The sequence below is a fragment of the Pyrus communis genome, chromosome 4 (assembly GCF_041283825.1).
Source record: "Pyrus communis isolate YQ-2024b chromosome 4, ASM4128382v1, whole genome shotgun sequence".
NCBI lineage: Eukaryota > Viridiplantae > Streptophyta > Magnoliopsida > Rosales > Rosaceae > Pyrus > Pyrus communis.
Genome location: NC_142568.1, coordinates 19,235,002 through 19,375,561, shown reverse-complemented (window position 1 = coordinate 19,375,561; position 140,560 = coordinate 19,235,002). Strand labels below are relative to the sequence as shown.

The window sequence follows — 140,560 nt, the reverse complement described above, 5'->3', positions numbered from 1 at the left end:
TGTGAAGAAGGCAAAGTCCTCGGGTTGCTCGATGTATAGTACTGGTTATTTCTTTCATTTGTCACAGCATGCTGGATGTATTTACAAGTTTTTCGAAGTTGCGAAACCCAGAAACGTGGGCTTTGCTATGTAGTCTCTTGACTCTGCCACCAATCTTACCAAATCCGTTGAAAAGTTTAATGGATGGATGGTTTGGATGCAATGTTAAATGTTCATTTTCCTTATAGCTAACGTACGTTATCAACTAATGAGTTTGGTTAATGTGATATTTGGAGCATGACTTTGGACGACTTTGATTTATGAGATTCATGTATGAAAGTGGTGAGTAAACGTTCTCCTTATTTGATAAATTTTCAGTGTGCCCGTGACATGGAGTGGTATACCACGTGTCATTATTATATAAGTGCATGGAAATTTTAGTTTTCAAGTGTGTTTCCACTTGTATTGCACCACCTCGTATTTCTGGAACATTGAAAAGTCTATCTTCCTTATTTTTGCTCAAGTTAGAAAAGGGGGGCCAGTGTGATATTAGACAAGAACACAACGTGTTTAAGTTAGAAAAAGGGATTAAAAAGTCATGTGGCTAATGTATACACATGTTCGCACTCTTTTTCGGTCACAAAAACTTTGTGTCATATTTTGTGAACCCCGATTGTATTGACACCACGAAAAAGCTCTTGGCGTTATGCGATCCGTCCACGGTGGGTGGCCTTGACCCACTTTTGTATATGTTCAGTTCCTCTCCTACTTGCTTCATGTTGGCGCACCTGTTCTTGAAGCAACATGCTCGTATCTTTGTTGTAATCGCCGCTCGTCAACGATCTTATTGACAGCTCAGACATCACATTCAAATAAGTATTGGTGATCATATCGTATAATAATGATTTTCGGTAAAACAAGTTTATAGTGAAACATATTAGGATGGATTGCCAATTTAGTCTCTGAATTATCATCTCAGTGAAAATTAGGTCCTTAAACTATTTTTTCAAAAAAATTAGTCCTTGAATTATAAAAATCTGCCAATTACATTCCTAATATTATATTCGAAGCTACTATATTCAATTTTCCTTCAATTTAAATCATGCTACTTGCATGTAATATACATTAGAGGGTAAATTGGTAGTTTTCCATGAAAAAATAGTATGAAGTAACTTTGGAGGATAAATTGGTAGTTGTACATAAGAAATCGTTTAAGTTAACTTTGGAGGGTAAATTAGATGTTAGATTCGCAACCTATATGAAATGCGAAGGGCTTATAGGTGAGAAAATAATAGTATTACACTCTAAAGTGTGTCAAGTGACTTAAATTGAAGAAAAATTGGATAAAATAGCTTTGTATAAAATAGTAGGGATGAAATTAGCAATTTTTAATGAATTTAAGAACTTATTTTACCAAAAAATAAATTCAAGGACCTAATTTTCACTAACGTAATAGTTCAAGGACTAAATTCACACTTCACCCAACATATTAAAAATAAAATACTCTCCCTAATCATTTGCTTATTTGAGAAAAATAAAGCACAATATCTTTTTCTCTTTTGTGCCTAGATTCCTTCTCTCTCAATTTCTCATGATTCGTGATTGTTTAGCAACCCTGAGTGTTGGAAATTACAGTCAAAGAATCATGCAATCGGCTTTCTCACTTTTCTTGTAGGTTGAGATGTCTTCTTCTTGTGACATTACTTTGGACATGACATTGAGAGATGGACTTTGTACAAAATGATTTTTCTTAACGTTAACATAATTTCTCGACATGCATTAAATGAGATTATAGACTTCTTCAACATGTATCGTATGATAAATACATAGATGAAAACTAAAAAATAATACTCATACTTTTCCTCATCTCTCATTTCTCTTGACTAACACCGTTGAAAAAGATAAATATAATAATTCATTACTCTCGTTTTAGTTCAATATCTAACAAAGTTTTGTTCTCACTTTATTTTTTATAACACAATACCAACACAATTCATTTCTTGCGAACTGTTTTCCATAAAGATTTCTCATGACCAAATAATTCTTTATTTCTTTTGGCTCATGCAATTAAGATATGGTGAAAAGAAACCAATTTGTTGAAGCATTGTTGCTGTCCAAAAATTTTGATAAAAAATCAAAAGGACCCGCCGGGAGTCGAACCCAGGTCACTGGATTCAAAGTTCAGAGTTCTAACCACTACACTACGGAACCTTTTTCGTTCATGAAGCGCCTGCCTATTAATTTAATTTTCCTACCCTTTTCCAGTGAAACAGATTTATTTATGGGATCTTTTAGTGTTTTTTATTGTCGACTGAGATCTTTTAGTTCAAGTACCATGTTTTTGTTAAAGTGCTTATGGAAAAGTCAATCAAAATAATTCTATAAATACTACTATAATTCAAAATAATTACATGATTGTTGTTCAATCCTAACACGTTTTCAACCGGCCAACTTTTTCCTGCAACCAGTTGATCAAATTTTCTGGTCTCAATATACTGGTCAACAATGATCTTAAAAAAACACGTTGAATAATAAATTTTCTCATAAGTTCTCTAATTTTATTATGTATACATGTAAAGGAAAAATAAACTCACATCAAAACATACTTGAAGATGAAAAAATGTGCATATTGTTTTTTTAGTTAATGTTGAATAACGACTTGAAGTTTTTCGGCGATTGGAAAAAAATTTCGACCACAATGACGATGACTAGTGGCAATTTTCTGCACTATCACAAATGGGATGTGGCCCATGTGGGTCATGTGCAATAATTGTATTTGACCACAATTTATGGCTAAATTAAACAAATGGGAAGAGATTAACAGTTTTCTGAATTTGCCTTTTAGATTATTTCATATTTTGACCTAATCAATCATTAGTTACTATTAAATTGAATTCATCATTTTTTTAATAATATTAATGTTTCTATCGATTTGCCTACAATAATTAGCTTTTGAGGGATTTTGTCCTCTATATGAAAGCAATAATCAAAGTTTAACTTGGTGATGTTGTCAATTAGCAAAGAAAAGTGCAAAATTAAAAAAATAAACCAAAGAAAACAATATAAAATGAGTAATGCTATTTTTACCATAATTTTATACCACGTTTCTTTACCATCTTAAATGGCAGATGAGTTGGACAAGCTACATCATTTAATTTCAATTTTCTTATTAATTAAAACACTTAAATAAGGAAAATTGCAGACTTCAAGATTTCCCTCTGACTTTAGTAACTTAATTGGGCATGAACCTTAATCCGATAGACAAATTTGATTATGACTCCTAATTCACATGAAAGCTAATAGGCATTACTAAATAAAATAATCAAATGAAATCCTTCTTTTAAACCACAATATATATATATATATATATATTTGAAAAGAAAGCAAAAAAAAAATATCACGAGATGAACAACCATGTAGTACCAATGAAGATTGGAGACATAAATACTTGAAAGGGAATGAGGATTGGGGCTACGGGGCATGAGTCTGGAGATAGAAATCAATGGTGATTGTGGTATACGAGTAAATTCTATAAAGCTTGACCATAATCAAGGAAATCAACCGAAATCAATAAAAAAAAACTGGCATGAAAACGGAAAGGGATGGAAGAAGAAGCATAATGGATAGGGGAAGGAAGAAGGAGACTCCTCGTATACCATAATCATCATTTAATTAACAATCTTTTTATTAATTATTGATTACCAGTTTGAAATTAAATGCTAATTAATTTAGATGATGTGGTTGTCCATATCAGATGCCACCTAATATGGTATACAATTGTGGTACAAAAATATGGTAAAAATAACATTATTGATAGAGTAATGCTATTCATACCATGTTTTTGTACCACATTTTCGTACTACTTTAGGTGGCATTTGATATGGATAGCCACATCATTTGAATTAATCAGATTTTTAAATTTAGTTCATTATTTAATAAACTAATAATTAAGAAAAACTAGTTAATTAAATGATGATTGTAGTATACGAGGAGTCTTTCTCCTTCCTTTCCTTGGGTTTTGCAAATTTTTCAAATAATGTGGCTTTCCACATCAGATACTACCTAAGATGGTATAAAAATATGGTATAAAAACATGATATGAATAACATTACTCTTGATATAAAATCTCTACGTTGTATTTGCAAGCATTTGGGACTTTTATTACCATAGGACACATAACCATATCCAAAAAACAAAAGAACATAAACAAATATTTTAATAAGAGTTCATTAGTAATTTCTCATTGAGTTTTACGTTTGTTCCACGTTAGCCCCTTTTACGTTTGTTCCACGTTAGCCCCTCATGTATTTTCTTTGGATCCTAATCTTTAAAAATATGGTAGATGAGAACAACACTGTCAGCAGTTACAAAAGTCGACAGAATTAGTAGTGGATATAGTTCAATTCGGCCAGTTTTTGTTGGAAAGGACCTTGGTGTTGACTACATCGCTCATGAAAAATTTTCGTACCAACTCCAAATTGTTACAAATTTACATACCACAAAAGAAAGATGAAATACATAGAGAGTGGGACACGGCACATTCTAGGTTTGACTTCTGGCGCTGGTGAATCATATGATGGTGTGCAAAGGAAGACTGAAATACCTCTATAAATCTTTTCAATCATTGAAAATGTGGTCTGTTGTGGAGAAGTCACTAATTGATCTCTTTTTTTTCAAAAGAAAAAAAAAATAGACAGAGAAGGGGATGACATTGATGGGTGCAAATTAAATAAGAAAAGAAGAAGAGGAGACAAGAGTTCTGGATTGATGAAGTGTTTTTTCAAACCAATGTAACTCGAAACAAAATCACTCAAATTGAAACACATCTAAAAAAATATATGTAAATTGAACTAATCATTCATAATTAAGGCCATTTTGATCAAAATAGTTGGGTAACCAAAGTCTTATTTGAAAAAGGAGTCGCGTGTGTTATTTAGCTGACGAAGTCAGTTTATATCGTTATTAAACACACTTATGAAGTTTGTGGATCAATTTCGAAAGGATCAATTCGAAAACATCCCAAAAGTTTGGGTGCAAAACGTGAAATTAACCCTTATGATGAGTGCCAATAATTGCCACTCTTTCAATTTTCAAGTTTTGACAAAAGAAAATTACCTTTTTTTTTTGTTTTTTATTTTAAATACATTATCACATAGAGCAAAAAGATCCCCAGCAGCCTCTTCTAACTGCAGAGCTTGTGCATCATGAGCCGCCACCTACCATACGTGGGCACTCTTCAAAGTCAAGTCAAACCCACAAGCTTTGACCGGAATTCTTTTTCCCATTTTCCACGGTCAAACTTCCCTGAGCTTCTCAGAAACATCCTAAAGTGACCAAAATACCCTCCCTCTCTCCTCTATCTCTCCTCTCTCCTCTGTCTCCCCTATAGTTGTGACTTGCATTCAACCCTTTAAATTGCTATCCTCACCCCTCTCATTTCTCTCTCACACCCGGAGGCCATAAACATGACTTCTTCCTTCACGAACCTCCTCACAAGCAACATGGAGAACAACGGGATTGGACAGGACAGGACTAATTGGGGGGGACAATTCTCGGACTATTCGTCTAATCCGAACCGGTTTACGGACAGAAACGGGATTGAAATCCCCAAGTTCAGGTCACTCCAGCCTCCTTCTCTGCCTCTCTCCCCTCCCCCTGTCTCCCCTTCTTCTTACTTGGCTTCCACGCCGGCTTTTAGTCCCACCGATTTTCTCAGCTCACCCATGTTCCTCTCCTCCTCAAATGTAAGCTTTACAAAATTCATATGCTTCTAAAATTTCAATGGTTTTTTTTTTTTTTTTGTATGTTTATTGATGGGTTTTTTGTTTCTGCAGAATCTTGAATCTCCAACAACTGGAGCTTTTTCGAGTCAGGTTTTCGATTGGATGAATAATACTAAGGACACCCAGCAAGGAATTAGGGAGAGCGAGTCGAAAATGTTCTCCGATTTCTCGTTCCAACCGGAATCGCGGCCTGCAACTAATCTGCAATCTTCTTCTAGCATGGTTTCAGTGGTAAGAGTTCTTTACTTTGTTTAAATTTCCAACTTAACTGTAAAGTTTGAAGCTTTTTTCTTCATTTTTTCAACCGCGATTAGGCGATATCAGAAGCTTGATGATTGTTTTTGTTTGAACAGGAAGAACCATTTAAAAGGGAAAGGCAAGCGTGGGACTTTAGTACAACAAGGCAAGCTGATTCCTCAGCTGAGAAGACAGGAGTCAAGTCGGAATTCGAGCCAATGGAAGCGAATACGCAGAGTAATGGACTTAATGGTGCTCCGAAGTCCGATTACTTGCATTCTACTCAATCTTCGCAATATGCTCGAGAACAAAAATCGGATGATGGGTTCAATTGGAGGAAGTATGGGCAGAAACAAGTGAAGGGTAGCGAAAATCCGCGGAGTTATTACAAGTGCACATTTCCGAATTGCCCCACAAAGAAGAAGGTTGAGAGATCATTGGATGGACAGATTACTCAAATTGTGTACAAGGGTAGTCATAACCATCCTAAGCCTCAGTCTACAAGAAGATCAAGCTCTAACTTGATTCAGGGTTCTTCGTATGTAATCTCTGATCAATCCGTTCCAACGTTATCCAATCCGAAAGTTGAGTCCATCACACTGCAGGAGGAGTCTTCAACCTCAATGGGAGAGGATGAGTTTGAACAAAACTCTCCAATAAGTAATTCAGGTGGTGCTGAAGACGAAAACGAGCCTGAGGCGAAAAGATGGTAAGTTCATGAAAATTTCTGATTGGGATTTGCCAATTTTGTACGTGTTCATAGCCAAAACTTTATAAATTCAATTTTATTTAACTTATATTTTTATATTTTGCAGGAAGGGAGAAAATGCAAATGATCAAGCCTACGTATCTTCTGGTAGTAGAATTGTAAAAGAACCAAGAATTGTGGTGCAGACAACAAGTGAAATCGATATTCTGGATGACGGGTATAGGTGGAGGAAGTATGGACAGAAAGTAGTGAAGGGAAATCCGAATCCGAGGTAGAAACCCTATCAATGAGTTTACTTTAATTCCAAGCAAACCCTTTTGAAATCAGCTGCTAATTAGCATTTCCAATTGTTTTCCCAATCTTCAGGAGCTACTACAAATGCACATCCGTGGGTTGTCCGGTGAGGAAGCATGTGGAGCGAGCATCGCATGACACAAGGGCGGTGATCACCACGTACGAAGGGAAACACAACCACGATGTTCCTGCAGCGCGTGGGAGCAGCAATAACAGCAATGCAAGTAGACCTGCTGCCGATAATAGCAGCAACAATGTGTCCATGGCCGTGAGGCCCTTGGCATTGCCCAACCATTCTAATTTGAGGTACCTCAACTCTCTTCAGAACACAAGGCAGCCAGCAACCACTGAAAGCCAACCGCCGTATACACTCAAAATGTTGCAGAGTGAAGGAAGTTATGAATTTTCCGAGTTCTGAAAGCGAATTGAGAGCTCTGCCAATCGGTAACAATGTTACACGAGGATGTGTCTTCTGGTCCAAGGAACCAAAGGACGACGCATTTTTGTAATTTGGGATCAAATCAGGGCGCTTGAAAGATTAATTAGGGTTTAGTGTGTTGTTGTATAGTTCCTAAGTAGTTGTCTAAGGAGTCATTAGTATTGCATTTGTTTATTCTTTTTGCACCATGTTGTAATAGTAAGTCTAAGCTGAAGAGAAAATAAGAGGTAGAATGATATGAATTAGGAATTGTTCAAGTTCCAAAAGCACTTTTTTCATTAGAAAAAGCAAATACAAACCTATAGGGCTGCCCAAATAATGGAAAAGTGAAATTGTTTCTGTTTTTCAAGAACTATTTACATATACAAAATATACCACTTCTCTCAACCTCACTCTCAACAAGGAAGTTCAGTAGGGCGGTCTGACTACATGGTTGATCGGTCACTCTCACAAAGAAACGAACTTTTGTATTTGGGTAGCGGCCCTACATAATTACATCCCAATGTAAAGTTTTCGAAAACTTTACCTCTTACAAAAGAACGTCACTCTATTGTTTAACACACATATTGTCAGAACACAAACATTCAACTCAAAATCAATCGTTAATAACCGGAGAAGCCCCAAATCTTTGCTTTTATAACAAAAAGGACTTCTGATATAAAAAGAAATTTAAAAAAAAAAAGAAAGAAAAGGAATGGCAGAATCCCTCTTCTAAAACTTTCTTACTTGATAGAAGAAAAGTACACATCTTTCTACTGATGTGTAAAACAAGATACATATCTCATCATATTATTCACACTATAAACCCTAATGATCTAAACTCCAATCAAAGATGAATTAATGTACACTCCTAATTACAAGACATTTGTGACAAATAATGAAACTATATGGCACACAAACAATAAATCTTGAAATCGAAGAAATTAAGCCCGTAATAATCTATCAGATGTAAGATTGAGTGGATAATTTGTGACCGGAAATTAGAGCCGATATTGCAAGAGCAACGAAAGCAAGAAAGGCCATGCTAATGGCAGATGCTGCGGCGTCTGTGAATAGGTTGTCTTGATAATTTCTCATGTTATTCGTCAACGGAATCGCCGAAGATGACGATGATATCAATAGATAGGCCATAATCTGCAACACACCATCAACTCACAAATCAAATTTTTGTCAATTATTTCATTTGTATTTCTACCCTCTCTTTTTTTTTTTTTTTTTATTTTTTTTATAAAGACCACGGAATGTACCCACACCCAAAGAGTAAGACTAATCTCCGCTCGAGATTCGACTTGTCTCTGACCATAAAGTGCTCCCAGCTTTCGAAACTCTGCCAGAAAGGCACCGGGGAAGGTTGGCATATTGCCCATCGCACGCCTTTGTAAAGTAGTGGTTTAGCTTTTTGCTTAGTTGGCACTCACATATCAAAAAAGTCATGGTCCTTTTATCAATTTCACGATCACAAATTGATCTACGAACGTCCGTTTCATAGCTAGACCATAACGAGAACCTTCTTTTCTTTATTACTTTATCGTCATGATTGGAAGCTTCTTTTCTTTTCTTTTAAAATTCTAAACAAACTCGACTCAAAAAATAAAAAATTATAAACAAATTGCTTATTCTAAACGCATTTTAGAAAAATGAAGGATATGAAAAGCAAATTACCTGATCGCCGATAAAGTCCGCCAATGCCGACGTCCGTCGCTGAAACATTTCTGTGCCGGTGGAAAGCTCGTGCGCATGCCGGAATGCTTGCGCCCCTGTGTACAACGTCGCCAGAATCGCTATTGCCAACACATACCTATCAAATTAAATTGCAAAACTGATTTAACAAATTATTAATCGCAATAAATTTTCAGATTTAACAAAATAATCACCAAATTTGATCAATTTAATTTAATTATCACCCACCTGTATTCTTCATATTCATCGAAATTCTTCCCATGGCCGTGTTTGTTGCTGGCCATGATGATGAAGGCCAGCAATGAAAAAACCAGAGCAAGTCCCCTCAGAGCCAGAGACCCTTTCCTCAACAAGTCCTCCCTCTTCCACCGCCGTAGGATCCCCGCAACCCCAAACCCCGTTCCAGCAGTTCTGGCCTGGGACGGGGTCTGGTTCTCCACGTCAGCAGCCGGTGGACGCGTTGGGACAACCGGCGGTGGTGATCCGACCTCTTGTTCATCGAATTTCGGGGGTGCATCGTCTTGATTCTTCATCGACTCTGCCGGGGAATGAATTGGAATTGGAGGAAAGATAATAGGATTTTGAGGAATTGGGAGTTTTGCCGAGTGACAGGGCAGCGTTTAGTTTTGGCGTGCCGTGTGGGAATCACTGCGCTCGCACACACCCAACAGAACCAATAGAACGCGTGAGTGATCGGGGTAACTTTGCAAATGGGAGGACGTGGCAGACTGATTGGACAGCAGGTACACATATATAATTAGTTGGTGGACTGCTGGGCGATTGTAACTAACTAACTTCCTTGGTGACAGGGTGTATAAGGACTACAGCTGCTGCTGGTGCAGGCCAATGGTTCCAGATGATACCAAGATCGATGATGATCGTTTTTGTAGAAACCAAGGTAAGGACAGTCTGTCCCTTTATCATTGATGCATGCAAAATATTAACATGCCATGAATTTATATGTGAACAACTGCCGTTAATATATTAAATTAATTTGAATTAGAGTTCAATTTATTTTCGTTGAAGTTAGTCATTCATCTTCACCGAGTGGCTCGAGGATGCCTCTATACATCACTTCAAGAAAAGTGAGTGACACAACAACTACCCCATATAGTGGCTATTTGGGTGTTTGTGCTGGGTAACAATGACGTTAACGTATATTGTAATGTATTAGTCATCGTTGCAGTGTACTTATTATTTAATTTTTTACTTTTATCACATGTAAAGACGTTAAGATATATTTTAATAAATCAATCAGTATTGCGGTGTAACTATTACTTAGTTTTTGACTTTTTATCAAATATTTTTTTATTGACAATATTATTGTTACATCAACAATAGCAACCAAATATATGAGGTAGTTGTTGCTCATTTTTCTTCTTGTATGCATACGTAAAACATGATTGACCACAAAAGCCAGTTTAAAAGGTGAGAAACGTGTATGTATCAAAATGCTTGTGATAAACAGTTGTAATCGAATGATTAAAAGGTGCAATTTATAATTTATCGAAATCATAATTTCAATTCCTAATAGATGCCCATTAGTTGATTAGTTCAAACTTCAACCCCCTAATTTATTCAATGAACTTGTAAACACGAAATTCATGTGACAATCAACCAAGAACACTTGTGCAAAATAAATTTTGTATTAATGTAAATGTAAAGTTATAATATCTGATTAGGAACCATGACTTGATTTGAGGCTTGATTCATGATTTTCACTTCGTCAAAAAATCTTTGATTTAAATCAAATAAATCAATCACATTTCATCCTTTATTTGACCATCCTTGATTTGGCATTTTAAATCAATTAATTTGTTTTATTTAAAATAAAAGTAATTTAGATAATTCCTTAATTACTTTACAACAAGTGTCGAAGCGTGTCACCATTGATGACCCGTCCGGTTTTGATGAGTCACATGTAATATGTAAGATTTGTGAGACACATGATTCATGTCGTGTAAGCCCTAACACATCAAAATTTTAATATATTAGTAAGTAATTATTTTATCGAAATTTGCATGTCTACATAACTCCCTGATTTATACACAAACGAATTGGCTTGCAAGTTGTAAATAAAATGTGGCATCCAGCTACAAGTTTTGCTTTCCAAGTATTAATATTATGGTTGTCAATGTCTACAGCGCAGCAGCACCAAAGGAATTGGTAAGCACATGATCTGTTGACATGTTCAGCTCTTCCATCCAACCAATGGAAATACCACATAAAGAAAGAAAGAAGAAAAAGGCATGTTCACATCTGATTGCGATTACCCTCTAGAATATAGTCTTTTCTACTTAATTTTGTATAATCATGTTATTTAACGTGGAGGAAATTTTCGATCGATGTGTTTGACCACGTCAACTGTGCGATCATTTTAATAAATAAATAAATAAAAATTATAGTAGGGCATGGAGCCCTAGGTAAAAGTAATAAAAGCGGTGAAATGACATGATTGAACCGCCTCACCTAGAATTTTCTGATCAAAACTGGAACCTGTTAGGGACTCAGGTTAATACATAACAGTGTATAAAGCCCACTATAGCATTACTAGGCTAGGCCCAATCTTGTTGTCTTAGACTAATGCGATGAGCCACTGTATTCGTTAAATTAGGGCGAGGGCCCAGGGTAGGTCGTTCAACGCCCTCTGACAATAATTTTGACGCCTTTCTCGCGTATGTATAACATCGAATCCATACGATTTCTAAGAAGGCTTGCAAATCGTCGGAGATTTTGCTTAATAGGCAAATGATGGATTTCTAATCTTAGGATTAGTAATCATTTCTAAAAATCATATGAATTCGGTCTTATAAATACACATAAAAGATTTCAAAAACCGTAAATTTTACCAGTGTCAACATGCTTATCACATGCATCAACAGTCAGAAGTCACTTACGAGCGCAACCGACCAGCCATAGCATACATCTGCCTGTTATTCGGTATGCTGTGAAGGGGGTGGCTGCTAGTAAACCCGGGTCCCTTGTGTTGTTGTGCCCTTGTGGCTGCATCCAAAAATTTCTGATACCAATCCGACACTAATTATTTACTAGTTGAAAGTGAAACGCCCAGCCCACCAGCATCCAGACACCAACTCATTTGTATTCACAGACATCTCATCCACGCACTTGGAGGTGGCTGAAGGGTAATCCAATTCCAATTGATGTTTTCTTTTTTTTTTCTTTCTTTTTTTTGGAGTACAACAATATATTTTTACATTAAAAAGATGGGGAGTTTGGCTAAGCCATACAATGGGTAATCTAATTTGGTATCGAATTCGCTATCCACGAAATTCGAACTTAAGACCTCTCACTTACAAGTGTATAAGAATAATACCAGACGATAGTTAAAGGGCAATTCCAATTGATGATTATTCATGAAAGGCAATCTGAATAAAAGCAACGGCCATCAATCACCGGCCACTCAAGTGAGCATATTACATGTTCTATGTGTTAACATGTTTTTGTTACAATTTGACGAACTGAAATGACTCATCTCCAAATATAAATTTAACGTGGCCAATCTATGTGTTAATTACAACTTGCAGAGTATTAAACATGTAAACATGAGAGCCCATGATTGACCTCATGTAAGACTTTATGGTCCGTTTGATAATCATTTTCTTTTCAGTTTTCAGTTTATAGCCTTCAGTTTTCAGCATGCAAAAGTTTGGTTTATGGCCTACCAGTCATAGATAACAAGGAGTTTTGAAACTCTAGATTCATTTTAGGTTTTTTAGAGCAAAATTTTTTGTGCAACTGAGTAATAAGCGACGAGAGAGACAAGCATAGAAGTATAACTTGTACATACATCCATTGGAGCCCAAGTTTGTCTTCTTCTGCCCTATATTTGGATGAGGAATTTTTACGAAATTTAAGCTAAATTTGTCAAAAATGCACTTCAAAAATTTAGACAAAGGGACTTAAATAACTAATTGCACTACATTTGATAGAACTTTCAAATGACACCATTAAACGTGTCAGATTGAAAGTCCCTTAACATCTTAATTTGTAGTATATTCGATTATTTATAGCGTCAGTAGTTTGTTACCGTCACATCATACATGTAAAAAAGTACTTTGAAAGTCCCTCGTCCCAACATATTTTCTGACTCGCTTGATTTGGATTAGTTATTGATGAGGCTGTTTATCGATCCCAAGGAAAGAGATCGATAAAGTTTAACGGTACTGTATCACGAGGCGACTTTAATTTATCTGGAGGTAGCAAAGCTGCTGCATCTGCCATTGCTAGCTAGCTACAAAACTGCGTGCATGGCCAAAGTTTAACGGTACTGTATCACGAGGCGAGTCCCATCTGCTGCAAAACAACAAAAAAGATCGATCGATCGAGAAACATACAATTGCATAATCAAACACGGAAAACGTACAAATGCTTCGGATCGATGCGTAAACGTGATGTTGATTTCTTCTTCATCCTCCAATGGTTCTGAAAATGTTCACATGGGATCCTCCATCTCGCTCACATTGAATCCTCTGCCATGTTTTCGAAGGGACAAAAATAATGAATTAGGTTCAGTGCAAGGTAAATGTGCAAACAATAAGGCCTCGTTTGGCCGTTACGATCATGTTAGATTGGATAACTTGGTGGAGCTTAAATTTTAGTTTAGAAGAGGCTCAAATATTTCAATCTAAAATGCTCTTATGATCTTACAAAAATTATTATCTCGTGTGGTTAGCAACCAGCAAGATCGTTTGGGTCGATATGGTGGTGTCCTCATGATCATCTTCATTAAACCTAAACCCTAAGCCCCTCTAACTTTTTTCCTCTCTCCCTCCATTGATCCCCAAAAGGGCTAGACCAAAGTCCTCATTAAAACTCACAAGCAACAAACTGCCTAAACTCCTTAGGAACCACTACTCTCAAATCAAACCCGACGAAAGAAATTAAAGTAAAAATGTCGGATTAGACTCTGAGCCTATGAAAAACCTTAAAAATCATAAACATAACATTAAATTTTTCTGTGTGAAAAGATCAAGATGGGCCTGATCCATCTTGGTCCCTTCGTGGCTTCGCCTTTGCTCGTTATGTTAAAGATAGTTGTTGAAAGAAATGAAAATAATTTGTCCAACATGAAAATAGAAGATGAACTATACATGAAGGAGATTTAATCATCCTTTCGAACTCCTTAATATAGTAGAACGAAAAAGAGTTTTTTTCGTGTCTAATCTCTTATTATGCCTTTGATCAAGTGAAAAATCATTCACCTCGGATTTACTAAAATATTAAATTATATGAATTATCAAGCTCAATTCGAATCTAACACCAAACAAGCACCTGCGAAAACTAAAATTAAATATGACTCGGCGGTTTGTTTATGTGATGTGATCATTAATGTCCAATACTACAAAGTCGTCGCTTGAAATATTGTTTATGAATATAATCTACCTCCTTAAATGCAAACAAATGAAAGAACCAGTGAATGATGTCTGTGATGAGGGAGGTCTCAGTTCAATGATCCGAGTTAATGAGTCCGTTTAACTGTGATTACGAGTATAATGAAATTTCTCATAGTTTCTCTAAACACGAAAGAAATGAATCACTGTAACTTGTCATTGGGTGTCATCATTTTTTTTTTTTTAAAATAGTGAATGATGTCTATGGCCTGATAGGATGACATGCATATGTGAACAACCCTATAAAAAATGAAAGGGCACATATAACATGCATACGTTCTTCAATGCTACCTGCAGCATGCCTGTTAATAATTGTTTCCTTTTTGGTCAAACTTGTTGATAACTCGCAACTTATACCATGTTCAACCCTCAGATAAAACTTAAAAATTTGGATGCCACTTAGTACTACGGTTTAGTGATATACATCTGTTGACCCTAAAAATTACAAAACCTACGTGGCGCGCAGGCCGAGTAACTAATAAGCTAACTACGTCATTCGGTTGAATGCGGGGCGTGCCAACTCGTCGGCCGAGCCTGGCCGAGGAGTAAAATTTGTTGATGTAGCTTTGAGCGCGTTGCTGACTTCTTTAACTTGCGATTGCGACCGAGGAAGGAACACTCTCGGTCTCTGGGTTCTACAGCCTGAAGACAAGGCTGCTAATTCTGCGGAGTTCACAAATCGTCCGAGCCCGATTCGGTCACTGTGATTATATTCGTGAGAGTATAAGCACGTCGAATCGAGACCAAGGTGTATGGGCATAGGTACTCGAACGTGATATATGTCTTGATGGTAAACGTAGTTCGGCCGTCGGAATGCCGAACCCTGAAACTCACCTGTGAGTATCCAATCATAAAACCACTCGACGACCAGTACGCCGAGCAATGTAATTCGTAACACCTAACTATGCCGAGAAAGCTTAGTAAGGTGACCTCTGCCAACAAAGGTTCGAAAACCTTTCTCGACCGAGACTTGGATAGATAATCGGTCGACCTCGACGCAGTGCTGTTTATCCAAACTGAAGATGCTTCTCGGTCGGCTGATTCTGCGGCAGCAGTGCTGTTTATCCAAACTGAAGGTGCTCGCCGGGCGCTTCCACAGTGCTGTTTATCCAAACTGAAGGTGTGTCGGCAGAAAAAGAAAAGGAAAAAATCTCAAGATGTTGAGAGGTTTTGCGCAGGGCAATTGTATGCTGATTTGAAGGTCCCTTGAATGTTGCATGATCTCGTGTATTTATAGTACCCCATTCCTTGAAACCTCCTCTGATTTGGATTGGGAGTCTTTGTCCCATTTTGATTCTGGTTCGAACAAACCTACTCCTACTGGGATTCTGAATCTTCCTCCTTTTGAGGCTTTATTTCTTGCTGGTCGAGAATCCTGGTCGCACCAGGATTTCCTCAATCCTTCCTACTTATCTAGACCTCTTGAGATAGGATCCGGCTGACCCTGCCAGCTGGCCCGGGTTTTATTATTCGGCCCATAGCATCTGTTATTACCTTGGGCCGAGCACATCTGACTGCTCGGCCTAACCAAAATATTTTGGGCCCAAACATTGCCCCCTCGCTTCTGAGGTCGCCGACTGTCACCTCTTGGTCGGGCCTCGACCTTGAAGAAGCGAAACATTTATTGCTTTTTTGAACTTTACTCCCTTAATGATCATTATTCCTGCATATTTATGAGACATGATCGCACTTTCCTCGTTGCCCCCAACGTGTGGCCACGTGTCGATTCTCCGCCGTTCTCAAAAGCTTCACTCATGGGCCTCGAAACCGTGCACTAATTGAACCGTCTCATCCTTATTAAATGCATTGAACCTGTCGCCACACGCCATCGTGCATCCTGGATTTTCGACTCCTCGATCCCATTTTCGCAGGTTCCCAAAATATCCGAAATGATTGCAGACTTTCCCGGTTACATTTCCCCCCAATCTGAACCAACGCTTTTGAATTCCAGACGTTTGATATTCATTCTGAAAAGCCTATAAATACCCACATTTCTGCCATTCGCCTCTTACGCCTTCAGAAACTCCAGAATCTCTAATTTCTCATCTTTGTTTGCTCAAATCAAACCTTCCAGCCCTTCTGCAATTTTTTCCAGTTATTCCTTCTGCAAATGACCTCCTTTATTTCGAAGCTTTCTGATGAGATCAATAAGTGCAAGTCATTCATCGATCGAAGCGCCGTCAAGACGCTGCGATTTCAAGAGGATATGGCCACCACCCACCAGATTCTGGGTCCCCTCTTCAAAGACGCAGTGCCGTCGTCTGTCACCAACTTACTCAAGGAGCAATGTCTAACCCCCCTGCTTCAAGGGTTTGACTGGTCGAAATGGTGCTTGGCTCGTCCTCAAGAAGCTTGGCCCTCGACCACCACGGCCTGGGCCGCCTGGGTCGACCGAATGAGCTCCTTCTTCTCCAAGGAGTGGAAGGCTCTCGGCATCTACGATGCCATTATTCTGTCAACCATGGAGATTGCCATGGATAAGGAGCTGCTCATGGCGGCCCTGAGTTTATAGTGTTCGGCCACCAACACCATGGTCCTGCCTTTCGGCCCTCTCGGCCCCACCATCCTCGACGTCTCGGCCATCCTTGGGACTTCCTCGACCGGCCTTCCTATAGACGTCGCCCTTTCCGGATACCCTTCTCCTCTCGACCTGAAGGCACTATTCGACGAAAGGGCCGTCGAGACGCTAAGCCGGGGTGATCGGGAGCCCTCAAGGGAAGAAGTTCAGAAGCTCCACAAGAACTTCTTCAACTACAACACTCTCATTCTTCATTTCGCCGGCCGAGGCGAGGAAAGTCTTAGGAAGGGAGAGCACGAGGCCTTCATCTTCTACTGGTACAACAAATTCATTTGTTGTACTCGGTCGAACAAATGCCTGGTGGAGAACATGCCGGTGGCCCAGGCACTGGCTAATGGTCGCTTGCTGGCGCTCAGTCTAGCCATACTTGCCAATCTCTACCGTTGCCTGGCCGAGGCGACCATTGGCAAGATCGACCCGCATCAGAACGGACCCCTCTGGGTGTTCCAACTCTGGTTGCAGGTTTACTTCTCTACTCTTCGACCGGAGGTCCCTGCCTTCCAGCGAACGGCCGCCCTTGGTCTTCAACTGGCATCTCGACCGGCACCACCTCACCGAGCCGATGAGGTTTTCAAACACTTCCTCGACCTAGATGTCCTCTCGGATAACGAGTTCCTGGTGTGCCGGCGCCAGGAGTACCCTTCCTCGCTCAAGCTTCCTACGGCCGCGTGGGCCGCGTCCGAGGATGCGGACATTCGTCAGCGCTGGGGGTCGTTTGTTTTGGCTCGCGACCTTCCACTGGGTTGCGATGCCCGCCGAGCTGGCTGGGAGGTCTACCACCCCCATTTTGTCGCCCGGCAGCTCGGTTATATTCAAGGTAGCCCCGTCCCCCTGCTCGCTTCTCGGTCACTCCTAAGTCGGGGGCGTCTTACCGGTTCCTCTGAGAGGGAGTGCAAGACGTCCGACCAGGAGTTCCAAGAGAAGTGCAGGAAATTCCGGATTCGGCCGGCGGTCCCTGAATCTCTGGGAACTGATACCTTCGGGGACTGGTGGGAGGAGTATACCGGCAACTTCTTCGGCGCCCCGGCCGAAGATCTGGCGAAGAAGATCTTCGGCGACCGCCCTGGGTCAACATCCTCGACACAGCCTAAGGAGTCGACCCAAGGTAGTCTTTCCGTTTTTCTTTCCTCCTTTGTTTTACCACTTGATCCTCGTTGCTAATTACTTCGCTTTTCAGGGGTTCGCGTGTCGAGGACGGTGGAAGTGGTCGCCGCGGCGGCAAAGGCGAAGAAGGCGCCTATGAAGAGGACCCTTGTCACCGAGCGGTCGATCCCTGCCAAACGCCCCCACCAAGGGGCCGAGCCGGCGGAAGAGGCCCCTCGTCCTTCTAAACGCGTCAAGAAATTGGCGAAGAAGGGCGACCGGGAAATTCATGTCGTCCCCAGTAACACTACTGGGACGCCCGCTCCTGCCGTCTCTCCATCTGTGCCGGCTGCCCAGGCACCTCCAACCTCGAATCCTCCAGCCGTCTCCCAGGCCGATCCAATCGTCGCACCTGCATCGTGGCGCCCGAAATGGGGAAATCGGCTGCTCCTGCCGAAACACCCCCGACTCCAACGGTCGTTTTGGAGGTATAATTCTGCTTCTACTCTTGTTCCTTCAGGTTTTTTGGTCGTAAAATAATCTCTTTTTGTCCAGGATGTCGAGAGCGAGAGCGAAGAGGTCCCCCTGGAACGCCGTCACCGACCAGTCAGCTCTCCTCCCGTCTGTCCTCCTCCGGTTGTCGAGGCGGCCGCTCGACCGACTCCTGTGGCGGATCGCGGCAAGAGACCCATGGCCGACCCTGAGGCCACGGCCGAGTCGCCGATTCATCCGCAGGATGCAGATCTCCCCATTCCTCCGCAGGAAGTCTCTTCGGCCTTTGTAAGTCTTTCTTCTTTTGTGTTGATTTTCTCTTTTGATACATGTTTATAAGACCATTAAATGTCAGGTGCCCGAACATTCATTTCACCGGCAATTTTATGCGCCGAAGGGCGTTGTTTATATTTCCTGGCCGCCATCGTGGCCATCAAATGTAGATGACCTCCATCGGCCGCGTGAATTGCGTAGCGGTCTGAGGCACTGGGCTCGGCCATTAAGTTCCCTGGATTCGAGCAATGACCCAGAGGGCATGGCCGAAGTCTCCTCTCGGCAGGTCTAAAACATTCTCCTTTTTCCTTTAAGCACTACATCACGTCTTTATTGTTCTTCACAAAATTTTCCTCTTATGTGCAGCCGTCGTGGGAAATGGAGCTTGACGCTCTACTCCAGAGCACGACCGGTGAGGCCGGCTCCTCTGCTGCTCCGGCCGAATCGGTGGGAGCCACGCCCGCCGAAGTCTTCGTGAAGCTGCACGAAGTCTTGTCTCTGACTCCTTCTCAAGCTCTCCGGTGCAAAGGCCTTGACTCTGTTGGAGAGTGTCTCAATGACCTCGCCAGCGGTGGTCATCTGAGCCCGGAGGGTATCTATTTCCTTACCGACCTCTTGGAGCGAACTCGGCAACACTTTCTTGTCTTCGAGCGAGCCTTGCAGGCCGAGGACGACTTGAAGGTGGCCAAGGTCGCGCATGAGGCCGGCCGAGTGGAGATGGAGGCAATCAAGGTGAAGAAAGCCAAGCTGTCCGAGTTCGATCGTCAGATCTCTGACCTCCACCATCAGATTTCTGACTTTCAACAGCAAAGGTCGGCCGCTGCTTCTGAGCTTGAGAAGGACTTTGAGGCTAACAAGACTCGGCTAACGGCCTTCGCTGCTGGTGCACGGCGTATCCAGCAACTGCAATGTAACAAGAAGACCCGGCAGGCTGAGATAATTTTGAGCGAAGCCAAGTGGCTGGAGCTAAAAGCTGCCCTCGAGACCTTCCTCCCATCGACCCCTTAGGACCCTATCATTGTATTATTTGTTCTTCTTGTAATGACTTTTGATATTAATACAATGGTCGTTTTGCTATTAATACAATGTTTTTTACTCCTGCATTTCCCATGTAATTGGATAGTACTTCTTTAAAAACTTTCCATTAATCGGTAATTTATGAACTGAACCCGTCTGATCTCTTAGATGATATGCCCCATTGCCGAGGACTTTGTGAACGATGAATGGCCTTTCCCAATTCGGCGACCACTTCCCAAATCTGGGGTCTTTAATCCCGATAGGCAACACAGTTTGCCAAACCAATTCACCTTCGCCGAACGTTTTTTGTCTTACACGCTGGTTATACGCTCGCTCGGCAATTTTCTTTTGCGCTACCAATAAGTTACCCGCGTCGATTCGACTTTCTTCTAAATCTTCTAATTCCTGCCGCATCGCTTGACAATACTCAATACTGAACAAATCGCTCTGCTCGATTACTCGTAACGAGCTTATACTTAACTCGACCGGTAACATAGCGTCGTGTCCATAAGTTAACGCGTAAGGGGTAGTTCCAGTAGCCGACCGAGGTGAGATTCGGTATGCCCATAATGCTTCATTCAACCTCAAATGCCACAAACCAGGTTTCTCTTTTACCATTTTTTCAAGGATGCCAATCAACACTTTATTGCTTGCCTCGGCCTGCCCGTTTACCTGTGGGTAGTACGGCGTAGATTGTTCGAGTCGGATGTTCAAACTTGCCGCGTACTCCCTAAACCTATCGGCCGTGAATATAGTGCCATTATCAGTTATGATCGTTTCTGGCACGCCGAATCTGGTCACAATATTTTCTTGTACGAAATCGCATACTTCCTTGGCCGTTAATTCGGCGTATGATCTTGCCTCGACCCACTTAGTGAAATAGTCAGTTGCTACCATTATCCGCGCGTGTTTTGCTGCCCCCGATGATGGCGTGATTTTGCTAATTACGTCCATTGCCCAACCTCTAAATGGTCATGGTTTAGTAACCGAGTGTAGTAATTCGGCCGGGGCTCTCTGCACATGTTCATGAATTTGGCATGGTACGCATCTTCGTGCATATTCGATACAATCTTTTAATATACTGGGCCAAAAATAACCGTGTCGTCGAAGCAGCCAGCGCATCTTTCGTCCAGACTGGTGTGCCCCACAAATACCTTCATGTACCTCGGCCATTGCTTGGTCGGTCTCATGTGGGCCGAGGCACAATAGTAGTAACCCGTCCTCGCCTTTGTGGTACAACTTATTTTGGTACGACACGTAGTTTGTGGCAAGGACCTTCGTTCTCCGGTCGTGTTTCCCGTTGGGATTATCGAGGTATCGTAACATCGTCTTTCTCCAATCATCTGGTTCTACCTCGACAGCACAAACTTCCACGGGGTCACCTCGTTCTAGTAGGGATGGGAGTGACATTACTCTAGTACGTATTACGTGTGTGCGCTGGAAGTTTTGCCGATCGATCAAGGCCGGGTACGATTGCAGGTCTGTGGCTGCGATTCGGCCGAGCTTGCCCCCCATGAGTTGTGCTCCGGAGGCGATCTGGGCGAGTTCATCGGCATCGGTATTGTGGGTGCGCGAAATATGTTCAAACGTGATCCGTTCGAATGACTTGGCCAGGTAGGTGGCGACCATGTGATATGGCGCTAAAGTACAACTCATGCATCGAAAAATGCCGTTCAATTGGTTAATCACAAGTTCGGAATCACCGAGGACAAGAACACGAGAGGCCCGCAGATCGTGTAAAACGTGTAGGCCGATAATGAGGGCTTCATATTCGGCCTGATTATTCGTGCAGCTGAAATCCAACTTGAGAGAAAAATACCATCGGCAGTGGTCGGGCGACTGAATTGCAATGCCGACACCCGCCGAAGTCGAAGTGCTGGAGCCATCGAAATGCATAGTCCAATGGTTATCGCGTGTGGTGACGAAACCGATGTCGACGTCGCCCCCCTCAAAACCATAAGGGTATGGGTGTTGTGCCAGGAAATCGGCGAGGGCTTGCCCCTTGACGGCCTTTTGGGGTACATACTGAAGGCTAAACTCGGATAAGGTGAGTGTCCATTTCCCGATTCGGCCTTTGACAATAGGCCGAGTCAACATGTAACGAATTACGTCGGTTTGGGCGATGACCTGCGTAACTTTGGGGAGCATGTAATGCCGAAGCTTGGATGCGGCGAAAAACAAAGCTAAGCAAAGTTTTTCGACGGGTGAATAATTGAGCTCTGGGGAATTCAAGTTTCGGCTAAGGTAAAAGATAGCTTGTTCGCGCCCGACTTTATTATCTTGCGCGAGGAGACAACCAATGGATTCGGCGGCTGCCGAAATGTATAATTTAAGGGGTTTGTTGCAACAAGGTGGAACGAGCACGGGTGGAGTAGAAAGGGCCACCTTGATTTGCGTAAACGCAGTTTGATACTCTTCACGCCATTGGAATCGGTCGGTTTCCTTCAGCTTAAGGAGCGTAGAGAATGCTTTCATTTTACCGGCCGAATTGGCGATGAAACGACGGAGGAAATTTATCTGCCCGAGTAACGACTGGAGCTGTTTCTTTGTCGTTGGAGGTGGGGCGCTGATGATGGCGCGGGCTTTATTCTCGTCGACCTCGATGCCGCGATGGTGCACCAAAAATCCTAGGAAATTACCGGCCGAAACACCGAAAACACACTTGGCCGGGTTCATCTTGAGGTTGTTCTTGCGCATGCGAAGGAACGCTTGCCTCAGGTCGTCCAGGTGTGTTTGACGACGTTTGGACTTCACGACCACATCATCGATATAAACTTCGACGATTGTACCGATTAAGTCGTGGAAGATCATATTCATGGCTCGTTGATATGTGGCGCCGGCGTTCTTAAGGCCGAAAGGCATGACTACCCATTCGTAAGTACCAAGTGCCCCCGGGCAACGGAAAGCCGTCTTGTGGACGTCAGCGTCGGCGATGAAAATCTGGTTGTAACCCGCATGACCGTCCATGAAAGATAATAGTTCATGATTAGCTGCGGCATCAATTAATAAATCTGAGATCGGCATTGTATATTCGTCCTTGGGAGTAGCCAGATTTATATTACGGAAATCGATGCAAATGCGAAGGGCACCGTTTTTCTTTAACACGGGGACGATATTGGCCAACCATTCGACATACCGAGCGGTCCGAATAAACCCGGCTTTTAGAAGCCAAACTAATTCTTCCTTAATGCCGAGTTGTACTTCGTTCGAAAATCGGCGAGGAGGCTGTCGAAAAGGCTTACATCCTTCCTTGATGCGTAGCTCATGCTGCACAAGGTTTCGGTCGAGGCCTGGCATTTCATGATAGCTCCACGCGAAGCAATCTTTAAATTCATGGAGTAGCTCACGGAGTTCGACCTTCATGGCCGGGGGAAGTAACGCACTAATAAACAATGTTCGAGGGTCATCGGCCGTGCCTACGTTAACTTCTTCTAACGGGTCCTTGACTTGAGGCCGATGGTCTTCGAGTTCGGCCGGCGCAGCCTGAACTTTATCGAAAGTTAGAACGGGGCCGTCATCTGCTTCGGCCAGAAATTCGACCAAATTGATGCCAGAATGTGGTTGCTTGGTAATGGCGTACCAATGGGCCAGCAGACGTTCCATTGTAGATGAAACCGCGGCCTGACGCCGTTCTTGCGTGGTGTGCTCAATCATCGGCATTGATGTCCAAGTTCGCCAAACCAAGTCTCGCCGAATCCTGTTGGACAGTCTCGGCGCCGACGTCAATCACTTTTTGTACCGAAATTCTCGTCGGCCGCCCATCCTCGTTGAGGCCCTGGAGGGTGATGTAGCCGACGTGATCGTCATAATAGCGAGCCTGAATCATGTTGGTCTCAAATGGTTGATTATCAGCCGGATGGACGGTGACCGATTTTCCGTCCCAAAAGATGAGAACTTGGTATAGTGATGAAGGAATGCAACTGGTTTGGTGGATCCAGTCTCGGCCAAGTAACGCGTTATAGTCGGTCTTGGAATCAATTATGAAGAATGCCGTCATGTGTTGACGACCGACAATGCTAACTTCCAAAGGTAGCACTCCTTTGGTTTGAGACTTGTCACCAACGAAGCTGCTCATAGTGATCCCTGACGGAATGAGTTCATTATCAGAACGGCGTAAAGCCTTCATGACAGATATTGGCATAATGTTGACTATGGCTCCACAGTCGACAAACACTTTGGAAATAGGGAATCCTTCGATGTGAACCGTGACGTACAACGGCTTCAGGTGTTGGAGATTAACCGAAGGGGAGCGAGGAAATAGCTCGGCCAAAGCCGCCTTAAAGTTGTCCGTGCTTCGGGTTTCTCGGTCGTCGTTGTTTGCGACGAAATCTACTTGTGTTGCCTCCTCGGTGACCACGTCCCCATCCAAGAAATTCGACTGGGGGGCACTTGGTTGGAATTCGGCTGGTAGGACGTGGACCATACTGATCTCCATTTGTTCGAGGACCGAGGGACCCATTGGATCGTGGTCGTCGTCTTCTGCAGAACTAACCATAGCATCGGTCGCCGGAACATCCTCGATCAGACTTTTGAGTTCCTTGGTAAGAGCCGGTATCTGAGACGTGTTAACCACGTCGAGTGTGGTTTGGCTATTTTCCTCGACCATGTTGACTGCTGAAGACTTATGGTGGTCCTTCGTTATTCGGGCTCGTTCTTCATAGGCAATACGGGCGTTCCTCGTGTCTAGATATGCATCCAACCGTGCTATCCGTTTTTCCTCGTCGGCCGTGAGGCCGAAGAGGGATACAGCCGAAAAAACTTCGAAATGATAGCGCAAATGCTGAAGGTCATCAAGCGAAAAAGGTAATTCAGAGATGTCGATATCTGTATAGGGATCGACTTCAAAACCAAGTACCCGAGCCTCCCGTATATGTTGGAACCTTGCCTTAATCGCTGGGTCAGAGGTTTTCTGAATGATTTGCTCGGCGTCGGGGCAAGTGAGAGCTAGGCTGAGGGCTTCCTGACACGCCTTGGGTAGTCCGTACAAGTCATTGGCGGAGTATTTCTTATGAAACTCTCACATGTATTCCAAGGATTCACCGAGGAATGGGGGGTGTAAGTTGCGCCGAATTTTAATAAACGGCTCGCGCGGTGATAACGGGGAAAGTTTGATTTCGGCCTCTTGCGTGAAGTGTTCTAGCCGAGCTCTAATTTCCCCAGGCCGGAGAAGGATCTTAATACGTTTCTCAGCCTCCTCAATGGTGGTTTCGAAACCAACATCCGCCACTTTCTTCCCTTCGGCTAACTCGGTCATGATAGTCGAGGTTGGCCGTTCGCTAATATCTTCCACGGCTTTTTTTGGTTGCCACTGGTTGGCCGGGCTGGCCTGCGCTTCTCGTCGCCGAGCCATGCAATTTATCCGTTGGTGGCGACGTTTTTGAGATTTAGATAACGCCATATATAAGCCAGTCGGAGAATTGTAACTGTACCAGCGTTGATCCGATGTCCTTGGTGGTTTGAAAGTTTTGCGATCGGCTGGTGAGGCCGAACTATTAGCATTGCGCGAGTAATAATCCTCATTGTAGAAAGGTGCGTCGAAATCCAGACGCCGCCTGACCGAGGTCTGGTCTTTCGACCGTACTTGTGGGCCGAGTCGATCAAACACTTGATGTCGTGGACTTAACCCTGTCGACGATGTTGTAGGGGCCGCGGGTGGTGTTGAAGATGTCTTCCTCCTAGGCTCAACTGGTGTTTTACAATGGTCACATAACACCTTTGATCCATGAGCCTCGTCGGAACTTGACCTTGTCATAAGCTCATCGGCGGGTGGCCCCGATTGTTCCGCCGGTGGTGCATTCGAAAAGATATCGAGCTGTAGTCTTGTGCGACCATTCCGTTTATGGACATGTTGCACCGGTACGTATTCGGCCTTCCCTTTGTTTTTAGGAAGGTGAGCATCCACCATACCAATCGTCGTCGAAGGGAAAGGATTAACATCGACCGCCATCTTTTCCGGAAATTTCAACTTTCCTTTTTCGATCCAGCTTTGAATTGTGTCCCGGAACACAACACAATTATTGGTTGCATGCTTATTAGAATTATGATACTTGCAGTATATCTTTCCTTTTAATTCATCGGCCTTAGGGATAGTATGTCCTGGCCGAAGCTTGATGATCTTTGCTGCCAATAACTTATTGAAAATTGCATCAGCTTTGGTGATATCAAAAGTGTATACTTTTGATGACTTGCCCGTTTCCTCGGCGGTCAAACGGGTTTTGGCGTCTTTGGTATTTACTTGCGCCAAAGCCTTGCAAACATAAGGTTTGTCTATTATTATCTCGGCCGCGTCCACACTAACATACTGAGGGTCTTCACTTTCGGCCGATGCATAGCTCACCGTGGGGTTCTTATACAACGTCCCCCGGGATGGTGACTTCGATATCTTTTCTTCTCGGAGCAGATAATCATATTGTTCGACATGTTGAGCAAGTTCGTACATATCCCGAATATTTGCCCCCAGAAACTTCTTTTTGTATTCCACGTCTAATCCGTTAAGGGCGATCCTGACGAACTCCACTTCGGGGAGTGGTACTCGGCACCAATTCCTGGCCGACTTAAACCTTGTTAAGTACTCCATTGGAGACTCGTCGGATGCTTGAGCCATCCTGGCCAAGGATGATACGGATATCTCCATCCCTGGCCGATAGAATTGTTCATGGAATTTTTCGACCAACTCTTCCCAACTCTGCACAGAATTGGGTGGAAGATTAATGTACCAGGCGAAAGCTGAACCTGTCAGTGAAAAATTAAACAAACGTAGTTTGTAGAAGTCGCTATTGACGTCTCCACACTGCGCTGTGAACCGAGCCACATGTTCTAATGAGGATAAAGACGACTCCCCGGCAAAGAGGCTGAAATCAGGGGTCTTAAATCCTCGTGGGTATTCAAACCTTTCTACATAAGCCGGGTATGGATGAATGAATTTTGGAAACTTCGGCCCTTTCTTCAGGGCCGAATCAATCATTCTCTGGACTTCGGTCATGTTTACGGAAGCGGCTTCTTCTCCCTGGCTTGGTCCCTCGGATCTATTTCCTGGTCCACCTCTTCTTTCTAAGGTGATTGGTTGCGGTCGGGCGGGCCCTCTCTCGGCTGGTATTGGCACATTCGTCGAAAGCTGCCGAGGTGGGCCGACCTGGCCATCTTCGAAAGCTTTACTAACCAATATTTCGAGCATTCTGGTCTGTGTATCGCTGTTACTACGTATTGCTTCTAGCAAATCATTCATCTTCTGACCGATCGACTGCTCGACCTGACGATATTGTTCCTCCAGTCGTCGCCGAATGAATGTCCTCGTTGGTGGATCGGAACCTTCTCCACCATCGTCGTCACAATCTTCCACAATCCCTTCCATGAACATTCCAGCCGTTTGATTCGGGACTGCTGGGTTGTGAGGTTGCCCGCCGAGACAGATTTCATTCTCTCGGCGCATTACACTTGTGGCCTCGGGCGGCGCAACTGTGATCGGATTTTTTGTAGAGTGCAAATCCTGCCCAAGGCCTTGCACTGGCAAGTCAGTCGTTGACTTTCCCATGGTTGTTTTCTGCTTCGTGGACCGTGTCTCAATGGTCATGAACTCCGAAGGTTTAGCACAAAGGTCCCACTGGGCGTGCCAAAATGTTGACCCTAAAAATTACAAAACCTACGTGGCGCGCAGGCCGAGTAACTAATAAGCTAACTACGTCCTTCGGTTGAATGCGGGGCGTGCCAACTCGTCGGCCGAGCCTGGCCGAGGAGTAAAATTTGTTGATGTAGCTTTGAGCGCGTTGCTGACTTCTTTAACTTGCGATTGCGACCGAGGAAGGAACACTCTCGGTCTCTGGGTTCTACAGCCTGAAGACAAGGCTGCTAATTCTGCGGAGTTCACAAATCGTCCGAGCCTGATTCGGTCACTGTGATTATATTCGTGAGAGTATAAGCACGTCGAATCGAGACCAAGGTGTATGGGCACAGGTACTCGAACGTGATATATGTCTTGATGGTAAACGTAGTTCGGCCGTCGGAATGCCGAACCCTGAAACTCACCTGTGAGTATCCAATCATAAAACCACTCGACGACCAGTACGCCGAGCAATGTAATTCGTAACACCTAACTATGCCGAGAAAGCTTAGTAAGGTGACCTCTGCCAACAAAGGTTCGAAAACCTTTCTCGACCGAGACTTGGATAGATAATCGGTCGACCTCGACGTAGTGCTGTTTATCCAAACTGAAGATGCTTCTCGGTCGGCTGATTCTGCGGCAGCAGTGCTGTTTATCCAAACTGAAGGTGCTCGCCGGGCGCTTCCACAGTGCTGTTTATCCAAACTGAAGGTGTGTCGGCAGAAAAAGAAAAGGAAAAAATCTCAAGATGTTGAGAGGTTTTGCGCAGGGCAATTGTATGCTGATTTGAAGGTCCCTTGAATGTTGCATGATCTCGTGTATTTATAGTACCCCATTCCTTGAAACCTCCTCTGATTTGGATTGGGAGTCCTTGTCCCATTTCGATTCTGGTTCGAACAAACCTACTCCCACTGGGATTCTGAATCTTCCTCCTTTTGAGGCTTTATTTCTTGCTGGTCGAGAATCCTGGTCGCACCAGGATTTCCTCAATCCTTCCTACTTATCTGGACCTCTTGAGATAGGATCCGGCTGACCCTGCCAGCTGGCCCGGGTTTTATTATTCGGCCCATAGCATCTGTTATTACCTTGGGCCGAGCACATCTGACTGATCGGCCTAACCAAAATATTTTGGGCCCAAACAACATCTTCATTAGTAAGTGAAAGATGTTAGGTTCAATTCTCGCTAAAGGTGAATTTAAACCATGTTATTGTTAGTTCATTGTGAGGCTAAGCCCACCTCTCCCTTTAGTATAGATAATATCGATTGTTCAAAAAAAAAAAAAACTTAAAAATTTAGGTAACAGAATTTTAAGCCATAACAAATAAACAATTTCTTCCTCCAATAGTTATAGCTTAAAGCTTAAAACTAATATTATTAAAGAATGATTTTAACTTAATTTTTTTCGTTAACTTTTTTAAAAATGAAATTTATTTACATAAGGTATTGAATGTTACTAGATCAATATACTGATATAGTTAGTTAAACAAAACAAATTTAATTACGTACAAGACACAAAACTCATTATGCGAATTAAAATCCCAAACACTTAAATTACCGAAATGTTTATTACACTTCAATATATTATGTTATCCGAAGTTCGTAGCCTTTAAATTTTGATCATCTTGGTCCTAAAAATTTCATGAAATTACAACAATTATCAGTCGAAAAAAGGGTTTTCAACGAAACCCTCTCGATTGATTGTGAGGATGATAAGAATCAAAGAATGTGACTTAACTAGACTATAATGGCACAAAGATGATGATGATGATGATGATGATAAGGAATGAGGATCCTCTTTGAGTCCTCTTTGTGAGTATTTCGAAAATCTTTTAATAGTGTTCATTCATCATACATCGTGCGAGCAGTTTTCGTCAGGTACTATTTGTGTTCAATTTTAAATAAAATAATTTCTAACCGCATAATATACGATGAACAGATAAAAGAATTATCGGGATTCACAATTGATGATAAGGTGTGAAAAAAAGCACAAAAGGAAGTTAGATGGGGTGTGGAAAAACGACGAGTCAATAAGGGCGTTGATTCCGGCGACGGCTACATTGCACTTAATACGACATGTGGACCTCCGCTCACTCTTTTGCTCTTGACTTCCCATATACGCCAACAGCGCTGCCGTGGGAACCATCCTGACCTCCCATGTCCCACGCGTAATCCTCCATTGCCAGTTCACATTCATAACTGCCTCATCTCCCTAATTCAATTATGTGCTAATTGTCAACCGAACCACTTCATCACGTGTCGTGTAACCACTACACCTCACTTATTGGAGCTTACGTAGCATAAAATGTTACTGTATAAAAAGTATTGGATTGTCTTGGTAGTTACGATTTTCTTCTTCAATTCATTATGGGTCGAGTTAGATCTGTTTATGATAGAAATATCACTTGTATAAGTATTCAAAAAAATATATTGACATACAAAAAGTTAAGATATACTGATATACTATGATACACGATAAGAAAATTTATTAACACTGGCAATTGAACGAGGTGAATTGTTAACCCTCTCATGTTTGTATTTTGATATCACTTAACCTTACACATGTACAAACTACAAACCCTAACACAACGGCCACACAACTTTCTTAATGGCTTATCTCTAGACTTTCTCTCCCCCTTTGATTAGTTTGCTTCGGCCGTGGCTTTCCCAATCGCCTTTCGGGGCGGTTCTTTTCCCATCCTTTGTGGCAACTTCTTCGCCCTCGGTGGTCGCCACCTCATCCTATGTGGTGCCTGTTACCACTGTTCAGGCACTAGGCAGCTAGCCACTACCACAATTAGTCCTAGACGTTTGAAAATTAAGAAAGCACGTCTAGACCTGCTTAGGCGTCCGCCTAACCCGCCTGGATCGCAACTCTAACTTAGAGATAAAATTGATAACTTTCATTTTGCATTTTAATTTTTCAATAAAATGTAAAAGATTTGTTGAATACTTGGATGAACACTCATTATATGCTTATTCTCCATGTTTTTAATTTGTTCTAATACTTTATAATTTATATGTCATTTGAGTTTGCAATTTATGTATCCCAATAAAATTATGTGTATGTTTTTAAATATAAATAGACACTTATTTAATCAATATATAATAAATTTACTTAAATTCGTCTAGGCCCCCACCTGGTCCGCCTAAGTGCCCGCTTAGACCCCACCTAACCACTAGGCTCCAACCTGCCACCCAACTAGCGAATAGCAAATAGCATCTTTTAGAACCTTGCATGTTACCATGTCTTCAGTGGTGCTTTCATCTCTCCCATTCCTCTGCCTCCACCATCAAAATTCTCTGCTTCTTCATCCAAAACTTTGCTGCCATTAATTTGCTACTCCCCTCCATTCCCCACTCGCTCCGGGCTTGCTCTCATCCATACCCGCCATCCCACCAACAGGTTTGTAACTGTTCTTCTGCCTTGCCCCAAATCACAGTCTCAATCACTTATCCATATGCCAAAACTTTCCCTTGTTGTAGATCTCTCCAGCATATGCCCCCTCAGCCACACCTTTGTGGGTTGAAGATTCTGTTGGCGGAACAACAATCAGAATCAACTAAATTAACGGAATATATATATATATATATATATAAAGTTTGAACACCGAAATGTTGATTATGGCAAACTTATGTATGTTTCTCTCTCATAAAGGATATATGAATTGAGTATGCAAGTTGACGTGTTTGATACAAGTGTACGTTAGAAATATATACGCAGTAAGATGTCGTTTCACAATAGGTATAACTGTTTGATTCAAATTCAAACAGCCACAACTATTTGAAATAATCGGAAATTTAAAAATTAATTAATTAATCCCTCATAAAACGTTTAACCAATCAAGGTTTTAATATGGAAAAAGGGACGTAACTGGAATTTGTGACTTTGTCGACCGAGCTCAGAATCAGATCCGCGATATCTTTTTGGAAAGGAAATAATGCCACGAGCATGCACGATGAATTTTAGCCATCCGAGGTCGTTTACTAGTCCAAAAACACATTTAAAGTTTTGAAGCTAAAATCGGACTTTCCATTTCACATTCCTTGTTTGTTCCAAATACTTCCGAACCTTTCCAGAGTTAAAATTTTAACTCAAACATTGTTCTTTAACACCAACAATTCATGGCTCGACGGATTTGGGATCCTAGGATCATATTGTATCCATTTGTTGGACGGATTATGCGCGTGACTTGTCCCCATTTTTGTATGACCGCTCGCTTCCTTCTTGTTTGATTTGTTGCTATGATGGCGGCCTTTTTTAACAGCGGCGACGACTCTGTGGGCGTAAAGTTTGATGTTAAGTTTTCATGTTTTCTCGGTTTCTTCTACTTTTTGGGGGCTTCAGACTAGGTTTTGGGTTGATGCATCTTTCTTTTTTGCTCTTTATATTTGGGTCCTCATAGGTCGTTAAGTGAAATGTATTCTCCTTCCAAATAAAAAAATACCTCTTAATAGGCAACATATAAAAATATTTCACATAATTAACTTAAGATACTGTTATTATTGCTATAGTAGAATTTTAAAGTTAGGTAAGTTTCTATCGAACAAGGATTGTCTGCCTCCCACTTTCGGTGTCCTCCCGTGCCCTTCTGTTTGTGTGGTCACGGTTAAGCCACGTCAACATTTTATATTAATTTTTATTTTTATCTTATTATCTATATAAAAAATAATATAAAATAGTAACGTAACTTAATCGTAATCACACAAATAAAAAAACACAGAAAAGTATCGAAAATAGAAGGGCAGACACACCTTCTCCGTTTCTATCCGCGTTGATCGGAGTAAAGAATTTACGCTCCGCTTTACAAACGCTTGTGGACCCGGAGGGCCAATCAAAACCTCGAGAATGGTCCAAATTACGTAACGAGTAAGGCCTAATAAAAGGACAAACAGAAAAAGTTCAAAACGGCTACTGCGGCGTTCGGTGGGCCCACTGTAAGCATGGCATGGTCACCGGCTGATCCGTTAATTACCTTTCGGTTTATCAGGTAATTATGTACATTTTAAGAAAATAACAATCATATCTTTATTTTTTTTATTTTACTTTCATTTTTAATACACAATATTAACATAAAAAGATAAAACAATAATTATGTAATATTAAAAAAAAAAATACCCTTATTAAGATAAACTGTCACATCATCATTGCTCCATATCTTTTATAAAAAATTTAAAAATTAATCACACTCTTTAATAAAAAAACAAAAAATAAAATTATTCACACATAATGTGTGCTCTCTAATAGTATATATAATTAAGTCATTTAATTTAACGAAATCCATTTATTGTCATCACATGCAGCGTCTGGCAGTTGTTGGGCAGTGGATGATTTTGATTAATAATTCCATCCTCAGTTTAGTGATCTTGATTATTAGAAATGGTTTTCAGAGTCCATGCATTATGTTGTCCATCCATTTCCTCATCCCTTGTCACTTAAGGCTAACGATAGGAGCGCTCATATGCGTTGTTACAAACAAAAACATGCATACATAACGAAGTTTATGAAAATTGAACCTGATACATTTTATTTGTAAATAAAGACTATATCAATAAAACGGGAAGTTTGACAAAAAAAAAAAAAGAATAATAGAGACTTGCTTAAATTGGTCTCCCATAAACATCTCAATCAAACAAAGAAATATTCCCAACTTAGGATTAAATTATTAATAAACCCCTCATCAAGGAATCAAGATACTCATTAATACATAGATCCATAGGAGCCTTAGTTGTAAGTGGTCAGTGAAAATGTGTTGTGCTCTTACATTTACATGACGGAGTAGGTTTGAACCCTTTTAATAACTAATTTAACATCTAACTTACTAATGTTATCGCTCGACTAAAAAAAATATGAACCTTAATTCAAGGTTACCAACTCAATCGTCTCATCATAATTAACCTCGCTTTGTATGTTTTTCAAGAATCTACAAAACAGAAGATAACGTTCTAACAAAAAGTGACGCAGGTACAGTCACACAAATTCGGAAACAATAATTGACCAAAACAAGTTGTAACAATTTAATTAGCTTTTCCTCCTAATAATGCAATTGGGAGAGTCTTTTCGGGTAATCCGTTCTTAATTCAACATGGCAATATCGTAATTACAACATATTGCAAACGCAATCAAAAGCCCCACTACGTGTATTCTACAAAACAATATCATCCTTCCTCCCGTCTTCTTCTCACGCGTGCCAAACCGGCTCTCCCTGTCACGACACGTGCGAGTGCCGTGACCGCGTTATTCTCTACCTCCTTTCCTTTTATCCCTCCCTACGCCTTCTTCCCCAAACAGTCGAACGCAGTCTTTCAGTTTTCGCAGTTTCAGAGAGAAAGAGAGCGCGTCTCAGTCATGCCGAAACAGAAATAAAGTTGCCAACAAGAAACCGGCCATGGCTTCTCCTTCCCCCCACAACTCCAAGATCTGCAACACCCTTTTAAAACCACCAGCCCTCATCGGCGGCAACCACACATCCGCCCGATTCTGCTCCCGCTAAGCCAAAACCCCCGGACGATTTCTTCAGTTTTATACACATTCAATTTATTTTTTCGATTTCGATTCCCAAAACAGAGAGAAAAATATTGGTTTTTTCCCCAATTTTTTGTAGAGAAAAGGGTATATATTTTGCAGAGATGGAACCCGGCTCCGCCGCCGCTGGCAAGCCCGGTCTCCTTAAGAACGTTTTTATACGGTGTTTTTTGTTCGGCGTTTTGATTGTTCTCTGCCGCTTCGCCTACGTCGTCACCGTCACCGGCGAGTCGTGTGAGCTCGGCAACTTCTGCTTCTTCTCTCTCCCGGAAAATCTTAACTTCGTTATAGCGAAGACCGGCAGTGCGGCCATCGCCGCCAAAAACGACGCCGTGCCATCGAGGTCGGCGGGGTCCTCGAAGCCCGATCTCTACACCAGCAAGGACTGGATCCAGGCCGTCCATTTCTACTCCGCCGTTTTCCAGGATCTCATGTCCCAGGGCTTCCTCTCCCGGAAAGCCAAGTCGCTCTGCGTCGAGACCCCCTCCGGTCACGACGTCTACGCTCTGAGAGAGTCCGGCGTCAAGGACGCGGTCGGTGTTTTTAAGAAAGCGTTGCGTCCTTTGGTAATTCCGGGCGAAGCGCACCGTTTACCGTTTGCTGACAACAGCTTTGACTTTGTTTTCTCCGGCGGCGGACGTCTCGACAAGTCGCCAAAGCCGGCGGATTTCGCCGCCGAAATTGTGCGGACGCTGAAGCCCGAAGGTTTTGCGGTGGTCCACGTGGGCGCGAGAGACACTTACAGCTTCCATTCGTTTATTGAATTGTTTAACTGCAGCAAGCTCGTGACTTCGCGCGACATCGACGGCTTCAATTCGTCGATGCCAAAGATTCGCGAGATGGTTTTGAGGAAGGAGTGCGGCGGCGGCGAGATTGAGGGTTTAGGCCACAGAGTCGAGAACCCTGGTGGCAGTGTTGGTGCTAAGTGCTCGGTTCCTGAGCATAAGATGGAGCTGGTGAGAAAGGCGGAGCCTTTGATTGAAATAGAGCCGTTGAAGCCGTGGATTACTCTGAAGAAGAATATACAGAACGTTAAGTACCTGCCAACAATGGCGGATATAAGCTTCAAGAAGCGGTATGCTTACGTGGATGTCGGAGCTCGGAGCTATGGCTCCAGCATTGGCAGCTGGTTCAAGAAGCAGTACCCGAAACAGAACAAGAGTTTCGAAGTTTTCGCCATTGAAGCCGATAAGACATTCCATGATCAGTACAAGTTGAAGAAGGGGGTCACATTGCTACCTTATGCAGCTTGGGTGAGGAATGAAACATTGTCTTTCGAGATCAATAGCGACCCGGGTGAGAAGGTGAAGGAGAAAGGCAGAGGAATGGGGAGGATTCAGCCGGCAAAGGCGGCCAATGGCGGATTTAACAGAGAGGTGGATCAGATTCAGGGGTTTGATTTTGCGAATTGGTTGAAGAAGACCTTTTCGGAGAAGGATTTCGTGGTGATGAAGATGGATGTGGAAGGGACGGAATTCGATTTGATTCCGAGGCTGTTTGAGACCGGAGCAATCTGTTTGATCGACGAGATATTTCTCGAGTGCCATTACAACCGGTGGCAGAGGTGTTGCCCCGGCGAGAGGAGTTCGAAGTATGAGAAGAGTTATGGTCAGTGCTTGGACCTGTTTGCTTCACTGAGACAAAGTGGTGTTCTTGTTCATCAATGGTGGTAACATTGTTACAGGTTTTCTTTGATTCTACTCAACCCTCTTTTTATTTTTTTGTAATTTTGTTTGACAGAGGAACAGGAAAAACTTTAGAATTTGTTTGTTGTAAGAATTGCAGATGAAAAAAGGAATAAAATTTTCATTACTTCATATCATATACAAGTTAATATTGTTTCGAAATACTATCACAATTTCATCTCAATTACATATTGACTCTTTTTTTGGCGTAACCGTGAGTGATTGTTTCAAGATACCGTGAGTACTAGCTTAGTTATATTATTTGCATTATCATACTATTGCATTTCAACTTTTTGGGGTCTGGAGATACGTCACACTGTCATCTTCAAGGTTCGTTAGGCATTCCGAAAATGGTAGGACAGAGGTGATCATGTCTCAAAAGTAAGAAATTGTTATTAATATTTTAAAAATTACAGAAGTGTAAAATGAGATTTTTGAAGTGCTAATAACAATTCTTCAAAAATATTTATGGGTAATTTTAACAAAATTTCCAAATCAGTTTTATAAGTCAATTATAGAATAATATTGCTTCCTTTTAAAAAGTGAGTAGTTTGTTAAGTTTCAACGAATTTGGAAACAGAATCGTTGCAGCAGGATCTCTTGACAGGAAAGGGGTCCCTTTCTTCTGATCTATCAAATTAGAAGATCTGTGCTGTTGAAAATTGATTCAACGGTTACAAACAAAGATTCACTTTAAAAGTTATAATAATTTCGGTCGTTGAATTAATTTTCAACGGTACAGATTTTCTGATTTGATGAATTAGAAAGAAAGGATCCGGTGATGATCTATTTCCCTCTTGACAGACGAGTAAAGGAATAAATCTATCGAGGTTGCGGTTCCTTTTGGATTTGTGAAATGTCGCTATATAGGTGTCATTTTGTCTTTATTATGTGGTTTGGCTTGGTTGCATCGTGGGAGAATGATTTACATGTAATTGGGTTTACTGTTTCTGTGACGTTGTGGTCTAATCATTATATTGTGTAAATTTTTTTTTTCGTGACATTCCATTATTGAATTCAAATTTTCGATGAACTTATTATATGTAAATTGTTTTCGCATGATGGACTCGAAGTTTGGGGCGTAAAATAGGAAGCTTGATCACTTATTTGAACCAATTTAGATTCCACATGACAATAAACTTAATTTTATGTAAGTTGCTTTCACAAGAAGGGACTAGAAGTTTGGGGCTTAAAACATGAATTTTTTTTTTTTATGTTTTTCGTTTTTTGTTTTGGCACAATCGATATTATCTACACTAAGTCGGAGAGAGAGCGATTTTAACCTCACAATGGGTTGGCAGTACTATGGTTCAAATTCGCCTTTAGTGAAAATCGAACCTAAGACCTCTCGCTTACAAATAAAGAGAAATACTACTAAACCGTAATATTAAGTGGCTTAAACTTCCAGTGGCTTAAAACAAGAAGTTTGATAAGTTATTTGAGCCAATTATTGGGTCACCAACTTGAGATTGATAATTTTGGTTCAATTTTGCAATTGGCAGCAAGTTGTTACTGAAATGGTAGTGCGCATGGAATTAGGAATATAGCACATGTTCAGCTTCATCAGGACTCAGGAGAGAATTATATGCCTGCAAATATCCAGCCCACGTTGCCCTGCTCTTATAATTTTAAGACAAGCGACTCCTCTCCTCTCGATCAAATTGGTCAGTCCAAATATCGAATCATTGTCAATCTACCATTTTATCCTCACAGTTATCAGTGCAGTTTTGGCCAGCCAATTTCATGTACACGTGGACATCAATGATAAAGATCATAGAGAAATTACACATAAAATGAATGCAAAAGATTTGAACTTTGTTTAAAAGATATAATCCGAATTAAACACATAATTTTAACATGGTACCTACTTATATTTTTATGTCATGTTTTGGTAAGCGGAAGATATATCAAGGATATGAATAATACCCGAGTGCTTCTTCGCTCACCCTTCCCCCCCTCCCAAAAAAGTGAGTGTGATGGTCACCTCCCATTAATTATCTCCCATTGATTGCCGTTAAATTAATTTAGTTTAATTGATTTAAGAAACAAATTTTGAAACTAAAACTAATCTAACAACGATCAATAAAGGATGAGTATCACCCTCAATTTACGGGGTGAGCAAAAATAAATGGGCCATTAGTTAAAAAAAAAAGGTTTCATAAAGTTTTCTTTACGTTTGATACAATGATATGTTTACACTAAAGGGTAATAAAATAAATTGATATCGAACATACTATTTATAATATTCGAATCTAAGACATCTCACTTATAAATTAATAAACTTCCACCACCTAAGCTACGCAACCTATAGAGAGTTCATTTTACAAAATCACATATAGCCCAACAAACAAGTAGAAAGGCTCACCTAAGAGCATCTCCACCAATTTCTCTAAATGTGACTGTTCAAATACAAGTTTGTTGACTCACATGACAGTTTGAAAACTAAAGTTTTTGATTCACAATTTTGCTCAACATACTCCACAAACCTTAGTAATTTTTTAGTACTTTTCATTGTGCGACCTTATTTAGCATTTCTTTTTAAGAAAAAAGTGGACAAAGACACATTATTATAATAAAGAGAATGTTTGAAGCGTGAGATAGATAGTCTGTAAATCTAGAGAGTGAAAGATATTTTCTAAATTGGAAGACTCATTTGACTAGGGCTGGGTTCGGTTTTTTTCGGTTCGGTTTTTTCTCAAAACCGAAACTGAACCGAAATTTCGGTTCGGTTCGGTTCGGTTCAAATTTTTTTCGGTTTTTTTCGGTTCGGTTTTTTTTCGGTTCGGTTTTTCTCGGTTCGGTTTCGGTTTTTTTCGGTTTTTTTTTTTTTTTCTCTCCCTCCAAAATTATTTAAAAAAAAAGGAAATATGAAAGTTCACATTCATATTAATAGGCCAGGTGGAATGAAAAATAAGGAGGAGGAGGGTTAGGGTTACACTTAAGGGTTTTGTTAAAAAGATTAAAAAATTAAAAAAAATCTCACAAATCCTGGAGGCAGGAGGGTTCGAACCCATGCCTCCATGCTTGTAAAGTTTCACTGAAACCAACTTGACAACAGGTTCTGTTTTGTTATGATTGTATGACTAAACTATTTATAAATATTCAAAAAAATTAAATATATATATATCGGTTCGGTTCGGTTCGGTTCGGTTTCCGAGCCTCAAAAACCGAAACCGAACCGGTCAGATTCGGTTCGGTTCGGTTTGACAATTTCGGTTCGGTTTTTTTTTCGGTTCGGTTTTTTTCGGTCTCGGTCCGGTTCGGTTTTCGGTTTTTTTCGGTTTTCGGTTTTTTGAACCCACCCCTACATTTGACAACTCTGTTAGAGCACAAAAAATCCTACGTGGATTCTCTTGGAGATGCTCTAACTAGTCATTGGGCTAGTATAACTTGTTAAAATCAATTGGGTTGATGCTATTATCTCTACTAATTAATGAAACTCTCTTTGTGAAAAGACAACTTAGTCTTCTATCACACGAAAAAAATGATGGGCAATAATATAATTTCACAGGTCTAAATTTTACTGTTTTTTATTGAAGCCTCACTCACAGGTAATGTTAAAATTCCTTCAATATTATAAAAATAAATAAATAAATAAATGAATAACCAAAAACAAAAACCTCTTACTTCCCCCACATTCTCTCTCTCCCTCTCTCCTTCTCATTTTCTAAAAAAATGTATTCATACACACAAAATGTGTAGACAAATACTAGTGTATACGAAGAAAAGAGCAGAAGGGGCGAAGTAAAGATTGACTTCTCTAAACTAAAACGTAAATGTATATACTTGCAAAACAAGCTGTAAAACACCATATGTAAATGATTTTATTAAAAAAAAAAAAAAAATCACACAACAAATAGGGAGACACACTTTTAAGTCGAGTTATCCACTAACTAGAGTTGTGAAGACTGCACATTTACATGATAAAGCGTTTGTTGCTAATCAAATATATCGTTTTTTTTTTTTTAACAAATGATATTATTTATACTAAGGGAGAGTGGGTAGGTTTAGCTTCACAATGAACTAGCAATAACGTGGTTCAAACTCGTCTTTGGCGAGAATCGAACTACTAGACCTGTCACTTACAAGTGAAGAAGAATAACACTAGACTATAGTACTAAATCCTAATCAAATATATCTTTGAATAGGATGATCGTAAGATAAACTAATTATTATATGGTTCGAACCATCTGATTGACTAAGTCAACGAATAATTTGTTTAAACCCAATTTTATATTGTTGTGACGTTACGAGATGAATTCAGCTTTGAATGTATGATTAAAAATAAAAAGAATAGTTGTAGTATAAAACGAATTTAGTAGTGATTAGTTAAAAAAAGATCTACTAAAATGATAGGGGTATGGACTATAACGATTCGACTTTCATCTAACGGCTGGTAAAAGGTTTTGTTAAAATTAATTAAGATAAGAGGAACGCTTTTAATCCAAAATTCAAGTAGAAAATCCGAACTTTACGAATTTAGCGATCCCAAATCTCACGTTATCATTTGACTAAAGCACATACAAATCTAAAACACTAATGTGCATGCACTTTAAATAGGATTTAATTTTGGTTGATCAACTACGATATAGGGAAGATTTTGTACCTAATTATGGTTTAAGTACTCTGATTAGCTAAAGACATTTGGGAGGATATGTAAATTTAGGATTACTATCTTCCTCCTTGGCAAAGACCAAAAGGGTACTACTGTGATTATCCTGTAACAATTTCTTGCGATCAAAAGCACGTCGAGATTTAAGAGAACATAACCACCTCCTTCACAACATGAAAAACCTCCAACAACACACGACATGAATCTTGATTGACTCGTTGCATGCATATTGCAATATCTACGATTTACGTTTCAACCTTCTTTCCTTTTAAAAAATATGTTCTGATTTCGAGAAATATATCAATCAATTCCGATTTCTCCACAAATACACCATCACCTTTCAATTCTCTTCCCCCTCCTTTGCCTCTTCACCCAATTTTTTCCTTTTGGGTGTTGATTGGTTTCTGGTGGGTCCCCATCATTCCTCTTCTCCCATTTTCTTGGGAACAATCATTTTTGTGGGAGGCTTGGTTAATTTAATTTCTGGAGAGACATGGGAGCTTGTTGTACCAAGGAGAGATCGTATGGAGGAGGGTACATGGAGGATGATGGTGTGGCCCATCGGAATGAGTACTACGAGGCTGAGGAGGAGGAGGAGGAGGATAATGTAAGGTGTGGGGACGATGGGGCCCGCATAAGGTTGCAAGGGTGTTCTAGGAACATTTCCATGTACACCCAGCAAGGAAGAAAAGGGATCAATCAAGATGCCATGACAGTTTGGGAGGTACCTTTAATCAATTTGTCTCTTTTAAATTTTGTTGGTTTATTTTTCTTTTCTTTTTCTTTTTTTTTGGTTTTTCATTTGTGCTGATTTCTGATCTCTATTGTGTTTATTAACACGTATGGATTCCAAAAATACATGTTCCACATTATAATTCGTAATCTAATATATAAAAATCTACATTACAATCCGTAATCAAATCCTCATTCCAATTGAGTAAACATGTCGTTTACGGTTTTTTGTTTGTTCATAATGTATTTAAAATCTTCTTGGTCTCTTATTTTCTGCAAAACTTGTTCTTTACTAGTCCTTTATATATGAATTTAACTGAAGTTTTATGTCAATGAATTTTTTAGGACTTTACTGAGAACGGCATGTACTTCTGCGGTGTGTTTGATGGTCATGGCCCCGAAGGGCACAAAGTTGCAAGATGCGTACGTGACAATTTACCCTCGAAACTCTCGGAAGTCATCAAAATTTACCAGCTCAACACTGGCATATTCAGCGACATTGATGTTGCCGGAAGCGAGATCAACGCAAACAACGGGAATAATCACGACAGGAAACCCAGTCGCAATATCTCTCTTCCGTCATGGGAAGCCAGTTTTGTCAAATCATTCGAGGAAATGGACGAAGAACTTAGCGTTGACAACACCATTGATAGCTTCTGCAGCGGTTCAACTGCAGTAACTGTAGTTAAACAGGTACACTTTATTTCTTGCACTCCAAGTTTGGAGAGCAATTCAATAAAATTACTTTTTTTTTTTCTTCTAATTTTATGCTGTTTCATTTTCAGGGTGATAATTTGGTGATTGCCAACTTAGGCGATTCTCGTGCGGTTCTTGGAACTAGATCAGGAGAAAAAAACCAAATCGTTCCTGTCCAGCTCACGGTTGATTTGAAACCTGATACTCCAAGTATGTTTAGTACTAGTGCTCTTAATATCGGGAAATGATTTCCGCTTACCTCTCTCTCCTTCTGCACACCCTGTTTATGTTTGTCCCTTTGATTTTCCTTTGATGGGTGTGCAAGCGGAGAGAGTTGTGTGCAGAAATCACTTCACTTCATATTTCCTTAAGAATTGCATGATGATTTTGATCAAGTTTTTGAGTTTGATTGATCTTCTTGTTTTTTGCTACTGATGAAATTCAGGTGAAGCTGAGAGAATTATGAAATGCAAAGGCAGGATTTTATCAGTGGATGAAGAACCACAAGTGTATAGATTATGGATGCCGGATGAAGATTGCCCTGGTCTAGCAATGGCGAGGGCTTTCGGGGATTTCTGTGTCAAAGATTATGGCCTGATCTCAATTCCTGAAGTTTTCTACAGGAAGATATCAAGCGATGACGAATTTGTGGTCTTGGCAACTGATGGGGTAAGAAAGCAACAATTCACTAAACCTCCCTCTACTTGATGGTTAAAAAAGCCTACCCATATTGTCAAGTGAGTGCAGAAAAATGACTTTGATCAATAGCCTGAATGTCCCTTCAATTAAGTATTTGTTTTTCGCTTCATAGGGTTCGGTTTGCTTCATTGGGTCTGGATTTGCTTCGAAGGGTTGGTTATTTTGTTCGTAGGGATCGGGGTTTTATTTCTATCTTAGGTGTAGTTTCTTGCTTCACAGAGTTGAGTTTTTAGCTTCGTAGTGTTCAGTTCTTCTCTTTGTAGAGCTTGATTTGTTTGTTTTCTTCAATGGTTTCGGTGTTTCGCTTCATAGGACTCATTTTTTTGGTCTACAAGTATTGTTACGGTCATTCAATTTATTTACGAAGTGATGTGACAGTTTTATTTATGTAGAACATATTTGGTAACTCTTAACATTTATCAAGCTACATTAAGATATTGATGGTGTGCGTTGCGCAGGTGTGGGATGCTTTAACAAACACTGATGTGGTAAAGATAGTTGCTTCAGCAAGGAAGCGATCCATGGCAGCAGAATTACTAGTAAGGCGTGCGGTTAGAGCTTGGAAACGAAAGTTCCCAGCATCAAAAATTGATGACTGCGCAGCTATATGCTTGTATCTGAAAGACAAACCTGCTTCTTCATTAACACATTCCACATCCCACGTGAGCCGTCTGGGCAAAGCGAATGACTCTCAGCTTTCCCTTTCTTATTATAGCACAAGATCGAACATTGTAAGCGATCAGGGAGGCACTGCTTCCGAGATTAACAGCAAGATGACAGAGGACTGGAAAGATACCGTGTTGAATTGTAATGTCTCACAAGATGCAAAGGAAGAGTGGAACGCCCTTAAAGAAGTTGACAGAGTAAATACCATGTTGAAGCTTCCTCGATTTTCTAATTGTTTGAGTCGGAGGAAAACATCAAGGGATTACGAAGAGGTTCAAGCTCATTGATTAATTAGCTTCCGTGATGAGGCCTTAAACGCAGCGATTTGCAACTGCGGTTAAGGATTAGCAACCAACAATATTCATCAAACATCTCTCAGCAGGTGCAGTTCCCGCTTCCTGCCAAATTTGAAAGAAAAGGTGCAGCCACAAATTCTGGTTTTAGAATTGGCTAGGGGAAAACAGTATACGTAAATATTTGTCTAACCATGGAGTGTCAACGAGGAATACAAAATTACTGATATATTATAAGAAAAGTATGAAGTTGGCTTCTACCTTAAAATTTTGTTTGGTGTGACGGTCACAACGTCGTGTAGTGTTATTTACCCAGTTAAACAAGTGAAATGAAAATTGAAATACCCAAAAATTAATATGAGGCTGTAATTTAGTAGAACATAGGCTTCTTCTCCCTCTTTGGCCGCAACATATAAGGCACAGGCTCTCTCTAGCCTCTCTTGTGCTACTACTATTGCATCTCCTGATGGCTGACTGGTCGAGTCTTCCTCAAGACCTTGTACCCTCTATCGCTTAGATGGGTTGTTTCAATGGAGGATTTTGTTGCTTTTGGTGCAGTTTGCGAGTCATGGAGATCAGTCGCAACGAAAAACAACTTTACCAATCGATCAAGGCATTTTCCATTGCTTATGTCTGCATCTCATCAGGAGGATTGTATCATCTGTGAGGTTTACAATATGAAAAAAAAGGCAAGTCTTAAGAACTTTGTCTCCCAGAAGTTGATCAGAGAATGCAATTTGGTTCTTCCCTAGGATGGTTGCTGACTTTATCTAAACTGGATAAAGAAACAAGAACTATTCTGTTGCATCCTTTAACCCGTGCGCAAATTAAACTCGGTGGTATCAGCTTTCTATGTTACCAATATGGCCACAGCACCAATATTGCTATATGATACAACTGATTTGAGGATTTTCCATAGGAGGAGTCCACCGGATGACTTCTGTAGAGAAGCATCCCCTTTCCTTTTGAGGTTGGAAAATATATACAAAGTTGTAACCGAGGATAGTAGCCTTCTGAAAAACACTAGCAGCGTGCCGTCGGCCAAAGTTGTACCCAAACAAACAGTCACTCTTTAATTTATTTTCCTGCTTATTATTACCACTTTGTTTCCCGTATTCATAACTAGGCAAGGCATCTTTCAGTTTGTTTCCCATTTTCGTCATCAGGCAACGCATTTGTTTCCCGAATTCGTAATCAAGCAACTCATTTTTCAATCTGTTTCCTGTATTCGTAATCAGGCAGTGCATCTTTCAGTATGTTTTCCGCATTGAATAAGGTTTATATTATCGTCATAGCAAGCACAAGGCCAATGCTAGACCCAGTTGCTTAAGGAGGAATCTGTGTATATATACAGCACACATAACCCTAGTATATATATCCTCCTCGTTGCTGCTGCTGTTGTTATACGGCTTACTTTTTTCCATTTAATTTTACATCTTGGAGGTAGGGCAAGAATATTTGATACCAAATTGATATCTTGATGGCTGACTGGTCGATTCTTCCTGGAGATCTCGTTACGTATATCGCCAACGGATAGTTTACATGCAGGATCTTACTGCTTTTGGTGGAGTTCGTAAATCATGGAACTCGGTCGCGACCAAAGAAAACTTTATTGGAAGATTAACACATCAATTCCCATTGTATATGTTACCAAACAAAGTGGATACCATCACTCCTGAATTTAGCAACAATATGAAAGGTAGGTTTCACAAACTTAATCTGCCGGAATCCAAGAAACGGCAGCGTTATTATCCTTCTATGGGATGGCTTATATCTGTATCCGAAGTTTTTGAGGTCCGTTTATTGCATCCTATAAAACTATAAATCATTGCCAAATCAAACTCCCAGATACTAACAAGATTAAAAATATTCAAGAGTGGTTTTATTCTGAAGACTATTACTTCACAGTTAAAAAGTTTGTGTTATCCGCGAGCCCGTCTCGGACATCGAATTACACAGTCGGAGTTACTTGTGAACTTGGAAAGGTACTTTGGAGACCAGGAGAAGATGAATGGACAATTGCTGATACAGATGTTTTAGATCAATTTTTTGATCATCTGGACTCTCTTAGAAATTCCTCACATATTTTAGACCTAACTTATTTCAACGGTCGATTTTATTCGGTGGAAGATTTTGGAACTATTGTGGCCTGTGAGTTGTGACGTTGAAGATTTTGATGAACCAAAGATGAAGAATGTTGATCGAGTATAGGGTTTTCAAGGCGCCGTTTAATGGCGATTGTTCGGGTAAGTTGCCTGACTTGCAGGTTAAAAACTAGGGGAATAGTACCATGTTACTGGGATCCGAGAGTTCTTCGTTCTCCATTGAAGCTTCGAACTGCTCTCGATTCAAAGCGAATTGCATATACTTTCATGGAATTGTTGTGGTGAGGGGTGCCAAGTTTACAGCTATATGTACCTTCAATTTGGAATATAAGTACATCTGCTCGGTTCCTTATACGGAGTCACCACATGTATGGATTCAGACAAGTTTCTAGTTCGTGGTCTAGACTGCGAACATGATTCTAGTTCGACAACATAAATATTTTTTTGTCGCGAGATGGTAACACGATACATGTATTGGTAGAGGAATACATAGACATGTTTTGTTATTTTATGTTACAATTTTGTAATTTAGAAAATATTATTTAGTCTTACCAATTACCCTTTCTTTACTGTTGAGGACTATTTTAGTTGATGAACTTGATGATAATTTTAAGAAACATGAACCTTATGCATTCAGATTAATATCTCCCCCAAAATCTTAATCAATCAAAAGTACCTTGTACCAAGTTTTCTTGCTGCAAAGAATGTCATTTTCGTACACCATCACCTTATATTTACGTATTTCAAAATATTTATGCGACAATATATGGGGAAGAGGGAGCCGGTACCTTAAATGTATTTCATGACACTATATTACTATTGTCACTACAAACATCAGTGCAATAAGATATATCTATTTATCTATTTTTTAACTAAAAATATGTAATTTTCTTCATCAAACCTCCGAAAACCCAATCCAGATTCTAGAGGCCCAGGCAACAAACCCAAGGGCCCCCAGACGGTGATCAATATCTTTCATCCCCCACTTCTGCTACCTTTTGCTAGTCCCAACACTCCCTCTCCCCCCATATCCTTGTACAACAAGCGAAACCAAATCAAAAGAAAATATTGTGACCATTAATCAGTCTCTTTCATGCTTCATGCCCTAGACACATCATCATCATCATTCACCAGTCACTACTATTTGGGACCATCAAGCAAATCAACCTGCTGCACACCAGCAAAAAGCTCTCCCTTCCAAGAAAAACTTGGGTGTAACCAAAAAATTGTTTCGTATTTCTGTCTTATTCATCACGTAACTTTTCAATTCATCATTTGAAAGTTCTCTCTAATGTATTTGCAGGTAGACAAACTTAATGCTATGTTTGAATAAAAGACTTGAAACTTTAGACTCAGTTGTTACCAACTCATGTCGTAGAAAGCTGCTACTCAAACATTACAAACACACCATAAGCGCACTACACAAAGAACTTCCAAGAAGACACCCATCAATTTGTCATTTAAAAGTTCTCTCGAATAAATTGCATATAGGCAATTTCAAGTACCTCTATCTCATTATTTTAGTGCAGTTGCGGCGATTATAGCTCGGGATCCATGGAACTTTAAGGCCACTCGTCCAAACCCATAAGCGCACTACACAAAGAACTTCCAAGAAGACACCCATCAATTTGTCATTTAAAAGTTCTCTCGAATAAATTGCATATAGGCAATTTCAAGTACCTCTATCTCATTATTTTAGTGCAGTTGCGGCGATTATAGCTCGGGATCCATGGAACTTTAAGGCCACTCGTCCAAACCCACTCTTAAGAATTGACACAATTGAGACTGGTGCCAAACCAAAGTCAATAGATATGCTTTCCTCTTATATTAAACGATACTAGCTGATGAGCACATATTCTGTGTGTGTGAACAATTTCATTTTATTTTTTGTTTTTTTTATTAAGGAGTGTGATTAGTTTTTAAAATTTTAAAAAGAGTATGAAAAAATGATGGTAGGATAATTTCTCTTAATAAGTGCATATTTTATCTGAATATTACATAATTATTATTGTGTCCTCCTTATGTAAATATTATGTATAAAAAATGAGGGTAAAGTAGGAAAAATAAGAATATGATTGTCGTTTTCTCAAAAAATGAAAACTTACTATTTTACCCTCTTCATATAAGTATTGTATATAAAAAATGAGGGCAAAATAGAAAAAAATGGCAATGTTTTGTTTTTTATTAAGGAGTGATTAGTTTTTAAAATTTTAAAAAGAGTGAAAAAATGATGGTGGAACAATTTTTATTAATAAATGCATATTTTATCTTAATATTACATAATTTTATTCTTCTTATGTAAATAGTGAGTATTAAAAGTGAAGGTAAAATAAGAAAAATAAGAATTTGATTGCCATTTTCTCAAAAGATACAAAATTACTATTTTACCCTCCTTATGTAAGTATTGTGTATTAAAAGTGAGAACAAAAGGCAAAAAGATACAAAGTTACTATTTTGCCCTACTTATGCAAGTATTGTGTATCAAAAGTAAAGGTAAAATAGGAAGAAAAAAAAAATGACAAAAAGTTGACAAGAAAGGCTCTCTTAATAATAGTATAGATATATCATGCATCCTTTTATACATTACAAGTACTTTCAAGCAGACAAAATAACAAGGTTCACAACCATTGCTTAAACCCTAAAAAACAACATAGCAAGCAAATTGCACAAACAAAAACCTTACTACTACAAGTTTAACTAATGAATCCCCTCGCAGTTGTTGAAGTTAGCTTTAGACGGGGGCGGATTTGCGGACAATGTAGCGATATGCAGCTACCTTTTTCCGGCGGGAGGCAGAGTTGTCGACTGAGAAAACCATCTTCCCTGCTTCACGAGGAGTGAAGGAGTTGTGGATTGCTTCTTCGGAGGGCATCACTTTTCTTGGCTTCTCCACTTGGATGGTGTAGCTGCCTTCTGCACTTGGCACAAACTCTGCAGTGTACTCCAAGTCCCACCCTCCCACGACTATGTCCCATGTGATTGTTGCATCAGCCTAATCAATTTCAACACCAGCACACCAAAAATTAACCACGTTAATCGCATTTAAATCGTTAATTTAAAGAGAATAAAATGAAGGGTTATAAAAATAATGCAGAAGATTCATGAACCTCAATCCCCTCAATCTGTATGTTCACTTTCTCTCCTCCTTTGACGGTGAACTCGGAAGCCGGTTTGGGGGGGCCGCTTTGCGCATCACTCGGTCGACTCAGGCCACCGTACTGAACCGGAACGTCCTCGGGCCTTATGAACCTGTTTCGGAACAACATAAATACCCATCTCTAGTAAGTGACCACCAATTGTGAAGTGTACATAAGAGAGAACTGTTTCAAAACCCTAAACAAAAATGGAAAAATAGGAGAAGGAATCAAAACCCGATTCTGAAACTATAACCCCTTTGGAGAAATGGGTTCAATGAGCCGAGTGTGGGGACCTAAACCCTAATTAAAGAACCAGTTTTTATACAAAGAGTACAAAACAAAGAGGTTAAATGTTTGATGGCAAGGGGACTCACTTGTAGAGTGTTTCAGCAACATTTCCTTCCTTTGCTATCACAAACTTGCTCTTTGTTCTTTGAGTCAGAAATGGGCTGAACATAGAATACAACACACTGAAGTACCATGGCACATTGATGAAAATCTGAACAAAAAACCCCAAATTAGAAAACCCACATCCACATCAAAATTACCTCAAACAATACAAGTAATTAAAGGAAAAAGTGAACAATTAAGTGAGCAAGCAGGTAAACCCAGATAAGAATTAGCTCAAAAACTAGTAAGATACAGTCCATCAATTCAAATCGAAAACCCAGATCAGGATTACATAAAAAAAATACATCCCAGTGAATCAAACTAAAAACCTAATCGGTGAAATAAGTTATATGAAGTGAATGAAATTGCGAGAATGTGAAGGTTAAAGAGTCCCATGTCGGCAAAACAACAACCTTGCAATGGCTTACAAGTAGGTTAGATACTCCCTACATTGCCAATCGGTTTTATGGTTGAATCTCAACTTCCTTTATGGTATCAGAGCAGATTAGCCGACGTGTGAAGCTTAGCGGCCACACATGTTGTCAAAATATTTGGCTTCAAAATTGTGAGAATATAAAATTTAAGGAGAAAAGGTAAATCTTGCAATAGCTTATAAGTTGGCTAATTTCTATATTATCAGTTGATTTTACGGTAAAACCTCAACCGAGATGAAATTAGCTCATAAAAAACAGTGCACTAAATCAAATTATAAACCCACATCAGAATTACCTAAAAACATTACATTCCAGTAAATTAAAGTAAAACCCCACAACAAATCAATTAAAAATTTGAACAATTAAGCTAGCAAACATGTGAATTGCCTCAAAAATTACAGTCCACTGAGCCAAATAAAAAACAGTGGAAAACAAATAAAAGGTTAATTAAATTACCTTTCTTGCGACCATTTCAGGGTAGTTGTCCTGAAACAGAGAGAGGATCTGATTGGAAGCAACTCTGAGCTCCCTCTTAGGCATGTCCTTCAGATCAGTGACCTGAATAATCGAATTAATCCCGCCGGGCTTAAAATGTAGAGCATTGATTCCCCTCTCAAGGACCTGAACCCTCCATCTCAGAAACTTCTTCAGCTTCTCATCGTCCCCAAAAATCCTCTCATACATTTCCTTATCTTTGAAAACTCCATAGGCGTTGTAGCAGACAGGGTGCCCCTGTTTGTCGTATCCGTGCATGTAGGCCACCACCCCCTCCAGCTCCTTGAAACCCAAGTCCTCCTCCACGACGCCGTCGGCACCGAACTCCTTCCGCCACGCCAGGCATTTGGTAATCATGGTGAAGGAGTCGAGGACGCGGAAGTCCCGGGCCCGGAGGAACTTGAGGAGGACAACGTCGGCCTTTTCGTCGTTGCCCAGAAGAGGAATGCCCCACATGGCGGCGGAGGCGGAGTCCGAGGCGGATAGCTTGTCTTTGAGTTCTTGGAGGGCTTTCTTTTCGGAGGATTTGAGGTTGGAGACGAGGTAGGTGTCTTCTTGGAAGGAGGGGTTGCGGGGGGACATTAGAGATGTGACGAAGCTTTTCTTGCTGGGTTTTGGGGAGGCTTCGGGGAGGTTTTGCAGAGGGGTTTTCTGTTCCATTTTTTGGGGCTTTGAGAGATACCCAGATGGAACCTCTGCGAGGAAAGGCAGGCGGAGGTGCTGGGTTTGCGGTATCAGAGGAGGAAGGTGTGGTTTTCGATTCTCTGAGAGCTCAGAGAGTTCTTCTGGGAGTATGATTATTGCAGAGAACGAGTTCGGAAGAGACAGAAGCGAAGAAAAGAGAGGTTGAAAAAGAGAGGGATTTGAGAGGAGAGAGAAAGAGAGAGAAAATCTAGAGAGAGGAAGACATAGATTGGAGGAGAGAAAGAGGGATGCGTTGGGGAGCCGCGGTTTTGGGTTTGAAGTTTGAAAAGCGTCTTGGGAAACAGAGATGGGGTGTACTTGTAGTTGTAGGAGTGGCAAAATTTGAATGGGGAGGGTGGGCAGCACGCACCTTCTGAGCGCGGGGGGTTAGCTTTCCGAGGGAAGGGAGCCGAGCCGATGAGGGGTGAGCCGAGTAAAAGAGGAGGAGTGCAGAGAGCGTCATAATAATTGAGGGATTTAGGGAAGTGGGGCCCGGTACGGGGCAGCGGGGGCAGTGGGCCTGTTTGGTTTAGGTCTTTTTTTATCAGTCTTCTGTGGGCCCAATCGCGTTCCCACGCATCAAAGCTGCAAAGCACACTTGTTTGTCCCTTGCTACGGACCGATTTCTTACCGTAATCATGCTTTATCAAGTTAATCATAAACTGTTTACCCAAAAAACAAAAGTTAATCATGTACTTTTACAAAAATATCTTTGAGTGTATTTTGATACAATTTATCCTCAATATTCCAATACAGTTGTCTTCGACTAAAAACAAAAAAAACCAATACAATTGTCTGAAAAATAAAGGATGAAGATTGATTTTAAAAAATAAAACAGTGAAGATTTTTTTTAAGAAATCAAATAGTAAAAACAATTCATAAAAATTAAACTACTTAAATATTTTTATTTAAAATATTGGAAGAGGTAATCACTAATTGTAGATTATTATTTATTTGTGGTAAGTCTATAAAAAATATATCAAATTTTTTACTTCAATACTATGTAGCATTCATTATAACGAGTGCGTAAGTCGTTAAATTATTTTCAACCTAGCTTAATCATTACTAGTCTCTCCGCACGCGCTCACGCACATGCTAGAGGCCTTTTTTTATCACGGGTGCAACGCGCCCCTTAAGATGTGTTGTGCTAGTTGTTTTTGACACACCTCGACCCGGAATATCCACTAGGACCTGCTCACTGCGCACTCGTGTACTTAAGCACTTTTAGATTTTAATTTATGCACATTTTATACACTATCACACTTTATGGCTTCGACTAACACTCGACGAAAAAATATGTTGGGAACTTACTTTTATGTTTTAATTTATTCACATTTTATACACTATCACACTTTATGGCTTCGTCACTTTCCAAGTATCGGCCAGCACGACTCAATTCGGGATCCTATTGGACATTCCGGGTTGGGGTGTGTCAGTTTTCTTTCTCATATTGCGTCTTAAAATAAAATACAACATACATTGCAAATAAAAAGAAATAAAAAGATATAAAACATAATTAAATCACGTGTAAAATGCGTGAGAAAAGAAAGACTCTTTACGCGCACAAAATCACTTTTGAAGAGGTTAGTGATTAATAAAGAAAGAAATACAACAAGGAACCAAGATATTTCATATATATCATCTTTTCCTCGCCGTTTATCATAGAAAAAAAGTTGCTAAAAATGAGTTGAAAGGTTTGTGGCTTCATAGCACATCTACTATTTTTTTCTTGACATATATGTTACACTTTCTCATTCCACCTGCAAACTGCTTTGTCAATTCAATAACCCCACAATGCCAATGCTTGTTTCCAAATCATATGATAACAAATCACATTATCATAGATATTGTATTGCAAGTTTAAACATTTGTACATAACATTTTAATTGGTACTGACAATGAAATAAAAACATTAGAGATGACCAGCACAATTATTCTAAAACCTTGAATTAACAAAAAGAAATGATACAATTAGATTACCAATTGTTGGGAATTTAGAAGAAAAATACATAAAAGCAATTCATTTCAAACACCAACAAAACAGGAAAGAGAACTGAAAAGTTTTGAATCTTCAAGTTCCTTAGCCAAGCAATCCTTATGTTGTATCGTAAGCCAAAAGTAACTTATGCCTACATAGGTTTTTGTCCACATACCATGTAATTCATCTTGCATTTCAAAAAAGGCTTTTTGATGTAAAAAAAGTATATAGCGAAACATATACAAATTTATAGCTAGAAAAATAGTGTGCACACTTACTCTAGAGAACGTCTAAAATTGAAATAAGAGAAATTAAACTATCCAATTATTATTGCAAACAGGTTGGCAGTTAGTATTAAACTATGATCTTCACTAAGAAATTACAATAAAGTTTTCTTTAAGTTTGTCACTTTAGTCTTCATGCCAGGCAATTTGTTTGAAACTATTAGTTCTAGATATACTTGATAATTGTAGGCATCATAGAAAAAAATGTAAGATGTATATATATCTCTACTTTCAATTGTATATTCAAGAAACTTGAAAATACATCTCTACAGATGTCAGCATTTAATAATACTTTCAAACTGAAAAAAAAAAATGAATGTAAAGAAGGCATCTTAACAAATGAGAATGTAATTAAATAAAAATTTCTTGATTAGGTGTGCTACTCATATGGCAGCATTTAATAATACCAAAACAAACAAATAGTAACATAGGATGAGAATTAGATCAAACAAACAGTGAGTTAATCAGTTACAACACAACCACATACACTTAAAATTTCAAGAAAATCGTTCTAACAAATAAATTTTGTGATAAAATTTCGAAACATAATATTTTGAAGCAATGAAGAAACTGATTGTCTACATAAATCATCATTAAACAAAACTACCATAAAAAACCAAAGAAACAAACCAAGAAGGGAAGAGGAAAAAAAATTATATAATTGATGACAAACAAATTACTGAGATTCTTACCTCGACAATCTCTGAGATATTGGAATTTCCCTTATTACTCTCATCTGCAATTTGACTTTTGTTGTTCATGAAGTTGTTGCCTGCCATAAAAGAAACAACAATTAATTAAAATACAAATGTCATAAATCAGATTCCACATATCATGGATCAATACTACAATTGTGTTAAAGGTGAAAAGCTTTTCAATCATAAGTGCATATTTTGTGAAGGATTATAACAAACTGTAGAAACATAAGAAATTCAAATAGGGATACCAACATCTTACATGGAACTTGGAAGTGTCAATGGGTGTGTGTTGTCTATTTTGCCTAATCTTCTTCTTAAAAAAAATTAAATATTCAATGGCATGAATTTTGATAGAATCTGGAAATTCAATTCAACAATAGCAAAGCACCCATGAATGTGTTGGATTTCCACGGAAGAAAAAGTTGAGAAAGTAAACGAAATAATTTAAACTGACAATGAAGAAGAATTTACAAACTGAATTAAAAAAAAAAAAAAAAAAGTGAATAAAACAAAAATCTTTTGATCACCATTAGAAACTTCATGCTTTCGGCAGCAACCATGTTGAAACAATTTTGATGCGTAATCCATGAGGAACAATGAAAGCACCTGTAATTATAAAAAAATAATAGCAATCTGTAACTGAAAATCGAAAAACTAAAAAATCGATTGAAAGGTAAATTAAAGACTTGCATTGCTAAACTAAACAACTTTTCTACGCATAAACTAAAACAAGACAAAAGGGAAAAGAAATCAAACACCAAGAAACAAAAGAGAATAACAAAATGTAACGAAAGATTGAGATGATTCAGTTTTTGCGCGATGATGAAGAATATAAACCAAACCGTAACTACTCACAGCAGTTTCAAAATTGATGCCCACGTTTATGCTCTCCTCTTCTAAACGGTTATGCCATTTGGTTTGGATTATCTCTTGTTTTCTATATGTTTAAATTCTTTTTTATTAATTTATTTTTGTTTCTTTTTTCTTTTTTCTTTCCAAAACAGTTTTCTGTTCAGTATTGTTTGTTTACCATTTTCTCCTTGTTTTCTGATTTTTTTGAATTTAATTGAGAAGGAAACAAAGGGGCATTTTAGAGGTTTTTGAATGTTTCAGTTATTTGGGCTTTTCACTTTATATATAAAGATATATAAAGATAATGAATGCGTAAGTCGTTAAATTATTTTCACCCTAGCTTAGATTTTCTATTTTCGATGTCAAGTATTTATTTTTGTATTCATTCAATGTTACTTATTAGAATTGAAGAAATTGTAAACTTTCATCTCTACTAAAAGCTAATCAATCAATTACATATTGACCAAAAAAATCAATCAATTACATATTGACAAAAAAAAATCAATCAATTACATTAATCTTATGGTTGGCTCTTCAATATTTTAAAATAGCCAGCTCATGAAAAATAAATGAATAAAAATACAGCACACTTTTCCTGTTCAATCTTAATTATGCTGCATATTAATTTGACATGGTGCAATGCAAAATGTTGGACCCTGAGGCTGTGAGCCAAAGTTTTGAATATACGCTTTTACAGAAAGAGATTAAGTTCTGATTTCACTGTTTGGAGTTGAAAAATCAGACAATTTGGATCATTCAAATTTAATTCAACGGTCTCTACTAACTCATCGTGTTGTCCCACTTTACACAAATTAAAGGTTCACCATTAGTCCCTCAACTTTAATCTAACTGAAGAAATGATTCCTTAACTTGAACCCAATTGGAGAAATGGTCCTTCAACTTTAACCCAATTGTAGCAATGATCCTTCTAACATAACTCATTCTAGCAAAATTCTAGTGAAGTTGACGAAAATGACCATAGCTACAAATTTTGATAAGTTGAAGAACCCCAATTGTAGCAATGGTCATTCCAACATAATTTATTATTTTATTTTGACAAAATTCTGATGAAATTAATAAAAATGACCATAACTACACATTTTGATGAGTTGAGAGACCAATTATAATGAATTTTTAGTTGAAACATCATTGCTTTAATTTAATTAAAATTAAGAGCCATTACTACAATTTATTCTTTTTTTCACACAAATTAAAAACTCGGAATTAATAGTCCTTAAGGGGATCCAAATTCTCCTTTTAGCACTAATTTGCATGAAAATGTGAAAGCACAGAGTCATAGACTTTTAAAAATGGTGCAAGGACCTTTCGGCCCCACTTTTAAAGAAACCCCGAATATCTGCATCGAATTCTGAGAAAATAAAAAGAAAAAGAGTAGAAAATTGATCTGAATTCTATTTAGGTAAATAAATATGGAAAGAAGGGAGGGTTAACAAGAATATTTGGGGATCTGATTAAACAAAGTAAGGTTAATGAAAAGCATGTGGAATTTTGGATCCTATTATCCTTAAGGCATATATGGTTGTCTAGCAATAAACCATGGGATTAGGACCCATTCACCATTTTACCTACCCAAGCTCTAAATCATTGAAATTCATAACCCTACCTTCGAAAGTTAGTCTAATTAAGGATATTCCTATGTGCCAGTGGTTGATTCAAAAAAAATTTCATCCAGGATTAAAAATGTGTTGAGATTGTGAAACTCACATTGAAAATAAAAGTTGAGTGACTTCCATGTTATCAATTGGCTTTAGCGTTACGAAAAATACTAAAGAGACTCTCTAAAAAATGAAACTCTTCATAGATACTCTGTCACCTCTTTTTTTTTTTTTTTTTTTTTGTGAATTTATTTGTTGAAAATTAGGTCTTTAAACTATTTTTTTAGAAAAATCAGTCATTGAATTATAAAAATCTACCAATTACATCTCTAATATTATATTCGAAACTACTATATTCAATTTTCCGTCAATTTGAGTCACGTTTACTTGCATGTGATACACATTAGAGGGTAGACAGATAATTTTACTTAGATATAGTGTATGAAGTTAACTTTGGATGATAAGTTAGACTTTAGATTTATAACCTATATGAAATATTAAAAGGCTTATAGATGAGAAAATGATGGTATTACACTCTAAAGAGTGTGAAGTGACTTAAGTTGACGAAAAATTGGATAAAAACAATAAGGATGAAATTGGCAATTTTTAATGAATTTATGGACTTATTTTATCAAAAAAATAATTCAATAACCTAATTTTCATTAAGATGATAGTTTAGGTACCAAATCAACACTTCATCTTTTTTTTTTTTTTTTTGCACAATATTTTATAATATTGGCATAATAATTAATGTTGAACTGTAATGTGATAGAGAGTTAAATCGTGAGAGTATCCTTAGGATTCCTTGTGTGTTAATTATTAACTTTTTTCATGATACAAGAACAAATTATACATAATTTAAACTTTTTTCATGGTTAAACTTAAAAAACCAAAATCCAGCAATTGGAATGTTAAAGTACAGAAGTCTGGATAAACTAGAGTGTGTTCACGTTACATTAGTTTCAAAATTCGTGAAAGCTAATGTTCAATTAAAAAAATGATCAAAGTAAATCATTCTTTTTACTTTTCCGGGTCTGAACCGAATCACTTTTGACCTGTGCTACCACCCCACTTGATTAATAAAGCCCTTTAATTACCACTCTCTCCCAAAAGGGATCAGCTGTCCTGGTTACACTTGTTTACCATCCTAATTTTAGTTTTAGAAATTTTAACGAAAAGTTCATGTTACTGTTTACTTTAACAAAAAATTATATTTTTACACTAAATAGTCAAACCTCGTACTATTCATTTTACCCTTTATTTTGTTCTTATCGTTAAAACTTAAAGTTTTCAAACTATTTTCATTAGTTTTCCTTTTAGTTTTTAGGTTTTTTATTGTGTTAATTGACTAATGTTCCTAAATTATAAACCGAGCTGCAGTTTTGTCCCCAAATTCGAAAATTAGATTATGTAGTTCCCAAATTATGTCTGGACTCAAGATGCATTTTTGACGTTTCCATCAACTCTGTCTATTTCTTTATCAAAATTGGTCATGTTTAACGATGTTTACATTCTTATTTTTTTGCTTCAACCTAGTGAGAAATTATATAACATGACCAACAGACTGTGTTTATATCAAGATTATAAAAAAGGTTAGGCGTTAGTCAGATGGCAGACTGGGATCTAACGTCTAGGCGGGAGCTTAGACATATTTAAGTAAATTTATTATATATTATATAAATAAGTGTCTATTTATACTTAAAAAACATATATATTGGTATACATAAATTACAAAAATAAAATGAGATATATATTATAAAGTATTAGTCCATAGTGAAAACATGGGAAACAAACATATAATGAGTGTTTACCCAAGTATTGAACAAGTCAGTTGCATTTTATTGAAAACTTAAAATGCGAAATGAAAGTTATTGATTTTTTGTTTAAGTGAGAGTCGAGATATAGGTGAGTGACTAGGCGAAGCCTAAACAGGTCTAGATGTACTTTCTTAATTTTTAAACGCTTAAGAACTAAATGGGACGGTGGCCACTCGTCTAGCACCTAGGCGACTCTAAACAGAGATTTTTAGAATAGTGATTTATACCACATATATGATACTTAAACTTATTGTATTGCATTACCAAGATTGATCCGTGACATTACTTTTCATGATAGAGAGCCGTATATGATTTGAGTGTACACAAGACCTTCTCCTAACCGTGGAATTAAGCAAGAAATTGCATTAAAAAAAAATTACATAACAACAATAAAGTGCTTTGCTAGTGAAATGTGGCCGCTAGAAGTTGAGACAAGCTTTTAATCCAAAACAGAACATGCTACTCTGCCACACCTGAAAAGAACATGCGCTTCATGACACGAAATTAAACAACAAATCCTCAAATCCAACCAAGGTTCTGTTTCTCTTCCAAAGATATCATCCTCTTTTAACTCTTTCTCAATCCAATAGCTTTATAATATTTGCTACAGCTCATACCGATACAGTAACGCAGGCAGAGCCTCAGCAGAGAGACACGGTGCGGTGCAGCATTAGACAAAGAAAAAGAAGAAACAAAAGCAAATAAAGTAGAAAGCTTTTGAATAAGTGCACACATTTTACTATCCTCTTTCAATATGTTGTCAGTCTCTCCCTCATGGCTAGAGGAAAGAAAAAACGCCACCACCGCCCAAAGTTCAGGTTTTGCAGATCAGATTTTTGGTTAAATGCATCCTTCAAATTTGGCTTGCTTGATTAAATGCTTAAAATAAAGATAAAATCGGAGCATGGTTCTGAAATTTATTTGAATTTGAGTTTTGGTTTATGAACTAAAAAACTGCAAATACAATTCTATGAAGTTGTGACAACGTAAAATAACGTGTAATGTATCTCTAATACAATGATATTATTGGGTAACATTGTTAGAACCTTCGCTAGAACTAAAGGGTTTAAAAGGTAAATAAGAGGCAAGAGTTAAAAGAAATATTCATGTCATGACAAGTTCAACGATAAATACTCGCAAGTTTTAGTAAATGAATATTCTAATTGAATCAAAATTTAAGAATCATGCTTGATTATCTCAAATGTAAAATAACCCAATTGATTTTTTATTTTTTTATTTTCTGGTGACCCATTGAACTAAAACTTCAGAGTTTAAAAGTAGTAGGGTTTGCAGAGTAGTAGGGTTTTTCAAAATTGGGTGGTTGGTTAAACAGCTTTTGCTGGAGGGTAAATTGTCCACACATGTACAAACGACAGACAAACAACTGGTGAATAATTGAGGTCTATAGTCTGTTATTGTCATCTTCTGGTTCTGGACCCTAGCTTTCATACTGAAAAACCCCAAAAGTTGTACGTTCTATTTCTGGGAGTCTGATTTATCACCGGTTTATCATACTATACGTGCCACTTGAAATTTTTATTAGGATTAGACTTCACACGCTGTCCGACTTAGAATTAAACTTATTTGTAGAATACGATGGTTCTTGTGGATGATAAATGAGTCTTTTACTTCAGCAACCAAAAGTGTTATAGCAAGAATATTATTTGCTCAGAATGAAACGTGTATGTTGTGAAAGCAGAGACACCCTTAATATAGTGATTAAGTTTCTCTCGAACTGCTTATTATAGTTAACAGAGAGATACATCAAATCAAAATTATCAAAATGTTATCCCACCGAGACACGTATAGTATGTCTTAATTAGGGTTCCAAATAGTAAACTAAAGTATCTAAGTTCCATGATACTTGTGAATCAATATAGATCACTATGAGAGCCAAATAACTTGACGATCAAGTTACTTTGACTTTCAAGTATTATGGCTCTCTTAAACAATTGACAACTCAAGATGAGTCTTATACAATGGAGTAGGCAAATGAGGAACCAAACTCCTTTCGATCCACCATATAGGCAGATCAAGCTCAAATGGAGCAGTCAATTGAGTAGGCTCTAAAGTTTGCCTTCTTATAATTGTTGGATTTGATTTCCATACCTTCTATTTTCAATTTCAATTATTTATTTTTGTATTACTTAATATTACGTAGTATTGAAAAAACCATTTCTTCTGTATTTCCTTTGTTGTTTTCGACGTTATTTTTACTTTAATTTATGCATTTCAACTGCTCGAACAAGTCTTACATGAAAAAGATTGCCTTTTTTTTTTTTTTTGTTTTATTGTTTGTGTATATGGGCGAATGTGGGGACTTCAAAACTCTCATTTTTGTAGGGATGTGATTTTCACACATTTGTTTTTCATAAAGTATTTTTGTTTCTTTTTACTGATCCATCTTCTACTTTGGGCTGATTTGGTATTGCTGTGCTTTGAGAAAATAATTGCTTCTGCTGTGTTGTAAGAATAAATGGCTGTGAAATAAAGCAACATAGTGTTTGGTAAACATTTTTGTAGAAGTGCTTTTGAAAAAATAAAGCAGTATTGCAATGTTTGATAAACTTTTATGTAAAACAGATGTGAAAAAAACAGATTTTTCAAAGCTAGGTTTTGCAACTTTGTGTTTTTGACTTTTTTTATCTAAAATTGTGAAAAAAAATTAAAGCTGAATGTTTATCAAACATGAAAAAACTCATAGTTTTTTTTTTATGATCACTTTTTTCAAAATCATCTCAATACTAAACTAAGTTTAATCACTCCAACTACTGCAAGAAGAAGGAAGAAGTGCGTACAGGAAAATATTTAAATTGAGACAATGCATTAATCCACCACCATGCTTGAGGCTACGAGCTTTTGCCAGAGGCTATAAGTGGGTAAGCAGCTGCATGGTACATTACTCTGTTTGGTACATTAAACTGTATTCCAGTGACTGATTGATTGGACTGGTTTGGTGGATTGACACACAAGTTACCCTGCCATTATCTCTGTCAGTCTCACTCCCAACTTCCAACACCCCGATTTTCAGGAAATTTTTCAACGTGGTTGGAGTTCATAATGATATATATTAAGGTATTTTAATAAAAAAATTTTGTTATTATTTATTTTAATGAAAAATTATATTTTTATATTAAAAATTTAATTATGGTATTATATGATATATATTAAGAAATTTTACTGAAAAGTTACTGTTAATTTTAATGAAAAATCATATTTTTATATTAAAAATTTAATTATAATACTATTTATTTTATCTTTTATTTTGTCATTATAGTTAAAACTCAAGGTTTTCAAACCATTTTTATTAGTTTTCATTATATTATTATAATGTTATATTTAAACTATTTAATATTAAGTAACTTTAACGAAAAATTTTTAGTATTGTTTACTTTAACGAAAAATCACATTCTAATATTAAAAAGTTAATTATGATACTATTTATTTTATTTTATTTTTTTAACTTAAAGTTTTCAAAAAAATTTCATTAATTTTCTTTAATATTATTATTTATTTAACACGTATGCGTCCGTGTTAAGAACCTCTCCTCATTCCCCCTCACATAACCCTTGGATTTTGATTTCACCAAGCTCCTCAACTAGAAACTCAACAAATCCAGGCACCAGTGAGAAAAGAAGGGACTTTCTAGGGTAATCCAAATTAGGAGATACTATGGGTATATTAATTGTTAAATCTAACATTCGTTATTCCGGAACATTTAAGAATTTTTTTAACAAGAGAATATATGAAATGAAAGAAAAAAAGAAGAAAAGAAATACCTGCTGACACTCATGGCCAATGCATATTTTTGATTGGCGGATGTAATCTACCACTTCTCAGTCACAAAATTTAAGTCGTTGAATCAAATCTAACAGTCAAATATGTATCAATACTGAGTGTTTGTAGGCACTTCAGAAAAATCGGAGAAACAAAAGGTGTAAATGAGCAAACACTTTGGTTTACTCAGTCCAAATATGATACAAGATTGGTTTTAAACGGGGCCTATAAAGAATGTTTATGACTTCAACCAGTGCAAACTTAGAGAAAATACTTCATTTGTAATGGCCCAGGCAACAGCAATGCGGAATTAATTTTCATGTGAGATGGAAATAGGAAATGCGAGAGTCGACTTCTTATCGTGGGTATTTCGGATGAATGATACCGTTGCAAAGGAAAATTCTCCAGCGCAACAAGTTTCAATGTAAAAGAAATAACCAACATTATTTTTGGTTCATAAAATATTTGTAAGAACAAGTTTTAATCATGGCACTGTAGGGGCATCCAAATCATAGGGTGAAATATTGGCTCAGTTTTGCTACTTTGTAGGAAAACTTCTGGTGTTCTGGACCTGATCCTGTTTAATATTTGGGATAAGCCCAACTCCAACCCATTGGGCCTCATGCCACTGTCTATATCCTCTCTCTTCATTTTTTTTGCAAGGACTTTATAGAATTCTATATCGATATTTCGTCACTAATTGATGAATATCAAATAGAACTCTCTTCACCAATAAAAGGAATGTGAAAAGACTATTTAATCTCCTATTACAAAAAAAGAACAATGGGCAATATTGTAATTTCATATGATCAGATTTTGCTGTTATTGTTGAAGCTTCACCTATATGTGCTTTTAGCATATATCTAATATTAAAAATTAAAAAACAAAAAACAAAACCTCTCTTCTCACTTCCATGTTCTATCTCTCCTCCTCTCATTCCCACTTTAAAAACAAAATTGAAAAATATCACATACAAAGTGTGGAAGCATATGCTAGTTTGAATAATCAAAATGCATTAAATCCTCGTATAAGGCTGGTCTGAGATTGTGGCGCTTTTAAAAACCTGAAATAGTTGGCTCTTTAGTATGATCTTAACATGAATGTCAGGACATGACTTTCTCAGGAAATGATGATGATTGTGCTGTCTCAAATAAAATGACCTGGGAGGACACTGAGGATTCAATGGTACCGTTGGGTTTGGAGGAGGAGGACAGAGAGTTCTCGCCCGTCGTTTGAGCAGAAGAGCAGAGCGAGTGCCCGATCCTTCTCTGAAAATCCAATCATAGCTAACGTAGATGATCATTTTAGTAGTTCATAAGTTAAAATTCCAATTAACGTTAGATGTCCTCGTTGGTTTTCGTTTTTTCTACAACCACGCTCTAATGTATTAATATATTCGCATCAGTTGATTGAAGATGAGGACGAGCTCAAGGCTTCTGAGAAAGAACAGTATGTGAATAACGGTTTTTTGGAGCGCAAGTTGGTAAGTGACACAATGCTGTGTTTGCTAAACATCCGCAGTATTTCGGTTTCTTTACTCTTTTGTTTTCTTCGGTCGAGTCATCTAAGCAACTTCGAATAGCACGTAAAGGATGCATATCTCGTTCTGATTAGTTTCTCCTCAATCTGCAGAATAAAATGTTGCTGGCTGCAGACCTGATGAAAGGGGTGTTTGAACGACTTTGTTTAAGTTTTGTTTGGAGAAATGGTTGGGGATTGATCTTTTAGCGAAATAAGATGGTTCACGAATAAAAGAAAACAAAGATTGCATTTTTTTTGCTACAACAGAAAAGTTAGATTAAACTGTTAAATTAGTTGATGCTGCGTAATCGACTTCATTGATCTTATTCCGTATTTCTTCCGACTGTGGATTTCTATGCCGGTGTTTCAGAAGGCGGCGAACTTGAAATTCAGCAGTTAAAAGTTTGGTACGAAGGTTGAATCTGCGTCTACACCTTAAAGGTTGAACGAAGGCATGTTTGTGTTGTATATGCCACTGAAAATTATTTAGTTTGTATTACCACATTAATCTAGTACTAATCTACTATGATCTTTTTCTTTTGATCATAAGAAGGGGAGTGTGTAAAATTTAGATTAATGCTATAACAAGTTTCAACGTATGATTCCACATTTCAATTTTATCCGTTTGCACGTTCTGTATGCTTAGATTTTCCTTTAATTTGATTAATTATTACACAAGTATAAGAAGACGAGTACAAAAGGATAAATAAAGAGTGCGAAAATCATCGCCCCCACACTTTGGCTACATGGAATGAAACGTCTGTATTTTGGACCAAATTGTTCCTCCAGCATCTAGGGACACCCCAACTCTAACCCATTGGGCCTCACTTCATGGCATTGTCTTTTTGGGCTCCTAAGGCCTCATGAAATTTCTTTTTGTTTTTAGGAGAACTAATGAAAAGAGTTTGAAAACTTTGAGTTTTAACGATAAGGACAAAATAAAGAGTAAAGTGAATAGTACCATAATTGACTTTTTGGTGTAAAAATCTGGTTTTTCATTAAAGTGAACAGTACTGCGGACTTTTCGTTAAAACTCTCCTGGTTTTTTAGGTTTTTGGTTTTCATAATTTCTTTTTATTTCTATTTTTGGTTTTGTCTTATCAATTTTACCTTTTGATGGGATCGGCCTAAAGAAGAAAATATACATTCAGCAATTAGAAATAAAGTTAAAAGTGACAAGTTTACCAGATAAATAAAAAAGCTTCAAGGACTTTGATTTTAATTCATAAGTGGTATGTGCTGATCCCTTATGTGTTTGACATGTAATTTATACATACGAGGAACGGTAGAAAATGTGTACACTGTGATTTGTAAGAAAATAATTGACTCTAAAGTGTGCATGAGGTATAGTTGGTTCTTTTATTTGTGGGTCAAAATTTTCACACCGTCATTTTCTTCTTTTTAACTAATTGGGCTCTTTTTACTTATAGATCATAATTTTCGCACTCTTATTTTTTACTTTATTATTATTATTGTATTTATGTCCTCTGGTCATTCTTTGTCACATCTCCGTCTGGGGCGGATCACTTTCCAGGCCCGGTCCACCACCGTAGCACGAAATTGTTCTCTTTGGGCTTAACATTCCCTCACGGTTTTGTTTTTGGGAACTCACGAGCAACTTCCTAGTGGGTCACCCATCATAGGATTGCTCTAGCCCCCCTTCTCGCTTAACTTCGGAGTTCTTACGGAACCCGAAGCTAGTGAACTCCCAAAAGGCCTCGCGCTAGGTAAGGATGAGAATATACATTTAAGGATCACTCTCCTAGGCGATGTGGGATGTCACATTCTTTGATTTATTTGATTAAAGTCTTATTTGAAAGTGATTTTAAAATGATAAATATATATTTGAAATCAATTCATAATAAAAATTCAAGCGAATTTAAAAAGAAAAACACTTAAAATACTTTTAAAAAATAACTTATAGCTGCTATTCTTTCAAAAAGCACTTCAAAAACAATAAACTTGAGGTGAAAATGGTAAGTAAGAGCTGAAGCTCGCTTATTTTCGCGCTCTGTTCCCTTTCTCGGCAAGGCCCCGTCGTCTCCCTTAAACCCTTGTCAGATACACAGGCGACGGTACTCTCTCTCTCTAATTCTTTTCTATGTATTTGTGGTCTGAATCATCCCGTTTGATCAAGACGAAAAGCTTGCATTTTCTTTTGGTTTTTTTTTTTTTTTTTGTGCGCAATGTTTCATGGAATTCTTAGGTTCCAGGTGATACATTGTTTCGATGATCGTGGTTTTCATCAAGATATAATCTTTTTGGTTTTCTGAATCGTAATATTAGTGGGTTTGTGCATATTTCTTCGTTTTTTCTTTTAATCAGCGGACTCCACTTTTCATAAATGGCCTTTGTTTTGGCTTCTGGTTCCGAAACTGTGAATTCTGATATCTTCTAGCTATTTTTGTTGCTCATTGTACAAAAAATTGAATGAATGGGTTTTTTCTTTTCCGGAATTTTTTTTTTCTTTCTAGAAGTTGTAATTGAATTGTTTATTTGTTGCTTGATTCCGCGGATAACACACATTGCGTTAAGTTTCCGTTCAATGCTGTTAATTTTTTCAAATTTGTTGAGGCTAGTATAAATACCTGCATTATAGTGTCCTGCAGTTGGACTTGGTGATGAAACCTCATGCAAATGTAAGCATTATCTTTGTAATATTATACAAAATCACAAATCATTGGTGAAATCTCAGGACATTGTTGATCAAATTTGCTGGACATACGGTTCTTGCACACCATGTATCTGAACTATGTTCTTCTTATTTTCAAATTAACTAAGAATTTATACTCAGCTCTTCTACACAGTGCTGTACTAACTGGTTTATGAACTTTATAAGACAATGGTTAATGCATTTTTTTTTTCCCTTGTGATGAAACCTCTCAATTTTCTATCTTTCATTCTTGTGTTTTCCGCCTTCCGTTACATTCTTTTAATTTATATTTGACCATTTTATTCTTTAAAGGAAACATAATGACGAGAATGACCAATTTTTTTTGTTACCCATTGGAGTGCTTTTCAGTAAATAACTTGTCATAGAAAAGGAAAAGGAATATGAAGAATGAATTGGATTTCAGATTTTTTTTTTTCCAATCGGATTTTGTTCTCGATGTCTTTATGCTTATAATAACTTATTAAGTACTTTTTTTTTTTTTTTTTTTTCAATAAAAATACAAAAAGAGGATGAGGAACTAGTAGACATGAACTATACAACATAACGCATAGGCCTTCTTTCAACACGCGGCCTTGGTATGTCAAGCATGCAGCCAAACGTTTCAAACAGATCAGTCAGAAATGCAGAGTGGTGGTTTTAAAATGTAGTTGTTTCATAACTCTACTCATTTGCAAAGTTGGTGAAATCTGATGCAGTTGATGGTCCTTATCGGTTGATTGGTATTCCTCCTCCCTTTCCATTCTCATTTCATTCATTTTTGGGTAGCCTGTATTGTATGAATATGAATCTGTATATGGAAAATGACCTTTAATTCCTTTTCAGGTTTTTGATATAAATCTGCCCTGTCTGCATCAGAAAATGGGGGCAGGAAGAAAATCAAAAACCTTTACTGCAACTCATGAAGATCTGGTGACCTACTCTGCATCCATGAGAAATTTGAGCAAGAATCACCTTGGTGGAGTCGTATTTGGTTGCACCAAAACCACAATGGAAGAATGTCTATCTAAACAACTCTTTGGTCAGTGTCCTGAACTTTGTCGCGTGTTTTGCTCCTAATTTTTTCATTAACTGTTTCACTTTTACATTTGGTAAATGTATTGGTTTGAATATATAAAACCGGTGGAGTAGTGATAATTGGTATTGAACATCATGTGGCCCAATTTCTCCTCATCTATGTTGCAACTTGCAAGTGTATTGCCATCTTCACATTTTGTATTGGGGCCCTCTTCACATTAGATTCTCTTGGAACGAGTCCCGAAATATTGTAGCCAGTTTTATTGTGTGCACAAAACTTTGTGCAAATAATGATCTTTTTCTCTGTTGTTTTCATACAGTACTACTGCGAATTTCCTGTCTTAGTTTTAGTTTTGGGTCTATAAACTCATGAGTTGTATTTTATGGGTTGTATTCTGTACTCTTTCAGGCTTACCAGGTGCACACTTTTCATATGTAAAGAATATCACTCCTGGTTTGCTGCTTTTTCTCTTCAACTTTAGCGATAGGAAACTACATGGTATCTTTGAGGCTGCAAGCTGTGGCCAAATGAATATTAACCCGTATGGATGGACCATTGATGGTTCAGAGAAAACACAATTTCCTGCTCAGGTATTTAAAGTGATGTTTCACATAATAGATCTAATTGTCCAGAGTCGTAATTTCATTTTAAGCAAACAAGGTTTGGGTCTTTTAATACTTTTGTATTATATTTTCTACATTAAGGTTCAAATCCGTGTCCGGCTGCAGTGCCGACCAGTGCTTGAAAGTCAGTTTAAACCAATACTTGTTGACAACTACTACAGTCAGCGTCATTTCTGGTTTGAGCTTGACCACGCTCAAACAAGTAGGGTGATGTCTTTGTTCACAACTGCTGGAATCGCTTCAAGTACATCTGTAGGTTCTTTACCACGGAATAAAATTAAGTGGAGTGATACGTTTCAAGCCCGTACCTCAACTGGTACATTAGAATGGTTTAAACCACTTACTTCAGAGGATTCCACAAAGTTAGTTGAAAGAAATGATCCATTCAACGCCCAAATAGAAATGATGGAGGCTGAACAATCGGAGGAGCAACTCATATTCATGAAACTGAAAGAGTTAGCACTCCAATCTAAGCTCAAGAGTAGTGAAGGTGAAGACATATCTTTGCCAGGAGTTGCTGAAGATCATCATGTCTTGAATGAATTGACCTTGGACGACAATGAGAATCCAACAGAGCCATCGGGTTTGGAGGAGAAGAGGGGAGGAAATCCTCACTTCTCATCTGAGGAGCAGAAGGTAGAAAGTCCTCAGTTCTCATCTGAGGAGAAGAGGGGAGAAAGTCCTCAATCCTTATCTGAGCAGAGGAGTGGAGAGAGTCCTCAATCCTTGTCTGAGTTTCAAGCAATTATTACAAAGGTAAAAGATCATTTAGTTGTCCGTAAATTATAAAGTCTAACGTTAGGTGTCTGTGTTAGTTTTCTTTTATTTACAGCCAACCTTATGTGTTATTATACTTGTATCAGTTGAATCAAGAGATGGAGGAGCTCAGGGCTTATAAAACAGAGTTCACGGAACAATCTAAAAAGTTTGGTTATTTGGAGCATAAGCTGGTACTTAATATTAATGCAATGCTATGTTTGTTAAACTTTGTTAAACATTGGCATATTTTTGTTTCTGTAGAATCTGTACTTTATTTCTTCTGCTGAGCTGTGTAAGCTACATTTAAGAGCATGCATTGCAGATGCATTGTCTCATAAATCATCATTGACATTAAATAGGTTCAAGTTATTTTGATTGACACATGAAGTTATCAAACCTTTTTTCTTCGGACTTTTTGCTTCAGTTGATCACTTCTTCACATTTATAATTCAATAAAACATAATGATACTTGCATACTAAAGACTCTTTGTTTATCCTTGTTAGTTTCTTTATCAATTTGCAAATTACAAGGTTGCCATATGGAATTCCAGGTCCAGGTCTGATGACAGTGGTGTTTGAATGACAAGGGGATTTCTTTTAACTTTTTTTTGTAGAAGCATAGTCTTCTCAGGAGTTGGGTTTTAAGTTTCGGCCTTCTGTTTTTGGAAAGTTGTTAGAAGGTTTGAATGACAAGGGGATTTCTTTTACATATAACTTGCTTTTAGTTTGGGATTTCTGTTGTAATGTTCTTTTAGACAATTCAGATAATCATTCATGAATAAAAGCCGAGATTATACCTTTTTTGCTAGAATAGAAATATATGTTAAATGGTCTGAGGAAGTTTCTGGTTGCACATAAAAATCATAGTATGAAACTATTATGTAAATGATGACTGAAAGCACCCTATGGTTCTTTATTCTTCTTGCTGTTAGCCAAAAGGCCAACAAAAGTCCTCCTGAAGGAATTTTGATATTAATTTCTGACTTAGAACTCTTTCCTTGCCTTTCTTATGACCTGTGTCAGTCAGAACCCATGAACCTTTTATGGCTAATAGTTCATAATCAACTTCATTTATCTTATTTCTTCTTAATTTGGAGTTCTACACTGGCATTTCAGGAACAGGCAGAGACGGAAATTCGATGCTTAAAATTTGGTCTACAGTTGGAATCAGGGTCTACACCTTCCAAGGCACATACTGATGAGAAGGATACTGAATCATGCAATGTGCTGCATTATGACCCCAATGACTCGATGTATCTAGTTGGTGGATATGATGGTGAATCATGTTTGTCGGCATTTGATGCTTATTATCCTTCTCAAGATATGATAAAACCTCTGAGACCAATGAGTTCAGTTCGTTCATATGCCTCTGTTGCACAATTGAATGGTGATCTTTATGTAATTGGTGGTGGCAATGGTCATGTGTGGTATGATACAGGTATTAGATCTTGGTCATTTGAAATTTATTTCTTACTGGAACAAATACTTTCCTGACATCTGTTTTTGGTCATTCTCTGAAGTTGAATCGTACAGCCCTGGTACTGATGAGTGGAAGCAGTGCCCTTCTCTGAGAGAGAAAAAGGGTAGCTTAGCTGCAGCCACCACAAACAGCAAAATTTTTGCAGTGGGTGGTGGGAATGGAGTTGATTGCTTTTCAGATGTTGAGATGCTTGATTTAGATGTTGGACGATGGATCCGTACACAGTCAATGTCACAAGAGGTAAAATACCTTGGGGCAATAAAGTATATCTTAATTGAACATACTTATTGTCCTTTAGCAAAATCCCTTTTCCTATGATGTGTTTTTCTTGCACAAAAAGTTTACCTCGTGGTTCTTGATACGTGCTTCTTTTATTGTTCCAGCGTATGGGTCTTGCTGCGGTAGAACTCAATGGTGTGCTTTATGCCACTGGTGGATTTGATGGGACCAGTTATTTGAAGTAAGATATTGAACCTCCTTTCTATTGTTTAGTTTTTCTGCTTGTCTGTACTCAACGCTATGCGTGAACTGCTTGCATATTCATGTATATGACTTTTATCAGTGAATTCTCTTCTTTCGGATCGATCTTTTAAAATAATGTATATTCATCACACCTTGGTTAGAAGTACTCATGCTTCACTAGTTATGTTGTCATTAATAAACGGTTGACCATAAGAAAAGAACAAGAAACTCATGGCGAAGAGTGACCATGGGCATTTAAGTTCTAAAGAAAATGCTTAGGTAGGATATTTATGTTAATTCTATCGCACACCTGCTTCTGCGTGTAATTGTAGTGCCTGCATTCTGAACTATTCCTATATCAGCGGTTGACTTGAAATGTTCATATCTCAGCTCTGTTGATAGATTTGACCCCAGAGAACACAAGTGGACCAAAATTGCCTCTATGCATTCGAAAAGGGGTTGCCATTCATTGGTTGTTCTGAATGAAAAAATGTAAGTACATTTCTTCTGACTTGTTTCAATCCGCTTAGTCATGAATTTGGTATGGGAACTTGTCAGAAACTTGGACGTATATCAATTCTTTTGATGAGCATCTCTGCACATGATTGCGTGACTATGCTCTTTCTCGGTTGCCCAAACCGCGTAGGGCATCGCTTGGTCTCAAAATTTAATTGGATTAGATAACTCATGGCATTAGTCACAGAGGAAACTTAACCCTTCCAAACTTACCAATTTTGTTGGGATTGGAATGGATAAGTGTATGTCTCCATTGAGTCTAATGTCAACTGAGTTCTCCAATGCAATCCAATCATCTACACCAAACGAAGTCTTAAGCAAATGTAAGAGGATTATATTTTTGATTAATGTGACTCTGATCAGATCCACCCCTTAATTTGAAAAGAACTGCCAAGCATCAATAATTTTAAGAGTGCTAACCCAGTAATTAGTCTCCAACAGCAAGTTTCGCTATCCACCCCTTAATTTGAAAAGAACTGCCCAGCATCAATAATTTTAAGAGTGCTAACCCAGTAATTAGTCTCCAACAGCAAGTTTCGCTTTTCTTTGTTAAATTTTGGTGCTTAGCTTGTTTGTTGACCTTCACAATTATGGACATTCACATGTGTAGATATGCTCTGGGAGGCTTTGATGGAGATTCAATTATCCAGAGTGTGGAAAGTTTTGATCCACGGCTCGGGTCATGGATGCCGGCCGAACCAATGTATAACTCCAGGGGATATTCAACGGCTGCTGTTGTCAAGGATACCATATATGTAATCGGAGGGATGAAAGCTGACGAATGCATAGCAGAGACAGTAAGTTTCATTTTATCATGCTTTCTATCAGTATGAACAAGACTTTTGTGGGTACATCGTAACGTTTGTATATAATGGCAGGTTGAATACTACAAGGAGGGGCAAGGTTGGCAGGAAATGGCGATGACCGCCTTCGGTAAAAGGTGTTTCATGTCTGCAGTTGCTTATTCGACCTGATCATGCAATGTTGGATGCTGTTAATTTACAAGGGAAAGTCTTTTGGTACATCAAATGCTGTTATCCAAGGTTGTGATTCCGTGAGGTTGTGCACTCTCAGTCATGCTGGAGATGCTGGAAATGTTTTTAGGGTTTAATGGAAAACATTTTGTGACCGGATACTTTGGTTTGAATATTTTAATGTTGCAAGAGTCGCCTCCGAAAATAAAGGGGAGACTTGCATACACCCTCGGGATGCCACCATGGTGTTATAGACTATAGTACAATGTCACAAGAAAAAAAGATTAAAGCACATGAAATTAGTGGTCCTGAACACCAAAGTGGCATCGTAAGGAGTATACTACTCTAGGCATTGTTCTAAAAATCGGCCTAGGAGGCGCCTAGGCGCTGGGCCATGGAAGACTGATGCAATTTAGGCCAAAACATGGAGGAAAATTGGAAAGGAGCTAGGCGGGTTAGGTGGTGGTTAGGAGGTTCCGTTGTTTTTCAATTTAATCAAGTTAAAGGTTTTTTGGATTACCTACAAACCCAAAAAAACAAAAAAGGAAAAACCCAAAAACAAAACAAAACAAAACAAACTTGGATTAAATTTATTTCTCTCGCCCGTTTAGTGTCTCTCTTCTACTTGTTTCTTTGCACTGATGTGTTCTCTCTCTCTCCATTGCCTCCGGTCGTGTCACTTCGACTTTACCTACGCTGTCCCTCGGAGCTGCAATTGAAGGTTTTCAACTCTAGGTGGACAATCCCTTTTACATCTATTGAATCATTAATTAATTTGTAATGAAAGATGATGTCAATTTTGGATTATAAATTATTGATCCTTTTAATTTGGTTTTGGGTTTTTCTTATTTTGTGGCATTATTACGCGATGATAGCCAATGCGATGATAGCTTAAGTTTTAAGTTTAAACTTTCCTAAATTCTCAATAAGTATAGTTGTTTTTAGAATGTAAGTAAACACTTATTTACATTTTATATAATAAATTTAATTTAATCTGCCTACTCGCCTAGGTACAAAATCCCAACCCACTCCGACTAAATGCCTAGCATCTTAATCCCTTCCCGCAAATAGGACCAACAACTGTTGAATCCATAAATTTCTTTGCTGACAGAAATCGTTGTGGTAAATTTCTTCAATTAACAGAATAAAATAAGTTACTCGATCCTTTTACTTGATCATAGAAAGATAAACATCCTTGTCTCGACAAAGATACGTTAGTTCATGTCTAGGGCCCCGACTTTTGACAGAGGAGACATCCTCAACCTCGGACAAACATTCCATACAGATACACACCTTAATTGTGAAAGAAAATGCTTTTGGGGTTCCGTAAAAGGGTGGACTAAACGTAAAGATACGGATATCTTCGGAGCCTCCGAAAAGGTTTAAATCCAAAAACACAAATCGAGTTGAATCGTCGTCTTCATTTACAGTCATCTTCAGCCACAGCCGACTTTCGGCCAAAACGTTATGGAGTGTGATATGGCAGGGTATGCCAATGGGCAGTCCTGGGACAAACCGGAGAGGATTTTCGTGGCTGTTGTCGGGTATATCCAGCTCTGCGTTTACGTGCTTGATTCCACCACTCAACACAAGCTGCTTGAGGGAGAAGCTTTCAAGTGCTCTTTGAAAAAGGCGGGGATTACAGGAAGCTTCATTGAGAGAGGTACCGGTTTCCGATGATAACTTCTCAACTTCAGTTATAAACCTGGAAGGTTGAAGAGATCCATCTCTAAGGAGAGATTCAACCTGTGACATCGTACTAGAGAGCTTTCTCAAGGTTCGAAGATGGCAGCAAATTTCTACTTTCGACAATCTGAGCAAACAGGTCACTAGTATCAGCTCCAAGATATGCAACTCCTCCCCTTTAGACAATCTTATAAATGTACTCTTCAGATCTCTAAGCCTTGTGTCCAGCTTTCTTAATACCAAGTCTAATTCTCCCATTCCATAAGGAGGAAAAAGCACTGAAGGCAGAAAGTTCATCCATGCCTTTGTAAGCAGTTTCATTATCTGAACGTATTGCTTCGTGAAGGGCAAAACACCCGCAGATGGAAGCGAGTCAGAAGTGAATGTTGCCAGCTCTTCCTTGCAACTTCTGCAAAACAATTTTACAAAACAAATAAGCAGGAAGCACTGAAAGAGGCGATTAGGATATCAAATATGTTCAAAATTTATGGTAAATATGCATGCTTGCAAACGTGTCATAATTTGAATTATATATCAGACATTCCTTTGGCAGGATGATCCCATTAAACCCAGTCTCCCGACTAGATGGTATAATGCATAATCTCAAAGCATGCATATCTTTCTGGTGCCTGAAGGGAAACTTTTGTTTTATTTTGTCTATTTTTTCCTATTTTAGGGAAAACAAATAATGTCAACGGACAACGAGAGAAAGTAATGTGTTACCTCAAAGTCCTCATTACTTCATTCACGAATCCTGATTGTACAAGTGGCCAGATATCCTTCGCCCTTGCAAGAACAACATTCACTAACTTAGTCACTTCATCATGCACCTCTAGCTGGTATGCTACAAGTGAAGTTCCTACTTCCCTTGGCTCCATTATTGGAGACACCATTTCAGAGGTTTCAGCTGAACCAGTCATCTTGTTACTAGTACAGGTTGAACCATCATTTTCAAGTAACGGCAAGCATGGCTCCCCCGCTTTAAAGTTGAAGTTGTTGAACTTTACATCATATGGTCCTGGGGATCTACTGCACCGAGACAAATAATCCAAAAGGCTATTTTGATTGATAATATCACTCAGTGCATGAGAAATCCTTCCCAGGTACGTTACTGCATAAGAAAATATTGCAGGTGGAATATTGCAATCACGTTCATCTGAAACTGGAGCTGAGATGGCCAGAACTAGCAAGCCGGCCACTCTCATGCTATCAAAGTCCAACTTTCCATTAGAAATTGGCTCCATCTGATAGAAAAAGTAGAAAAAAGGAACAGTGACAATCAACTTTTTTGAATAGAAATTAGAGAGATTATATTCACAAACCTCAAATTACTTCTCCCACACCCCTTTAATTTTTTAATATTTTCTACACACCACTAACACTTGATAGAAAAATATTTAAAAATTAAAAAGGTGCGGGGAAGTAATTTGGGGTGTGTGAATATAATCTCCCTCGAAATTATAGTTACAAACAAATACAGAATGTAAGCATAAGAAATATAATTGATACTTTCAAGCCATTTCCAGATATAAGAAAACTCCTAAAGCCTGTAACACAAACAATGTAAGCAAACAAAAGGGTGAGACGATATTTTCCTTGGTGCTGTTCCATGCCATGCTTTCAAATAGCTTTTATCCATCTTTTTGACCATAAGACCACAATACAAGCTCCGTTGAAAAGAGAATTAAGTTGCATTCAGCTGAAAGACTAATTTATGATAAATCTTGATTCATGTCATGCATCATTATATTTGAATAGACCCTGTCAGGAACACCGTTTGGTATCACTGAGCAGGATTGAATTTCATATTTGGGAGCTGCCCAACTCGACAGGAAGTTGGGTCGTGGTATTTATATAATATTAACGATAATTTGACAGCAAATAGAGGCACGCTAACCTGTGGAGAAACTTCCTCAATCATGCGGACCACAAACTTTCCATGATTTCGTCCAATATGAAACAAAGCAGATAATGCATCAGCTTCATCCTGGAAACAAGAAATTTGAATTAATTGAATCGAAACAATCTGCAACTTTGAGCGAGGAAATAATGGAAAGCTAACCTGTGGATATCTTTCCATATTTTCTAGAAGAGCATCAATAGTTAACCTAAACATCTTTAACTGAGGCAGCTTTGCCAATTTAAGTACTTTCCTTGCGGAAGATCTTATAAGGGTATCATTGTCAACCAGAGTGCCAAGAAACTGCAAAAATCAAAACAATATTGGGCAGCATGTACGATTTGATGAAGACACTGAAGATATCTGGTACATGGAAGCGCTTAAATGGCTCATTTCACTGCCACCTCAAAGTATAAGATGCGTTTGCACCCATAAGCAGTAGGTGAATCAGATGTTCTGTCACTTATTATGTTTAATTAGATGACTAAAAGAATTCCAGAACATTACCATATGCATGTGTGCTTCTTGCACCTTCAGAAGGTCAAAGGTAGCCATTTGATGCATAGTTTCAAAAGCTTGTAACCGAACAAGTATTGAGTCATCATTCAGTACATCCATCAATAAGTTTAAGGCTTCTCCAGCAAACTTGGCAGAGAGTATGGCCAGTGTCCTCAATGCATGACAGGCAGCTTTTCGCACCTTCAAGATTCACAAACAATTCCTAATTAGAAAGCATGCACATGGTAAGGTTCCCTTGCAGAACAGAGAAAATAAAAGTTACCTCGTGAAATTCATCCTCTAGTCCATGCACAAAAGCTCCAGCAACACTTGAACCTGATACTTCTAGTTGTTCATCAGAGCACTGAACAAAAGATCCCTTTCCTTTTGTGGTTACCAGAACTCTCTTTGACAGGGTTTGCAAAAGAATATCCTCAGATACCAACTTTATCTTCCCAAGAGCATAAAAAGCTTCAACCCTAACCTCCATGCTCATGTCTCTCACCGTTGAACAAAGCTACAAACATACACAAACATCAGGGTAGGAACTCTACATGACGCTTATAAATTTTCCAACTTTGAGACAGAATGATAGGAAGAGAATGTCCTACCATTCAACAATGCAGGGTAAAGTGTGGCTTTCCTTAATGATCTCCTAGACAAAATTTGACCCAAACAAATTAGTAAGACTATATGGACAATATGCATAAACCATGAGTGGTGTGTACAAGTTCAAGTCAGCACGAACCGAAACTAAAGGGAAAAGCTAATAACTTGATGACTGTAGACACCAATTTCCAAAGCTCAATTTATTAAGCAAATCCAGGTTTCAACTATACTCAATTAAAAATATTTAACTACAATTAAGACAGATAGTCTGATCAGTAATAAGAAATTACTTTGACAAATACTTCATCGGACCAATATGCTTTCGTCTCCAAATTGCACGCCACGAGCATTAGACCCCAAGAACACACCTGTGTGTTCATTCATAAATGCACAATGCATAAACAAAGTTAGCACTTAGCACACAAAATCGAAAAGGAAACAGAGATATCAATCATTCAATGTAATTAGCAAAGCTCACCGTGCGAACGGCAGTCAACCGAACGCAATCTTCCATGTCGTTTAGGAGCTCAACGGCACGAAAATAGCAGCCTTCGATCATGTCACGGTCCTCGATCACACCGTTCTCACTCAACCCAACGAGCCCGTCCAACGCCTCTTTTCTCACATTCGGATATGGATCCTTCGTAAACCCTAGAAGCAGAGTGAACAGCAAATGAGGCTGTACGCCGAACCTCTCGGCGTTTCTGAGCAGCCACGGCCGTACGGAGCGAGACGGACTGAAACACAGCGAGGCGAACAGCCGGTCGTCCAATTCTTCAATTCCGGGAGCTAGGGCTCGGTTGCTCTCCACGATTGAAGCAAGCGCGTCGAGTGAGTCGGCAGCAACGCGGGGCGACTCGGTGGAGAGGAGGTGGGAACGGACCGAGTCGAATACGAAGGACGAGAGGTGGGGGTGTCGCGAGGCCAGGTCGGAGAGGAGCTTGAGAGTGAACCGGATGGTGAGCGGGTCACGACTGAGTCGGAGAGAGCGAGTTAGGGTTTCGAGGATGAAGGTGATTGTGGGCCCGGGAGTTGAGGGGTTGACGATGAGGGATCTCAGGGGAGGCAGGACTTTGGGAGAGAGAGGTTCGTCGGCGGAAATTGTCGGGAGGTTGAGAGGGTGACCGCACGTGAGGAGCACGTGGTCCTCCATTGCAGTGGTCAAGCTTCGGTTCTGCTACGCTGCAGTGTTTCAAAAGGAAAACACCCGGGAGCGGGGAGAACCGAAACGCGCCGTTTCTCCTTGGCGGACTATCCGGGGATCTACTTGGACCGGTACATGGGTCGTGGGGATCTACTTCGACCGGTTCATGGGTCGTGTCTTTGTTCCGGTCCATAACTCGAGTCAGATGGGCCAACTCTAATTTATTTACTTTTTAATCTATAATAGTGATATTGTGGGTGAAAAAATTTGAACCTACGACCTCGTCGATGCAGGGATAAATACTCTGGGATCCACTTTGTTTATTTTCTTTTCTATCTGTATAGATATGTATCTAAATATATAAAGGGAGCACTTTAAAATGTTGAAGCACTAAAAAAAAAAGGAAATTTGGAAAATTAAGTAAACTTTGGATCTCATATATATTTGTTAGTAATAATGTGATTCAAATTCATCTTTGACGAGAATTGAATCTAAAACTTCTCACTTACAAGTGAAGAGAAATACCACTAGACCGTAGTACTAAGTGGCAGATTTCATATAGAATTATAGCCACCATTTTAAGTTTATGATAATTATAACCAAAAATGGATGTAAAATACTAATATACCCATGAGGTTCTCTCCTCCACCTCCAAAGCTTCAAACTTTCAGCTCTCCTCCGAGGAGCGGAGATCTCCAATCCAACACAAGGTATAGGGTTTCCGTTTCAGGCAAGCCATGATACACCACCCCATTTCAGCTTGTAAAAAGGTTGCCTCTTGGTTTCTGGCTTTTAACTTTTAGCTTTTGGTTTGTAGCTTTTCAATCTTTAACCAAAATTCAATCAAAGAATTTGGATTCGGAATTCAATTGCAAGAATTGAATACTTGATTTTATGCTACAGATATACAATTTAGCTCAAATCTTCAAATCGATTTGGTTGGATTCTATGAAGAGAAAGAATTTGTACGTGTCTTCCATTTCCAAGCCTATTTAAATGGTGGCTATAATTCCATACGGAGTCTAAATTGTGGTTATTTTTTCCAAATTTTCCAACAAAAAAAAAAAAAAAAAAACCATAAATTGCCTCAAGAATTTCAAAAATTAAAATTGAATTAAGAGGAGTTAAAGTAATTCAACACATTTTAATTTTGAATTAAAGCTTAGCCTACTTCTCCACCCCTTAGTGGGTTTTTTGGTTGACTTCCAATTTATTTTCGAATAATTTTTTTGATAAAAAATATATAAAAAATAACTTAAATTTCCTATTTTTTAACAAAAAATATCATTAAAAAAAACTGAATTTAAAATGTAAGACCAATTGTTAAACAGTTACGCGTGTGACAAGAGGCTATATACTATTATATATAAGTACTTTAACCTACTTATTTAGACAAACAATATTCAATTTTAAACTCGTAATAATTACAATCGATTTTAAACTAATTTAAATTGTTTGATGGAGGATTCAAACGTGGAAACACATTATTTAGCTTTTTAACTAATCTAAATCTTTTTTTTCTTTTTTTAAATTTATTTGCACGCGAGACTATTGGTTAAAGAAGGCTGGATGTATTTTATTTGAAGCACTTGGGGTGGTGGAAAAGAAGATTATCTGCTTTAATAATGGAATGTGGCGTAGCCATAACCCTTGCTTTGAAACATATGTGTTTCCACCATGAAATTGAATAAAAATATAACCATATATTTCATGGCGTTAAATAAAGCTAGCCAGCATATGCCAACGAGGGGTTGGCTTATTTAGTAAGGTTTCTGTCTTATGTGTCTTATCAATGTTTGAGTCTCGCTATTAGTACTTCTATTGGTGCGTGATGTAAATTTTTACGTAAATTCATACAGATGGCAATTGTCAGTTAGGTGTCATGTGTAAATCATTTCAGCGCAAGATTATGGGTATATCCTAACGTTATGGTGAGACTAATCAATCACCATCTAAACTTTTATTCACACAAAAAAAAAATAATAATAATAATAAATAAATCAACTTTTGCGATCTTGTTGAGAAGGACGAGAAGCCAATTGACGTTCCCAAATAGGAATCTTCCTCTATCGCTTTAATTATTAAAAAGGTTTAATTAGTGCGAATTAACTAAACTTATGAAACTTTTTCTATAATTAAAGGATGTTCAAAGTCACGCAATATAACTCCTACGACGTGTTTACTTACGTATCAAGAATGAGAAATGGAATCATTCTAATTCTTGAGTTCTATATGTTACGTAAATTTGAGTATTGAAATCATTTCAATTTATAGCTTACCTTGTGTTTACTTAGTACATATAGAAACAGGAGGAAAAAAATATGTGAGTTTTCGTTTAGAATCCGCAATTGGATACCTGAAAAATCAAGAATGAGGATCACCTAGGGAAGACTAGTTGATATGGTTTCCTTTCGTTACTTTCCCTATTCCCATGTTCCCTCTTGTTAAGTAAAAAAGTTAGTGATTCAAGTTACTGGATGTATTTATCGATGTATCTGATATTCCATGTTCGATTGTTCTTTTCCTCGTATTGATTTGTGTCTGAAAAGAAAATAATGCTCTTCACACTAAACTTCAACGTAAAAAGCATGGTTTAATCTTTGTATTATAATCTTTGTATTATTGAAACACATTCAATCCTTAAAAAACGAGTGCATTTCTTGATGTTTAAATCATATATATATGGTGACTTGAACAAAGAATTAGAAGCCTCTAAATCGTTCAAAGTATGACTTGATCTTTTCCTAGTTGCTAATCGGGTCATTTCATCATGCTCGCACCGTTAATTGTTTGGTCAATTTCGTCACTAATTAGTGCTTTCATATCCGAATCATGGACCAATCATGTTATTTACACAGATCAACAACGCCTAGACCATTGCGTACGGTCGCTCCTGAGTAAGTTGTATTCTATGCATGCGATTTGATATATGATAGTAGTCCACATTTAATAACATTTTAATACTTGATACCCAAAAATCTCGAGGAATTAATTTAGTGAAAAACGAGCAAATGTTTGGAATTTTCTATTTGAGTTCAAACTTTCACAATATAGGTTATGCTTTGGTACAATTTGGGTCGGCTAAAATTAAGTTGATGCCTCATCTGGTACCAAAGATGCATAAGAGCATCTTCAGAGAAAATGCAAAAGGGCCAACATCACCAATAACATGAAAAAAAAAAGACAACATTAGTGTTTTCCAAACAAAATGTCAATTCTTCCATGACTTGGCCGTGACATGAATTGATTTGCTGTCAAATCTGACAACAACTTCAAATCTATTTTTAGTTGACATTTTGGGCGGTACATGAATTAATAACTAATCAATTAACAATAGATTTGAAGTTGCTCTGAAAGAAGGAGATTAATTCTAATTCATGTGTGTCCAAAAAAAAAAAAGGCTTTCCCATCTCACTGGAGTAAAACTTATGAACTACCGCTTAATACTGTGGTCTAGCGATATTTCTCTTTACTTGTAAATCAGAGGTCTTAGTGTAGATAATATTGTTTTTTTCTTTTTTTAACAAACAATAATATCTACACTAAGGGGTGGAGGAGTTGGCTAAGCTTTACAATGGACTTACTATAATAATATGGTTCAACTTTGATTTTGGCGAGAATCAAACCTAAACTCACTTACAAATGAAAATAAATATCACTAGACCATAGTATTAAGTGACAGATGCCTTTATTAGTTTTAAAATACAAGAAATGTGTATTTGGCATTACGTTTTAGTTTCATTGGTGAAATCATATTTGAGAGCTCCACTTTTGAGAGCGTCTTCTTAGTATTTCTCTTGGGAATTTGATGTTGAAAAGTTCTCATTCCCTAGCAAATTACTTGCTAATGGGTTGAATTTCATTGGTGAAATCCCACTTTAAAATTAATTCTAGGCCAAAGCATGACCTAGAGAGAGAGTCGTGTTGCTGACTCGTTGTCGTTGGGAAGGTGTTCGTTCACATTGGGGAGCAGCCGGCGGAACCAATGGCGGCGGGGAGGAGGGGAGAAATGATTTGTATTCTAGAACTCTCATGGTTGTATAAATTATTTATATTTTTTTTTGGTGATGGGGCGGGGAATAAATTATTTATGTTCAATGTGGGCAGACTAGACTTAGCAAGAAAAGTCAAAATTTTAAAGGGCATTATTTACGTTGTTTTAATTTTAAAGGTGCAGGGAGAGGCGCCGGCAAACCGCCGCCAAAGAGGGGTAGTGACGGTTTGTTGTGTGGGGATTGTTGTTTGTTTTTTTGTTTTTCCTTTTTAAACTTAAGATGAAGTGAGTTAAAGAGGAAGACTCTAATTACAAGAGAGATCTACAACTTGCCCGTTTTCGTATTTTTGTTTTGGTTTCCATTTTTGTTATATTTCCGAAGATGAATGCTAGTAGTGGTTATGTTCTCTACTTGCCTTCTGTTTTGTGTTTGTTTTCAAAATAGTGGGTGGGGCTAGAACTTTATAATTTTATTTTATATTTAATTTGGTTTATTTATTAAGGGTATAAGTGTATTTTCGAGGACATTAAAGTTTTCAATTTAATGTGATCGTACACATATCAAAAGTTGAATGGAAAAGACACAAAAAATAATCAAATAAGGAAGGCTGTGTTAGCCTTCCTCCTTTTTGGAATAGTAAAATTACAATTATTTAGGATGATAAGAGAAAATGAACATGACAACTCGAGAAAATATACATGTCAACTCGAGGATTAAAAAAGTGTAATTGAGAAGGTAAGGTTTGGAACCGTTAAAATTTGATCTAACGGCTACAAATAAGGGAATAAATGTAGCCGTTTGATCAAATTCCAACGGTCCGGACCCCGAACTAGGTGGATTTGGTGGAAAGGGATTCGGAGATGATCCATTTCCGTAAGGTTTAAGCCTAAATTCATTGTGAAAAAGTGACTGGTATTTTCATTATTAATAATTGAGTTCAAACTGTCATGACACGTACCATATTGCCATGCACCATTATTTACGCTAACAAGTGCGGAATATTTAGTATTAAACTCATCATTTACGAAAATTGAACCTTAAACCTTAAACCTTACACTTATAAATGTAAATATATACTATTAGATTATATCGCTACATAGCCACTAACGTTTAAATAATTTAGTATCGAAATTTAAAAGCAAGCCGCAAACGTTGTTTCATCATCGAGTCATCTCAAATTCTCAATAATACGTAAGTTATGAGGTTACCAAATGTATGGTCATTTCTCTTGTATAAAATTTAGTGTCTCGTATAAGCGAAACGGGGAAAACGTGTAGATTTTATGAAGTGGGTTTGCTCTTATAAGGAGCCGTTGTCTCGTTCTAATCTCAAGCTTTAATCCCATACTATTTCCCAATACAAATTCACAAACGAGTTTTGGGGTTTGGAGTTTGACAACTCAACAAAAAAAAAACCAAAAAGAAGGAAGATCAGAAGCTCATAAACATGCCTTGCCTTTATATCTCCACCAACGTCAACCTTGACGGAGTCGACACTGATTCCATCTTTTCCGAAGCCACCAAAGCCATCTCTGCCATTACCGGAAAGCCCGAAAATGTAAGCGCTCTCTTTCTCTCTCACTTTCACACAAAAACACACAGTTTATGTTGGAAATCGGGTGTCAACAGTTTGCAGCGTCTGTTAGTTAACCGTTGATTGTAAAGAACAATAGGTTTAACTTTTTGTTTACAACCCAAATTAGGTAACGTTTGAGTGGCCAGAGTTCTCTAATGCACAAGTGATTATTTCTAGAGTCTAAACCTACTAACTGGCTTTTAGTCGAGCAAGCTAGGGTTTTGATCGTTTATGTAGCATTGAGATATGAACATCCTTTTGGGCACTGCGATCACTTATTCTGTTTTGTTTTCGTTCTTTATTCAGAAGTGGGATTTCATCTGGATTGTTTTTTTTTCAATAAGTCTTTTGAGTTGTAGAATCGAAAGAACGTTTCTCTAATCAATTAACCAGCATCAAAATCTCATCTCTGTAAAATGGTAATTTCTGGGTTCTGTTCATTCATCTGCCAAGTTTGAAAGTCAGCTTAAGCAGATGGGGATGCCATGTCCTAATCTGATCGCATAAGGGAATTTTTTGATGGTTCAGAAATGACAAACGACAACACCTGGAATGTCACTGTGTCAACATCCCAAGCCAATAAATATACTGACACGCATTTAGCTTTGCGATGACATTATGTATTCCTTATTGGCTGTTGTTATCGCGGCAATAACTTTTCGAATGCAAGTTATTCTCCTGCCTTAGCCAAAGCCCTTCTGTTGAAGTTCAAGGGCTGCTGAGAGACTCTGTTCAATCTGGTAGTTATTTTTTTTATTTTTTTAACGTTTGTTTTTGGGGTAGGAAACTCTAGCAGTGATTGAAGATCTCCAGTTGACGAGTAGATTAGGGTTTTAAATTCTAAAAGTCAGTTGCTATCTGATTAACTAGTGTATTAATTAGGAGTGATTAAGGACCACTTGTTGACATAATATAAGGCACTGGAGTAGCTGTCCTGTCCATTTGGTTGGAAGCGCACTACTTCCTCACTTAATAGTCACTACTGCTTACGCATTTCTGCCTAATTTGACTCTTACGTGCCAACTTATCTTATCTAGGGTTGTACTTGAGTATATGTCGTCCACGTGCGAGTGGTTCAGTCTTGGTCATGTAGGCTTGACAATGCATCAATAATGATTAAGAGTTATTCACTCGGACATGAACGACTATACTCAGCATTCCTCGAATACTCATTGTTTTTTTTTTAATTATTGAATTTCTCTTTGCTTGCAGTTTGTGATGGTGGTACTTAAGGGATCGGTGCCCATATCGTTCGGGAAGAGTACCACTATACCGGCGTCATATGGCGAGTTAGTAGCAATGGGTGGCATTACCACCACCGTGAAGAGGCAACTGATCGCCACTCTCGGCACGATTTTTGAGTCCAAGCTTTCGATCCCGAAAACCCGATTTTTTCTTAAAGTAGTTGATTTAAGTACTCCTACAGGTTCTAAACTGTAAAATGAAAATACCTAATGTTGTTCTTCAACAAAATAAGGGATGCCAAATCCGATCTATTGTTTTTATGCACGGTGTGAACTTGTGATGCAAAAAATCAACGAATGAATAGTACCGATTCCAAATAGTGAAGTTCTGTATCTAGTCCAATAATATTTGGGAACCAACTTTTTTCTTGTCATCCACGCAGTAGGCTAACTTTTCATATGGGTCCATGCAGATGAGGGCTTATCCAATGAACCATAGACACAAAACTCTAATTTGATTTTGATCTCAATCCAAAAGTTATACGAGAGTTACGAGTTTGTTTATGATTGCTTTTAGAACAGTTAAAAATGTTTTCTGGTAATTAAAAATATTTTTGCTTTTGTTGGGGAAAAGACAATGAATTTGCTACATAGGAGGTCTTTCCAAAAAAAAAAAAAGAAAAAAAAAAACCATCATTTAGAAAGCACTCCCTATTGCTTTTTCTAAAAAGCACTTGCACTTGCATTTTTTAATAAAAATTTTCAATGTGTTTCTAACAAATGCCCTTAGAAACAAAAATGCTTCATAAAGTAGTCCTGTACGATCTCAACTCAAGTCCCAAATGGTGGAATCATAGATGAAAGAGAGAAAAGAGAATTGGGTCCCACCCACCACCACCAACGGAAAATTCACGAGAAAAAAAAAAAATTATTACTGACATTTCAAAAAACTTATTACGCATTTTAAATTATATATATATATATATATATTTCCAAAAAATATATTAAAAAAAAGTACATAATTCATGAGCGTAATTCTTTTTAAATTGCAGATAATAGCACCTCGAAAGATATGACAATTGAGTGATGTGCAAAAAAAAAAGATGAAATTCATTGCACCGTTGCTTTTGAATCCGGAAAGTTTACCATTTATGCGTCCCAGCTACATAGCATTCACCACCGGGTGGTGTTAGGCTGGACCATACCATACGCATATTTTAGGGAGAAGTAGTTTTCCTCTCTATGAGGAGGAGGGTTGTACTATTCACATGTTTTGTGACAAACTAGTCAAATTGTACAACGAGAGATGATATACGAATCACATGTAAATTTGGGACAAGTGAGACTAAATATAGCGGATGACGGATATCTTGTTCGAAAGGTTGGAAAAACTTCGGTATGCATGTTTTAGACTTCAGTTTTTTTACTCAAAAACCCACAGAACCTTGACTCAAGTTAGTCCCTGTATGTCTATTATGAGTCTGGAAAAATTTCACACTCATTGGACAAACGAGATATTTTTAATGAATTTTATGCTACATGTCGTTTTATGCGTACAACAGGAAGCGCTTTATTATTGAATCTTAAAGTTTCACTAGTAGCTTTCCACTTTCCTCGTATTTGATTTGATGAGTTTAGATTTTCTTGTCTGACTCTTTTTTTTTTAATAATTTATTTACACTCTTCAACTACCACCTTGTTTTTTTTTTTTTTTTTTTTTTTTTGTTCCCCTAATGCACCTCGAATTTTAGGGTGTGACAATTTTGACTGCTAGAATTTCTCCGTATATTAAATTCAACAGGCACCTTCCGTTAGGGAGGGTGTTGAAAGTATTTCACACTAGATCATGAAGTTTTGTATTGGTTTTTGGAAGATTTTGGACATCTTCACGATTGCTAATTCATTTTGTGTTAGATACTTATATCACTTTGTCCATTGTTCCATTTCTTAGAACTAGCAAGGTTGGTACAGGAATATTCACACGTTGATGATGTCGATTCACTCCGCTTTTGGGCCGTATTTCAACCCAAAAAGATACCAAACAAGACTTAGATTTCTAACCAGTAGGCCCAAATTTCAGCCCAATTTTACTCAACTGAAGGACTTTTAAACTAAACATGAGAAGGCCCAGAAATGCAAATACAGAGTTGTGCTTTCCCCTCTTATGGGCCGATCATCGGATCTGATGTACTAGAATGGGCCCAAAGAGTGAAAATATTATGCCGGACCCACAAGGGGCATTTTGGATATTATCCTCCCTCCTTACAACAGAACGGGAGAGAGAGTGAGGGTTTTTGTTTACCAACGCATTTGCAGAAAACAGCCAGAGAGAGTGAGAGAGAAGGTTCGGGAAGACGAAACGATGCCGTGCCTGAACATTTCAGCGAACGTGAACCTGGAAGGCGTCGACACCTCTGCCATCCTCTCCGAAGCCACCTCCACCGTCGCCAAGATCATCGGCAAACCCGAGGCTGTACGACTTTCTCCCTCTCTCTCTCAGACATTTACAAACATTTTACTGATATTTTAGAATATTTGTCCTAAATTGTAAATTTCATGTATTTCTGTGTTCATATTTTAAATTAGTTTCATTAATTTTTGATGAATTAAGAGTATATATGTGAATTAGCTTGGTTTTAGGTACATATTTGCTAAAACAAAACTAGGGTAAATCGTTTTGGTAATTTACACTATTTGTTCAGGGATTTCGACTAGGTAGTTTTGGGGGATGACCAAGTAATTTCTGTACTTTTAGGATGTATAACTTGAGCATTCAGAAAAAAGGTAAAAATTACTTAGTAAGTTGAACTTGTTAGGGATTGTGGATTTTTGTTTTGTTTTGTTTTGTTTTGGAGACAACGTAGTTATTCGGGCTTGTTATACGAAATTGGAGAATTAGTAACCAAGGCCTTTCAGCGATTCGACTCAAACCCCTAGCTAGATGCTTCACCTACCAGCACCCGACCTCAGAGAGAAATGAGAATAGAACAAATCGCCTGGATGAGAGAGCAACTCGAGATAGATACAATATCCTTTCTCCTTCCCTTTTCACTTATAATAGAAAGAAAAATGTATTTTTCAGCTCGCACTAATTCTTATGTTTTGTCGGTCGAATAGCCTTAGGTTTAATGCCTGCCTGTAATCACTTAAGAACTTTTCAATTTTGCTGATCACACTAGAAGTGATTTTTGTCCTGCTGTAACCACTCCCAGAAGGAATGTTAGTCATGGATGAGGGTAATAATAGACTTAGGAAAATGATTTTCGGACAATAGTTTTCTCCTCTGTACAAGCTTGGTTATTTCTGTCCCTTGATTATCCTTTAATTTATTCAATCGAAAGGCCATAAGCAGGGTGTGTAGGAGGAGAAATAGGGTGTGCGAAAATCACTTCCCTTGAGTTATAGCCTCATAGGCATGCCTTTTGATGATAACTTCAATGTCGTTTTATCCCTGAATTAGCTGAGAAAAAAAATTAATGCTCTACTGATATTGGACGAGAATTATTCATTTTAAGTTCATAGTGACTTTTTGGGGTTAAACTTTTTATCCTTTGGTTGATGTTGTTCTTGTCGAATGTGTTGATATGCAGTATGTGATGATTGTGCTGAAGGGATCAGTACCCATATCTTTTGGTGGGACTGAGCAGCCAGCTGCATACGCTGAGTTGGTCTCCATCGGTGGCCTTAATCCTGATGTGAACAAGAAGCTAAGTGCTGCAATTGCCGCAATTCTTGAGACAAAGTTGTCTGTGCCCAAGTCACGATTTTTTCTCAAGTTCTATGACACCAAGGCAAGCCAACATCTCGCCTTTTTAATTTTCCATAGAAAGGGTCATTTGCATATGCATGGCTTCTTCTCATTGCATTCTTCCTGTTTGTTTAGGCCCATCAGAGTCAAGAATATGCACAGTGTTTGCATGCTTTACACCAGAACTAGATCATGTAAATAAATCTTTACTATTTAAAACCTCAAGCACTGCTCCTTTTAGCTTCTCGCAGGAACCAAACTCATGTTTAGTAGCAATTTATTCTACTTGTTCCTATGTTTGATGATTCCGATGTTTGCTATTCTGCAGGGTTCCAACTTTGGATGGAACGGGTCTACCTTTTAGAGTACGTTTTACCATTTGAACAATGTCTCAAGTTCGCCATGAACTTTCAGACAGCTTTATATATAGTGGTGATTTCGTATTATTATCACGGTACTTTGAAATCACAGACGACTTTATTGTCATTTTCCGTATGTATGCTTAAGTAGAACCTAATGGAATGTTTGAAGGCTTGTTGTATTCTCTGTTTGGCATAAGTTGTTTTCATCTGGTACTGATCAATGATGTTATGGAACCCATAGTTGGCAATCCTGGTGTTATGTTCATCAATTTTATCTGGTGTTTGCATCTGTCCGGGTCTGTTCTATATCTTAAACTCGGATTTGTTTTCAAAGTCTATATTAGAAATCGGACTTTCTCGATGCAGAATAGGCATAGTTTCTTGCAAATTAACATGTAAATTCAAAACTGTTAGTTTTTATAAAATATTTCGAATATAGCCAAAATTCCACTTGAATAGACCCAATTGCCCTTAAAATTTACACTAGTTACGTCAAAACCCTTTCAAATCTTGTGTTATTGTTAATGAGGTTTTGGGAATGGTAACCTGGACATGCATGAATGTATATTAGTTACAGCCATGGTTGAACATGGAAGACACCGTGAATATACGTTAGCTGCACCATTGCAAAGATGGAAACGCATTCTGCTTGTCTATCCTAAGTGTAAAATTCGAAGAACTCTACCACTAGTATAAAGTTCAAAGAATAAATTAGATTATTAGAACAGGTGGGAGCCATGGCAGTGGCCATTAAATCAAAAGGATCCAAACGTGTTATAATTGCTGGATTGGGCATACCTTTCATGCTCAATATCCATCTCTTGATTAAATCGCTAATCTGATTTTGGTGATCCAACTAATATGCAGAATGCCATGAGACCATTAATGGCAATTTCCATGAAACTTTATGCAAAATACCAATTGAATCTTACACAAAAACATACATAAATTGTATTTTTGTGTAATTTTCTTGTGTAATTTTCTTCATGGTCTTGGTTGTAAGTTTGTCAATTATGAAATGAACTTGAGAATATAATGGGCTCAATTCCGTCAGAACAAATACCCTCCTTCTCAAGTTCATCCTCTTTGTATATTTTCGAATTACAATATAGAACCCTAAATTGAAAATGAACGAAAAAGAACGAACAAAAAAAAACACCTCTTTGGTGTGTGGTTTTGTAATTAGGAGGGTATTTTGGTATATTAATGTGACGTTTTAGGTAGATTAGAGAGTTTATATAAAAATTGATATTTATGAATTTAAGAGCTAAATTTTGACTATAAACGATAAATTCTCGCCTAGATTCAAGATGAATGTTTTTAATTAGCTATGAAGTTAAAGGAAAAAATATATATAATGGTAAATAAATAAATAAAAACAAGAAAACGAGTGGAAGAGAGTTCAACTAAGTTCCTTCTACATCTACGCCGTCCATTTGGATTCTGACGATTTACGCGGCCGAGAGGCCCTCAAACGATACAAGTACAACCCTCCGAGCAAACAGTAAGAAGAAGAAAGGCCACCTTTCACCAATCGGGCTGTCAAAATATCTTTGACCTGGTTTTCGTCGTTGACTTTCCGTCGGCGAAACGTAACGACGAAGCAAGCAGAACCTCACAAGTCCTCTAAACTTAGCCCCTCTCCGTCCCCCGTTATTTAACCAAAACCCCCCTAAATTTTTTCCACAAATTCCCCCAAAAAGTTATCTGAGAGATCCGAGACAGAAAATCCAGATCCACCGACACCAGAACGTAAAATGTCGACTCCGACACCCCCGCCGCTCCTCCCGGTCTCTACAACCGCAACAGCCATCGGCGGCGGCACGGCCCAGTCCCAGGCTCCCATCGCTACCCCGGCTTTCCGCGCCTTCATCAACCACATCTCCGACACCTGCCGCAACGCCCTCGCCCAGCGCCGCCCCTGGTCCGAGCTCCTCGACCGATCCGCCTTCGCCAAGCCAGAATCCTTCTCCGACGCCACCGTCCGCGTTCGCAAGAACTACTCCTACTTCCGTGTCAACTACCTCGCCGTTCTCGCCCTCACCGTCGCTCTTTCCCTCTTCACCCACCCTTTTTCCCTCCTCGTCCTCCTCGGCCTCCTCGCCGCCTGGCTCTTCCTCTACCTCTTCCGCCCCTCCGATCAGCCCCTCGTCATCTTCGGCCGCACGTTTTCCGACACCCAGACCCTCTTGGGCCTCACCGCCCTCTCCGTCTTCGTCGTCTTCCTCACATCCGTCGGATCCGTCCTCATCTCCGCTCTCGTCGTCGGTGCCGCAGTCGTCTTCGCTCACGGCGCCTTTAGGGTTCCCGAGGACCTCTTCCTTGACGAGCAAGAGCCTACCGCCTCCACCGGTTTCCTCTCCTTCCTCAACGGCGCTGCTTCCAATGTCGCTGCCGCCACATCGCCAGCCGTCGTCGCCGCTCGCGGTTGATCTGATTTATCTCCCCACATTGTGATTAGATCGCGATCAAGATCATGATGGTATAATTAGCTGAATTGACATAAAACCTTGCTCTCAAAACCACAAAAAATTAATAAATTTGAAGTTTTTGTTATGTAAATATATGTAGGGTGGATTTTATTGACCAATTTGTATGGATCTGTGTACTTTAGTTCTGATTAGATAGCGAATTCATGTCTATTCATGGTTCTTGGTAGATCTATCAATCGAACTTTTGTCCCCTTAAATTTCTTCAGTTGGTTTTGTCAAATGCGAATTTTAATTGCTACAGATCATTTCTTTTTGTTCTATCTGCAAATCTGCAATGTGCATCTTCTGGGTTCATCTCTATGAACCGTTGTTCAGACCCGAATGCCTCGGCTAGTTAATTTGTATGAGTGCATGAATGTTAGTATCTTCTACAATGTCTTTGATCTAATCAATAGATTGCAGTCTTTGATACTTTTCCTCTGTTTGAGATTGTTATCAGCTACATTGTTACCATTTCGGTTTTGCTTTTGTTAGGAAGATTGCCGATTAATCTATTGTCCATGTAGTCGATAACGTCTTTTTCGATCAAAAATGATGTTTTCATCTGTGTGATAGTCAGCAAACATGCCTCAATCAGGTTTCATTTTGCTTTTGCAAGTATGGATCATGATATATGCAATGCCATTGCTGATACCCGGTCCTGATGATGGGTTAGAATTCGGTTATCATGGAAGCATATCCTCATCCACGATGTGATGAAAATCTTTTCGTTCTTGATTTTTATTCTATGGATGCATAATTCGTGTACCATTGTCTTAGCGGTATATGGTTTTTACTGGAACGCTGATGGGGGCGTGGAACGATCGAGTTGTTATCTGTTTGTGCAATGCTAAATCTGGGTTTTCTTCCTCTGCCCTTGTTTGTGTTCTTGTTGTTAGAAGAGGGAGAAAGTAGCCTTCTTTTTCTTCCTTTTGATATGTTTATATCAAGCAGAAGTTTTTGGCTCTTCCAAGTTTACGCATTTGATTTGGTTGTTCGGGGCCATGTTAAATAACAATGCTTTTAGAATAAGTAATCTACATTCTACACCGCAGATTGTGTTGTGGAAGAAAATTACAAATGCGATTACCAGACCGTGTGCTTTCGGGATGAAATCCAACTCTGTTATCATCACGCTTTTGACGACGATCAGGGGAACCAGATAGAGTAACTTTCTATAGTTTTCCCAGAAAACAAGTGCGATGCTATAAACATTCATTCATGCTGATGCCATTGCCACCCAAAGGGTAAAAGGAAAAACTTTTAGGGGGCATCATTGATCTCGAACCAACCTAGGACGTCTGCAAAAGTTTTGTACTTCCGCATAGCTCGAGGTTATTATGGTCATTTCGTCATACTTGCAGCATTGGATTGGAATTGGATGCCAAATAATAATATAGCCGTTGGATTCCAGTCAAGTGAAGAGAAGACCCACGTTTTTCAACCCAAGCCGTTATACGGTGGAAACCCCACGACACAAAAAAAACTAGCCGTTAACTGATAAACAAAACATGAAGAATTGACTCTGTCTCCGACCTCACTTGTTCCCTCACCCAGATATTTCTCCCTCTTTATTTATCTTCCATTTCATTTCTTCACTTGCACAAAAAATAAAAAAGTTCACAACTTGAGCTCAACCCGAAAAAAGCTCACTCCTTTAATCTTCTCTTCGGGTTTCCATTCGCTTGTTTTCTCCAGCATCTTCGAATCTTCGTGGACTTTGCAGTCCTTCGATGTTCATGGAAAATAAGTTGTTGTTTGTCATCCATGCCTTACTCTTTGTTCAGCTATTAATTGTCACTTACCAGCCTGTTTCGGGCCAGCGAGGGAATGATGGAGTGATTGTGACTCAGTCTGATTACCAAGCTCTTCGAGCATTCAAGCGCGAGCTTGTTGATTTCACCGGTGTACTGCGCAGCTGGAACGACAGCGGACATGGAGCTTGCTTGGGCGGGTGGGCAGGGATCAAGTGTGTGAACGGACAGGTCATTGCAATCCAGCTTCCGTGGAAGAGGCTCGGGGGCAGAATCTCGGAAAAGATTGGGCAGCTGCAAGCGCTTCGGAAGCTCAGCCTGCACGACAATGTCTTGGCTGGCCCTGTCCCTTTGTCTCTTGGCTTCCTTCCCAATCTCAGAGGGGTTTACCTCTTCAACAACCGGCTTTCGGGTTCTGTCCCGCCTTCGATTGGTAACTGCCCTCTTCTTCAAACTCTTGATTTGAGCAATAATTCGCTTACAGGTACAATCCCTTCTAGTCTTGCAAATTCTACCAAGCTGTACAGACTTAATCTGAGCTTCAATTCGCTTTCGGGTTTCATCCCAACTAGTCTCACCAAGTCCCCTTCCCTCATCATCCTTGCCCTCCAACACAACAACCTCTCTGGTCCTGTTCCAAGCACTTGGGGTGCTGGAAATCGAAATCATAGTTACAAACTTACGATCCTGACCCTTGATAATAATCTGATTTCCGGAACCATTCCAAGTTCTCTGAGCAAATTAGGTTTTCTTGAAGAGATTTATTTGAACAACAACCAGATTTCCGGGACCATTCCCGACGAAATAGGGGAGCTCACAAGGCTCCAGAAGCTAGACTTATCCAACAATGCCATCAATGGCAGCTTCCCTTCTAGCTTCTCCAACCTCTCCTCCCTTGTTTCGTTGAACCTTGAGCGCAACCGCCTCAATAACCAAATCCCGGAAGGCCTGGAAAGGTTGCAGAACCTCTCCGTACTTAACTTGAAGAAAAACAATTTCAGTGGCCACATTCCAGCATCTGTTGGCAATATCTCTGGAATTTACCAACTCGACTTATCCGAAAACAACTTCAGTGGTAAAATTCCTCCTTCACTTTCCAGCCTAGCCAATCTCACTTCCTTCAATGTTTCTCACAACAATCTCTCTGGCCCCGTCCCTTCTCTCCTCTCGAAAAAGTTCAATTCTAGCTCTTTTGCGGGCAATCTTCAGCTGTGCGGGTACAGCGCTTCAACTCCGTGTTCTTCTCCCCCGCCTCAGATTCTTCCATCTTCTCCGCCAACAGAGCAGCCTTTGAAGAAAAAACATCACCACAAACTTAGTACGAAGGACAAAATTCTCATAGCGGCGGGTTCCCTCCTGGCGGTTCTGCTTCTACTCTGCTGCATTCTGCTTGTTTGTTTGGTCAGGAAAAGGTCTGCTTCAAAAGGAATGAATGGTACAACGGCTAAGCAAGCCGCTGATGCTGGGATCGCTGCCAAGGCAGTTCCTGGTGGTACCGGAGTTGAATATGGCGGTGAAGCGGGTGGGAAGCTTGTTCACTTTGATGGGCCGTTTGTTTTCACAGCTGACGACCTGCTGTGTGCCACTGCTGAAATAATGGGGAAGAGCACATATGGGACTGCATACAAGGCAACATTAGAGGAAGGAAATGAAGTTGCGGTGAAGAGATTGAGGGAAAAGACAACGAAAGGTCAGAAGGAATTCGAAACTGAAGCTGCAGCAATTGGGAAGATTCGCCACCCGAATCTCTTGGCTCTGAGGGCTTATTACTTGGGACCTAAGGGAGAGAAGCTTCTCGTCTTCGATTACATGTCTAAGGGTAGCCTTGCATCTTTCCTTCATGGTAAGTTGATTCAACTATGCTCATCTATTTCCTTTGATGACATGCCTAAGCGCTTTTAGTTGTCGCAAAGCACTTCTAACCCCTTAACCATCTTATGTTTATGATGTATATTTCTTATGCAGCTCGAGGGCCAGACACCATCATTGATTGGCCAACAAGGATGAACATAGCGATCGGCATCACTCGTGGACTATGCTACCTCCACAACGACGAGAACATTGTACATGGCAATCTCACATCCAGCAACATTCTACTTGATGAGCAGACCAATGCTCACATTGCAGACTTTGGCCTTTCGCGCCTCATGACTGCGGCCGCCAACACCACTGTGATCGCCACCGCAGGAACTCTCGGCTACAACGCACCTGAGCTCTCAAAGTCCAAGAAGGCCACAACAAAGACTGATGTGTACAGCCTTGGGGTGCTCATACTGGAGCTCCTGACAGGAAAATCCCCCGGGGAACCGATGAACAGCATGGATTTGCCCCAGTGGGTGGCATCAATTGTGAAAGAGGAGTGGACAAATGAAGTTTTTGACTTGGAGCTCGTGAGGGATGTGCAAACCATAGGTGACCTGCTGCTTAACACATTGAAGTTGGCTCTGCATTGTGTGGATCCATCGCCGGCTGCGCGGCCGGAAGCTCAGCAGGTTCTGCAGCAGCTGGAGGAGATTAAGCCTGATCAGGCAACTGGTGGTTCTGCAGCTGAAGGAGGAGCTGAAGTACCACCACAAGAAGCTGAGTAAAAAAGGGTTTATTACTTTATTTGGGATAAATGTGGGTTTTGTTGTTATCTTATCACTTAATTTGTTCATAGGATTAGGAGGAGGTATAGGCATTAAAATTAAATTATATTCTTTGGTATATGTAAATACAGGATTTAGTTATATTTTTTTATTCTTTTTGTTGGGGATAATAATCTACTCTTTCAAGTTGTGTTTCTGTTAACAAAGCAGAAGAATGAATGTTTTATTATGTTATATTATGAGATTTCTTAACTTTCTTTTATGCAAAAAAAATAAATAAATAAAACACATAAATTAAATAGTGATCACGATTACAACCAGTTCTCATACAATCAAATATATAATGAAATTCAGCCTTGATAATCGCATCCGACAAAAAATTCAGTTCTCTATACACGTGTCCAGAAAATGTACTCAAAGTATTTTGCAATATCCTTGATATCATCAATGAGATGTCAAGGAACAATACAAGATCCCGTAATAGCATCAATCACCAACTTAGAGTCTCCTTCCACGCAGATTTTCTTGAAACTTCTTCTCGCTAACCAAAATGCATCCCTCAAGGCCAAGCATTCAGCAAGACAAATTGAACTTTCACCCAAGGACCTAGCACCAGCAACAATAGGGTCTCCAGTCTCGTTTCTAATGATAAAACTAGCAGCAGCCTTAGAATTCACCACCGTTGCTTACCTTTGATAAGTATATGGTTGTGTGTTTAATTATTTCCAATATAAATTGAAAAAGTAGAAATTAGTTTCCCTTAGTTTCCCATCTCTAAGAATCTTTAAGAAAATACAACTTTGCATAACACGAAAATATTAAAGACTTAGAAGAGAACTTGCACAAACAAACAATTTATAGGAGTTGATTTAGTTTATTACGTAGCAAGCACTCACTTCTAGATATCACTCAAATTTGTCCTTATGGAAAGGTATTAAATTCGAATTTGATCACAACATGCACGAAACTAGACGAGAGAATGGCACATCATATATGGCTTCGAAAAATTCTACTAAGGACTTGAGAGACTAGATCGCAAGTGAAGAGTTCGATAAAATAACTGCGTGAATCTAATGATAAAGAAGAAAAAACGTGATGAACATAAACCAGACAAAAAATTTCTTCAACCGAAATAAACCCTACATTCCAAAATATGTGTAGGGGCATTTGTGGAGCCAAAAATAATCAAGAGGCGACACGTGGATTTTTGGGTTAAAAGGACAAAATTACCCTCGAGACACACCAGGTTTTCTACGCACAAGTAGCAGGCAAGTAGCCCTCAACCAAGCCAAAAGTGCCCAAAATAGGTAACAAATTCAAAATTATTTCATCCATCCTCATCTTATATTCCTACAAGGTATTTACTCCATAGCCTTCAAAACATTCCATATAAATTGAGTTAATTGGCCAATTAATGGATTTATTACCTAATTAATCCATTAATTGCCAAATAACTCACCCATTACACCCCAAAAAACACCCAAAGGCCGGCCACTCTCTCTCCCAAAGAGGGCCGGCCATGCTTTATAAATTGGACCCCATTTTCTCTAAAAAGCTAAGTTACACACTCTTGCAAAACTCTCAAAAACTCTCCAAACATTTTTCTCTCTAAATTCTAATTTTGGCATCAGAGGTTATTCGGCCAAAGTCCCCCCTATTCATCGTGGGCGCATAAAGCTTTTGGCCTTGACCAAGTGTTTTGATTGTTTTGTAGGTGCAATTTTGTCAAAGAAGGAGAAAGCGAAAATTTGCATCGACTATATGTTTCTCTAATTTTAATCTAAAAAATCCATGTAATTTGAAAAATTATTCTGAAAATCAAGTAAAAAACCCTTTTTACATTTTTTGTAGGGTAAAAAATAAAATAAAACATCTACAAATAAACCGGTCAGTGAGCTACCAACTGCCATTTAATTCATTTCTGTTTCGCGCACTCTTGATTCTCTCTCCTCTCTCTTTGTGTCTGCTAATCTGGTCATGCAATGGAAGACCATTCCCTAGACAAGGTAGCGATGTCAGGCCCAGCCCTGGCCTCCACGATCCAACGCTTCTCCACCTCCCCAGGCTCCGTCGACGGCCTGATCTTCGGCCATGTCAGCCACATACCCCCTACCCTCACCGACGACTCTCCCAATTCCACCTCCTCCGCCACTCTCATCGCCACCGTCACCGCCTTCTTCTGCTCCGGCTCCACCCTCTCCTTCTACAACTCCTCCGGCCGGGTCGACCCCCTCTCCCTCCGCCGCCTCGTCCAAGCCCAGCAGGCCCAATCCCCCTCCTCCCACCTCCTCGGCTGGTTCTCCGGCCGCCGTAGAACCCACCTCCGCCCCTCCCTCCGAGAATTCTCAGTCTCCAACTCCCTTTCCTCCAACCCCACTCTCAACTTCCCAATCCAAAACCCTCCCGAGAGCTCCGCCGCCGCCCCAACTCTCACCCCCTCCCTCTTTCTCCTCTTCGCTTCTCCGGTCACCGATCAGACCATCCACACTCACGAGTACCGTGCCTATCAGTTCCGGCCATCCAAGCACTCCTTCGAGCCGAAATCGATCCAGATCGTCAACATTGGGCCCGCGTTCCGAGCCCATTACGGGAATTTCAACCCTAGCTCGCCGTTCCCAATTTTGCCCTGCGAGCTTAGGGTTTCGCCGATGAATGTCGACAGGGGAGAGGAGAGCTTAGATCAACTCAAGCAGCACAACAAGGATCAGAGCGAACTTGATATGTGCAGTGAGGGTTTGGATGTTGGAAGTCTCAGTAGGCTGATGGGTTCGGAGGCCGCGAATTACACCGCCGGCGTCGAGGACTTGTATGAGAAAATGCTTGTCAAGATTGAAACTTTGACCAGGCTCGTTGAGCAGAGCTCCGCCAAGGTTCTTGAGCAGGTGAGCACTTGCTGAATTTAGTAAAATTTTCGGAGAATTCCATGTGAATTTTGTTGGGATTTTGTCAATGTTGTCAAACAATCATGATATGTCATTTACAATATCGAGTTTGTGTGCAATGATTGCCTTTTTGTTTACTGAATATGGTAAATTTTCGGAGAATTGCAAGTAAATTGTGGATGGGATTTTGTCAATGCAGTCAATTAATAATGAATTTGTCATTTGAAATATTGAGTTTGTATGCTACGATTGCCTTTACTGAAATTAGTGAGTTTTCAAGAACTTCGTGTGAGACTTGATGGAATTTTGTCAATGCCGTCAAATAATCATGAATTTTCAATGTTAGTGATGTCAGTTGTGTGCTTTGCATCCCATATTAGGAAGTTAACTCATTCTTTTGGAAAATCTTGGCAGGAAAATCACAATAGGAAGCTAAGGTACAAAGCTGCTAGGTCTGCTGGCTTGGAGTAATTGCGCAATTCTAGCTGGTGGCGTTTTCTGGGTGGTGAGTTTGGTTAATTTTCTTTTTTCCGGCCAGTTTATTTTAATTCCTATATTCATACAGTTTGAATACATGATATTTTACTTTAGTTTCCAATAAAAAGAATCAAGTATTGTAGGCAGACACCAAAAGCCATAAGACTTGGTCAAATAGCGACCGCCTTAACGCAAAGCGTACGCTTTCGCGTGAAAGGCTTACACCTGATGGGAAACTCTCGAACCCCTGTACGCGTGGTTGAAAATTCATAGGCTCCTCAATTCTCTCATTGAGGTGGGTTTTTTATTTTAAACCTTAAAATAGATTATAGTGGTGTTGTTCACAACTGTGAGATCGTGGAAAGTGAGAGATTCAGAGTCCCTTGCCATTTAATGTGGAGTATATCAAATGTGAGTCTGTGACATCAACCTGTACAAGCCCCTTTGGTTCCAATAGGCTTGAATTCTATACACAGCTTAACATTTGCATATATGACCAATACTCTCATGTTTTGTATTGTCTCCTGATTCTGTTTTTGTTTTTGCTTCTTCGACATCGTTTTGTGTTCCTTGTTTTACATATTGATCATGCAGTATTTCCGTATGAATTTAAAGTGTCAATATATCTCTTCTTACTAAAGTCCAGATTCTAGTCCCTCTTAGAGTTCTTTTCTGGTAGCTGAGCTTGTCCACGTCCTTTAGCACCAAATATCATATGTCTAGGTCGACTTTTTATAGATTCTCTCGAATCTGCCTTGTATGCTGTACACTACAGTTGACGATTACTTTTGTGAGACATGCATGCAGATGCACTGTGGCTATGCTAACTTGCTCTTGCCCAGTACGCACCCTCTGTAAATTTGACCCCTTTTCATTAATCTTCGTCTTTTAATGGTTGTAAAAAAAATTTGGTTTCCCTTATAAGGTGACCCTCATTCTCTTTTCTACGATGATAACTAATAATTTCCCTTGTGTGGAATCGCATTGTATTTTGAGTGTATTCCTGATTTTCGTTTGGAATCAGCGAATATCGTTCATGGTAAAGATTAAGTTTATCCTAGACGCGTGTCGTGCTTTCTAAGTCTCACTTTGTGTTGGTTTTTCTGTTGGAATCACTGGATACAGGAGAATGCCCAACTCGGTGGGTGTGCTAGCTGATGTATGTAAGATTTAGCAGCCATGGCATTGCTTTTTGATGAATCATACGGTCAACGACTTTCTGAGATGAAAATCTGTAGGAACCATGGCAGTGTTTGTGTAGTCATATGGTTGGCATGTTTTGGTGGTAGTTGAAGATGTCCTTTTGTACGCTGCTTTTGCCGTATCATGTCCCGTGTATTATCCATGTGTTTGTTACAATCACTCCGATTTATACAAGCAAGATGAAAGCAAATGGATTGTGCAGTGTTTTTATCTTTTCTTCTTCAACCATGGCCCAGGGAAAGACACAAGAAGATATACCTTCGGTTGTAGGGTAGAATTTATCCTTTGATGAGGCGATGTTGAATTTGTAGGAACTCTCTCCTGTTTTGTGTAGTGTTGTTACGTGATAATTTCCTACTCACGAACGCGTCGTGTGGACAACTGACCCAAAGCATTGCTCTTGTTACGTTATGATGCCATCTTATAAAACTATTCGAAAAAAAGAGTAACGCAACAAACAAAGCGTTGTATTAACGATATTATTTACTTATAACGGAGCAGTTGCAAAGAGCACGTAGGACATAGTAGGTGATCTCTCCTCGTTCACATTTTCGGTCCTCTCGATATGAGAATCTCCCCATAAGCGGTCCTATGTTCGAATCTTATAACGTCCCGGGTACCAAAACTGCAGATGGTTGGTTATACATTATGCTCCCGTCCTAGTTAAGATGTCAAAATGGTGAAACAAAAGTCTTAGCGATTAAAAAAGGAGCACGTCACATGTTACATATGGATAGGTAGGTACCACAAGTTTTGTCGAAGATTTATTAACATTTTGACTGAAATTGATATGTAACCTAGCTGAAACAAGTTAATTGAGCTCCAAGTAATTAATGACCAAACCGGCTGGTTGAGCGTCATATTCTCCAGGATGAATTTCATCGAATCACAAGTACAGTGGAAAAAAAAATATATATATATAGTCGATTGGGTAGAATTCTCAACAAAATTCATTTCGTTGGGGAGTATTAATTTCAATTACAAATACAATGAAATGTGAATTGAACTTGAAGCATGTTATGCAGTAGTATGTACTGATTTGAATGAGGTGAGTCGAGAATGCAAAGTCATCAAGGGCAGGTTGAATGGCCTCAAATTATGAATGCTCCAAGAAGACTCTTCTAGTTGCTTAACAAATTGCGGCAGTCACTTGTGCCATGAAAATCTCATGAATTCTATTGCTCCATCTCTTCCAACATATTGTTATTCCAATCTTCATCCAAACAGTAAAAGATTGGTTTTTCTGAAATTACCCTTTTCGTTGGTAAAATCCAAAATGTCTGTGATTGGTCTTGTTTTCTGAAAGTGACCAGATGGAGGTAGTATATGTCAGCGGTGCCGTACTTCTGCTAGAAAAAAAATTACAATAAGACTCGCATTCGAACCCATATATTCGTAAAACAAAAATTGTGATGAATGCTTAAACTTACTGAGCCTCATCTGAATGAAATCTCCATCATCTTTGGCGGGGTAGATGAGAAATAGAGCCCTCTCCCTGATTTCGTTTAGCAAGCTAGAGTTGTGACCACATTTAGGGTTGTTCGGATATAGATTATGCAACTTCTTTAGATATATATTTAAATGGGTTATAAAAGCCTAACTCTAAATGGAGAACCCGAGTAGTATTTATCTTTCAGTGTGGCCTCGAACAAGGCTTGCAGCGCATCATGTTTCGCTTGTTCGGGTTTGACTTGCAATCATCCTTCAGCCATCTTTCACCGCTCTCCTAATCAGATCTCGTCAACATGTTTTCACTGTCGTACAAGCCTATAAGGAAAGATAGTGCAACTTCTGCACCACTCCCCATAGGCCCTTTCCATCCGTGGAAAGACTTCAAGCTCTCTGTTGGGCATCCGCAATTAGTCCATCCGTGGAAAGACTTCAAGCTCTCTGTTGGGCATCCGCAATTAGGCTGATATGCACACCATCAGAATGATTTGGTACAACAACTTCTTAAAGATAATGCCCCTTGTGTGTATTATCCTCTTCAAAGCCTAGAATTAACATGTATCCGCAACAAGAGTCGATCCTCTCCATATAGTACTTGCCACTTCTAACAATTTGATTAAATCTTCTTGCTTGTGACACTTGACTTGTCACAAAATCTAATGTCATGGCAGAATCCACCATGCAATTGCATCTCAAGGACATTGTGGGTGGGCTATCAGAGACAAGACTAAGCTTTGTGGTTTGATACAGAATGTCACCGTCACAAAGTTTGTCGTGAATCTGTTGCCATAATGATTGCATGTTGCAATATAATAATAAAGCAAGTGGTGCTTTTCACAGAAGGCGATGGTTCTTATTGAAAACATGTCATTATTTTGATCAAGCAACATCAAAACAAAATTTACAAACTCAAATTGATGTTTCCAAAGCCTGGAAAAGTGTATAGGCCTCTGGAAAATTTAACCAAATAAACTTTTCCAGGCTTCGGAAAGATCAATTTGAGTTTGTAAATTTTGTCGTGATGTTATTTGATCAAAATCATGGCATGTTTTCAACAAGAATCCTCGCCTTCTGTGAAAGGCACCACTTGCTTTATTATTATATTGCAACATGCAATCGTTATGGCAACAGATTCACGACAAACTTTGTACGACGGTGTCATTTTGTATCCAAACACAAAGCTTAGTCTAGTCTATGATAGCCCATCCACAATGTCCTTGAGATGCAATGACATGGTGGATTCTGCCATGCCATTAGATTTTGTGACAAGTCAAGCGTCACGAGCAAGAAGATTTAATCAAATTGTTAGAAGTGTCAAGTACTACATGAAGAGGGTCGACTCTTGCTGCAGATACATGCTAATTCTAAGCTATGTAGAGGATAATACACCCAAGGGGCATTAGTTTCAAGGAGTTGTAACAAATCACTCTGATGGGTGTGCATATCAGCCTGATTGTAGATGCCCAACAGAGAGCTTGAAGTCTAAGTTTTCACTAATGGAAAGGGCCTATGGGATGGGGAGTGGTGCAAAAGTTGCATTATCTTTCCTTATAGGCTTGCACAACAGTGAAAACATGTTGACGAGATTTGATGAGGAGAGCCGTGAAAGATGGCTGGAAGGACGATTGCAAGTCGAACCCGAACAAGCAGAAAATGATGCGCTGCAAGCCTTGTTCGAGGACGCACTAAAAGATAAATACTCGGGTCTCCATTCAGAGGTAGGCCTTTATAACCTATTTAAATATATATCTAAATAAACCCATATTTGACAGTTTGCATAATCTATATCTGAACAACCCTATTTTTATGTGATACATGCACATATTAGTGCAAACGCCACCAACACTGTCATACATCACAACAAAATTTACAAACTCAAGGTATAGGTCTTTAGAAAATTGTGACACTGTAAACAAATAAACTTAACAATGGAGAAATATTTAATCCAAATAGAGGGAATCGTCAAATTATGAACAACATCATTAAAATCATGAGTGGCTAACAGATAATGAAAACTGAGGGAGACATGTTCACCAAGCAAAAATAAGCAGGCAGAAATTTTGATTTAAGTAGTCTGGGAACATATACAGTGTCAAAGAAACCTCATAGGTGAAAAAATTTGGTCAAAATTTTGGGTTCGTGAATTAAAAGAGAACAACCAATAAATGAAAAGAAATAAAAATACGCAGAGCGAATATATCAATGTTTGGTATTGTTGGGCTTTGAAAAAAATTATTTTTATTATGCTATGAGAATAAACATTTATGAAATAATGCAGCAGATTGTTTAGTAAATATTTTTGTAAAAATGCTTTAAAAAAATTAGAAAAAAAAAAGCAGTATTATAGTGTTCGTTATTTTTGGCTTTTTTTTTCAGACTTCCCAGTTCCCATTTTACCACTGGAAATCAAGCCTTCAGGGGTATGAAAATCTGAAACAATACAAGTGGAAACGAATTTCAGATAAACTACCAAACATAGTAAAATTGACCTGGCTCAGAAGGCACCGAAAACTGCGCTACGTTCTGCGGCTGCTGAGATTGTTTTTATTATTCATCTCACCGGGGTCTTCATTTGGTGAAGGTACTGCCCCATCGGGAGATCCTTCTTTTCACCTGATATCAAAACACCACAACGGCTTGGTCAAGGGTTGGAATCATGGTGCGGCTTTTATCAAAGTATAAGACCCACCCAAATGGATCAATCTGGCTGCTGGCTGGGTGCCGTCGGCTGTGTCTTTCTGGCTGTTGAGCGGTGCGCCGGGGGCTGACAGGGTGAGAGAAGTGAGAATTGAGAAAAGAGAGGCTACGGGAGAGGATGAGGGTGAGGAGGATGGCTACGGGAAAAGAAAGGCAGCGGCGGAGAAGATGGAAAGAAGATGATAAAATTTTAGGGTTTATTCTATGATTTGGTTGGTATAAATAGGGGTACACATTTTATTTTACTTCTCATACATCTTTGTTAATTATTGTTCGTTGATCGTTTTCGATTCATCAGATCCGACGGTCAAAAATTAAAAGGATGTGTGAGAAGTAATAAAGGGTAGGTGGATATCATATCCCTATAAATATTGAAATAGATAAGGGACATTTTTGTCTTAAAATTTTAATCTGAAATATACTTATTTTTAAATATACCAATTTGTTATATGTAAAATGTATCATTTTTTTCAATATAAAATGTACAAATTCTTCATATAAAATGTATCTAATTTTTTAATATAAAATCCATTCAAATTTTTTTAATCTATTTTTAAACTTATATGAATCCATTCTTATTCGTTGATTTGAGGATATAACTATGTCAAATTTAATCGAAGAAATTTATTAATGTTATTAAGCCTAATATCTTCCTCTTTTTTTTTTTGTTCTATGTTTTGAAGAATGTAACCATGTTTTGTACAATAATTTTTTTTGTTAATTTTGATGAATGTACTCATATTTACATACACAATATAATAGAGAGTATAATTTATATTTTATTATTTTTAATCCCATAAATTATGGGTTATATTTAAAATCCCATTAATATAAACAAATACAAATTTCAATTTTAATTTTTAATTTTTAATTTAAAAAATATAATAAGTTACACGACTTCGATAAAAAACTAAAAATAGATAGGGTTTCAATTAAAAAATATTGATAGCTAGCAACTGCATTCAAAGCATCCCAAAAAATATTTCAGAAATTTCAAGAAAAATGATACCGGTAGACGAGTCGTATCTTCTATACTGAAACGAGAGGTACACGAAAAAAAAAGAAGTTAGAAACATTTTTTCAAAAAATGGAAATCAAAGTTGTTTGAAATTTGAAACAAAAGAAAAGAAGGATCGGAATTGGAACGTCACCGTTGATAAGATCGAGCTTCTTGCGGCTGATTTTGGAGTGCATTGTAGCAGCCTTCCTTCGGGAGTTCACCATTTGTAAAGAAAATCATAAAACTCCAAAGAAATGTCAGTTGCCAAGAGAAATATGGCATGAAAAATCACAAATCCAAATAAAAATAAAAATAAAATAAACAAGAAAAATCGAGAGACGAGTTTTCTTCGGTGCGCCAATATATTCATACAAAATGTTTTGTCGGGATTAAAATTTTAAATGAAATTAAAAGGGCTTGTTTTAATGTTTTATTAACACTGCTTAATATGTTGAAAGGTAAAATCAGAGATACTAAATTTGTAAATTAAATAACATAAAAATTGACACGTGTTATTTTTTATTAATAATACATAATTTAATTTGTAAATTTATGTACCAAGCATTACTCCTTAAACACCTCACTAGTCACAATTAAAATTTGTCTCAATAATTCCGGGTTTACCGTTGCTTTTGTTAAATCCACCCCACCCTCCAAAAACGAAAAATGGCACAACCATTCACCTCACTACCATACCCTCACCGGTGACTCTATCGTGTCATCTCCAGTCAAACGAAGGCCAAATTACTGCCTTGACATTATTCCTAATACAATTCAAATCTTAATATTACGGTCTAGTTGTATTTCTTTTCATTTGTAAGTGAGAGATCTTAAGTTCGATTATTGCCAAAGGCGAGCTTGAACCACATTATTGCTAGCCCATTGTGAGACTAAACCCACCCCTCCCTTTAGTGTAGATAATATTGTTTGTTTAGAAAAAAAAAAAACACTCGATCTGAGAACTATACCAAGTTCAATTCGGAATTCCCAAGTAAAGATATGAATATTATTCAAAATAAGTACAAGAAGTTGTTACTGGTTATTTAATACATCAACAAAAATTTGGTGCATAAATTTAGTGTACGCAGCACCACCCTTTTGTAAAAGAAGCTGTTATTGGTTGAAATTTTTTTACTAGTAATTTGGAAGCATTTCTCACTTCTACATTTTCCTTTTCTATTTTGGTGCTTAATCCAAAACCATAAACTTGGCTATTTAACATTTAACAAGTAACTTGTAGTTTGATTAATTAAAAGCATTTACTTTTACACTTGAGATTCGCGTTTGAATCTTCCTTGCGTTTGCATTTCATGCATTTACTGTAGCTTACTCTATTATTTATATAAAAAATAAAAATAAAAACAGTTTTTTCTTTGGTTTCGAAAAAAGACAAAAACATAAACAAACTTTTGAAATTTCTTCTTTGGATGAAAAGTTCAACTCTTTCTTTTGCTTGAGGAACTTTCTTGGTGCTAATCACCGCAAACTTCATGATGCGGTTTGGTGTAGTCAAGAACTCCTACCTCGTATTCCCAAATTTATTATTTCTTGGTGCTTTCACCAGAAACTTCTTGATGTTATTTATACCACCTGATGTGATATCTGATGTGAACAGCCATATTATTTGAAAACTTGCAAAATTCAAAAAAATGAAGGATACAAACTCCTTGTATACCATAATCATCATTTAATTAACTAGTTTTATTTAATTATTAGTTTATTAAATAATGAACTAAATTTAAAAATTTGATTAATTCAAATGATGTGGTTGTGCACATCAAATGTCATTTATGATAGTATAAAAATGTGGTACAAAAACAAGGTATGCATAACATTACTCTATTGATTATAACATGTCAACTCATAACACAACTATAGTAATTTCTACACATTTTTTAATTTTATAGTTGTCAGATTATTAATTTAAAGGAATCAACGATGAGAATTAAACACAAGTATGTAACAGTTGAAAAAAATATGAAAATTACTTTTCTTATTTAAAACTATTTTGATAGATAAATTACTTCGCCTCTTAAACGTCTCTTTGAGACGTGCTTATATAGTTTCTAAACATTTTTACTCGTAAAAATGTTTTCGAGCCTTCTCATACACTTCTACTCGTAATCGTCAATTCTTTTTTATTTTTTTTTAATATTAAAATTATATATATATTTTTTTTTTATTAAAAATTAAGTTCTTTTATCATTTTTATTAAAATTTAAGAAATTTTCACTAAAATTTAAATATTTTTTATTAAATCATGATTTCTAGTTAAAATAAATTTAATCCACATTCTTTTCATAAAAATTTCTAAATTATAAATGTATTATTTTTTCTTTGGTTTCGGAAAAAGACAAAAACAAATCAAACTTTCAATCTTTGGATGAAAAGTTGAACTTTTCTTCTCCTGGACGAATTTTGTTGGTGCGTCACCGCAAACTTCATGGTGCGGTCTGGTGCGGTCTGGCACTCCGACTTGGTATTCTCAATTTTTTTATTCATTATCCGATAAGTTTATTGATTATAACATGTGAACTCATGATATCATGTTTTAAGTGTTTGTTTAAGTCTACTGATTTTTACCTATTTTTTGTTAATTTGTAACCATCAGATTCAATAATTGCAACAAACTTAACGGTGAAGATTAAATAAGAGTGTGTAAGAGACTGAAAAAAACATAAAAATCACTCTCCTTGTTTAAAACTATTTTAATAGATAAAACACTTCATCTCTTAAACGTTCTTTTGAGACATGCTTATATAATTTTAAAACACTTTTACTCGTAAACGTCTTTTCGAGCCTTGTCGTACATGCTTGTACTAGTGAAATCATAATCAAATACAGGGTTTTGCATTAAATTGAATGCCTAATAAACTAGCTTCATATTAGAGCACTAACCGCAGCTGCCATTATAAAGGCAACAGAAAAGGCTAAAAAAAAGACTTCGTGAGTAAGAAACCGAAAGGTCAATAGCGTGTACGACTGTTACGTGTCGAAGCAGGGGCTTCAAATCAACCCGTGAGCTGTCCATGTCATCAACTTGACATTGAGTCTTTTCGGGGCCAGTACCTTCATCCCCAAGTCAGAGTCTGACACCATTGCTTAGTTGTTATTATCTGCTCCCATAAAACCCACTAGCCGAAAACGGAGAAAACCCCAGCTCCTCCAAAACGTCTCGAAACCTTGCTCAAGGGGCAAAAGCCAGTTCGCACCTAAACCCTACATAAACCCTTTCCGAATTTTCAACTAATTAGGTCGAAAAGGTCATATATTTCTGCATATTCGACATCTGAAGGAAGAGTTCGGAAACCGACACAGATAAAAAGGAAGAAGAAAGCAGGCAGATTTCTGAACTTGCATGGAGTCCGAGGCTTCGGGCGGGTGAGTTCTTTAGTTTTTTTTTTTTTTTTTTTTTTTTTTTTTTTTTTTTTTTTTTTTCTGGGGTTTTCCGTGTGATTCATTTCCTTGGAGAAATCGAGGTTTTGGGAAATTTTGGAAGTATTTCCCTGCTTGGTATTTGGTCCTGGCATCGCTTAAAACGATTATGATCGCGGTTGAAGAAAATTAGAGTTCCGTCATAAATCAACTGATAATACATAATACAAGAAGTAGCCAACCTTTTACAAGAGCGTCTCTAATGAACTGCTTTATACGAGACTGAAAAAAGTGGTGGATATAGTTCAATTTAAAGCTCTGATATGGCTCTAAAAAAAATCTCTTAATAAGAGGCTATATATTTTTCGGTCTCTATATAAGTTATATATTTACTTATGTAAAAATTTGATTATCCTATTTTTGTTTTAACTTATAAGTTAATTTTTGAACGTGTTATCTTACATTTTTCTTATGAATTTTTCAACCTAAAAAATTCAAATTTTGAAGATGTTAGATTTTATCATTTCATGCACCGTTGGTTAAATTCTCTTATCTCAATATCATCCATTCATTTATTTTTGTAAAATCAGACAAGATAAGATTTCGTTTCATAACAACTTTTGAATTTGATTGTTTATACTTTCAAATAACAAAATTGTAATCTCTTTACAATTTAAGTATGTTGTTTATTTATGTTTTCCGTTCAAGTCTCTGAATTACCAATGTTAAATTTCATCACTGTTTTTTTTTTTATGAACTTTTCAATCTCGAAAATGAACATAAAACACAATATTTTTTTTCATTAATCAAAAACACAAAATTTATTTATGTTTTCTTAATTAAACAAACGGTTAAACAATAAATTCTTAAAATCATGTTTTGGAATTAAAAATAGAGCTCACCCATCTCTAAACTAAAAAACAGAAAGAAAAAAAAAAGAAACAAAGAAAAAAAGGACTGGCCCCTCAATTTAGTGTGTGTCCTTGCTTTTCGAAACTAGATGTAGCCTCATTTTCGGCTCACTGTGATGAAATTTTTCATTAGAGCTACAAACGTAGTAACCTTGAGAAGGATAAAATCCCAATTGGGGATGTTTAAGCCATTTCAAGCCAATATGTGGACAACACAAATAGGATGACGTGAACCATGTGATCGCTGAGCTCACACATGACCCAATATACTCTGATACCATGAAGAAATTTCACCTACTCCCCATATTACCAATTAGTTTTACGATGAAATTCTAACTTTCTTCGTGTACAAGTGCAATGGTTATTCAGGAGTGCTTCCTGAAAAAGAATTTGGGTTTTTCATAAAAAGTTTTATGTGTTTATAATAAAAGCACTTTTAGCAAAAGTTCTTAAAAGCACTTTTAATAAAGTCTGCAATATGTTTCTAATGGACGCACTTTTAGCAGACACTTTCGAGTAGAAATGCTTCCTATCAAAGCAATCCCAATCCCCAAACGAGAGGTGCCTAGAAATTATTTTGTTCGTGCTGATTGTTTGAAGGCTGAAACTAGCTTTGAAAATGGTTTAACGTTTCAGGGAAAGGAAATTGCGGAAGAGGCGCAACGGGTGCGATTCGATAGAGGACACACTGGCCAAGTGGAAGAACTACAATGAGAGGCTTGATTTTGGAAAAGATGTAGGGAAGAAGACTCGGAGATCTCCGGCGAAGGGCTCCAGAAAAGGGTGCATGAGAGGGAAAGGAGGGCCGGAGAATTCAGATTGTGTATTTAGGGGTGTTAGGCAGAGGACTTGGGGAAAATGGGTGGCGGAAATTCGAGAACCAATTCGAGCTAGAGCCGGTTCTGTACCTAAGAAGAAGAATATGCGTCTTTGGCTTGGTACTTTCCCTACAGCCTATGAAGCTGCTCTTGCTTATGACAAAGCTGCTAGAGCAATGTATGGTGCTTTGGCCCGGCTCAACTTCCCCGACAATGCTGTGGACTCGAAGGACTACTACTCTAATTCTGTGTCATCTAAAACACCATCGTCGCATGAGTCCTCATCGACGTACAATAATGCGGATGAGGCAGAGGGAAGATCAGCTTTCTTTGAGGATTGTGTAGCCAAAGAGCAAAAGCAGGAAACGGACTGTTCTGTGTCAGAGGAATTACATGTTTTACGTGCTACCTCAAGAGAACCAAAAGCTGTGAAATGCGAATACGAAACTGAACGTGAGCTTGTTAAGAACGATGATGTTTTTCAGACCGGGAGCTATGGAAGCTTCGATCATAGGGGAGATTACTTGCCTAATGAGCCCCCAGTTGTGAATTTTGATTCGGTATTTGATCAGAAACCTTGTAACGATTTGGATCCTTTGGAGATATTTTTGAGGTCCAATTATGATTACTTAACTGAGGTTGTAGATGGGGAATGCAATCGGAGAAACAGTTGCAAGCCTTCAAATGATGTCAAAGTTGAGACACCGGCTATGAGGGAAGCCGCGGAGAAACCATTTCCGGTGATTCTGGAATCCGGAAGTCACAATGGGTTAGATGAGAAGTACAACTACATGCATGGTGAGCAAATAAACGCGGCCGAAAATCTTGTAACCAATTTTGAGCCTTCTGAGGATGTTGAAATGAAGTTATCGATGACGGATCAAGAATTGCAAGGAGGATTTGCAGAAACGACGAGATTAAATGGCCATAATCACGATGGCTTCATACATAGTTATGCTTGTTTAGATGATTTAGATGTGGCATACAGTCCGATATATGGCATTAATCCTTGGAATGATATCGGAATCCAGAAAGAGCTCGACGACAGACTTGACTACGTGCATAACTGGTCTGCAGAGGAAACCTATGGCATTGATGCTGCTGAGGACCAACAATGGGGGAGGACGCATAATCTCCCTACTCAGTTGCAGATACAACCACATCTCGACATACCTGGAAGCTCGAATCACGCAGAGTACGCACGTTTAGGCGTGGATTTCGATTCAGTCTTATTTCGACAGAGTTACGATTCTGGTGAAATGGAAGATCAGGGGCCGCCTAAATGATTCATGGTTCCCTTACTCTTAATTGAGATTGTTATTTGGATTGAATAGGATATTTTAGCTGCATCTTTAACCCAAAAAATAATGAAATCTATATATTCCCTTCCATTTCAGAACCTTTGATGTCGTTTTGTAAACACTTGTGGGCGTTTTATACTATCATATGTTACTGCCACTAAAAATAGTGATATTTGTCACAAACGCTTCCTTTTTTTTCCGTAAGAATGTATATCTAAGCTATTTTTTAGCTACAGTATTTATATACAAAACCCCCCTATATTACAAGAGCCTGGTGAAGTATCGAGGGGAAGAAAGCTTCGGTTTGGAACGCCGATCAGCATTTGCAGCCCGACATATCTAGCGAGTAGTCGGAAGCCAGTCGAAGTCACTCTCTCTTGTTGATCCAGGTCGTCTTAATAATCGGGTAGGCCCTTGAACACCATGACGTAACCTGTGTTCGAAAACAGGTTACGCCATTAGCATCGGACTTTGGAGACGTTACTTGTGTTCGATAACCCCTGATGAGTATTTTTCTTCTCCTTTACCAGGAGATTGAACATTAGTTACCCTAAGTTTCCTGCTTCCTCTCATCCCAGACCAATTTCCACGGTCCGGTTCTTGTGCCCAACCTGGAGTGCAATACTATTTGTTAGGAAGAAGTTCAAGTTGCGCGATGACATGATCTCATGCAAAAATTAATTTACCTCCAAATCCCGGCTACAACGCGCAATGCCATGAAGAGAAACAGCCCCGTCCAGACTCCAGCAAGGCCAAAAGACGGAGAAGCAACAAGTATGACTGTGGAAGAAATCAGCCCTACTAACCCCTACCCAAACAGAAAGAGAGGTGAGAGGAGACCATGTGTTATAACCAATCTGTTGTTCATGATCGGATCCGGGAATACCATTGAATAGGCAGCATATCCAAAGTCTGAAACTCCATAGTACAGTCCGTCGATAACAAATGCTATAGCGTTTATTGGCTGAGATCCAGCAACAAACTGACAAACAGTATCCATATCAGGTATGTGTAGCAGTGCAACTAATGTACACATGATACAAGTAATTGTACATAGACTTCCAACAAGTAAACTGTTGAGATATGTAGTTTCCTACCAATAAACCAGACCATGCAATTGCCAGGACTTGTGGGTCTGTGCTGAATAAGCTAGAAAACGCTTTAAAACTGATGAATAATATAATTCCCAAACCAATTCCCGTCACTAAACCAATCTGTTTGAAATTCAAAGAACAGTGAATGGAGATTCAGGGTTAGCTATGACATCAATACCATAACAAGGTGGAGGAAAAAAAGGATATCAATTAACGATGCGAATGAAACAGGTTGAAAAGAAAAATATGAACCTGTAGAACCCTATAAATCACTAGGCGTGCTTGTTCATAATCTTGTTGGGAGTAACCACTGGCAAGAAGTGCCTGTGAAGACACATCATTGTAATGATTAAACTAAAGCTAGTTCGTTCACATAATTTATTTCGTTAAATTCTTCTATGTAAATTGTTCACATGTCATATGAAACTTGTAAAGTAAAAAAATGTCACACCTGACCAGCAAGTGCTAAAGCATCGGTAAGCAAAGATACTGCCAACCAAACTTGAATGCAAATCTGATGGCCCGCCATGGGGATAGGACCTTCCCGGGCTGCCATGGATGTGGCTAGTGTCGTAGTTACGACGACTGCTAAGCTTCTGCCAATAAGAAGACCCCCTGACAAATAGAAAGGACATATTTAGATAAACTCAAATATCTCTATCATCTATATTTCATAAACAAGTTCACAAAGAACCTACCAGATTTAAGGTAACCGATCATTCTTCTCCCATCAATATAGGTAGGGACAAGTAATACTTTGCTATTCAATTTCCACAGAAGAATAGCAGCAATCAGGTACCTTGTGAAAAATAGACATGAAGAGTTCTGTTAGAAAGAAAATTTGACAGAATTTTATGATAGGAACATCAAGATCAAAATCCACCAGTATAATTAAGTTTACCACATCATTGACGTACTCAGAAATCACTGTAGCAATAGCAGCACCACGGATTCCAAAATCAAAAGCAAATATCAAAATTGCATCCAATATAGCATTAAGTAAGTTGCCAGCAACTGACATAAAAGAGCAGACATTGTCATTTTATCAGTTGGAATACAGTACAGTTGAGTTCAAAAGGATGCAAAACAATACATACCAATGGCATACAGAGGTGTCTTTGTGTCCTTAAAGCCACGAAAAGTGCCTTGTGAGGCAAGTGCAATTACAATTGGTGGAGCACCCAATGCCCTTAGGGCAAGAAAATTCTCGGCAGGTATTCGCATTGGTGAATCCTATAACAATAGCAAACCTCAAATAAAAAATCCAGAAACATCATCAGTCAGTTTCAAAATGTATAGATGCTACATATCCTTATCAGCCAACATTGAAACCTTGGTACCCCTTTCAAATTCATTTGAATACTGTGATAAAGTCTATAGTGACGCAGAGAAGGAAGAAAGAGGTTTGCTACATACTAGTGAAAAAGCGACAGTAAAAACTACCTAAACAAATAAGAAATTCAACTCCAAATCATGTGAAAGAAAGAAACTGCACAAAGACATCAAACAAACTGAATTCAACTGAAGTACTATAATAAGAATCTAAGATGCATTTGCGGAATAAAGTAGTACAAAGCAACACAAACTGATAACTGGTGAAGATTGACATACAGCATATATACCCATGGCATTCATCATGACACCCGACCCAAGAAAAAGTGCTACAGCTTCAGCAATGCCAATGGTGGCAGCAAGAGCCAACGAAGTTGACACCGAGGGAAGGAGCTTCTTGCCCTGGCTGTCACCCTGGAAATCTGGACAACACCATTTTGAGTAAAGCAAAGAATTAATTCCAAAACCTCAAATGTAAAAAGCCTTGCTAGAAAAAGTTACTAATTACCATCCTGGGCCTTGCTAGCCAATGCCTGATCTTCAGCAACAAAAGATGTGGTGATGTTGAGCAATGGAACGTTAAACAATTTAGAAACTAGATTGAATACTGAAGCTGACACCCCAACTGCTGCCAATTCAACCGACCCTAAACAATGCAGAAACTGTCAAGATTTCAGATACATGGACGAACGACCACTACTAATATCTTACCACCTCCTAGCACAGCAGGTATGGAGTTTTATCACAAAGGCCTCGGTGTCATTAGGAGTAGAACCATGTGTAGTGGGATTCTTGTATTATTTATCAAATACACACATAACTGTATCAATTAGCAAACAAAAAATCAAACATTTATTAATTTAACATAATCAAAGAACAAGGTAGATACCTAAATGCCCAACAAAGGCTGTGTCAACCAAAGAGGTAATGGGGTCAGCAGCCAGCGCCAGAGCAGCAGGCAATGCAATCGCCAAAATGTCCACAAATATTCCATCAAGCTTAAACCTTTCAGCTCTGCAATCATATATTCAAATCACAAATTTACAACAAAACCACAACAGAAATGGAATTTGAAAATGGGTACAGAAAATACGATTGCAAGCTACCTTAAACGACGAAGTCGGATGAACAGGGAGTCGAAAGAAGACAATCTGGGAGGTGGGTTTTTTCCGGGCGGGTCTGCCGGCTTAGATGCGGCGGCGGGCCTCGATTCTTCCGGCGAACTTTGCAGCGAAGTGTTGGAGTTTTTCGGAGACGAAGACTTCAGGAGGGTACGGAGAGCGACGGAGGAGGATTTCGGGTTTCTGAAAAGTGTTTGAGTTTTTGAAAATGGTGGGTTGGGTTTGGAGGAATATATGCAGAGAAGGTGGTGGTGTGAGAGACCAATTGCCATTTTTCAAATTCTTAAACATACAAATTCAGACTCCATTTTATAAAGAGTGTGAATGTTGAAGAAGGCCTGCAACCATATGTTTTTGTGTTGTTTTATCTTATTTTTCAGCGACGATTTTAACGGTTATGATTTCGCGCTCAGAAAAATATCTTTTGCTGGGCCGAATGCCGTGGCTAAAAGTGTGGTTGCCATCAGTTGAAGCCCAATGGGCCATCAAAATCAACAACGCTTTTATCATACGCCCTTTCGGGTGCATGAATTGAAGCCCAATGAGCAAATATTTCAAGTTACAGGTACTCATGTATTGTCTTCCTCTACATTGGGCATGTTTACTAATTTTTTCAGTTAGGAGAACAATGTGGCAATATGCCAGTGATACACAGTTTCTTAGGTATGAGATAAACAACCATTTTTCCTATTTAGGTGTCGTTTAATAATCATTTTGGTTTTCAGTTTCTGTATTTGCCTTTTCTTTTAACTGAAAACTGAAAGTAGTTATCAAATGAATTTACAATTTCCAATATTTACCAAAAAAGCAAAACTAAAAACTAAAACAAATTGATTAGCCCTTAATTTTACATTTCTTGTGCGTTTGTGAACACAAAATATGTCATGAATGAGAGCGATATTCGGACTTTCCATACGCCTCATTCATTGCAAGTAAACATATATTTAAGGGGAAACTTTTCCATATCATGAATAGGAAATGTTAGTAATCAGGGAAATTAGGGGAAGTAAGAGGAGAAAATCAACTACTCATTCTAGTTGATCCAAATTTTTTTTATTTTATTTTAAAGGTATTCGATTACGGATTTAACGCATAACACGTTTTTTTTTTTTTTGAGAACTTTAACAAAAAACCATATTTTTACCTTAAAAATTCAATCCTAGTACTATTTACTTTACCCATTATTTTGTCCTTATCGTTAAAACTCAAAGTTTTTAAATCATTTTCATTAGTTTTCTTATTTTTTATTCCTTGTTCGTTGCCAAGCATGGGGGAAGTCAAGAATAAAAATAATTATATTTCCTCTCCGGTAACCATGGCAAACTCATGAATTAGAATAATTATTTTCCTCTCGCATTCATTCCTTGTAAGACTTCAAGAAAGAGATAAGTATAAAATATTAAAGTATCGTTTTAGAGAAAAAGAACTCAGTTGTTATTGCACTAAACTATTCGTTACCCAACTATTATGGGACTACAGTCGAGAAATTTTTTTCCTATAACTTGACTTCTCAATGACTTGTTTACTACTCGTAACGGAGGAAGTCGTGAATCTATAAAAAATAATTAAGACAATGGGTATGAGATCAACTAGCTCCTAATTAATATAATTCTTATTTTTTATTCGATAATGGATTTTAATATGTTTTATTCCGTTTGTTACTAAATACGAGAGAATAAATCCAAACTCATGTCAATAAACACGTCATTTTTTTAAACATAATAGGATAATTGTATGATCAATGGTTGAGTAAACAAATGCAGAAGAGTCAAGAACTAGAATAAATCCAACTCATGTCAATAAACAAGAGAAAGTTAAGAATTAGAATTTGACACATTCGTATATTAATAAATATAAAAAAGCCAAAAAACTTAACAATTTCAATTTCATTTCACGTTAGTACACACGACATTGGGATTTTTCATGGACACTATCAAATCGTGAAAGAAACAAAAACTAGTTGAGTATTTTCATGCATTAATCACATAGAAAAACAAAAATTATGGAACTTTTTCTCCGTTCCTTGATTTCCATGTTGCTTGTCTCTCTCTCTCCCCAAATATCTGTAAACATGATTATATAATTACAACCTCTTCTTTTGAATTTAACCTGTATATAAAAAGAGAAGACACAAATGATAAATCATTCATAATCTTTGTTTTTTTTGTCAAACGATAGATTTTGTTAGATTAGATGTTAGATTAGCTACCGACGGAATTCGAACCTACGCATCATGCAAGGGTTCAACTCTTTTCCACCATTGTGGTAAAGTGCCACTTGCAAATCATTGATAATCTAAAAAATATCCTTCGTAATTTTCAAATAAAACTATTTAATTAAAAAAAGATACAAACTAACAGAACAAAACTACGTTGTGAGCTGTTTTTTCTTTAAGTTTATAAAATTAAAATATTAAAAACAAAAATAAAAAGAATAAAATTACAAGTAAAGAATAACAAAAATATCCTTGGGGTTAAGGTAATACATCTTATACTTTTTGGCTTATTATATTAACACCCACAAATTGTTGAATAAACCACACATACTTAATACATCCCACATACTTCTCCATAATACTCTCACACCCCACATTCTTAATATACACCTTACATTTTCTACATGCACCCCACATTTTATATACACCCCACATTTCTTAAATCTTATAAAGCTTTTAATTTGAACAAAAAATGCCGGTTGGAATTTTGACAAAAGATGCCGCCTTGGATTTAAAGCATATGTGAGTTTTTTTTCAATTCTACCATTAAAACCCATGTTGTGACATCCCACATCACCCAGGGGAGTGATCCTTATATGTATATTCTCATCCCTACCTAGCACGAGACATTTTGGGAGTTCACTGGCTTCGGGTTCCATGGGAACTCCGAAGTTAAGCGAATAGCGCGCGAGAGCATTCCCAGGATGGGTGACCCATCGGGAAGTTCTCGTGTGAGTTCCTAGAAACAAAACCATGAGGGTGTGCTAGGGGCTCAAAGCGGACAATATCGTGCTACGGTGGAGCGAGCCCGGGAAGTGGTCCCGCCCGGGCTGGGATGTGACAATTTGGTATTAGAGCCTAACCCTGGTCGTGGTGTGCCGACGAGGACGTCGGGCCCCTAAATGGGGTGGATTGTAAGATCCCACATCACCCAGGGGAGTGATCCTTATATGTATATTCCTATTTCTACCTAGCACGAGGCCTTTTGGGAGCTCACTGGCTTCGGGTTCCGTTGGAACTCCGAAGTTAAGCGAGTAGCGCGTGAGAGTACTCCCATGATGGGTGACCCCCTGGGAAGTTCTCGTGTGAGTTCCCAGAAACAAAACCGTGAGGGCATGGACGGCGCCCAAAGCGAACAATATCGTGCTACGGTAGTGGAGCGGGCCCGGGATGGGATGTGGTGGACCCTGGGCGGGGATGTGACAATTTGGTATTAGAGCTTAACCCTGGCCGTGGTGTGCCGACGAGGACGTCGGGCCCCTAAGGGGGGTGGATTGTAAGATCCCACATCACCTAGGGGAGTGATCCTTATATGTATATTCCCATTTCTACCTAGCATGAGGCCTTTTGGGAGCTCACTGGCTTCGGGTTCCGTTGGAACTCCAAAGTTAAGCGAGTAGCGCGCGAGAGCACTCCCATGATGGGTGACCCCTAGGAAGTTCTTGTGTGAGTTCCCAGTCATCCCTAGGAAGTTCTCGTGTGAGTTCCCAGAAACAAAACCGTGAGGGCGTGGTCAGGGCCCAAAGAGGACAAATCGTGCTACGGTGGTGAAACGGGCCTGGGATGTGGTGGACCTTGGGCGGGGATGTGACACATGTCGTCTGTTTTTAATATTTGGTGGTAATTTTAGTGTTTAATTCTTCATGTAATCCCTGTGATCCTTAAAAGATGAATACGAACATAGAAGCTTGAATAACACATCAAAATCAAGATTAAATAATTATCGATGTCGTCAAAATCACTAAAACAATAAAAAATATGAAGTCTGACCTCATGTGAAGCTTCCGAAACATCGATTTCGTGTTTCATTCGTCAAAAATATTTTTTCTCAATCAACATGTTTGTAGTTTCATTGGTTGGGGTTTTGTTCAACAATGGAGGTCGGAGGGGTTTTGATAGTTGAAGAAGATAAATAATACGTTAAAAGTGATTTGAGGTGTATATATAATTTTATTTTTAACCTAATAACGTCAAAATTGCCATTACATGGTAGGGTAAATAAGTCATTTAATCTTAAATTTGAATGCAGGGTGCATTCAACATTTTGTGGGATGCTAATATAAAAAGCCTACATTTTTATGTATTTATTTGTAAATCTTATTGGTTCTTTAATTATGGTGGACTGCATAATTTTGATGACCAATTCAAAAAAGTGTTAATTACAACTGCTATTCAGACAATTACATAGCGAGCTCATGTTGGAATGCACCATTTCTTCTCGTAAGTGCCATTGTTAGAAATGCTTTTATTTAAAAATATTTAGGAATCTCTAATCAGAATTAAGGGAAATGATAAACATATATTTTTTTTAACTTCTCACACACTCTTGTTTTATAATATTTGTTGTTTTCATTTAATTTATTAAATAAGAGGGCAAAAAATAAAAAGAAGTGTATAAGAAGTCAAAGAAATTGTGTATAAATCATCTCCCAATTTAAAATTAAGTATTTTCTAAAAAAGCACATTTCATAAAACACTTTTACGACCCAAAAATGATTTTTTTTCTCTCCGCCAAACACAATCATAAAGAAATTTAGTTGCCAAAAATCACTCTGAGTCTTTCAGAAGCAATGTTAAACATGCCAATATTAAACATTTGTTATTGGACACTCAAAATTTAACAACTAAACTGTCTAGCATGTAGAATACATCGAAGCATACTGAAAAAATAAAAACTCAAAAAAGACAACAGTGAAAAGAAATAAAAATTAAAGCTGTCAGGAGTGAATGGCTTGTATTTTAGTGGAAGCAACAACCAAGGAATTGTTACCTGAAATGGTAACAAAATAATCAAGAGTACGAAAATATGTGCCGGAATTGCACAATCTTTTAGCTAAACTTTGGGCAATTGAAAGTGAAATATCTGAATCCCCTAACTTATTCACTCGCCAGCTTGGGTTGGGAACTGGTCAACATCCAACTCCAAGTCCTTCACCTTTCCATGTGTCTTCGGATAAGTCTTTCAGCTTCATATTTTCTTGTTTCTGCATATTTTTAATCTGTTTTTAAAAGCTTAATTAGCAATTTAGCACAGTAACTTTTTTTTTATGGTGAACTAATCTAGTACAATAACTGTGGATTGTGGAAGCAAAGGAAGCAACACATGAAAAAGAAGGATCGTCAACAAAAATAATCAAGGGAAAATCATTATCGTACATTAAGGACATACATATTTATCTTATTCTTTGGCTTTGGGGGGTTTTTACAAGTTAAGCTTAATTAACCAAATATTTAGCTTCAAATTGCTAAATAATCAAAGAAAAACATCAAATTCAGATGTAAACGGAACAGATAAGTTGAACATGAAAATGGCCTAAATCCCCTCATTCAGATATACGTGTCGGTCGTCCGTCTCTGTAAAATCTTGAAATGATCCCTTCGTTCAGATGTAAGGGCCGCTAGTCCGTCTCTTTGAAATCTTGGCAAACATTCAAGATCCCTTTATTTGACTCAGAATCAAACACTGAGTCTGCAGATGTTTCAGCTTTCAAGCAGATATGTTTCGCTTGCAACACATTTTTGTTTACCAGATGTTTCTTTTGGCGATGCAAAACTTCAAACAACAAAGCATATTAGCCTTCTCAAACATAAGATTATGAAAACAACAACAAATTAAGCTTACTTGAAGTGTTCTTTAAGCCAAGGTTGTAGTGCGAGAGAGAGTAAGAAGAAGCCATGAAGCCCAAGATGGATAGCGCGATACGTGGTTAAACCAAACCGAGAATGGCGCTATCCCTCCTGAGCTTAACAGGTTCTTCCACACTATTTAAACTCCTAAGCCACCAGCAGAAGAGGAAGAAGAAGACGATGAAGCAGCTTGGTAGCTAGAGCTTCTGAAATATCTGAGTATGAAAGGCTATGAGTTATGGGAAGGGCAGTAGTATTTATAGCAGTAGAGAGTAGCTCAAACACAAAAATTACAAACGTCATCTCTCTCTCTCTCTCTCTCTCTCTCTCTCTCTCTCTCTCTCTCTCTCTCTCTTGAAGCCATGAAAAAGCTTGAAAAATGAAAAAGCTTGAAAAACTACTTACCAAATAATTTAACAAATTTACTTTTGTGGTCTACCTAATATTTTTATTTAGGTTTATAATACTGTGGCCTTACTGACAACGTACGTTACCTTTTTTTTTCCTCCTAAAATACGTACGGTGTAATGCATGCACTCAAGAGTCAAGACTTATGAATTGGTGTCAAGCATTACATCGCTCTATATACATTTGGTTTACTATTATTTATGTTTCTATTTTTGGGATTTATGTGTGATGATTTAGACTTTAGAGGGGACCCTTCACCCTCCTTTCAGTCTTCTTTCATAATTAGTAATATCTTTCCCTTATTAGGTTAATTCTTATGATCTATCGTTATGACATTATATATATTCACTTTAGTTAATGGAACTATCTTTCATAATTTAACGATTAATGGAAACATTTGTCACACCCAAAATGCATCATTTTCCCTCACACATAATCATCATCGTGATTCGTGTAAATCACATGGTAAAGTGGATTAAAAGTCAAGTCAAAAAGCATAAACTTGGATCAGAACAAAGCGTTGTAGATCTAGACTTCGATATCTAATTCAAGCCCCTGACCTGACATTTCGAAGAGCGAGACAAGGTGCTTTTGTGGGATTTTTCAACCAAATTCTATCGTTTTAGCCCAAAATCAGATTCTGATATTTCAAGACGTTTCCTATATTTTGTTAATTGTTTGATTCCTTTTTTATTGGGTGATTTCGAGGGTATTATAAACAGATCATCTTGCCTTTGGTTTGTTGTATTATCAATTATTCAACATTAAACTTTGAGATTTTCCCATACTTTCTGGTGAATTGCAGTGCTTTTGTTCCTTAAGAATGCTGTTTATTCTTCTCTTTGTCACGTTGCATCACTCCATTTGACTCCACCTGTAAGAAACAATTGACAATACCAGCAAGGAGCGAAGAAGTATTGTTTATTAATATGATCACTTATTGTGTTAGCTCATTGTGGTTTTTTAAGTAATAGTAATTTATTGAGAAACGATCATGAACGTAAATAGAACATGCATGTCAAACTTAATTAAGAGGCCATACAAACTAATCTCTCTCCTCTTTTATCCCCTTCTATTTTAACGATTGCAATTACGCCACGTTTACATCTTGTTTTGAATTTTTTATATAAAGAATAAGACAAAAAGAATAATGTGAGAGTAAGGGATAGAAGAGAATAGTAATAAAAGGGAAGAGAATCATACTCCAACTTTATCATTATAGACTGTCAATTCACAAATGAAATGCATGTTCATGTTGCATGCATCAAATACATAAATTGTTTATTATGACATGCATAACATACCACCATACTAAATAGTAACACCAAATAAGAACTTGTTTAATTGAAAATGTGCGTTGAGAAATTTTTACATGTTATTAAAATACAAGTTATTATTTCATAATGAATCACAGTTATTCACTTTATCAATATTTATAAGAGAATAATTGAAAATTACAATCCACTCGTGATCATAATTAAACTAATTCACAATTTATAAAATATCGAACTCAATCATTTTTTAAAAGAAAAAACGGTTGTACGCATTTTTTTACTGGTTTACCTGACGTGGTTGTTGTGTCTGTGTTTTATCTTGAAAAAGCTTTCACGTAACGTGCATATCATGATATTATCGAAAAGTCTGTGGTCTTCAGAGTTTGGGAGTTCCTTGGAAATTGCAGAGTCCTGACTTTCATTTTCTGCTACCCGGAGTCCCAGGCAGGAGAGCAGTCTCCTGCTTATTACATGCCCGCCAGAACCAACCAGATTTCTACACTCCCCTTCACCCTCCCCGATGCACATTCTTCCCTAAATGCCCTCCCAGGACCCCACCTTACTACTACTGGTTGGAGGGTATTTCAGTCGTATTACAACTTTTAGGTCATCGTGCTTTACGGGGTAGGAATTGACAACCGGACCGTGCCATACTGTTGAACCACGCTATCTTCAATTCGATGGTTTGTCTTTTGGACCGCTGCATTCGCTCGTCACCACTCATATGGCCATGACAAAGTCAAATGCCCTATAAATCTTACTTTGACTTAAAGCAAGTTTCAATTCTTGTTAAACATAAAGCCCTTAGAATTAAGAACATGCCAAATCAAAATAGCGATATTAGTGACTACGTATTTCAAGATGGGTGCATACAAACAAAATGTTAAGAAAAGTCGCTCGTTTACTAAAAATAGTCATTTCACATGTTAGGACGTAAATAATTGCTTTTCTAACACTATACCCAACATTTTACAATATAAATATTTGGTAAGATTACCTAATCATTTGGATAGTCCGATCACATAAAAGTAAAAATGCATTCAACTCTTTTTTATTTTTTGTAATTTTATTACAAGCGATATTTTACATAACCTATTAATAGGAAATAGTTTGAACCCCAAATACAGTTAATTAAACAAAGAAACCAAAACTATTAAAGGAATCTACCACTTGCAAAACACACTCAATTTCGATCACACTAGAACACACAATGATTTTGCCTTCAGCAACCCTACCTAAGAATATTTCTTTCTTACATGCTTTGCGAGTTTGGTTACTGGTTAGGGAGGCAGATTCTTTGCCCTTCCACTTCCTGTGTCATTCCGTGCCTTTCTATTTGTATGGTTACAGTTAAGCCACGTCAACATTTTATATCACTATTCATTTTTGTCTTATTATCTCTATAAAAAAATATAAAATGTTAATATTACTTAACCGTGATCACACAAAACAGGAGGGTACGAAAAGTGAGAGGGCAGAGAATCTGCCTCCACTGGTTAGTTGGATTTGGAGGTTGGGACTTGACCACTTGGCTACTAGATTTGGCACCTGTTTTTGGGTTTTATCAACGTCCCCTTTGTGCGCTAGATTCTACACACACATGCGACACTGGTAATTATGCTAGTTTTCTTCTAAGCACTTCCTCATCCCTTTTCTAATGCGATACAACTGAAAAGAAACCTCTCACCTTCTGGTTTTTGAACGGAAGCTGTTACATCAAAACTTGTTTTTCTTTCTAATTTGAGCTAATTAAACCCTTGTCACCACGTGTCCCACTGTCATCCTTATTATATCATCATTAACTTACTATTTTTTAAGCAAATTGCAAGAATCTGCAGCTAATTAAGTTAGAAATATTCCCTCTCGTTATAAAGGTTTTCTTAAACAAATCAATCGGCCCGTACGATTGTCGGTAAAATGATGAGTTTTGCGCGAGTGAGATTGCAGGGCCAGTATTAGTGTGATGAAAACGGTGGTGGTGGTGGCCATCTCAGGAGGACCATTGATCGCTGTCAATGTGGGAAACTGGGGGACCATGTAGATCCATCTCATGATCTAGCTAACAGAATTAGATTCGTGTTCTTATTGAGTTAACACGATTGAAAAAGTCACTTACAAGCCACCTACAGGTGTTTTACGCACAATCATTAAGAAAACACATACTCATTCATGTTACCGCGATTGTTAGTACATAGTTGATGCTAATTCTCCATGTAATGGCATTGCTTATTCTCCATAAATAAAAAGTTAGGCTTTTTACCTATGACAGCCAATTTTGTTATAGAAAATTTCCATTACTGCTTTTCATAGAGGTGTGAGCCGTGTCTTATTCCAATACGGCTACCATTCCTGAAGCAGCTATTGAGCACCGCTTTAGTAAGTTAATATCTAACCAACTAACAAGATACTAATCTATATCTTAGTAAGTCATTGTCTCACTAACTAGCTAATCAGATATAAGTTATACTAACGATTAAGTACTGACAAGTGATTGAACAACTTGTAATCTGAAAACATTCATTTGCATCAAAGGTTGACAATTGGACTAAAAGTGTGACTGATTTAACTGTACCATTTTTCTTCCCTAAACATGATAAACGAGTCAAATTTGATAACAATTCAACTATAGGGGATTTAAGTTTTTAATCAAGCGTGATTAAACCTAACAAAACTTGTTAATTCTATGCGTGCAGTCGACAAGTCAAGTGGCACACGTTGGAAGCACCCAGAGAGAGAGAGTGTGATAGTAGGACAATCTTTTGCTGGATCCCGTAAAAAGTGATATCTTCTTTTCTTCCACGGCGGAACGGACAAACCAAGTGCCCCCCAACCCCAATGAGTCAAATAGTCAAACCACGAAATCAGGGTGCATAAATGTGATCATCATAACGCGGCCCCAGACCCGCAAGATTTCTGTTGCCGCCCATTCACAAGACGCATATCTTTCTTTCTTGGTACAAAATATTTAAGTAACCGCAAGAGTTAGTCTAGTGCAAAGCGAGAAAAGAGTTAGGGTTCAATCGAGTTTGAATTTTCACGAATGTGTTCTTTGAAGCCATAGTTCTGTTTTGGTGCTCTTGATTTGAAACCAAAAGTACGTTACTGCTTCATGTGAATACTCAGTTCGTATGGAAACGAGAGTTATCTGTTATTAGTGTTTGGTGGAAAACTGCCAATATTTAAACTATATAATTGTATACAGTGTTCTTGTCCTGGCGTGAGTAATGCAGCCAACGGCATAACCGGATCAGGCGCCCTATCTTGATGTCAAGTGATGAACGTGGGATGTTAATGGCTCGACAGATGTTGCCTCTGGCTCTGCATGCAATGCGATGCAATCATGCAGTGGTAAATGGTAATGGCAAATACAGATTTCAGGTAAATGTATATGATTCCCTAATATATAGACACTGATGAGCTGTGTACTAACATCATATTAAAGATACTGAGTACAAGATGAGCTGTACCCAACTTCACGAGAATTCTACTACGTTTCGATGATAAGCTACTGAAATTCGCTAGAATTAATACATACTGAAGTAAAAGAGGGTCAAGATTTTTTTTCTTGTTAGGTTAAAATAGTCTAAATAATTCGACGATCGTAAACCGATGGATACCATGCTCTGGTGTAAAGTAGAAAAAATCTCTAAATCATAATAGTTTTCAAGTTTTACAGGGTGTAAAGACGTATTAAGTACGAACATCTGTACACGACTAATTAGCTTATGTATGAGACTAATCAAATTGTGGCATAAACCCATGAAGTGGCGCTACGCCACAAACGAACCAAGTGTATCACTCATTAGTGTTAACAATTTATGTTGAATTTTTAAACAACTTGTATGTAAGTGGTATCATCCTGCTTCAAATCCGCATAGTTTAGCAGACCCTTTTAATGAAAAATTGCATTCTGATTTCTTCTCAGTCCAACTCGTCTTCAATTTAATTCCTCCTCATCACAAATTATAGACGAAAGGCCATTAAATTATTGTATACACAAATATCAAATCTACCAATATGTATATTTTACGAGTGAGTATCTGTATGAGATTGATTATGAAAATATTCTCATTATTCAAAATGAACAATTAATTAATTGAGTTTGAAACCCTTCATAAAGCCATTGCACACATCTGACTCTCTACTTTGGGAATCGTTCCATCTTTCGCTCAACACAAAGTTGCTCAGAGTCAGTGCTCCTGCTTATCAAATATTAAGAGCTCCCCTTATCATCATGTTACTGATTTCACGCTCTCGTTTTCTTAATTTGCATTTTTTTTCTATTTTTGTCCCCCAATCTTCTCACTGAATTATTGTTCGGGCCCAAAATAATATTGTTGGGCCGAGCAGCGGGTTGTGCTCGGCCCAGGGTTGTCAAGTGCTATGGGCCGAGTGATAAATCCCGGGCCAGTTGGCAGGGCCAATCGAGTCCTATCCTAAGAATTAGCCCAGATAAACAGAAAGGGCCAAGGAAGTCCTGGTGCGACCAGGATTCCCGGCCGGCAGAGAATAAAGCCTCGAAAAAGGGGAAAATTCAAAGTCCTAGTGGGAGTAGGTTTGTTCGAGGTAGAGTTGAAACGGGATAAGGACTCTCAATCCAGATAAGGATGCAATTTGGTTTCAAGGAATGGGGTGCTATAAATACAAGAAATCATGCAACAAGAAAGCCCCCTTCGATTCAGCATACAATTGCCCTGCGCAAAACCTCTCAAATACCTTGAGATTTTTTCCTTTTCTTTTTCTGCTGATACACCTTAAGTTTGGATAAACAGCACTGTGGAGGCACCCGGCGAGCACCTTCAGTTTGGATAAACAACACTGCTGCCGCAGAATCAGCCGACTGAGAAGCACCTTCAGTTTGGATAAACAGCACTGCGTCGAGGCTGACCGGTTACCTATCTAAGTCTCGATCGAGAAGGGTTTTCGAACCCTTGTTGGTAGAGGCCACCTTGCTAGCCTTCTCGGCGTAGTCAGGTGTTACGAATTGCGTTACTCGGCGTACTGGACGCCGAGTGATTTTATGATTGGATACTCGCAAGTAAGTTTCAGGGTTCGACATTCCGACGGCCGAACTACATTTACCATCAAGACATACATCACATTTGAGTACCTGTGCCCATATAGTTTGGTCTCAATTCGACGTGCTTATACTCTTACGAATATAATCACAGTGACCGAATCGGGCTTCGACGATTTGTGAACTTCGCAGAATTAGTAGCCTTGTCTTCAGGCTATAGAACCCAGAGACCGAGAGTGTTCCTTCCTCGGTCGCAATCGCAAGATAGAGAAGTCAACGACGCGCTCAACGCGACATCAACGAATTTTACTCCTCGACCAAGCTCGGCCGACAAGTTGGCACGCCCCGCATTCAACCGAAGGACGTAATTAGCTTATTAGTTACTCGGCCTACGCGCCACGTAGGTTTTGTAATTTTTAGAGTCAACAATTATTCAATCCAAACAAACGCTAGAGGCAAAAGAACAAAATGGAAGTGCGAAAATTATGTCCCGTATTGATGCAAGAAAAGATTCGGTAATGTATAGTTGCTAAAATTGCAACCTTTTGTTTTGGGCTTATGGGTCTTAAACTTATATGAATTGGGCAGAAACCCAACGCAGAGATATAAGAGTAGTAGTTCATAAATGAACTCATGATATTGACAGGAAATAACAAAAATTAAGCTCATAATTCCCAGCAAGCATGGATCTAATATTGCAAGAACAGGGGATATACAAGTTGAATACTAGCACTGTACATTCAATGAATCGAACTGTGTAACAACGGCATTAACGGTTGCTGGTCCGGTTCGTAATGCACATGAGCTGAGAAAACAAGGCAACCTGTTGTATAAAACCACTAAGAATGCCTTGAAAAAAATTGTACATTTGCTTACAAGAATTGGAACAGCAACTCGTTCCATACATCGGGTACACCAGGCAAGCACCAGTGTATGCAATCGGAGTAACTCGTGGGATTAGACAATTGCTCAGGCCGCAGTGGCTCCCAGAATTTGCGGTAGATGGAAGGGTGGCCATCTTTCCGGTACTCCGATAATTGAGTAATGTTGATAACAGAAACCTTCGAACTCAACTTGCTGAGGACCTTCTCCATCATGCTCATGGTGGGCAGGTCAGAACCACTTCCCCAGTAGCCCTCCGAGTCAATGGGGGATTTCTCACTGTAACAATTACCTTCACTTTCGGGTTTCCACTCTCTACTCCTAAAAGTTCAGGAAATTCCATATTAGATACATACAGGTAATATATGAAATTTCCAAAAATGATAAAACTAGAACGACATTAATACCATGATTTTGTATACACAGTTCATATTTGTGGTTTACCGAAATAAAAATGTCATTAACTGGACAATGCTGGTCCGCAGCGTGAGGATACAGATGTAACTGAATTTTCGGATACTTTTCCAAAATCTGAAATCTTCAGAGAAATAACAGCCAAAGCGGTAGATAAAAGAATATTGTAGAAGAGCAAGGTGCAAACCAGAGATGCGTAGGAGACGTTGTAACAAAGAAGACCCGCTTCTTGAGGGGATTGACCTTGGAAGCCCAGTCTGCCCAAGCCCCCATGGCCAACTCCATGGCTCCAAGGCCGTCTACTTCTTCACAAACACTGTTTGCTTCAGCGCTCCATCTGTATGAATTCAAAGTCTGATCAATTTGGATACCAATTCATTATGTTTTTATATAACTCAGTTCTTTCTAAACCGAAATCTGGATGGTATTGCGATTATACTCACAACAGCTTAACTGGGCCTTGTCTCCACCAAAGGTAGGAATTGAATATCAGTATATCAGCATCCTCCCATATTGATGCATGCTTAAGAACTGAATCTGGTCGGATTATCCTATCAGATGTTCGGTGATTCACCGGGTCATCAGAATTAGATTCTACAAGAAGCGGAGCCCAGAGAAATTCCACAGTAGCATTATATTCCTGGAAATTACACAAATGGAATTTATGCACCCACCTACTACAAGGAACCGCACCCAAAAATTTCACGTATGTTCTAGTTTCATGACGACACTTATTACCAACATTCAATTGTTTCCTAAAGAACATTCCATGATCTAAACTAAAAAGATTTCTCTTAGTCACAAAAGAGCAGCCTAATGCATTATACATAGTTGCACCAAGGCCCCATCTTCTAATAGGAAATCATGTTTACCTCTGCTTGGAAAATGGTTAGGTCAGCATTTGGCGACATTGATCTCTTATCTGCGGGAATCACAGACTGCAACAAACAGACCATCGATATCCACTGCCCTCTGTTTAGTGAATCCCCTACAAACATCAGCCTTTTGCCTCTCAATTTCTCCCACATTTCAGTCACATTCCATCTATACAGAAAAAGAAAACAATCTATCAATAAAACCAAACATAATTGTTCTAAAAATCCCTGCCTAGCGCCTAGGCGGCACTAGGTGGCTGGTCACCATCTCGATTAATGCCTAGGCGTTTGAAAATTAAGAAAGGGCACCTAGACCTGCTAACGCGCCCTCTAGACCAGCTAGGCACCCGCCTAGCTCGCCCAGACGATGACTTTCATTTTGTATTTTATTTTTTTAATAAATTGTAAGAGACTTGTTGAATACTTAAATCAACACACACTATGTGCTTGTTCCCATGTTTTCATTATGTTCCAATACTTCATAATATATATGTTATTCTATTTTGTATTTTATGATGAAACATATATTTTAAGTATAAACAGACACTTATTTACACGAAATTTAATAGAGTTACTTAAATCCGCCTAATCCACCTAGGCCCCTAGGCACTAGCCCCTAGCCCACCACCCGATTAGCGCCTGGCGTCTTTTAGAACCTTTTAAAAGGGAAATCAACATTTCCATTCTCAAACAACCGAAAATACCATACTTGTTATACAAGCCAAACTCTAATAAGATCAAAACACATTCCAGTTCATTGATTCGAGTATCTTGAATTAGAAATTGTATTAAACCGACACAGAACTAAATGCTTTTTCCAATCTACTATAGAAAACAATCAAACAGACAATGTGGGATTAGAATTTCCAATCCCAAAGAACCAAACACCTCTTTACCTCTTCAAGTTGCAATTGTGGGGTTGCCATCTCCAGTACTGGTACCCCAAATCAGGCCTCCCATGCTTGTGACAGGCCAACTGGTCCGACATGTAAGGGCACTCCGACTCCTTGTACAGCGGATACGAAGCATTATCAAACACCCATTTGCCGGAAAACACATCACACCTCTCCAAACTCTCTCTCCGCTGACCGTACTCCGGCGTCCTGGCAGTCCACAAAATTTTCTGACCAGTGTACTCTCTGGTGGAGTTGCATGTACTGAATCTATTCAAAACCCCTGAAAATTTACAAAACCAACTTAAACCCACCTCACCAAATCAAAGAAAAAATTTGATCAAGAATTCAGAAAAAAGATTAAAAAAAAATACAGAAACACAAACCCAGAAAGCTTTTTTAGCAGAACCAAACACAGCCTTACCTGGAGCATGATTTTGCGGGGTGAAAAGATTCGGCTTTACAAAAGTGAACGAATCTTGACGGTGAAGAACGAGATCAGGGCTCTCTTGAATTTGCAGAATGCTGCGTTCTCTGTGGAGATTCGAGAACGCTATGAACAGAAACAAGACGAACACCAGAGCAGGAAACTGGGTTTTCTTCTTGCTCCACTTCCACCTCTGCGACGGCTGCATCGCCAAAGATCGAGACTTTTTGCTTCGTTTCGGAAAATTATTTGACCAAATAATTGAAAGAGAGAAAAATCAAAAGGGGGTTCGAATTTGTTCAATCATTATCGTATGAAAAGGGACAGAGACTGTATGAAATGATGGAGTCGTTGTCTGAAGAGTGAGAGGGCGGCAGGTAAGAAGAAGAAGAAGACTGATGATGCAGGTGGAAATAGAAAATTAATTGTTTTAAGATTTTGTTCGCATTTACATAGTACATGATGTCAGCTTATATACTTTAATCAGAATTATGATTATATAATCCTAGTTATCATAGGAAGGAAGGTGATGATATATGATTGGGATTGTTTCATAGGAAGAGATCCCTCCGGATCTCTCCCATCAAATATTAGGGATCTGGATATTCAGGTTCTTAAAATTTGATCTAACAATTATAAATAGGAGTTCTCCTAAAAGTTATAATAATAATAATTGTAGTCATTTGATCAAATTTCAAAAGTCCGGATCTTCGGATCTCTAGGACTTGGTGGAAGAGATCCAGAGGGATCCCTTCCCGTTTTTATATAGTTTGCAAGCCAGAAACCATGCTAAGAGAAATTTTCAAACTAGCAATAGCCCAAAAAAACAAAAAAACAAAGGTTTTCAACGAGAAACCAAATTTGACAGTACCTTCTAATTTTTTAATTAATTATTAAATTCTTTTTATTAAACTTTTATTGGTTTAAAGCTTGTTTTTTTGTTTCTTTTCATTACCAATGCAATGTTTAAATATTTTTATACATTTTAATCCATTTTCGTTCATTACTAATGCAAAGAAAATAAATATGAATTTTTATTTTATGTTTAAAATTGACATATCAGGTGGAAATAATTTAAAAGATGTCAGATTCAAATTTTATGATTTTAACATATCACCGAAAATGATTACTCTCTCAATTTCATATCACATGATTTAAGAGATATAAAGAGCGAAATATACCAAGAAGTCTAGTGGAAGCCAAATTTCAAGTTAGGGTGAAATCCTTTAGCTTTGTACATGAAATAAGTAATGTACATGACAGCACAAAAGGTCAAGTTTGAGTGAAACCCTTTGGCTTTGCTAGGCTTTGGACATTAAAATCTACATTGTTAAGAAACCCCATAAATGCCTTAATCTTTCTTTGTTAAGTACACCAACCATGTTAATTGTCATGCAATTTAAAGCCACGTCATACTTTCATTTAAAACCCAAGTCGATATGTTTAACCTAACCGTTTTACTAGTAGATTCTATCATACAACTAGTCAATTGATATGACATATAGCGAGATGACAATGTATTCCTACGGCGCTCAAGGACCTGTTCTATATTTACATTTTGAGGGGTGACCATTCGAATATGGAACATCTTTCAATATTGAATAGGAATTCATATCTGGAACATCTTTCAATATTGAGTGGAAAGAGATATCGTTAAACTGACAAATATTAGATAATCATAAACTTATTTAAGCATACAACAAAATATGTACAAACAAAATTAAATACAGAGTTTCAATAAAAAAAATAGATATAGAGAACCGCTAAAGAGACACTAAACCGTGATGTGTTTTGTATCTCAATTTTCAAAATCAATTATTAACCAACACATGATCAATTGTACCTATGATGAACTAATATCGTCAAAAAACGTGAAATTGCTAGTAATGTCCCATATTGATACGTCTGGTGAGTGGGTGACATGCTAACAAAAAACAGTTTGGACCTCCAACCTATATGACCACGTCTTTAGAGCAATCTGATAAACCCTAAACATCTCAACGTCTTTCAAATTTTCAATATCCCAACTGGGAAATCTGGGCTCTCAAAAGATCCCCCACTTTCAATCATTGCCAAAAACAAAAATCATAATTAATTAATCGAAAATTTAATTGCAAAGTCAAATAAGTAGTTCTATCTCCAGTAGAATAAAAACAGTTCTATCTAACGTCTACCTAAATTTGTATCCAAAAAATAACTTCTACTTCTTCTATCAAAAACTACTAAAGGATTTTTCAGTATACTATGAGATCTTTCATATTTCGAGAGTTACAAATAAAATAACCGACATCTAATGACTAAAACTTTAAAATATAAAATATTTCGAAACACGATAGAATCTTGGTATTTAGAAACCCTACATACAAGACATTCATTTGGTCCCTTCTCCACCAAAGATACGAATTAAGAACAAGAAAGTCAGCGTCCGTCCAGTGCCTTGCATGTTTTTCAATTGCCTGCGCTCTTACAATCCGATCTGGCTATCAATCGGTGGTTTACTGGGTTGATTCCACAAGCAATGGGGCCCAGTAGAACTCAACTGTGGCATTGCATTCCTTAATTTAATCACACTGATTAAACAAAGATTAGTTGGTTTAATCAGAATTATAATATATGGCTATGAAACAAGGAAACATGAGAAGCTAAGGATTCTGACAGCCGAAGATTCTGCTTCTTTGTTAATCTATTTCGAAGTTCGTGAAATACATGCAATGGAAATGTTATCTTATTTGGACTTTGGCTAGTAGTGTGTATTCTTCTGCAATAATATGTTATGTTTTCAGTTGAATCGTGTTTGAATACGTGTTCATGATCAACATTTTAATCACATATTACGTCAAGGTTTCGTGTGGGTAAGGGCGGAGCCAAAACAATTTTTATGAATAGGCTGGCTAAAATAATTACCATAAAGTAAAATAAATTTTTTCTTACCTACATGAAATTATATTATAATACATGAATATAAAACTTTGAAATTTGAAATAATAATCCAAACTAACAAAACAAATAATATAATTTCATTTTTTTCTTAAAAAGTATTGCATTAATTACATATTAAGTTAGATTTTTTATTAGAATTGGGTGGGGTGTATATAAGTATAACAGGTTAATTACATAAGCTATTAGCAGGAGTTCAAACTAAAGCTTCCTAGGCTAAAGCCCACCTTAGTCGTGGGTGTACCTCTGCTATTGAATATGGACAATTTTTAACGGTCGATAGAATGCCTATATGATCATAAATAATAAATCATTTTTTTTTAGTACATCGATATTTTTACATTAAAAGGAGAAGGAGTTCGGCTAAACTATACAATATGCAATTTAATTTGGTATCGAATTCGTCATCTATGAGATTTGAACATAAAACATCTCACTTCTAAGTGAAAATGAATACTACCAAAAGCACAAACATGCGCTGGGCGCACCCCAATCTCTTGAAGCATGTTGGTTTTGTGCTAATTCACAATCCAGTTTGTACTGGGTTCGAGACTAACGGCCAATCCAATCCAATTAAGAGATTTTTTTTTTCTTAGAATAAGAAAAAGTCTTTAATTGAATTATATTCCCCAATTTTATTTTTGTGGTGTTGTTTCTCAATAGTAGTCAAAATGACGAGAGAATCTTCAATGTGCCCAGAACACGGGGTATTTCTATAGAAGTAGTAAGATTCTTGTGTTAAAAAATTAATAACATAAAAATAAAATTTCCCGCCACTTACATAATAACACATATGATGTACCACTTGTATTACGGGCACAAAGAAAAATTTCTCCAAGATGACACCCAAGCTCAAGAAATTGAATGGAGAGCTACATTTAATTATTGTAGGTATGTAAAAAATGTGAGGAAATTTTAATTTGGCAGTTGAAACAGCTTTTTAGATATGATTATTGAGAACATAATCTTCTCAAGGTTTGGATTTAAATAATTCATTTCTTGGTTTATCGTTTTCGGAGCAATGGGTGCTTTTACAGGACCAAATAGGGTCTAAGTTTCAAACCTTATGAAACTAATCCAAGAATTAGACACTATTTATAAAACTTGACCAATAAGTAGACACTATTTATGAAACTAGATCAATAAGTAGACACTATTTATGAAATTAGACCAATAAGTAAACATTATTATGAAACGAAAGGCATTATTTCTGAAACTAAACCAATAGGTAGAAACTATTTATGAAATTGAACTATACACTATTTATGAAACTGGACCAAGAACTAGACACTATATATTAAACATGATCAAGAATTAGGCACTATTTATGAAAGTGGACCAATAACTACGTACTGTTTATGAAATTGGACCAACAAAGAGACATTATTTATGAAACTGTACAAATTACCATACATCATTTATGAAATTGGACTCAATAACTAGGCATTATGTATGAAACATGACCAAGAACTAGACACTATTTGTGAAAGTAGTCTAAGAACTAGTTTTCAGTTTCATAAATAGTGTCTGTGATAGACGCACGGGTCCGTGCTTCATGTCTTTCTTTTTAAATTTTCTTAACATTAAAATTGTGACATTTTCAATAAAAATTTAAGTTCTTTTGTCATTTTTATTAAAATTTAAGGGCTTTTCATTAATATTGAATTCTTTTTCATTAATAAAGTTATAGCATTGGTTTTTATTAAACGACTTTTTAGCCAAAATGGTCTTTGACATTTGTATAACACATCAATTTAGTCCATGAGATTGAAAATCAATAGAAATGGTCCCTGTAATTGTCCACCATCCATTATTTTGGTCATTCTGTTAAAAACTCCGTTAAGTGTCTCGGAGCTCTTGGCCGGAAGTTTGGGCAATTTTCAAAGCTTTGTAACTCAATCGTTTATTAACCAAATTCGACCCATAATATATCAAAATGAAGATAGGAAAGTGTAGAATAAGATTATACATATTTGGAAACTCAATGGTTGCTGGAGATGGCCGAAAAATAGCCTGAAAGGTGACTGGTCTGCGAAAAAACTGGAAAACTCGTCAGAAACTGGGTAAACTTTAAACGTTCATAACTTTTTTAATACACAACGAAGCAGAATACGAAGCCTTATTAGCAGCCTTTGCTGGCAAAAGACTTAGCAGTGGAGAAACTTGCAATCCATTTAGATTCTCAGTTGACCAAACCTCAGAAGAACACACGATGAAACATTTAAGGATTGTGCAATACTTGGAGAAGGTCCAAGAATAGCTTACTATGCTTCCTGCTTACACACTTACGCGGGTTCCATAAGCAGTTCGAAGTCTCAAGCAATCGCCGAACAAGACCTCGCAGGTTGAGGATTATTTCAGTTGTTCAGTTTTCTTCAGCTGGACTCACGATAACGACTTCCATACTTTCCAGTGCGAGAGGGTAAACCAATCCCCTGACACCTATCTAGGTAAGCTCTTCAGTGCGAGAGAGTAAACTAATTGCACTTCAATGCAAGAGGGTAAACCAATTACTCGACACCCATATGAGTCTGCTATCTAGTGCGAGAGTATAAACTAATTACTTTCTAGTGCGAGAGGGTAAACTAATTCCCTGACACCCATCCTGGTCTGCTATCCAATGTGAAAGGATAAACTAATTGCTCTCCAGTGCGAGAGGGTAAACCAATTCCTCGACACCTATATGGGTCTGTTATCCAGTGCGAGAGGAGGATAAACTAATTGTTTTCCAGTGTGAGAGGGTAAACTAATTCCTTGACACCCATTCTGGTTTGCTCTCCAGTGTGAAAGGAAAAACTAATTGGTCTCTAGTGCAAGAGGGTAAACCAATTCCCTGACACCCATATGGGTCTGCTCTCCAGTGCGAGAGGATAAACTAATTCCCCAACACCCATTCAAGTCTGATCTCCAGTGCAAGAGGATAAACTAATTTATATCCAATATGAGAGGGTAAACCAATTCCTCGACACCTATATGGGTCTGCTCTCCAGTGCGAGAGGATAAACTAATCCAGTGCGATAAGGTAAACTAATTCCCCGACACCTATCTGGGTTTGCTCTCCAGCAGCCACTTCGCACTCAACAGTTTACTCATCCAACACTTCATCTTCAGTAGCTCCGATCTTGGCAGCTCCATCCTTGATTGCTCCATCTACGGCAGCTGAGAAATCAAACTCAAGCAGTTTCCTTATTCTTGGCAAACAGCCCAGACTTCGCAGCCCAAACCATGGCCTATGCCACGCCATTTCCTTGACCCATGCCGAGCCAACCTTTGGCTTCAGTCAAGCCAAGTAGCATAAGCTGTGGCCCTTGCCCCGTGACAGCACCACCCAAGAAGAAGACAAAGAAAATTAAAATTTTCTTACATCGGTGCGGCGTAGAGCAGAACAAAAAAATCAACGGAAGACAGTTCTTTGCATGGGCAAGCAAAGAAGAGAGTTAGGAGAGGGGGAACAAATATCCTCTAACTTTCTCTCTTTCTTGTAGGGATAAATAATTGCCCTCCGAAATTGATTTAATCTCCTACTTAAGGTAGGCTTAAATAAGCTTCATTGGCGATTTATTTCCCTTTCCTAGAAGAATCTAATTTCAAGTCCAAGTGAGAATCTGCATCAAAGTTGGAGATCTCTACACCTGCTACCCTTTCCTGCAAGCAGGCCAGTAGGTGTGCAGGCATTTGTGAAGCCAAAAATAATCAAAAAAATTATGGAGATGACACATGGACTTTTGGGTGAAAATGACAAAACTACCATCAAGGCACACCGGGATTCCCACACGCAAGCAGCGGACAATAACGGCTCAATCAAGGTCAAAAATGATCAAAATAGGTATTTATTCAAAACCTATTTCATCAATCCTCCCCACAAGGTAACCCCTATTTATTCTCTTCAAATTAGGATTAATTACCAAAATTTTAATTGTTTAATTTTCTAATTGATTGCAAGATATTATTTTGACATAATATCTTACAATTAGAGCCAAAAACCACCATAAGTGGCCGGACCCGTTTTCTCCGAATAAGGGCCGGCCACAACCCTATATATAGCTCCCCATTTCTCCAAAAACCCAAGTCCATTCTTCTCCTAAAATTCTCTAAACATTTTTTCTCTCAAATTCTAACTTTGGCATTGAAGGTTCTTCGGCCAAAACCCCCCCTCCCCCCAGTCATTGTGGGTGCGTGAGGCTCTTGGCCTTGACCTTAGGTATTAATTGTTTTGCAGGTGCAATTTCGTCCAAAAAGAAAAAGACAGAAATTTGTATCCACAATATTGGCTGTAGAAAGTAAGAGTTGATGTACATTTTCTTGTTGTTGTTGGGGATATACACATTCTAATAAATGGTGGCATTCATATTGGAAACTTCTTGAATCCATATATACATATAATTAAAATGCCCCACTCCGTTTCTACAATTTTTTTACTAAACATTTGTGTCTTTCGAAGATTTGATTAAAGCGCTTTGACTAGTGGCCACCTGAGCATTTTAAATTTATTTTAATTATTTTTTTTTCCTAAATGAAAAATGTTATATGTTGATTTCCCACTTAATCTTTTTAGTTAGGCTTTTTAGCCAAAATGGTCAATGAGATTTGCATAACACATCACTTTGGTCTTTGAGATTGAAAATCAATATAAATGGTCTCTGAGATTGTCCATCATCCATTATTTTGGTCCTTCCGTTAAGTGTCTTGTAGCTCTTGGCTGGAAGTTTGGGCAAGTTTCAGAGCTTCGTAACTCAATCGTTTCTTAACCAAATTCGACCTATAAAATATCAAAATGAAGATATGAAAGTTTAGAACAAGATTATACTTATTTGGAAGCCCAATAGTTGCCGAAGATGGCCGGAAAATAGCCTGAAAGGTGACTGGTTAGCGGGAAAATTGGAAAACTCGCCGAAAACTGGGTAAACTTTAAACATTCATAACTTCTTCAATACTCAACGAAATCGAGTGATTTAAAAATGAAAATCATACTTCTCAATTAGAAGAAGATAATGATACCTTTCTCTATGGCTAATTCTCTGTGGTTTGGCTGAAAAATGGCTCGAAAGTAGCTAACTCGAGACCAAGACAGCCACTTTTGAGCCGTTTTCCGGACAAACCATGGCAAGTTAGCTGTCAAGAAAGGTACCATTCTCTTTGTCTCGTCGAGAAGTATGATTTTCGTTTTTAAATTACTCAATTTCATTGAGTATTGAAGAAGTTATGAACGTTTAAAATTTATCCAGTTTCCGGTGAGCTTTCCAATTTTCCCGCGGACTAGTCACATTTCAGGCTATTTTCCGGCCATCTTCAGCAATCATTGGGCTTCCAAATGGTATAATCTTGTTCTACACTTTCCTATCTTCATTTTGATATATTATGGGTCGAATTTGGTTAAAAAACGATGAAGTTATGAAGTTTTGAAAATTGCCCAAACTTTCGGCCAAGAGCTCCGGGACACTTAACGGAGATTTTAACAGAAGGACTAAAATAGTGGATGATGGACAATCTCAGGGACCAAAGTGATGTATTATGCAAATCTCAGAGACCATTTTGGCTAAAAAGCCTTTTAGTTAATTGAGGTTTTTTGGCATGTCAGAATCTATGCACCTTTTTAAGGGATGTTGGATAATTAATAGATATCAACTATTAAATCATCAATATTATCTCTTAATTTTTGAATTTTTAACATTTATTTTTCTATAATAAAACTTCATTGATCACGGAAAAAGCTTACATCTATAGAAAAAATTTAGATAGCCAATCCAACATGATGAAAACACCATGGACGCTACCTTTATCTTGTTGAGTTCTAGTTTGATTGCGTGGTTGGTTGTGTAGTATGCAACAGAAAACAAGTGATTTTAAAATATTGTAGCACAATATAATTTGCTTAAAAGTTGTTAACAAAAGGGATTAGTAGGAATGAGATTAATGTCATTCGGCATGAGATATATGAACGTGAATTTTAAATTGAAACCAAATTTAAATATATTAATTTCTAATTTGAATTGTACTCATGCCATGTTGAAATGTACTAATATGACTTGAAACGTACCGATGCCAAATTGAAACATACCAATGCTGATATGATATGTACCCATGCCAACTTGAAATGTACCAATATATCGTCTAGAAATGTACCCATGCCAAATTGAAAGTACCGATGCTGATACGAAATATACCCATGCCAACTTAAAACGTACCAACACATCGGCTAGAAACATACCAATACTAAATGGAAACATACCCCATATCATCTACTACTAGAATCTATTTTCTAAATGTACCATGGTACGAATACTCAAATCAAGAGGTTTGCATAAAATGAAAATAGAAGGGAAATGAACATGATTCACAAAGGAGGACGGAAGAGTATCGACTGACAGCAAAGAAATGGCACAAAAAGATTGTAGAATAGTCGTGAAAGAAGATGACATATATATATATATATATATATATCACGTTAGAAGCATAAATAAATCAAATTTTGACACACCCCGACCCAGAAAGTCCACTTGGACCCTGAATCGAGCTGTGCTGGCCGACACCTGGAAGGTGACGAAACCATAAAATGTGATAGTGTATAAAAAGTGAATAAATTTGAATCTAAAAGTGTCTAAGTACCAGAGTGCACTACGAGTGGGAGCGAACCCATCTCACACGCG

General features: G+C 38.2%; 15 protein-coding genes, 2 long non-coding RNA genes and 2 pseudogenes across 23 annotated transcripts in view; 12 read left to right on the top strand and 7 right to left on the bottom strand.

The window, feature by feature from the left end:
* The window catches only part of LOC137723062 (F-box/LRR-repeat protein 3), a 4,011-nt gene extending 3,661 nt beyond the window's left edge, over nt 1-350 (top strand). Inside the window, exon 8 of the mRNA XM_068462218.2 lies at nt 1-350. This exon is cut by the window's left edge and continues 105 nt beyond it. The gene's annotated coding sequence lies outside the window, so the exon portion shown is untranslated.
* A 5,014-nt stretch (nt 351-5,364) lies between these two features.
* Nucleotides 5,365-7,793, top strand: LOC137722535 (WRKY transcription factor WRKY24-like). Its single transcript, XM_068461561.2, has 5 exons — nt 5,365-5,723; nt 5,814-5,993; nt 6,116-6,708; nt 6,815-6,979; nt 7,075-7,793. The coding sequence occupies exons 1-5, from the start codon at nt 5,445-5,447 to the stop codon at nt 7,418-7,420; spliced, it is 1,563 nt and encodes a 520-aa protein (XP_068317662.2). The 5' UTR covers nt 5,365-5,444; the 3' UTR covers nt 7,421-7,793.
* A 357-nt stretch (nt 7,794-8,150) lies between these two features.
* LOC137722536 (CASP-like protein 4B1) lies at nt 8,151-9,843 on the bottom strand. Its single transcript, XM_068461562.2, has 3 exons — nt 9,350-9,843; nt 9,104-9,239; nt 8,151-8,575 (listed from the first exon to the last, which is right to left on the bottom strand). Exons 1-3 carry the CDS (start codon nt 9,652-9,654, stop codon nt 8,384-8,386), a joined length of 633 nt encoding a protein of 210 aa, XP_068317663.2. The 5' UTR covers nt 9,655-9,843; the 3' UTR covers nt 8,151-8,383.
* Nucleotides 9,844-33,759: 23,916 nt separating this feature from the next.
* On the top strand, nt 33,760-35,913 carry LOC137723215 (uncharacterized). The gene has a single exon (XM_068462381.2). It carries the CDS (start codon nt 34,201-34,203, stop codon nt 35,767-35,769), a length of 1,569 nt encoding a protein of 522 aa, XP_068318482.2. The 5' UTR covers nt 33,760-34,200; the 3' UTR covers nt 35,770-35,913.
* Nucleotides 35,914-40,427: 4,514 nt separating this feature from the next.
* On the top strand, nt 40,428-43,747 carry LOC137721761 (putative protein phosphatase 2C 65). The gene is made up of 5 exons (XM_068460782.2): nt 40,428-41,117; nt 41,471-41,818; nt 41,911-42,031; nt 42,267-42,490; nt 42,979-43,747. The coding sequence occupies exons 1-5, from the start codon at nt 40,887-40,889 to the stop codon at nt 43,471-43,473; spliced, it is 1,419 nt and encodes a 472-aa protein (XP_068316883.2). The 5' UTR covers nt 40,428-40,886; the 3' UTR covers nt 43,474-43,747.
* Nucleotides 43,748-43,945: 198 nt separating this feature from the next.
* LOC148697593 (uncharacterized) lies at nt 43,946-45,976 on the top strand (annotated as a pseudogene).
* Nucleotides 45,977-48,110: 2,134 nt separating this feature from the next.
* Nucleotides 48,111-51,032, bottom strand: LOC137722557 (patellin-6). The gene is made up of 4 exons (XM_068461588.2): nt 50,002-51,032; nt 49,096-49,220; nt 48,692-48,833; nt 48,111-48,576 (listed from the first exon to the last, which is right to left on the bottom strand). The coding sequence occupies exons 1-4, from the start codon at nt 50,698-50,700 to the stop codon at nt 48,316-48,318; spliced, it is 1,227 nt and encodes a 408-aa protein (XP_068317689.2). The 5' UTR covers nt 50,701-51,032; the 3' UTR covers nt 48,111-48,315.
* Nucleotides 51,033-65,180: 14,148 nt separating this feature from the next.
* Nucleotides 65,181-71,996, top strand: LOC137723545 (influenza virus NS1A-binding protein). 3 transcript variants are annotated; one of them, XM_068462743.2, is made up of 12 exons: nt 65,181-65,342; nt 66,448-66,660; nt 66,764-66,959; nt 67,365-67,546; nt 67,661-68,335; nt 68,443-68,529; nt 69,455-69,776; nt 69,859-70,058; nt 70,202-70,278; nt 70,671-70,772; nt 71,407-71,593; nt 71,675-71,996. In XM_068462743.2, the coding sequence occupies exons 3-12, from the start codon at nt 66,800-66,802 to the stop codon at nt 71,768-71,770; spliced, it is 2,088 nt and encodes a 695-aa protein (XP_068318844.1). In that variant the 5' UTR covers nt 65,181-65,342; nt 66,448-66,660; nt 66,764-66,799; the 3' UTR covers nt 71,771-71,996. The 3 variants fall into 3 exon arrangements, with proteins under 3 accessions (XP_068318844.1, XP_088548931.1, XP_088548932.1); XM_088692805.1 differs by having other exon boundaries at nt 65,208-65,342; nt 66,797-66,959; XM_088692806.1 differs by lacking the exon at nt 66,448-66,660 and having other exon boundaries at nt 65,249-65,342; nt 66,797-66,959.
* Nucleotides 71,997-72,887: 891 nt separating this feature from the next.
* SIEL (ARM repeat superfamily protein) lies at nt 72,888-77,743 on the bottom strand. The gene is made up of 8 exons (XM_068462119.2): nt 76,942-77,743; nt 76,754-76,831; nt 76,138-76,371; nt 75,864-76,055; nt 75,519-75,659; nt 75,354-75,443; nt 74,180-74,700; nt 72,888-73,865 (listed from the first exon to the last, which is right to left on the bottom strand). The coding sequence occupies exons 1-8, from the start codon at nt 77,614-77,616 to the stop codon at nt 72,938-72,940; spliced, it is 2,859 nt and encodes a 952-aa protein (XP_068318220.1). The 5' UTR covers nt 77,617-77,743; the 3' UTR covers nt 72,888-72,937.
* A 5,099-nt stretch (nt 77,744-82,842) lies between these two features.
* Nucleotides 82,843-84,741, top strand: LOC137723509 (uncharacterized). Its single transcript, XM_068462706.2, has 2 exons — nt 82,843-83,159; nt 84,390-84,741. The coding sequence occupies exons 1-2, from the start codon at nt 83,049-83,051 to the stop codon at nt 84,615-84,617; spliced, it is 339 nt and encodes a 112-aa protein (XP_068318807.1). The 5' UTR covers nt 82,843-83,048; the 3' UTR covers nt 84,618-84,741.
* Nucleotides 84,742-86,634: 1,893 nt separating this feature from the next.
* Nucleotides 86,635-88,719, top strand: LOC137721913 (uncharacterized). Of its 2 annotated transcripts, XM_088692804.1 has the most exons (4): nt 86,635-86,834; nt 87,952-88,152; nt 88,245-88,303; nt 88,438-88,719. In XM_088692804.1, exons 1-3 carry the CDS (start codon nt 86,724-86,726, stop codon nt 88,296-88,298), a joined length of 366 nt encoding a protein of 121 aa, XP_088548930.1. In that variant the 5' UTR covers nt 86,635-86,723; the 3' UTR covers nt 88,299-88,303; nt 88,438-88,719. The 2 variants fall into 2 exon arrangements, with proteins under 2 accessions (XP_088548930.1, XP_068317038.1); XM_068460937.2 differs by lacking the exon at nt 88,245-88,303 and having other exon boundaries at nt 86,638-86,834.
* A 1,108-nt stretch (nt 88,720-89,827) lies between these two features.
* LOC137722745 (PRA1 family protein B4) lies at nt 89,828-91,277 on the top strand. Its single transcript, XM_068461824.2, has one exon. It carries the CDS (start codon nt 90,229-90,231, stop codon nt 90,901-90,903), a length of 675 nt encoding a protein of 224 aa, XP_068317925.1. The 5' UTR covers nt 89,828-90,228; the 3' UTR covers nt 90,904-91,277.
* Nucleotides 91,278-92,430: 1,153 nt separating this feature from the next.
* LOC137723386 (probably inactive leucine-rich repeat receptor-like protein kinase IMK2) lies at nt 92,431-95,518 on the top strand. The gene is made up of 2 exons (XM_068462577.2): nt 92,431-94,539; nt 94,662-95,518. The coding sequence occupies exons 1-2, from the start codon at nt 92,676-92,678 to the stop codon at nt 95,282-95,284; spliced, it is 2,487 nt and encodes an 828-aa protein (XP_068318678.1). The 5' UTR covers nt 92,431-92,675; the 3' UTR covers nt 95,285-95,518.
* Nucleotides 95,519-97,182: 1,664 nt separating this feature from the next.
* LOC137722843 (BRISC complex subunit Abro1-like protein) lies at nt 97,183-100,308 on the top strand. The gene is made up of 3 exons (XM_068461945.2): nt 97,183-98,166; nt 98,581-98,671; nt 99,769-100,308. The coding sequence occupies exons 1-2, from the start codon at nt 97,267-97,269 to the stop codon at nt 98,635-98,637; spliced, it is 957 nt and encodes a 318-aa protein (XP_068318046.1). The 5' UTR covers nt 97,183-97,266; the 3' UTR covers nt 98,638-98,671; nt 99,769-100,308.
* Nucleotides 100,309-100,773: 465 nt separating this feature from the next.
* On the bottom strand, nt 100,774-104,187 carry LOC137723492 (uncharacterized). 2 transcript variants are annotated; one of them, XR_015961780.1, is made up of 4 exons: nt 103,985-104,187; nt 103,785-103,908; nt 101,277-103,140; nt 100,774-101,192 (listed from the first exon to the last, which is right to left on the bottom strand). It is a non-coding gene; the product is annotated as an uncharacterized LOC137723492 (long non-coding RNA). The 2 variants fall into 2 exon arrangements; XR_011066920.2 differs by having other exon boundaries at nt 103,785-104,187.
* Nucleotides 104,188-108,114: 3,927 nt separating this feature from the next.
* Nucleotides 108,115-111,604, top strand: LOC137722833 (uncharacterized; annotated as a pseudogene). The gene is made up of 2 exons (XR_015961779.1): nt 108,115-108,373; nt 109,915-111,604. The product of XR_015961779.1 is annotated as an uncharacterized LOC137722833 (transcript).
* LOC137722832 (MATE efflux family protein) lies at nt 111,529-115,300 on the bottom strand. 2 transcript variants are annotated; one of them, XM_088692803.1, is made up of 13 exons: nt 114,930-115,300; nt 114,713-114,837; nt 114,332-114,469; nt 114,103-114,245; nt 113,589-113,724; nt 113,409-113,505; nt 113,190-113,290; nt 112,943-113,106; nt 112,744-112,815; nt 112,495-112,611; nt 112,281-112,379; nt 112,084-112,202; nt 111,529-112,008 (listed from the first exon to the last, which is right to left on the bottom strand). In XM_088692803.1, the coding sequence occupies exons 1-13, from the start codon at nt 115,214-115,216 to the stop codon at nt 111,948-111,950; spliced, it is 1,659 nt and encodes a 552-aa protein (XP_088548929.1). In that variant the 5' UTR covers nt 115,217-115,300; the 3' UTR covers nt 111,529-111,947. The 2 variants fall into 2 exon arrangements, with proteins under 2 accessions (XP_088548929.1, XP_068318036.1); XM_068461935.2 differs by having other exon boundaries at nt 112,084-112,205; nt 112,284-112,379.
* A 4,963-nt stretch (nt 115,301-120,263) lies between these two features.
* On the bottom strand, nt 120,264-120,921 carry LOC148697592 (uncharacterized). The gene is made up of 2 exons (XR_015961252.1): nt 120,782-120,921; nt 120,264-120,712 (listed from the first exon to the last, which is right to left on the bottom strand). It is a non-coding gene; the product is annotated as an uncharacterized LOC148697592 (long non-coding RNA).
* Nucleotides 120,922-128,103: 7,182 nt separating this feature from the next.
* LOC137723348 (protein trichome birefringence-like 35) lies at nt 128,104-131,448 on the bottom strand. Its single transcript, XM_068462516.2, has 6 exons — nt 130,974-131,448; nt 130,553-130,832; nt 129,654-129,825; nt 129,225-129,421; nt 128,969-129,118; nt 128,104-128,688 (listed from the first exon to the last, which is right to left on the bottom strand). Exons 1-6 carry the CDS (start codon nt 131,182-131,184, stop codon nt 128,358-128,360), a joined length of 1,341 nt encoding a protein of 446 aa, XP_068318617.1. The 5' UTR covers nt 131,185-131,448; the 3' UTR covers nt 128,104-128,357.
* Between the last annotated feature and the right edge of the window lie 9,112 nt (nt 131,449-140,560).

Coding starts and splice junctions, on each gene's coding strand:
- LOC137722535 (XM_068461561.2), top strand. CDS start 5,445: ATGACTTCTTCCTTCACGAACCTCCTCACAAGCAACATGGAGAACAAC. Junction 5,994..6,115: donor CTTCTAGCATGGTTTCAGTG/GTAAGAGTTCTT, acceptor TTGTTTGAACAG/GAAGAACCATTTAAAAGGGA. Junction 6,980..7,074: donor AAGGGAAATCCGAATCCGAG/GTAGAAACCCTA, acceptor CCCAATCTTCAG/GAGCTACTACAAATGCACAT.
- LOC137722536 (XM_068461562.2), bottom strand. CDS start 9,654: ATGAAGAATCAAGACGATGCACCCCCGAAATTCGATGAACAAGAGGTC. Junction 9,240..9,349: donor GATGAATATGAAGAATACAG/GTGGGTGATAAT, acceptor TTAATTTGATAG/GTATGTGTTGGCAATAGCGA. Junction 8,576..9,103: donor CGGACTTTATCGGCGATCAG/GTAATTTGCTTT, acceptor GGTGTGTTGCAG/ATTATGGCCTATCTATTGAT.
- LOC137723215 (XM_068462381.2), top strand. CDS start 34,201: ATGGAACCCGGCTCCGCCGCCGCTGGCAAGCCCGGTCTCCTTAAGAAC.
- LOC137721761 (XM_068460782.2), top strand. CDS start 40,887: ATGGGAGCTTGTTGTACCAAGGAGAGATCGTATGGAGGAGGGTACATG. Junction 41,819..41,910: donor CAGTAACTGTAGTTAAACAG/GTACACTTTATT, acceptor TTTCATTTTCAG/GGTGATAATTTGGTGATTGC. Junction 42,491..42,978: donor TGGTCTTGGCAACTGATGGG/GTAAGAAAGCAA, acceptor TGCGTTGCGCAG/GTGTGGGATGCTTTAACAAA.
- LOC137722557 (XM_068461588.2), bottom strand. CDS start 50,700: ATGGAACAGAAAACCCCTCTGCAAAACCTCCCCGAAGCCTCCCCAAAA. Junction 48,834..49,095: donor GTTGCTGAAACACTCTACAA/GTGAGTCCCCTT, acceptor GTTCCGAAACAG/GTTCATAAGGCCCGAGGACG. Junction 48,577..48,691: donor TACAGATTGAGGGGATTGAG/GTTCATGAATCT, acceptor GAAATTGATTAG/GCTGATGCAACAATCACATG.
- LOC137723545 (XM_068462743.2), top strand. CDS start 66,800: ATGGGGGCAGGAAGAAAATCAAAAACCTTTACTGCAACTCATGAAGAT. Junction 67,547..67,660: donor AAACACAATTTCCTGCTCAG/GTATTTAAAGTG, acceptor TTCTACATTAAG/GTTCAAATCCGTGTCCGGCT. Junction 68,530..69,454: donor GTTATTTGGAGCATAAGCTG/GTACTTAATATT, acceptor CTGGCATTTCAG/GAACAGGCAGAGACGGAAAT.
- SIEL (XM_068462119.2), bottom strand. CDS start 77,616: ATGGAGGACCACGTGCTCCTCACGTGCGGTCACCCTCTCAACCTCCCG. Junction 75,444..75,518: donor ATATGGAAAGATATCCACAG/GTTAGCTTTCCA, acceptor TCTTGTTTCCAG/GATGAAGCTGATGCATTATC. Junction 73,866..74,179: donor GAAGTAATGAGGACTTTGAG/GTAACACATTAC, acceptor ATTGTTTTGCAG/AAGTTGCAAGGAAGAGCTGG.
- LOC137723509 (XM_068462706.2), top strand. CDS start 83,049: ATGCCTTGCCTTTATATCTCCACCAACGTCAACCTTGACGGAGTCGAC. Junction 83,160..84,389: donor TTACCGGAAAGCCCGAAAAT/GTAAGCGCTCTC, acceptor CTTTGCTTGCAG/TTTGTGATGGTGGTACTTAA.
- LOC137721913 (XM_088692804.1), top strand. CDS start 86,724: ATGCCGTGCCTGAACATTTCAGCGAACGTGAACCTGGAAGGCGTCGAC. Junction 86,835..87,951: donor TCATCGGCAAACCCGAGGCT/GTACGACTTTCT, acceptor GTTGATATGCAG/TATGTGATGATTGTGCTGAA. Junction 88,153..88,244: donor TCAAGTTCTATGACACCAAG/GCAAGCCAACAT, acceptor CTGTTTGTTTAG/GCCCATCAGAGTCAAGAATA.
- LOC137722745 (XM_068461824.2), top strand. CDS start 90,229: ATGTCGACTCCGACACCCCCGCCGCTCCTCCCGGTCTCTACAACCGCA.
- LOC137723386 (XM_068462577.2), top strand. CDS start 92,676: ATGTTCATGGAAAATAAGTTGTTGTTTGTCATCCATGCCTTACTCTTT. Junction 94,540..94,661: donor CCTTGCATCTTTCCTTCATG/GTAAGTTGATTC, acceptor TTTCTTATGCAG/CTCGAGGGCCAGACACCATC.
- LOC137722843 (XM_068461945.2), top strand. CDS start 97,267: ATGGAAGACCATTCCCTAGACAAGGTAGCGATGTCAGGCCCAGCCCTG. Junction 98,167..98,580: donor CCGCCAAGGTTCTTGAGCAG/GTGAGCACTTGC, acceptor AAATCTTGGCAG/GAAAATCACAATAGGAAGCT.
- LOC137722832 (XM_088692803.1), bottom strand. CDS start 115,216: ATGGCAATTGGTCTCTCACACCACCACCTTCTCTGCATATATTCCTCC. Junction 113,725..114,102: donor ATGCCATGGGTATATATGCT/GTATGTCAATCT, acceptor CTATTGTTATAG/GATTCACCAATGCGAATACC. Junction 113,506..113,588: donor GACACCTCTGTATGCCATTG/GTATGTATTGTT, acceptor CTTTTATGTCAG/TTGCTGGCAACTTACTTAAT.
- LOC137723348 (XM_068462516.2), bottom strand. CDS start 131,184: ATGCAGCCGTCGCAGAGGTGGAAGTGGAGCAAGAAGAAAACCCAGTTT. Junction 130,833..130,973: donor CCCGCAAAATCATGCTCCAG/GTAAGGCTGTGT, acceptor GTAAATTTTCAG/GGGTTTTGAATAGATTCAGT. Junction 129,826..130,552: donor CACAATTGCAACTTGAAGAG/GTAAAGAGGTGT, acceptor TTTTCTGTATAG/ATGGAATGTGACTGAAATGT.